Source organism: Petromyzon marinus, chromosome 43 (genome assembly GCF_048934315.1).
Source record: "Petromyzon marinus isolate PM22_M1 ecotype Great Lakes invasive population chromosome 43, UKy_Petmar_22M1.pri1.0, whole genome shotgun sequence".
NCBI lineage: Eukaryota > Metazoa > Chordata > Hyperoartia > Petromyzontiformes > Petromyzontidae > Petromyzon > Petromyzon marinus.
In genome coordinates this window covers 11,048,754-11,164,456 of record NC_133709.1, presented here as the reverse complement: position 1 = coordinate 11,164,456, position 115,703 = coordinate 11,048,754, and the positions used below count along the sequence as shown (strand labels likewise).

General features: G+C 50.4%; 3 protein-coding genes across 5 annotated transcripts; 2 read left to right on the top strand and 1 right to left on the bottom strand.

The window, feature by feature from the left end:
• Positions 1–1,743: 1,743 nt before the first annotated feature.
• On the top strand, positions 1,744–13,833 carry LOC116951389 (uncharacterized). The gene is made up of 5 exons (XM_032969927.2): positions 1,744–1,790; positions 4,058–4,255; positions 5,640–5,868; positions 9,331–9,459; positions 12,079–13,833. Exons 1-5 carry the CDS (start codon positions 1,744–1,746, stop codon positions 12,886–12,888), a joined length of 1,413 nt encoding a protein of 470 aa, XP_032825818.2. The 3' UTR covers positions 12,889–13,833.
• On the bottom strand, positions 13,708–32,506 carry LOC116951582 (uncharacterized). Of its 3 annotated transcripts, none has more exons than XM_076073840.1 (7): positions 32,340–32,506; positions 30,277–30,330; positions 28,552–28,606; positions 26,624–26,765; positions 25,069–25,148; positions 20,594–20,770; positions 13,708–16,397 (listed from the first exon to the last, which is right to left on the bottom strand). In XM_076073840.1, exons 1-7 carry the CDS (start codon positions 32,465–32,467, stop codon positions 16,134–16,136), a joined length of 900 nt encoding a protein of 299 aa, XP_075929955.1. In that variant the 5' UTR covers positions 32,468–32,506; the 3' UTR covers positions 13,708–16,133. The 3 variants fall into 3 exon arrangements, with proteins under 3 accessions (XP_075929955.1, XP_075929954.1, XP_075929956.1); XM_076073839.1 differs by having other exon boundaries at positions 26,624–26,768; positions 32,340–32,503; XM_076073841.1 differs by lacking the exon at positions 32,340–32,506 and having other exon boundaries at positions 26,624–26,768; positions 30,254–30,330.
• An 8,770-nt stretch (positions 32,507–41,276) lies between these two features.
• PTCD3 (pentatricopeptide repeat domain 3) lies at positions 41,277–95,861 on the top strand. Its single transcript, XM_032970063.2, has 24 exons — positions 41,277–41,388; positions 42,775–42,830; positions 45,596–45,638; positions 45,949–45,994; positions 46,502–46,570; positions 47,012–47,116; positions 47,707–47,830; positions 48,198–48,307; positions 48,745–48,938; positions 53,324–53,411; positions 54,636–54,696; positions 61,361–61,443; positions 63,455–63,599; positions 64,928–64,975; positions 67,674–67,769; positions 70,600–70,628; positions 81,314–81,417; positions 84,355–84,436; positions 86,546–86,636; positions 87,806–87,891; positions 89,834–89,994; positions 93,082–93,123; positions 93,621–93,779; positions 94,980–95,861. Exons 1-24 carry the CDS (start codon positions 41,312–41,314, stop codon positions 95,071–95,073), a joined length of 2,193 nt encoding a protein of 730 aa, XP_032825954.2. The 5' UTR covers positions 41,277–41,311; the 3' UTR covers positions 95,074–95,861.
• Positions 95,862–115,703: the final 19,842 nt, after the last annotated feature.

The following is a 115,703-nucleotide window of genomic DNA, read 5'->3' as shown; positions in this document are numbered from 1 at the left end:
AAAGTCACGTTGAAGGGAAACAACAAAACGTGACTTTACCGAAAAAACTAAGAATATGAACTAAGTTTAACTCGCGGTCGAGAATGGCGTCAATGGCTCCTGAGGCACGCGGCGCCTGCTTCTTTGCGAGGCGATTCCACAGTTTAGGGACCGCGGCGTTTTTGACCGAAATAAGAAAATATATAATTAATAAGCCGTCCATACAAAAATTGGAAATTGCTTGAAAGGAGGCAATTAATTGATTTAATTGATACAGCCATGCATTGTCTCCGGATCTCAGTAGGTGTACAAAATTTGGAATTGATTGGACAACAGAAAGTAGACTAACTTTTGATTACAAGATTTGACCACGACAAACACGAGTGAAGTGACATAAAACCGTTGAAAAAAACCCACAAAACTAAAACGAAAATAGTTTCTGTGCTCACCGCCAAGGCCTCAGGTAGCCGCAATGCAGCTCCTGTTCAGAAGCGACCCGCCTCTTTAAAGGCATGTACCCCTCATCCCACGTGCATCGTGAAGAACACGGCCCGATGCGATTCGCTTCACCTGACCCGTTGACGCTTTGGCGTCACGAGCCATCTGGACCACCCTGTATAGGACATACAAGAGGGCCATTGTGACGTGGGAGAGCCATTGTGACGTAGGCGAGCCCCTGTCGCGGACGCAGCCCTTGGATCGCACGAGGCTAAGGGACGCGCCACGTGGCTGTTACCAGTGCTCGAGTTTCGAATGTAAACTTGGGAGTGGTGGTGGTGTTGTGACGCTGACGATAGTCGAGAGGCGTCCCTCGGGTACGGCGAGTCGGGGCGACCGCCCCGGGCCCCACGCTTTTGGGGGGGTTGTCAAATTTCACACTTCTGGTTTAGTTTGAAGGCTTCGGGAGTGGGGGGCCAACACAGTGGGATGCCCCCCCCCTCCCCACCATGGACGGCCCCTGCCAATATTCGCACCGCTTAGAAATCGAGAGTCAAGAAAAGTAAATTTTGGAATTGAGAGCCAAAAGTTGAACTTTTGAATTGCCACCGCGCCGCCGAGCCGCGGCCCTGTGCGAGAGGAGCGAGTGGTGGACCGCGTTCACCGACCCCGGGAGCCATAAACAGCGGTGAAAGTCTACAACTAGGAGGTGGCTGAGAGAGGGGCTTCACGAGCGGCTTGGCGTGGCTGATCGAGAGGGGTGGGACCGTGGGGGCTGTGGGGGCTGTGGGGGGGGGGCACGTGGTAGGAGGGTGCGGGTGGAATGAATGGGGAACCTCCCCGGGCGAAGTCCCCTTTTACCTGGGGCACTTAAATCCAAGGACGTTTGGGTTCGACTCCACATTGAGCAGCGGGCAGCTGCTCGTCGATTTTGCCTCTGAAAGAAGACGTTGAGTGAGGAGGTGGAGGAGGTGGTGGTGGTGGTGGTGGTGGTGGAGCAGGAGGGGGCAGGGGGTCGTGGATGAGGAAGGGGTGAAGAGGAGAAGAGGTGCGAGAAGAGGTGAGGGACAGCCGGCTCCGATGGATGAAGAGCACAGAGTTGAGAGCCGACGGGCGGACAGCGACTTTGACTCTGAGAAGATTGTTGACGAGTTGGTGGTGAGGGATGGGGAGTGATGGGGTGGTGAGTGATGGGGTGGTAAGGGGTGAGGGTTGGGGTGGTGAGGGGTGAGGTGGTGAGGGATGGTGTCGTATTTCGAGGGGGAGTCACCCCCCGGCGCCCCCCAAAGGCGCAGTCTTTATTTTGCCTTCTTCTCGGAGTTCGGGATGGAGAGGGGCGGAGTCGGTCTCGCGCTGGAGACCGCGGCGATGGGGTGAGGAGGGTACTGAGATGCCATCACCATCACTTACATCATCACCATCACTCACATCATCACCATCACTCACATCATCACCATCACTCACATCATCACCATCACTCACATCACCATCACTCACATCACCATCACTCACATCATCACCATCACTCACATCACCATCACTCACATCACCATCACTCAAATCATCACCATCACTCACATCACCATCACTCACATCATCACCATCACTCACATCACCATCACTCACATCACCATCACTCAAATCATCACCATCACTCACATCATCACCATCACTCACATCATCACTATCACTCACATCACCATCACTCACATCATCACTATCACTCACATCATCATCACTCACATCATCATCACTCATCACAATCACTCACATCATCACTCACATCACCATCACTCACATCATCACCATCACTCACATCATCACCATCACTCACATCATCACCATCACTCACATCATCACCATCACTCACATCATCACCATCACTCATCATCACCATCACTCACATCATCACCATCACTCGCATCATCACCATCACTCGCATCACCATCACTCCTATCATCACTCACATCATCACCATCACTCACATCATCACCATCACTCACATCATCACCATCACTCACATCACCATCACTCACATAATCACCATCACTCACATCACCATCACTCACATCACCACTTCACTCACCACATCACTCACCACTTCACTCACTGCACTCACCACATCACTAACCATATCCCTCACTACATCACTCACCACATCACCACCTCACTCACCACATCACTCATCACATCACTCACCACATCACTCACCACATCACCACATCACTCACCACATCACCACTTCACTCACCAAAACATTCCATCACACATCACGTCCATCACTATTTACATCATAATAATACTCATATACAGTATTTAAAATGTTGCCATGAACACGAACATTTATATTTTTTTTATTTACACTCAAGGTGAGAATGTAGCCAGATGCCCCGGGGTATTTGCACGGCGGTAGCAAGATGTTGACTACCTCGCCCGGTATGCAGGAGGTCGTGGGTTCGATCGCGACCTCAACTACCGATAGACTCATTTTATTCCACGAGGTGAGGCCCATTGAGCTGCGTAGTTTATTTTTAAAGAACCGACACGGCCATTACGAATGATGGTTTTAACGAAGTGGCTTATCGTCATCACGTGGGACATTTATAGCGGCCAAATACTCTAAACGCACGCGATGTTCATTCAAAAACGTGGAGGGGAAAACGGGGAGGAAAAATCCACGCGACCACGGGGAGAGAGAGAGAGAGACAGGCAAACTCCAAATATACAGCAGCAGGCGCCAGGGTCGGGATCGAACGCACGACCTCCTGTATACCAGGCGAGGTAGTTAACATCTAGCCACCGTGATGATGATGAGAGAGACACGCAAACTCCAAATATACAGCAGCAGGCGTCAGTGTCGGGATCGAACCCACGACCTCCTGTACACCAGGCGAGGTAGTTAACATCTCATAGCCACCGCTGCGCCTCACACTGGACCTGGCGTGGCGTGCGTGGACCCTGGCTGAGTAGGGTGGAGCGGTGGTGTAGCGGTTAGCGCGCTGCACTACGAACCTGGCGGCCCGGGTTCGATTCCCGCTCACGGCCAACACCGGTGACGATTATCTGAACCGGTCCAGGGCCCTCCCCCTAGGTCGACTCGGCCTCAAATGAGTACCTGGTGCGGTGTGGAGTAAACATTGCCACTAGGGAGACCAAGGCGGTCGGGCGTGTTGCTGGCCCACCCACCCACCCACCTCGTGTGCTATTCCGGCCTTCATAGGTGCTCGTGAACAGCGCTTGCCCCTACAGTCTGCTTAGGCTACACGGGGGATCTTTGTCTTTGTAGGACAAACGCCGACATCCCCAGAGAGGGGTCGAGGCCGCCTCGTGTGGATGGGGGCCCCCCGACCGCCAGCCGTGGCGTCGGTAAGGGAATTGCAGGGGCTGCGCCTTTGTTTCCCCCCCCCCCCCCCACTGAGAAACGAGGGCAGGTGAATGATTGACGACGATGACGCACCACCACCACCAACCACCACAACCACCACCAACAACCACCACCACCAACCAGGCGGTGACGTGGCTCTGCCGCCGTACCGTCCGTCGATCTGTTCGAAAACAAAGGAATCGCACCGGTAATGGTCGTTTGCAGGGCTGCCCCTTTACCCCCCCCCCTCCCCCCCGTCGCCACTATCCCCCGCAGTTTGGTGGTGCTACTGGGCACAGCTGCCAATGTCCTCTCGCTGGCGGGCGAGCTCCGCTCCGGGGCCTCGCGTCGCGGGCCCGTGGCGCCTCTCGTTGCCAGTCTCGCCGCCGGCGGCCTGGCCCTGCTGGGCCCCGCGAGCGTCGGGGTCGCGGCGCGGTGGACGGAGGGGTGGCGACTCGGCGATGCCGCCTGCAGGTGAGCCACGAGAGTCGCCCACCGGCTCGGACTTCGAGGAGGGGTTACCTGGGTAAACCGCGGTGGATGGTGGCTAGGAGATGTTAACTACCTCGCCTGGTGTACAGGAGGTCGTGGGTCCGACCCTGACCCCTGCTGCTGTATATTTTGAGTTTGCGTCTCTCTCTCTCTCATCATCATCATCACGGTGGCTAGGAGATGTTAACTACCTCGCCTGGTGTACAGGAGGTCGTGGGTCCGATCCTGACCCCTGCTGTGTATTTGGAGTTTGCGTGTCTCTCTCTCTCTCATCATCATCCATCACGGTGGCTATGAGATGTTAACTACCTCGCCTGGTATACAGGAGTTCGTGGGTTCGATCCCGACCCCGACGCCTGCTGCTGCTGTATATTTGGAGTCTGCGGTGTCTCTCTCCCCGTGATCGCGTGGATTTTTCCCCGTTTTTTTCCCCTCCACATTTACAGTCAGCGTCACCACGCGTTCAGAGTATTTGACTGCTGCTGTAAATCGCGTGGCGTCATTTATGGACGGCCCCTGAGCCGCCACTTCGTTGAGCTATCATTCGTGATGGGCCTCACCTGGTAAAATAAAAAAAATAAAGTTTTAATAGTTCCGTGCGTACGCGTGCATCGAGGAGTACGCATGAGTCGACGAGCGGAGTGATGGCATTGAAGTCCACGAGCGAGTTACACGTGGTTGAGTACACGTGGTTGAGTCCACGTGGTTCAGTACACGTGGTTGAGTCCACGTGGTTGAGTACACGGGTGAGTACACGTGGTTGAGTCCACGTGGTTGAGTCCACGTGGTTGAGTCCACGGGTGAGTCCACGTGGTTGAGTCCACGTGGTTGAGTCCACGTGGTTGAGTCCACGTGGTTGAGTACACGTGGGTGAGTACACCTTTAGTCAGTCCATGAGCACACACGTTTCAGTACACGGCATTGAGCACACGAGGGAGCGCACGTGGTTGAGGCAACGTGTGTATGGGGAACGGTAGTGATTCCCGTTCACGGCCAACACCGGTGACCATTATTTGAACCGGTCCTGGGCCTTCCCTAGGTCGACTCAGCCTCAAAATGAGTACCTGGTGCGGTTGTGTAAACATCGCGACTGGGGAGACAAAGGCGGCCGGGCGTGGTTGCTGGCCACCCACCCCCCTCGTGTACCGTGCCGGCCTTCACAGGTGCTGCTCGCTAACAGCACTTGCCCCTACAGTCTGTTACAGGCTACACGGGGGATCTTTGTCTTCTGTACAAGCGCGCACAGACACACACGCGCGGTGCGAGTCGCACACCCATACCCCCCACCCCCCACCCGCTACCCCCTACCCATACCCCCCACCCGCTACCCATACCACCCACCCATACCCCCCACCCCCCACCCCAGGTCTGTGTTCGCCCTGCTGGTTGCTGGGGGCGCCGCCTCCCTCCTCAGCACCGCCGCCATCAGCGCCGCGCGCCTCCGCGCGCTCAGCCGGGGCCCCTCTCGGGGGGGGTCCCGGAGGGAGTTGGGCGCCGCGGGGCTCACGGCCGGGGTCATCTGGGCCCTGGCGGCACTCGCGGCCATCCCCGCCGCCCTGGGGTTCACAACGAGGGGGTTCACGTACGGGACCCAGGTTCGACGGGGGTTGAGGGCTGGGGTGCGATGTGATGGTGTGTGTGGGGCTACGGGAAGTGGCGGCGTGCACCCTGGTGTGGTGTGAGTGATGGTGTGGCGGTGTGCACCCTGGTGTGGTGTGAGTGATGGTGTGGCGGTGTGCACCCTGGTGTGGTGTGAGTGATGGTGTGGCGGTGTGCACCCTGGTGTGCTGCGAGTGATGGTGTGGCGGTGTGCACCCTGGTGTGGTGTGAGTGATGGTGTGGCGGTGTGCACCCTGGTGTGGTGTGAGTGATGGTGTGGCGGTGTGCACCCTGGTGTGGTGTGAGTGATGGTGTGGCGGTGTGCACCCTGGTGTGGTGTGAGTGATGGTGTGGCGGTGTGCACCCTGGTGTGGTGTGAGTGATGGTGTGGCGGTGTGCACCCTGGTGTGGTGCGAGTGATGGTGTGGCCGTGTGCACCCTGGTGTGGTGCGAGTGATGGTGTGGCGGTGTGCACCCTGGTGTGCTGCGAGTGATGGTGTGGCGGCGTGCACCCTGGTGTGGTGCGAGTGATGGTGTGGCGGTGTGCACCCTGGTGTGGTGTGAGTGATGGTGTGGCGGTGTGCACCCTGGTGTGGTGCGAGTGATGGTGTGGCGGTGTCCACCCTGGTGTGGTCATGTGGTGGTGCTACAGGAGGTGGTGGTGGTGGTGTCAGTGATGGTTTGGTGGGGTAAGGTGGGGACGACCCTGCTTGGGCTGAAGCGCCTCAAAAATTGGCAGAAGTAGCCACCCATCTGAATGGTTGGCCGAGGTGCCATCTGTGGAGGAAACGCGAGGGGTGAGCCGAAGTCTGAGACCAGGAAAAGTTCCGGGCAGAGACGATCTCCCAAGCGCAATGCTGAGGGAGGGTGGCATCTGTGCGCAGACTGCCCTACACGACATCATCACAACTGTGTCTGGACCACTGGACGGGTTCCGCAGGATTGGAAGGTTGCCCTGGTGGTCCCCCCTCTAGAAGGAGGGACAGCACAGATTGTAACAACTATAGAGGGCATCTCTCTTCTCGGTGTGCCGGGAAAGGTCCTGGCAAGGATTATTCAACATCACCTTGCCAGGCACGCTGAGGAGAGGCTTGCGGAGCCCCAATGTTTCAGACTAGGGGCGGTCCAGCACGGATGCCACATTCTCTGTCCGTCTGCTACAGCAGAAGTATACGGAATTCCAACAAAGACCTACATCTCTGCTTTATTCACCTGGTCAATGCCTATGACACCATAAACAGGCCAGGGCTGTGGGCAATTCCTTGTGCTTTTCGGAGTCCCTGACTCTTTGCTCACAATCTTGAAGGGCCTTCATGATGGTGGGCAGGCCTGGGTAAAGCTACGTGGCCAGGAGTCGGATACATTCCCTGTACACCTTGGGGTGCGACGGGGATGTCCTCTGGCTCCCACATTATTTAACATGTTTGACCATGTAGTTCGAGAAGCTTTCCATAGCTGTACCAGAGGGATTTCCATCGGGTACAGATACAATGGGAGGCTGATCGATGCCCGGGTGCGGTCGAGGGATGGTTTCCTATTGGTCAACCACATTATGTATGCTGATGATCTGGCAATTGCTACTTACTCGGAGGAGGAGTTGGAGACACTTCTGCTGAACCTGGAGCTTGCCACTGAGGTGGGTTCTTACCATCAGCCCCACCAAACTAAGCACCTGCCTGGGTATTTTGTACCACCAAACCCTCCATCCCCATCAGCTCCCCATTGGTGATGGAGCAGTTGTGGAGAGAGTGGAGAGTTTCCCATACCTGGGCAGTGCGCTTATGACCAGCTCCGGTTTGGCAGCAGAGGTCTCACTCTGAATCAGTCGAGCGGCAATATCTTTTCATCAGCTGCGTAACGCTGTGTGGAAGCTACCTTGTCTGTCGCTCTGCACGAAGCTTCGGGTCTTCTCGGCCACAGTCATGCCCTCCCTTCTCTATGCTTGTGAAACGTGGACCCCTCTAATGGAATATATGCGCCGGTTAGAAACATTCAGCCTGACCTGCCTACGATCCATCCTGGGTTTAACCAGGCTGGATTGTGTGAGGAGCTCACAAATACTTGAAATATTTGGACACATTGCCATCAGTGAGCTCCGGCAGGCAAGGTTGCATTGACTGGGTCATGTAGCCCGCATGCCCAGCCACCGTATGCCCAAGCAGCTTCTGTTTGGCCTCATAAAGGGGGCTAAATGGGCACAGCACGGGCTAGAGAAGAGATGGAGCTGATGCGGTTCGGGAGGATGTGGAGCTGAGTGGACTTGCCGATGACTGGTACCAGCGGTGTCAAGATCGGTCTCTGTGGAGGAGGCTCGTGAAGGATGCTACTGGGCAGTTGGAGGCAGTCGCCCTCCAACAACAACGGAGGGCGGAGGAGCGACGCTCACAACAACGAGCGGAGTGCCGGTTGGTTAAAATACAGCAAGTTGGCACAGTAGGAGGTACAGCTGGTGCATCTACCAGTTATTTCAGTCAGCCGACCCATGGCACCTGGGTCTGTCCCGTGACCTCCTGGCAGCGAACCTTCGACACTTCACGTGGCCGCAAAGTGCACCTAGCCTGGCACAGACGCCGTGGTGACGTCACCGTCACTTAGTGGCGAATGGCGGCTGTTAGTATTGGTGGTGTGCGCCCTGGTGTGGTGTGAGTGATGGGTTGGGTTGGTGTGTGGTGTGTGGTGTTTCAAGAGGGGATGGTGTGCGCCCTGGTGTGGTGTGAGTGATTGTGTGGTGGTGTGTGTGGTGTTTCAGGAGGCGGTGGTGTGCGCCCTGGTGTGGTGTGAGTGATGGTGTGGTGGTGTGTGTGGTGTTTCAGGAGGTGGTGGTGTGCGCCCTGGAGTGGTGTGAGTGTTGGGTTGGGTTGGTGTGTGGTGTGTGGTGTTTCAAGAGGGGATGGTGTGCGCCCTGGTGTGGTGTGAGTGATTGTGTGGTGGTGTGTGTGGTGTTTCAGGAGGCGGTGGTGTGTGCCCTGGTGTGGTGTGAGTGATGGTGTGGTGGTGTGTGTGGTGTTTCAGGAGGTGGTGGTGTGCGCCCTGGTGTGGTGTGAGTGATGGTGTGGTGGTGTGTGTGGTGTTTCAGGAGGTGGTGGTGTGCGCCCTGGTGTGGTGTGAGTGATGGTGTGGTGGTGTGTGTGGTGTTTCAGGAGGTGGTGGTGTGCGCCCTGGTGTGGTGTGAGTGATGGTGTGGTGGTGTGTGTGGTGTTCCAGGAGGTGGTGGTGTGCGCCCTGGTGTGGTGTGAGTGATGGTGTGGTGGTGTGTGTGGTGTTCCAGGAGGTGGTGGCGTGCACCCTGGTGTGGTGTGAGTGATGGTCTGGTGGTGTGTGTGGTGCTCCAGGAGGTGGTGGCGTGCGCCCTGGTGTGGTTGTGAGTGATGATGTGGTGGTGTGTGTGGTGTTTCAGGAGGTGGTGGTGTGCGCCCTGGTGTGGTGTGAGTGATGGTGTGGTGTGTGTGGTGCTCCAGGAGGTGGTGGTGTGCACCTTGGTGTGGCCGGGCCGTGGCGGCTCACTGAGCTGGGTCTCCTCCATGTTCGTGATGCTGTTGTTGCTGCCAGCGATGGTAATGACAGCGAGCCACGCCCGCATCATACAGGTGATGCCATCAACAACATCATCGCCATCAACATCTCCACCAACATCATCGCCATCTACAGCATCAACATCTACACCATCAACAACATCTACACCATCAACAACATCTACACCATCAACAACATATACACCATCAACAACATCAACAACATCTACACCAACATCATCATCATCTACATCATCAACAAAATCAACAACATTTATACCAAAATCATAGCCATCTACAGCATCAACATCTACACCATCAACAACATCTACACCAACATCATCATCAACATCTACACCAACATCAACAACATCTAAACCAACATCATTACCATCTACACCATCAACATCTACACCAACATCGTCATCTACAACATCATATTTTACATCTACACCAAGATTATCACCATCAACATCTACACCATTAACAACATCTACACCATCAACATCTACACCAACATCATTGCCATTTACACCATCAGCATCATCCTCACCATCAACATCATCTACACCATCATCAACATATACACCAACATCATCGTCATCTACAACAACGACATCTCCATCATCATCACCATCAACAACGCCATTTACACCAACATCATCGCCACCAACAAACATCTACACCACCACCAACATTATCAACGTCGACACCATCATCACCCACCAATATTACAATTATATCAACTATACACGAAAAAAAGACTGACAGAGATAGGATATTGGCACTCGAAATACATCGCCACAGAAGGATACCGCATCTAAGCTGGACCCAAAGAGTGACCGACGTAGAAGCGAGAAAGACGTCACACCACAGACGAGAAGAAAGCCGTCCTGATGTCGATGCAGGCTACGATGGGAAGGAAACTGCCACTGCTTGGACACGTGTGTAGGGGCGGACAACAACAACAACAGAAAAAAAAAACAATGTATTTGTTAATTCTAGATTTGAAGCTTTCGTGACTGCAAGGATTCATACTCTTTGGTTCTATTCGGTAAAGTGACTTTACCGAATAGAACCAAAGAGAATGTATTTGTTGCTGTTGTTGTTGTTGTTCGGAAGAGTGGAAGAAACAGAAACGGGAGGAAGACCGAACAGAGAATAGCCTGACAACGACAACATCATCAGAGATCGGTGCCAGAAAGATTGTGGTGCACTACTTGAGATACCAATTCGCGTTTTTTACCCTTTCTGGCAATCAAACGGGAGGTGTTTAGATGTTCAAACACCCATGCATCGCAATGACGATGATACCATCATGAACAATCACAATACATATTCTTGGTTCTTTCGGTAAAGTCACCACGTAGAAGGGAAACAATAAAATAATAAAAATATAAAACAATAAAAAATTCTCACACGTTTCGATTGCAACACAAGCAATCATCAGGTGTGAAAACCACAGCAAGAAAATTTGAAATTTCTTGCTGTGGGTTTCACACCTGATGATTTCAAATTTTCTTGCTGTGGTTTTGACACCTGATGATTTCAAATTTTCTTGCTGTGGTTTTCACACCTGATGATGATTGCTTGTGTTGCAATCGAAACGTCGTGAGAATTTTTTTGTTTGTTTTATATTTTTATTATTTTATTGTTTCCCTTCTACGTGGTGACTTTACCGAAAGATCCAAGAATATGAATTCCTTCAGTCACGAAAGCTTTAAATCAAAAATCACAATACAGTTGAGCACGTGGTAGGCTTTCGCAATATCATCCACGAGAGAGGTGTTTTTGGGTTAGATCGCATAAATATATATTTTTAAAACGCCACCACTCAGATTGTAAATGTTGTGGCTTGGCTCTCCAACGCACCGGTGCGCTGTATTAGTATACTACACTATACACTACACACTAGTGCTGTACGAGTGACGAATTGACATGTTCTGTTTACGTGACAACCCTTAATAGTTGGCTGTGTCGGGTGGTGGCGGGTTTTACGGACGCATTTATACATTTACGTGATCTAACCCGAAAAAAAAACTTCTATTATGAATCACAATGCAGTATCACCAACGACATCAACAAAACCATTGCTAACTCAGAGTAACTCTTCCTCCACTCCTGTAAATGCCTTTCAATTGCCTTGGCAAACGTTTAACACTGCAGGCATTCATTCTGCCTCACGGCAAGGAGGACCTGGGTTCGATTCCCGACTCGGGGTTGCGGTTGTGTGTTGAGTGTATACGTTCTCTCCCCCTGCTTTGGTACGAGTGTGTGAGACTGGGCCTTCATAGGTGCCCGTTAATAATAATAATTTATTTATAAGGAACCTTCCACTAACCGTGACTAACAGACTGTTAAAGGCTACACAGGCGATCTGTGTCTTCGTGCGAGTTTAGTCTGTAAGTTATCTCCCTCCACCTTGTTCAGCAATGGGTTTCCTCCGGGTTCTCTGAATCCCTCCCATAGCTAAACCCACACACACACAGTGGAACTAGCACTGGCCAAACTACATCATTGCTGTAAAATTACCTGCATATCACTCGGAATCAGAATCTTTATATTTTTTTCAAGGAGAAATCCAATGAGTCATGAAGCTCTTTTTCACAGACGTCCAGAAGGGATGACACAGCAGGACCCTCCTGAACACCGCCCTCTGACCCCCCTGAACACCGCCCTCTGACCCCCCTCCAGGTTTTAAGATCAAACCGCGCACGCCTCCATCGGCCCCCCGGGGCCCCCTCCACCGCCCACACCCCGGAGGGAGTTTCGGGGGCCCCCCGAGACACCGAGGACCCCGAACCAGGGCCGCTCCCCGGCTCTCCGCCGGGGTTCGCGGTGGCGGCCATAACGAGGGCCTTCGCTGGGAATCCTACGGCACGCGGCGATCGTCATCATCGCCGTCAGCGGTGGCGGCGGAGCGAGACGGGGGGCCCTCGGCGGACCCCTGTGCCTCCCCGCGAACGCCGCCTCCGCGTCACGCTCTGCGTGCTCCTGCTGGCCCTCTGCCTGTCGTGGGGGCCGCTCTTCGCCGTCATGTGGGTGGCGGAGGCCGACGTGGCCGCGGGGCCGCGCGGGGACGACAGCGGCGGCGGCGGCGGCGGCGGCCCCCGGGGAGACGAGAGGAGCGAGGGGCTTACGCTCACGTCCACGGCCTTCGTGTGGGCCCTCGCCGCCTGCCTGGTCGGGGCCGCCGCTAACCCCTGGCTCTATGGGAACCTCCGCTCGCGGCTGTGCGGGGCCGGAGCCCTGCGGCGCTCCTGCTGCTGTCGCTGCCGACGCTGGCGCGAGGCTGAGGACCCGGAGCGAGACTCCCACGGCTCCCGGATCCGAATGCCTCCAGCGACGGTGCCGGCGATGGCGACCCCGCCCGGAGGAGGAGGAGGAGGAGCCGGGGGCCCGCAGGATGCCCCCCGGCCTTGGGGACCGACGGCCGCCCCCCTCTCCCAAACTCGGCCGACCCGTGGGGAAGAGAGTGGCGTTACGCTGGAGCTGTCTGTGTGAAAGGAGGGCAGCTGTCCCCAGTGGCCCCCGCGTGCCACACCACATCCGGTGCGCGTCTTCTCTCGTCTTATTTCATGTCTATACAGAGCGCCTTAGGCTTGGAGAAGGCATACGACCATGTTCCCCGGAATGTCTTGTGGGAGGTGCTGTGGGAGTTTGATGTGCCGGTGCCACGTTTATTTGCTATCCGGTCCCTCTATTCCGAGAGCGAGAGCTGTGTCCATATTCTTGGTGTTGCATCAAATTGTTTCACCGTGGGTGTCTTGTCGCCACTCCTGTTAGTGATTTTCATGGACAGGATATCAAGGCGCAGCCGTGGTATTGAGAGTATCCAGTACAGGGGGCATGGAGGTCGCGTTGCCACTTTTTGCAGACGACGTTGTCCTCTTTGCCTCGTCAGTCTGCGATCTCCAGCGTGCACTTGAACGGTTTGATGCCGAGTGCGAAGCGGATGGGATGAGGATCAGCACCTCCAAATCTGAGGTCACGGTTCACTACCGGGAGATGGTTGAATGTGCTCTCCAGGTGAGGGGGGGGACAGCTGCCCTCAGTGGAGGAGTTTAAGTACCTCAGGGTCTCTTTCGCGAGTGATGGTAAGTGGGAGCGAGAGATCGGCTGGTGGAGCGGTGCGGCGGCTGGAGTGATGCGGGCGCTGTGCTGTTTCGTGGCAGTGAAGCAGAAGCTGAGTTCTCGAACAAAGCTCTCCGTTTACAGGTCGAGCTACATTCCCAACCTCACCTACAGTGAGGGAAAAAAAGTATTTGATCCCCTGCTGACTTTGTACGTTTGCACACTGAAAAAAAAGAAATGATCAGTCTATAATTTTAATGGTAGGTTTATTTGAACAGTGAGAGACAGAATAACAACAAAAAAATCCAGAGAAACGCATGTCAAAAATGTTATAAATTGATTTGCGTTTTAATGAGGGAAATAAGTATTTGACCCCATCTCAATCAAAAAGATTTCTGGCTCCCAGGTGTCTTTGATACAGGTAACGAGCTGAGATTAGGAGCACACTCTTAAAGGGAGTGCTCCTAATCTCAGCTTGTTACCTGTATAAAAGACACCTGTCCACAGAAGCAATCAATCAGATTCCAAACTCTCCACCATGGCCAAGACCAAAGAGCTCTCCAAGGATGTCAGTCACAAGATTGTAGACCTACAGAAGGCTGGAATGGGTTACAAGACCATTGGCAAGCAGCCTGGTGAGAAGGTGACAACAGTTGGTGCGATTATTCGAAAATGGAAGAAACACAAAAGAACTGTCAATCTCCCTCGGCCTGGAGTCTGTCGACAGGGAAAGGGATGTCTGGACTGCCCTACTCAACATGCTGCCGCCACTACCCTCACCAGGACAAGCAGATTGAGAAACGAATGAACAGCGCACCTTAGTTTCACACGTAGGCTTTCGCGACCAATATCTTTTAATATAGTTTTTCTTGGGTTAGATCACATAAATATAAATGCGCTGTTAAACCCGTCACCACCTGACAGCCAATTAGTAAGGTTTGTCACGTAAACAGAACATGCCAATTCGCTACGACTACAGCACACCGGTTTTGTGTTGGGAGAGCAAATCCACAACATTTACAATCTGGGTACGATGTTTCGCCGGTAATTAAAAACGAGCATGATCAGATTATATAAAATAATTTTACCAGGTAAGGCCCGCTGAGCTATGTAGCTCTTTTTGAGAAGTGACCTGGCCACAAATGATAGCTCAATGACGTGTCTTATCATGTCGAAATGTATAGGAGCAGCCAAATACTCTAAGCACATGTTGATTATAAATGTGGGGGGGGGGGGAAACGGAGGAGCTGGAGCAAACTCCACACGACCACGGGGAGAGAACAAGCAAATTCCTAATATACAGGCATCTTCGAGGTCGGGATCGAACCCACGACCTCCTGTATACCAGGTGAGGAAATTAACATCTCCTAGCCACTGTGGCACCCAGACAATGCGGCTCCCTCCACCAATCTGAATCGTGTTGATAGGTTGAACACTGCCCCACTGACTCTGTGGCTCACGCGTTTAAAAAGCAGTTGTACATATACAGGATCGTTTTACTGAAATTGCCAATCAACATTTAAAATTCGAATGATAATATTATTGTGCAAGACACTATAACAAAAAGACAAAGAATCCCTGGATAGCCTTTACTGGGCTGCTGGGGCAAGTGCTGTTCGTGAGCACCTATTACATGGGGTGGGTGGGTGGGTGGCCAGCAGCACCACGGCTGGCTGCCTTCGACTCCCCAGTGGCGTCGGTTACACACACTGCACAAAGTACTCATTTGAGGCTTAGTCGACCTCGAGGAGGGCCCAGGAGCCGGTTCAGATAATCGTCCGTGGTGTTCGTGGTGGTGGCGGCCGTGAGCGGAAATCGAACTCGGGCCTCTGCCGGGTTCGTAGCGTTAACAACTACACTACCGCTCCCCCACTACCAGACACTACAAATGCACATCACAAATGGGAATTCACCAGCTGGCCGTGAGATATTATTTGGTGTTTGGACATCTTAAGGCCTCTTATTATTCAGGGTAAAAGCCTTCACTCCTGTTGTTGGACAACACAACTATCGAGGAGTGTGCAGGCGGTGCAACTGCACTGGGGCCCACGGACCAGAGGGGCCTAGGGGGGGGGGGGGGTGGGTCACGAAGAGGGGGGGGAGGGGAGGGCATTTAATTCCTTACACTGGGGCCCATGCCAATGAATGCGACACCCTCAGGACTCACATAGTGACCCATAGACTCATAGACTACCCATGGACTCACGTAGAGACCCACAGACTCCCCATGGACTCACATAGAGACTCATAGACTCAAACAGAGATCCATGGACTTGTAGCCTCAGATGGAGGCTCATGGGCTCGCATGGATACTCAAAGCCTCACAGAGGCCCGAAGAGTTAGAGATCCATAGACTCGGGCAGAGATCCACATACTCAACATCGGGATCCATGGACTCACATAGAGGCCCAAAGTCAAATAATAAATCCACATCCATAACTTGAACCTGGGTCCTTGCCAATCGCTCCACTTGACCACTGGTTACCGTTACATTCCTCGTACAATCTCCTTGCCGGGTCGGTGCAGTCGGATCGCTCTCACTCGCCAGGCAGAACGCCGCTCGGTCGCAACCCCTGCCAGGGGTCGACTCGGCCCATCATCCCCGGGAGGCGGATAAAAGCGGCAACCGCGTTGTGGCAAGTACAGCAATCGGCTGCGCCGCTGGCCCATCACCGTCACAGCGGCAGCGTGGAGGGAGACGGAGGGGGGAGGGGGGAGAGGCCCGGCGGCAGCGGCGGCGGCGGCGGGAGGGGGCGGCGGCGCGGTGGCCCCCGGGGCGGGGGGAGCTCGGCGCGCAGCGCGTCCCTGCGAGCCCTGAGGGCCCTCTCCTGGGCCCCGAGGGCCCGCGCTTTCTGCCCGAGGGCCCGCAGCTCGGCACGCATCCGCGCGTTCTCCTGGCGCGCGCGCGCGGCCAGCTCCTCCGCGCAGCGACGCGCGGCCTAATGGGGGGGGGGGGGTGGGGGCATGGGGTCGTGAGAGGCGAGCGTGGTGGGACGGCGTGGTGGGGGGGGTTCAAAGAACGAGACTCAAACTTAAACATCGTGGCTCGATGGGTTGATCGCCGATGGGCAAAAGTAATGACGGAGTGGCGGCCGAGGAATGGAATGCGTTCGAGAGGACGTGCACGGGGGGGGGGAGGGGGGAGATGGAGCGATGGGATCGGCTGGTGCACTACGTGTTATTATTATTATTATAACGCCGCAGGATTCGTGAGGGGTGGCGCGGGTGGGACATGGGGAGGCCTTCACCCAGCAGTGGATTGACAATGATGAGGGTTACGAGAATGAAACTCGAATTAAAACTCAGAACCTCGGCAGTAACGGCTCTATTTTTTATTTGACCAGGGTAAGGCCCGACTGAGCTACAGTGAGGGAAAAAAGTATTTGATTCCCTGCTGATTTTGTACGTTTGCCCACTGACAAAGAAATGATCAGTCTAGAATTTTAATGGTAGGTTTATTTGAACAGTGAGAGACAGAATAACAACAAAAAAATACAGAAAAACGCATGTCAAAAATGTTATAAATTGATTTGCATTTTAATGAGGGAAATAAGTATTTGACCCCCTCTCAATCAGAAAGATTTCTGGCTCCCAGCAGTGGATTGACAATGATGAGGGTTACAAGCTGAGATTAGGAGCACTCCCTTTAAGAGTGTGCTCCTAATCTCAGCTCGTTACCTGTATAAAAGACACCTGTCCACAGAAGCAATCAATCAGATTCTAAACTCTCCACCATGGCCAAGACCAAAGAGCTCTCCAAGGATGTTAGGGACAAGATTGTAGACCTACACAAGGCTGGAATGGGCTACAAGACCATTGCCAAGCAGCTTGGTGAGAAGGTGACAACAGTTGGTGCGATTATTTGCAAATGGAAGATGCACAAAAGAACTGTCAATCTCCCTCGGCCTGGGGCTCCATGCAAGATCTCACCTCGTGGAGTTGCAATGATCATGAGAACAGTGAGGAATCAGCCCAGAACTACACGGGAGGATATTGTCAATGATATCAAGGCAGCTGGGACCATAGTCACCAAAAAACAATTGGTAACACACTACGCCGTGAAGGACTGAAATCCTGCAGCGCCCGCAAGGTCCCCCTGCTCAAGAAAGCACATATACATGCCCGTATGAAGTTTGCCAATGAACATCTGAATGATTCAGAGGACAACTGGGTGAAAGTGTTGTGGTCAGATGAGACCAAAATGGAGCTCTTTGGCATCAACTCAACTCGCCGTGTTTGGAGGAGGAGGAATGCTGCCTATGACCCCAAGAACACCATCCCCACCGTCAAACATGGAGGTGGAAACATTATGCTTTGGGGGTGTTTTTCTGCTAAGGGGACAGGACAACTTCACCGCATCAAAGGGACGATGGACGGAGCCATGTACCGTCAAATCTTGGGTGAGAACTTCCTTCCCTCAGCCAGGGCATTCAAAATGGGTTGTGGATGGGTATTCCAGCATGACAATGACCCAAAATACACGGCCGAGGCAACAAAGGAGTGGCTCAAGAAGAAGCACATTAAGGTCTTGGAGTGGCCTAGCCAGTCTCCAGACCTTAATCCCATAGAAAATCTGTGGAGGGAGCTGAAGGTTCGAGTTGCGAAACGTCAGCCTCGAAACCTTAATGACTTGGAGAAGATCTGCAAAGAGGAGTGGGAAAATCCCTCCTGAGATGTGTGCAAACCTGGTGGCCAACTACAAGAAACGTCTGACCTCTGTGATTGCCAACAAGGATTTTGCCACCAAGTACTGTCATGTTTTTCAGAGGGGTCAAATACTTATTTACCTCATTAAAATGCAAATCAATTTATAACATTTTTGACATGCGTTTTTCTGGATTTTGTTGTTGTTATTCTGTCTCTCACTGTTCAAATAAACCTACCATTAAAATTATAGACTGATCATTTCTTTGTCAGTGGGCAAACGTACAAAATCAGCAGGGGATCAAATACTTTTTTCCCTCACTGTACGTAGCTCTTTTTCAGAAGCGACCTGGCCATCGCCAATGAGACCTCAACAAAATGGCTTATCATCATCACGTGGACATTTATAGCGGCCACATACTCTCAGCGCACGTTTGTAAATGTGGAGAGAAAATCCACGCGGCCACTGGGAGACAGAGACACGCAGACTCCAAATACACAGCAGACGTCAGGGTCGGGATGGAACCCACGACCTCCTGTAGACCAGGCGAGGTAGTTAACATCTCCTAGCCACCGTGATGATGAGAGAGAGACAAGCAGACTCCAAACACACAGCAGCAGGCGTCAAGGTCGAGATGAACCCACGACCTCCTGTAGACCAGGCGAGGTAGTTAACATCTCATAGCCACCGTGATGATGATGAGAGAGACACGCAGACTCCAAATACACAGCAGCAGGCGTCAGGGTCGGGATGGAACCCACGACCTCCTGTATACCAGGCGAGGTAGTCAACATCTCCTAGCCACCGTGATGATGATGAGAGAGACACGTAGACTCCAAATATACAGCAGACGTCAGGGTCGGGATGGAACCCACGACCTCCTGTACACCAGGCGAGGTAGTTAACATCTCCTAGCCACCATGGACAGGGTCATGAGGCTGTGGTTCTCAACCTTTGTGGTGGAGGAGTATAGCTCACCGTGTGAGCAGGAGGAGGAGAGGAGCTAGAGCAGTGGTTCTTAACCTTTACAATGCTGTTACACACAGAGGGTTTGATCAATCTACAATGTTGTTACACACAGAGGGTTTGATCAATGTACAATGTTGTTACACACAGAGGGTTTGATCAATTTACAATGTTGTTACACACAGAGGGTTTGATCAATGTACAATGTTGTTACACACAGAGGGTTTGATCAATGTACAATGTTGTTACACACAGAGGGTTTGATCCATTTACAATGTTGTTACAGAGGGTTTGATCAATGTACAATGTTGTTACACACAGAGGGTTTGATCAATGTACAATGTTGTTACACACAGAGGGTTTGATCAATCTACAATGTTGTTACACACAGAGGGTTTGATCAATTTACATTGTTGTTACACACAGAGGGTTTGATCAATTTACATTGTTACACACAGAGGGTTTGATCAATTTACAGTGTTGTTACACACAGAGGGTTTGATCAATCTACAATGTTGTTACACACAGAGGGTTTGATCAATTTACATTGTTGTTACGCACAGAGGGTTTGATCAATGTACAATGTTGTTACACACAGAGGGTTTGATCAATCTACAATGGTGTTACACACAGAGGGTTTGATCAATGTACAATGGTGTTACACACAGAGGGTTTGATCAATCTACAATGTTGTTACACACAGAGGGTTTGATCAATTTGCAATCTTGTTACACACAGAGGGTTTGATCAATCTACAATGTTGTTACACACAGAGGGTTTGATCAAATCAAAGTAAGTTGTAACTCAACGCACCCGTCCTGAATTTGTGTTTTCGGTGATTTACCTTCTAGAACAATCTGGCTGTGTCACGTACCCCCACCCCAGAGAGGGCATCTCACAGCGTGCACCACAGGTGAAGAAGAGCCACTGAGCTCGAGGTAGAGCAGGAGGTAGAGGAGGAGGTGGTAGAGGAGGTGGTAGAGGAGGTAGGGGAGGAGGAGGTAGAGGAGGAGGTAGGGGAGGAGGAGGTAGGGGAGGAGGTGGTAGAGGAGGAGGTAGAGGAGGTGGTAGAGGAGGAGACAGGGGAGGAGGTAGGGGAGGAGGTAGAGGAGGAGGTAGGGGAGGAGGTGGTAGAGGAGGTAGGGGAGGAGGAGGTAGAGGAGCAGGTAGAGGATGAGGAGGTAGAGGAGGAGGTGGTAGAGGAGGAGGTAGAGGAGGTGGTAGAGGATGAGATGGTAGAGGAGGTAGAGGAGGAGGTAGAGGAGGTGGTAGAGGAGGAGGAGGTAGAGGAGGAAGAGGTAGAGGAGGTGGTAGAGGAGGAGGTAGTTGAGGAGGAGGTAGAGGAGGAGGTGGTAGAGGAGGAGGTAGAGGAGGAAGAGGTAGAGGAGGTGGTAGAGGAGGAGGTAGTTGAGGAGGTGGTAGAGGATGAGGAGGTAGAGGAGGAGGTAGAGGAGGTGGTAGAGGATGAGGAGGTAGAGGAGGTAGAGGAGGTGGTAGAGGAGGTAGGAGAGGGGGGTACCTCACCGCGTGGGCCTGCCGCTCGAGGCTGGAGGCCCGTGAGGCTGCGTGCTCTGCGTGCTCCTCAGCACGCCGCTCCCGCTGCTCCGCGTGGGCGGCCGCGCGCCGCTGACGCTCACGGAGCGCCAGCCGCAGCGCCTCCTCCTGCTGGCGCTCGGCCGCCTCCTCCTGCTGGCGCAGCGCCTGCACGCACCGCACACACCGTCACACACACCGTCACACACCACCACGCACACACCATGCACACCATCACACACCGTCACACACACCGTCACACACCACCACGGACACACCACGCACACCATCACACACCATGCACACCGCCACGCACACCGCCACGCACACCGTCACACACCACGCACACCACCACGCACACCACCACGCACACCACGCACACCGCCATGCACACCATCACACACCACGCACACACCACACACACACCACGCACACACCATCCCACACCACCACACACCACCACGCACACACCACAAACACACCACCACGCACACCACCACGCACACACCACGCACACCACGCACACCATCACACACCACGCACACACCACGCACACACCACGCACACACCGTCCCACACCACCACACACCACCACGCACACACCACAAACACACCACCACGCACACCACCACGCACACCACCACGCACACACCACGCACACCACGCACACCATCACACACCATCACACACCACGCACACACCACGCATACACCACGCACACCGCCACGTACCCCGTCACACCCCACGCACACCCCCACGCACACCGCCACGCACACCGTCACACACCACGCACACACCACGCACTCCACCACGCACACCACCACACACACACCACACACGCACAACGCACACCACCACGCACACCGCCACGCACACCACCACGCACACCGCCACGCACACACCACGCACACACCAGGCACACACCACGCACACCGCCACACACACCACACACACACCACGCACACACCACACACACACCACACACACACCACACACACACCACGCACACACCACGCATACCGTCACGCACACCGCCACAGACACCGCCACGCACACCGCCAGGGTTATGGTTCAGGAGCCAGGGTTATGGTTCAGGAGTCAGGGTTATGGTTCAGGAGTGAGGGTTATGGTTCAGGAGCGAGGGTTATGGTTCAGGAGCCAGGGTTATGGTTCAAGAGCCAGGGTTATGGTTGAGGAGCCAGGGTTATGGTTCAGGAGTCAGGGTTATGGTTCAGGAGCCAGGGTTATGGTTCAGGAGTCAGGGTTATGGTTCAGGAGTCAGGGTTATGGTTCAGGCATCAGGGTTATGGTTCAGGAGCCAGGGTTATGATTCAGGAGTCAGGGTTATGGTTCAGGAGTCAGGGTTATGGTTCAGGAGTGAGGGTTATGGTTCAGGAGTGAGGGTTATGGTTCAGGAGCCAGGGTTATGGTTCAGGAGCCAGGGTTATGGTTCAAGAGCCAGGGTTATGGTTGAGGAGCCAGGGTTATGGTTCAGGAGCCAGGGTTATGGTTCAGGAGTCAGGGTTATGGTTCAGGAGCCAGAGTTATGGTTCAGGAGCCAGGGTTATGGTTCAGGTGTCAGGGTTATGGTTCAGGTGTCAGGGTTATGGTTCAGGTGTCAGGGTTATGGTTCAGGAGTCAGGGTTATGGTTCAGGAGTCAGGGTTATGGTTCAGGAGTCAGGGTTATGGTTCAGGCATCAGGGTTATGGTTCAGGAGTCAGGGTTATGGTTCAGGAGTCAGGGTTATGGTTCAGGCATCATGGTTATGGTTCAGGAGCCAGGGTTACGGTTCAGGAGCCAGGGTTATGGTTCAGGAGCCAGGGTTATGGTTCAGGAGTCAGGGTTATGGTTCAGGCATCAGGGTTATGGTTCAGGAGCCAGGGTTATGGTTCAGGTCTCAGGGTTATGGTTCAGGAGCCAGGGTTATGGTTCAGGAGTCAGGGTTATGGTTCAGGAGTCAGGGTTATGGTTCAGGAGTCAGGGTTATGGTTCAGGAGTCAGGGTTATGGTTCAGGCATCAGGGTTATGGCTGAGGAGTCAGGGTTATGGTTCAGGAGCCAGGGTTATGGTTCAGGAGCCAGGGTTATGGTTCAGGAGCCAGGGTTATGGTTCAGGAGTCAGGGTTATGGTTCAGGCATCAGGGTTATGTTCAGGAGCCAGGGTTATGGTTCAGGAGACAGGGTTATGGTTCAGGAGCCAGGGTTATGGTTCAGGAGTCAGGATTATGGTTCAGGAGTCAGGGTTATGGTTCAGGAGTCAGGGTTATGGTTCAGGAGTCAGGGTTATGGTTCAGGAGCCAGGGTTATGGTTCAGGAGCCAGGGTTATGGTTCAGGAGCCAGGGTTATGGTTCAAGAGCCAGGGTTATGGTTGAGGAGCCAGGGTTATGGTTCAGGAGTCAGGGTTATGGTTCAGGAGCCAGGGTTATGGTTCAGGAGTCAGGGTTATGGTTCAGGCATCAGGGTTATGGTTCAGGAGCCAGGGTTATGATTCAGGAGTCAGGGTTATGGTTCAGGAGTCAGGGTTATGGTTCAGGAGTCAGGGTTATGGTTCAGGAGTCAAGGTTATGGTTCAGGAGTCAGGGTTATGGTTCAGGAGCCAGGGTTATGGTTCAGGAGCCAGGGTTATGGTTCAGGTGTCATGGTTATGGTTCAAGTGTCAGGGTTATGGTTCAGGAGTCAGGGTTATGGTTCAGGAGTCAGGGTTATGGTTCAGGAGTCAGGGTTATGGTTCAGGAGTCAGCGTTATGGTTCAGGCATCATGGTTATGGTTCAGGAGCCAGGGTTATGGTTCAGGCATCAGGGTTATGGTTCAGGAGCCAGGGTTATGGTTCAGGAGCCAGGGTTATGGTTCAGGAGCCAGGGTTATGGTTCAGGAGTCAGGGTTATGGTTCAAGCATCAGGGTTATGGTTCAGGAGCCAGGGTTATGGTTCAGGTCTCAGGGTTATGGTTCAGGAGCCAGGGTTATGGTTCAGGAGCCAGGGTTATGGTTCAGGAGTCAGGGTTATGGTTCAGGAGTCAGGGTTATGGTTCAGGAGTCAGGGTTATGGTTCAGGAGTCAGGGTTATGGTTCAGGCATCAGGGTTATGGTTCAGGAGTCAGGGTTATGGTTCAGGAGCCAGGGTTATGGTTCAGGCATCAGGGTTATGGTTCAGGAGCCAGGGTTATGGTTCAGGAGCCAGGGTTATGGTTCAGGAGCCAGGGTTATGGTTCAGGAGTCAGGGTTATGGTTCAAGCATCAGGGTTATGGTTCAGGAGCCAGGGTTATGGTTCAGGTCTCAGGGTTATGGTTCAGGAGCCAGGGTTATGGTTCAGGAGCCAGGGTTATGGTTCAGGAGTCAGGGTTATGGTTCAGGAGTCAGGGTTATGGTTCAGGAGTCAGGGTTATGGTTCAGGCATCAGGGTTATGGCTGAGGAGTCAGGGTTATGGTTCAGGAGCCAGGGTTATGGTTCAGGAGCCAGGGTTATGGTTCAGGAGCCAGGGTTATGGTTCAGGAGTCAGGGTTATGGTTCAGGCATCAGGGTTATGTTCAGGAGCCAGGGTTATGGTTCAGGAGCCAGGGTTATGGTTCAGGAGCCAGGGTTATGGTTCAGGAGCCAGGGTTATGGTTCAGGAGTCAGGATTATGGTTCAGGAGTCAGGGTTATGGTTCAGGAGTCAGGGTTATGGTTCAGGCATCAGGGTTATGGCTGAGGAGTCAGGGTTATGGTTCAGGAGCCAGGGTTATGGTTCAGGAGCCAGGGTTATGGTTCAGGTGTCAGGGTTATGGTTCAGGAGTCAGGGTTATGGTTCAGGAGTCAGGGTTATGGTTCAGGAGTCAGGGTTATGGTTCAGGTGTCAGGGTTATGGTTCAGGAGTCAGGGTTATGGTTCAGGAGTCAGGGTTATGGTTCAGGAGCCAGGGTTATGGTTCAGGAGTCAGGGTTATGGTTCAGGTGTCAGGGTTATGGTTCAGGAGTCAGGGTTATGGTTCAGGAGTCAGGGTTATGGTTCAGGAGCCAGGGTTATGGTTCAGGAGTCAGGGTTATGGTTCAGGAGTCAGGGTTATGGTTCAGGAGTCAGGGTTATGGTTCAGGAGCCAGGGTTATGGTTCAGGAGTCAGGGTTATGGTTGAGGAGTCAGGGTTATGGTTCAGGAGCCAGGGTTATGGTTCAGGAGTCAGGGTTATGGTTCAGGAGCCAGGGTTATGGTTCAGGAGCCAGGGTTATGGTTCAGGAGCCAGGGTTATGGTTCAGGTGTCAGGGTTATGGTTGAGGAGCCAGGGTTATGGTTCAGGAGTCAGGGTTATGGTTGAGGAGCCAGGGTTATAGGTCAGGAGTCAAGGTTATGGTTCAGGCATCAGGGTTATGGTTCAGGTGTCAGAGTTATGGTTGAGGAGCCAGGGTTATGGTTCAGGAGCCAGGGTTATGGTTCAGGAGCCAGGGTTATAGGTCAGTGTTCAGGAGTCGGGAGCAGCCTTGGGCCTTACCTGCACATCATTCAGTTTCTCCATCTCACGCGTAACCTGGGCCAGCTCCGCCTCCTTCTCCAGCAACACAGCGGTCAACTCTACAGGCAAGCGGCCACACAGGTGAGGTGACAGGTGAGGAGCCACACAGGTGAGGTGACAGGTGAGGGGCCACACAGGTGAGGTGACAGGTGAGGGGTCACACAGGTGAGGGGTCACAGGTGAGGTGACAGGTGAGGGGCCACACAGGTGAGGTGACAGGTGAGGGGCCACACAGGTGAGGGGTCACACAGGTGAGGGGTCACACAGGTGAGGTGACAGGTGAGGGGTCACACAGGTGAGGGGTCACACAGGTGAGGTGACAGGTGAGGGGTCACCCAGGTGAGGTGACAGGTGAGGGGCCACACAGGTGAGGTGACAGGTGAGGGGCCACACAGGTGAGGTGACAGGTGAGGGGTCACACAGGTGAGGGGTCACACAGGTGAGGTGACAGGTGAAGGGTCACACAGGTGAGGTGACAGGTGAGGGGCCACACAGGTGAGGTGACAGGTGAGGGGCCACACAGGTGAGGTGACAGGTGAGGGGCCACACAGGTGAGGTGACAGGTGAGGGGTCACACAGGTGAGGGGTCACACAGGTGAGGTGACAGGTGAAGGGTCACACAGGTGAGGTGACAGGTGAGGGGCCACACAGGTGAGGTGACAGGTGAGGGGCCACACAGGTGAGGTGACAGGTGAGGGGCCACACAGGTGAGGGGTCACACAGGTGAGGTGACAGGTGAGGGGTCACCCAGGTGAGGGGTCACACAGGTGAGGTGACAGGTGAGGGGTCACACAGGTGAGGTGACAGGTGAGGGGTCACACAGGTGAGGTGACAGGTGAGCATTCATACAGGTGAGGTGACAGGTGAGGGGCCACACAGGTGAGGTGATTTTTTTCTAAAGTCCGCAGCGTTGTAGAAGTGTTTGTGTACGTGGTTACGTGAGTGTGTGTGTGTGAGTGGGGAGCGGTGGTGTAGCGGTTAGCAACGCGCTGCGTAGCAAACTCGGCGGCCCGGGTTCGCTTCCCGCTCACGGCCAACACCGGTGACGATTATCTAAACCGGTCCCGGGCCTCCCTTCGGTCCACTCAGCCTCAAACGAGTACCTGCTGCTGTGTGTGTAGTAAACATCGCCACTGGGGAGACAAAGGCGGTCGGGCGTGGCGCTTGCCACCCCACCCCCTGCGTGTGCCGTGCCGGCCTTGGTAGGAGCCGTTCGGGACTCAAATTGAAGGAACCGGAGAGAGACGTGGAGCTCGCGGAGACCGGGCTGACAACGACATCAAAGAGACTGGTGCCAGAAGGATGTGGCGACTGCTAGAGCCTCTCGGCACTACAAGACAGAGGAAAGCGGAAACAGAAGATGAAATGTGCAGTGGGCACCTACTAGGACGAGGTGAGAAGAAGATGATCGTGACGACGACGATGACTCGCTCACAGCCCTAGCCCCCAGCAGGCTGTTAAAGGCCATACGGGGGGGGGTGAGGGAGTGGGGATCTCAGTGTTTGTGGGCGAGTGCGGTGTGGGGAGACCTCACCCTCTCTCCGTGCTCGCAGGGATGCCCGGGCCTCCTCCCCGCGCCGAGCCAGCTCCTCCAGGTGCGAGCGGTTCTGCTCGGTGAGGGTCACGATGAGGTCCCTCCTCTTCTCACCTCGTCTCCACATGAAAGACGCGTACTCCTGCTGCACCGCTCCGCGTCCACATCGCCATCGTCGTCATCCTAGTCGTCATCCTAGTCGTCGTCGTCGTCATCGTCGTTGTCGTCATCGTCGTCGTCATCATCGTCGTCATCGTCATCGCAGTCGTCGTCATCATCGTCGTCGACGTCATCGTCGTCGTCATCATCATCATCGTCGTCGTCATCGTCGTCGTCCTCATCATCATCGTCATCGTCGTCGTCGTCATCGTCGTCATCGTAGTCGTCGTCATCATCATCATCGTCGTCGACGTCGTAATCGTCGTCGTCATCATCATCGTCGTCGTCGTCCTCATCGTCATCATCATCATCGTCGTCATCATCGTCGTCGTCGTCATCGTCGTCATCGTAGTCGTCATCATCATCATCGTCGTCGTCGTCCTCATCGTCGTCATCATCGTCGTCATCATCGTCGTCGTCGTCGTAGTCACAGTCATGGTCGTCGTCATCGTCGTCATCGCCGTCATCGCCGTCACGTCCAATCGCACCGGATAGAAAGCTCTCCGGTAGTAGCGGTGCGACTGTGGCCATCCACAACGGACCGTGACAATGTACGACACGTTACCCCAATCCACAAACACGAAGGAGACATCACGCCGACGATGACACGACTACTGCTCCTGACGCTCTTGTCTGCCGGCTTGGCCACGTGAATGTGAAATTGTAGTCGTTGCTCTCACACCAGCCATGTTAAAACGAAAGAAATACGGCACCACCACCACCACCATCATCATCATCACACTAAACTGAACTTCTTATACTGGTAGGAACCTCCTGGTTACACCAGCAGCCCACAGGGGATTATTGTGTCCGTCCGTCCGTCATGCATCCAAACATGGGAGGGGTGGGGCTGGGTGGAGAGGGGAGGGTGGGGAGGGGCCGGGTGGGGAGGGTGGGGCTGGGTGGGGAGAGTGGGGAGGGGCTGGGTGGGGGGTGGGGAGGGTGGGGCTGGGTGGGGAGTGGGAGGGGTGGGGAGTGGGAGGGGTGGGGCTGGGTGGGGAGTGGTAGGGGTGGGGCTAGGTGGGGAGGGGTGGGGCTAGGTGGGGAGGGGCTGGTTACCCCGTGGTGCCCTTATAAAACTCAACGTTTAACCTACTCACGCCGGCTTGTGCCCGCCCTCACAGTCGGGCATATTGTGCTGAACACACCACGAGGTGGTGCCGCCGTTGACCCTGGCCACTGACCGAGCAACCCAACGTTCCTACCAGCTCCCTCCGCAGGAATGTTTATTTTAGCAGGTAAGGCCCCACTGAGCTATACAGCTATTTTTCAAGAAGTGACATGGCCACAAATGATAGCTCAATGAAGTGGCATATCAAGTGGAAATTCACAGCAAAAACGCGTGATGTTGATTCTAAATTTGGAGGGAAAACCCGGAGGACCCGGAGAAAAATTCACACGACCACGGAGAGAGAGAGACACGCAAACTCTAAACATACAACAGGCGTCAGGGTCGGGATCAAACCCACAACTTCCTGTACACCAGGCGAGGTAGTTAACATCTCCAAGCCACCGTGATGATGATGAGAAAGAGACACGCAAACTCCAAATATACAGCAGCAGGCGTCAGGGTCGGGATCGAAACCACGACCTCCTGTATACCAGGCGAGGTAGTTAACATCTCCTAGCCACCGTGATGATGATGATGAGAGAGAGACACGCAGACTCCAAATATACAGCAGCAGGCGTCAGGGTCGGGGATCGAACCCACAACTTCCTGTACACCAGGCGAGGTAGTTAACGTCTCATAGCCACAGTGGCGCTCTTACGCTGTCGAGTCTCGTCTGCTGGGCCTCTGCCTGCAACATCTCGTTCTGTTCCCGGCTGAAGTTGCGGCGGTGGGGGGGGGAGGAAGCGAGTCAAGGAAGAGACATTCCGGGTTCACATGAGGGGGGGCTGTGGTGGAGGGGGGGGGCACGTGGTGGAGGGGGGCACGTGGGTCGGGTGAGGTTCAGGGAGTGGCAGAGGCACCTCTAAACGGGAGATCCTGAAGGCCTAGCTGAGGACACAAGGACCTGTGTGGATAATGAGATATGTGCGGAGAGTCAGAGAGGACACAGGGAGTAGTGAGGAGCTCAGTGAGGAGACAGTGAGGAGACAGTGAGGAGACAGTGAGGAGCACAGTGAAAAAACAGTGAGGAGCTCAGTGAGAAGTGAGGAGCTCAGTGAGAAGTGAGGAGCTCAGTGAGGATACAGTGAGGATACAGTGAGAAGTGAGGAGCTCAGTGAGGATACAGTGAGGAGACAGTGAGGAGCTCAGTGAGGATACAGTGAGGATACAGTGAGGAGACAGTGAGGAGCTCAGTGAGGGGACAGTGAGGATACAGTGAGAAGTGAGGAGCTCAGTGAGGATACAGTGAGGAGACAGTGAGGAGCTCAGTGAGAATACAGTGAGGATACAGTGAGGAGACAGTGAGGAGCTCAGTGAGGAGACAGTGAGAAGTGAGGAGCTCAGTGAGGAGCTCAGTGAGGATACAGTGAGGATACAGTGAGAAGTGAGGAGCTCAGTGAGGAGCTCAGTGAGGATACAGTGAGGAGACAGTGAGGAGCTCAGTGAGGATACAGTGAGGATACAGTGAGAAGTGAGGAGCTCAGTGAGGAGCTCAGTGAGGATACAGTGAGGAGACAGTGAGGAGCTCAGTGAGGATACAGTGAGGATACAGTGAGGATACAGTGAGAAGTGAGGAGCTCAGTGAGGAGCTCAGTGAGGATACAGTGAGGAGACAGTGAGGAGCTCAGTGAGGATACAGTGAGGATACAGTGAGAAGTGAGGAGCTCAGTGAGGAGCTCAGTGAGGATACAGTGAGGAGACAGTGAGGAGCTCAGTGAGGATACAGTGAGGATACAGTGAGAAGTGAGGAGCTCAGTGAGGAGCTCAGTGAGGATACAGTGAGGAGACAGTGAGGAGCTCAGTGAGGATACAGTGAGGATACAGTGAGGATACAGTGAGAAGTGAGGAGCTCAGTGAGGAGCTCAGTGAGGATACAGTGAGGAGACAGTGAGGAGCTCAGTGAGGATACAGTGAGGATACAGTGAGAAGTGAGGAGCTCAGTGAGGAGCTCAGTGAGGATACAGTGAGGAGACAGTGAGGAGCTCAGTGAGGATACAGTGAGAAGTGAGGAGCTCAGTGAGGAGCTCAGTGAGGATACAGTGAGGAGCTCAGTGAGGATACAGTGAGGAAACAGTGAGGAGCTCAGTGAGAAGTGAGGAGCTCAGTGAGACAGTGAGGATACAGTGAGGATACAGTGAGGAGCTCAGTGAGGATACAGTGAGGATACAGTGAGAAGTGAGGAGCTCAGTGAGACAGTGAGGATACAGTGAGGATACAGTGAGGAGACAGTGAGGAGCTCAGTGAGGATACAGTGAGGATACAGTGAGAAGTGAGGAGCTCAGTGAGACGGTGAGGAGACAGTGAGGATACAGTGAGGAGCTCAGTGAGAAGTGAGGAGCTCAGTGAGACAGTGAGGATACAGTGAGGAGCTCAGTGAGGATACAGGGTTGAGGCTCGCTCACGGAGTCGCTGGAGTTCCGCTGTGCGCGATTCCAACCTGGGTGAGAGAGGGATGGTGACACCAGAGCCGGATGAAGTTAGTGCGGGGACTGTAGCCACGTGGTGTTATATAGGGGCCCTAAATAATAATAAAAATAGACAAATATTATAACTCGTAAATGTTTTTATTTGCTATACAGCTAATCTTAAACAGGCAGCCGTTCATGAAAGTTGAAGGCGGTATAGTACTGTAGTAATAGATCAAGTGCAGAATCACTACACTGGAATTGATAGCTTGAAAGCATATAGCGCGGGGCCCTTGAAAGTGCGGGGCCCGTAGCTACAACACATGTGTAGTAACTACTACACATATGTAGTAGCTGCTACACTACACATGTTGTAGCTACTTGTGCTGCTAGGACAATCCGGCACTGGGTGACATGCAGATTCACACTTGAAACGCACGTTACACACATTTAACACACACACACTTGACACACATGACACACACCTAACACAAACACCTTGACACACACACACCTGACACACGTGACACACATCCACACACCAGACACACACCAGACACACCACACACACCAGACACACCACACACCAGACGCACCACACACATCAGACACACCACACACACCAGACACACCACACACACCAGACACACCACACATACCAGACACCACTCACACCAGACACACATCACACACACCACACACCAGACACACCACACACACACACCACACACCAGACACACACACGACACACCACACACACCATACACACGACACACACCACACACACACATCACACACACCACACACCACACACCCCAGACACACCACACATCACACACACCACAAACACATCAGACACACCACACATCACACACCACACACACACCAGACACACCACACACACACCAGATACATCACACACACCAGATATACACACCACACGCACCACACATCACACACCACACATCACACACACACCATACACACCACACACATCACAGACACACCACACACACACATCACACACACACCACACAGACACACCACACACACACCACACACACACACCCCACACACACACCACACACCACACACAGACACTACACACACACACCACACACACACCAAACACACACACCACACACACATCACACACACCACACACCCCAGACACACCACACACACACCACACAAACAACACCCACACCACACACATCACAGACACACCACACACATACATCACACACACCACACACACACCACACAGACACACCACACACACACTAGACACACCACACACACACTAGACACACCACACACTAGACACACCACACACCACACACTAGACACACACACCACACACACCACACACACACACCACACACACACTAGACACACACACCACACACTAGACACATCACACACACCACACACTAGACACATCACACACATACCACACACACACAACACAGACACCACACATCACACACACCACACACACACCACACACACACACCACACACTAGGCACACTAGACACATCACACACACCACACAAACTAGACACACACCACACACACATCACACACACCACACACACCACACACACACACCACACACATCACACTAGACACACCACACACACACACACCACACACACTAGACACACACCACGCACTAGACACATCACACACACCACACACTAGACACATCACACACACACCACACAGACACACCACAGACACCACACACTAGACACATCACACACACCACACACACTAGACACACACCACATCACACACACCACACACACCACACACTAGACACACCACACACTAGACACACAGACACACCACACACACTAGACACACCACACACACACCACACACAAAACACACACACATCACACACACACTAGACACACCACACACACACACCACACACTAGACATACACCACATACACACACACCACACACATCACACACACCACACACTAGTGACTAGACACACACACACACCACACACACACCACGTGACTCACAGCACCCTCAGCTCGTCTTCCCGCGCACTGCGCCCGCGCGCCTCCCCCCCGGGGCCCCCCGCCTCCACAGAGCCCCCCTGCGTCTTTGGGGCCCCCCTCTTCGCCTTGCGAGCCGCCTTGGGAGCCATGGGGCCCGGCTCACCACCACCCCAACCTCACCACCACCCCAACCTCACCACCACCCCAACCTCACCACCACCCCAACCTCACCACCACCCCAACCTCACCACCACTACGCCACCTCACCACCACCACCTCACCACCACCACGCCACCACCACCACCTCACCACCACCCCCACCTCACCACCACCACGCCACCTCACCACCACCACCTCACCACCACCACCTCACCACCACCACCACCACTACGCCACACCACCACCACCACGCCACCTCACCACCACCTCACCACCACCTCACCACCACCACCTCACCACCACGCCACCTCACCACCACCTCACCACCACCACCTCACCACCACCTTACCACCACCTCACCACCATCACCTCACCACCACCTCACCACCACCACCTCACCACCACTACGCCACACCACCCCCACGCCACCTCACAACCACCTCACCACCACCTCACCACCACCACCACGCCACCTCACCACCACCTCACCACCACGCTACCTCACCACCACCTCACCACCACCACCTCACCACCACCTTACCACCACCTCACCACCATCACCTCACCACCACCTCACCACCACCACCTCACCACCACCTCACCACTACCACCTCACCACCACCACACCACCACCTCACCACCACCACCTCACCACAACGCCACCTCACCACCACCACCTCCACCTCACCACCACCTCACCACCACCACACCACCTCACCACCACCTCACCTCACCACCACCACGCCACCTCACCACCACCACCTCACCACCACACCACCTCACCACCACTACCACCTCACCACCACCTCACCACCACCACCACCTCACCACCACCTCCTCACCACCACCTCACCACCACCACCCCCACCAGACGAACTCCCTCTGCTGATCGCCGCGCAATGTCTACCGAGGTTGCCCCTAGCAACGCAAGGCCCTCGCGAGCGCACGAGTTTTAAAAGTAACTTCGTAAAAAAATTATAAAAAAATATATTTTGTTTGTTGTATTAGCTACCTAGGAAGCGACATCGGGGATTGTGGCTAAATGTTTGGAGAGGTTAATTTTAAGGCAACAACAACAACAATAAGAATTGTAATAATATTGTTAAACTTCGCGAGTCCGCGGAAGTGACGTTGGGTCAGGGAGTTGCGGGGTGGTTCAGACGAAGTGCACCTAGCCTGGCACAAGCTTCCCAATCAAAAGGAACGTAAGCCAGTATGAACCTGGCTCTTGCCTCCACAAATATAACCAAATGCTGTTAAACTTTATATTTTTTGTAATTGTATATTTAATCAGGGTAAAGCCACACTAAGGGACCGTCCATACGTGACGTAACGCGATTTTTGACCTCCCCTCCCTCGTCACACGACGTCACGAAAAGTCAGACCCCCCCCTCAAATATGACGTCACAAAGCTCTGCCCCCCCCCCCAAAATAAAACGCGCTTCAAATCGCTTTAAACTATTGTCATTGTAGTGCGTATTTAATGTGGCGCTGCCCTCTGATGTAGGAGGAAACATTTATTAACAAGTCTATTTAATGAAATAGAACGTGTTGTCTATATTTATTTTAAGTTGCGCATTTTGATGTGACGTCACATTTCTCACCCCCCCCCCTCTTCCTCGTCACACATCGTCACAAATGTCTGACCCCCCCAAGGTGTGTGACGTCATTTATGGACGACCCCTGAGCTATTTTTGGCTCAACGCCAGGGGCTTCTTGCCACGTTGTGGACATTTGTGTAGCGGTAGCCAGAATACTCTTAACGCGAGTTTAAAACAAAATTAAAATTTAACAACAAAAATCCACACCAGGTGACACCGATTCAAATATTCGCCGTCAACTGCCATTGGTCGTGAGCGGGAATCGAACTCGGGCGGCCAAAGGGGCCGTCCGTAAATGACGTCACGCACCTGGGGGGGGAGGGGTCAGACATTTGTGACGATGACGATGTGTGAGGGGGCTGACGGAGCCGGGGGGGCCGGGGGGGGCACGGAGTTGGGGGGGGGGGGGCGACGGCGCGAGCAGAGGGAGCCGACACTGACTCACTCACACATCATACACTGACTCACTCACACATCATACACTGACTCACTCACACATCATACACTGACTTACTCACACATCATACACTGACTCACTCACACATCATACACTGACTCACTCACACATCATACACTGACTCACTCACACATCATACACTGACTCACTCACACATCATGCACTGACTCACTCACATCATATACTGACTCACTCACATCATATACTGACTCACTCACACATCATACACTGACTCACTCACACATCATACACTGACTCACTCACACATCATACACTGACTCACTCACACATCATACACTGACTCACTCACATCATATACTGACTCACTCACACATCATACACTCACTCACTCACACATCATACACTGACTCACTCACACATCATACACTGACTCACTCACACATCATGCACTGACTCACTCACATCATATACTGACTCACTCACACATCATACACTGACTCACTCACACATCATGCACTGACTCACTCACACATCATACACTGACTCACTCACACATCATGCACTGACTCACTCACACATCATACACTGACTCACTCACACATCATACACTGACTCACTCATACATACACTGACTCACTCACACATCATACACTGACTCACTCACACATCATACACTGACTCACTCACACATCATGCACTGACTCACTCACACATCATACACTGACTCACACATACACTGACTCACTCACACATCATACACTGACTCACTCACACATCATACACTGACTCACTCACACATCATACACTGACTCACTCACACATCATACACTGACTCACACCATGCACTGACTCACTCACACATCATACACTGACTCACTCACACATCATACACTGACTCACTCACACCATACACTGACTCACTCACACACCATACACTGACTCACTCACACACCATACACTGACTCACTCACACATCATACACTGACTCACTCACACATCATACACTGACTCACTCACACATCATACACTGACTTACTCACACATCATACACTGACTCACACATCATGCACTGACTCACTCACACATCATACACTGACTCACTCACACATCATACACTGACTCACTCACACATCATACACTGACTTACTCACACATCATACACTGACTCACTCACACATCATACACTGACTCACTCACACATCATACACTGACTCACTCACACATCATACACTGACTCACTCACACATCATACACTGACTCACTCACACACCATACACTGACTCACTCACACATCATACACTGACTTACTCACACATCATACACTGACTCACTCACACATCATACACTGACTCACACATACACTGACTCACTCACACATCATACACTGACTCACTCACACATCATACACTGACTCACTCACGCATCATACACTGACTCACTCACACATCATACACTGACTCACTCACACATCATACACTGATTCACTCACACATCATAAACTGACTCATTCACACATCATACACTGACTCACTCACACATCATACACTGACTCACTCACACATCATACACTGACTCACTCACACATCATACACTGACTCACTCACACATCATACACTGACTCACTCACACATCATACACTGACTCACTCACACATCATACACTGACTCACTCACACATCATGCACTGACTCACTCACACATCATACACTGACTCACTCACACATCATACACTGACTCACTCACACATCATACACTGACTCACTCACACCATGCACTGACTCACTCACACATCATACACTGACTCACTCACACATCATACACTGACTCACTCACACATCATGCACTGACTTGCTCACACATCATATGCTGACTCACACACCATGCACTGACTCACTCACACACCATGCACTGACTCACTCACACATCATACACTGACTCACTCACACATCATACACTGACTCACTCACACATCATACACTGACTCACTCACACATCATGCACTGACTCACTCACACATCATGCACTGACTCACTCACACCATGCACTGGCTCACTCACGCATCATACACTGACTCACACCATACACTGACTCACTCACACATCATACACTGACTCACTCACACATCATACACTGACTCACTCACACATCATACACTGACTCACTCACACCATGCACTGACTCACTCACACATCATACACTGACTCACCCACACATCATACACTGTCTCACTCACACACCATACACTGACTCACTCACGCATCATACACTGACTCACTCACACCATACACTGACTCACTAAGGCTGCTGCTGACTCACTCACACATCATACACTCACTCACACATCATACCCTGACTCGCACATCATACGCTGACTCGCTCATCATACACTGACTCACGCTGCTGCTGACTCACTCACACATCATACACTGGGAGTGTCGTGCTGCCAGCTATGGCTGCAGGTTTTGTCGTACGTGTTATGTATATCGTTTATTGTTAAATTTTAAATCACAGTTCCTGTGATTACCGTTGTTACATTGTTCTTATAGCTTTATTTTGGTGATTCGAAAACATATGGTTAATCTAAATTGTCTCATAGTTGTTGTTGTTGGCTTGCACCACATTGATTTTTGCACACAGCGTTTTAATAAGTATTTTTTGCGTGTGGAATATTTGCTGGTTTATTCCAGGATGTTTCTGTTACGCGTTGTCGCTTTAAGATGTTATGTGTTTAAAATTTGTTTGTTGCGGTTGCACCCGACTTAAGAGTCGCATGGCTCACAGGGCTATACCTAATAAATGCAACTTGAAACTTGACGAGGGGGGGAGGGGGGGGGTTTGAGAAACGTGACGTCACATCAAAATGCGCAACTTTAAATAAATAAATATAGACAACACGTTCTACTTAATTAAATAGACTTTATAATAAATGTTTTCTCCTACAACATCAGAGTGCAGCGGCACATTAAATACGCGCTACAATGACAATAGTTTAAAGCGATTTGAAGCATGTTTTTATTTTTGGGGGGGGGGGGCAGAGCTTTGTGACGTCATATTTGAGGGGGGGGGGTCTGACTTTTTGTGACGTCGTGTGACGAAGGGAGGGGTCAAAAGTCGTCCAAAATCGCGTGACGTCATTTATGGACGGCCCCAAAGGGTTCGTGGCGTGCAGTGCGCTAACCACTGCGCCACCGCTCCCCAGGGGCTGGCTGACGCTAAACACGGCGTTGACAGGGACCCCCGGGTCTGCGTAACTCTAAACTAAAATATTTGTATTCTTAGCTCTTTCGGTAAAGTCACGTTGAAGGGAAACAATAAAATAATAAAATATATATTACAATAAAAATTCTCACGACGTTTCGACCATGATGATGATAAGGTGACGACCGTTTGATGATGACGACCGTTTGTGTTATGGTCGAAACGTCGTGAGAATTTTTTATTGTTTTATATATATTTTATTATTTTATTGTTTCCCTTCAACGTGACTTTACCGAAAGAGCTAAGAATATGAATTACTGCAGTCACGAAAGCTTTTAATCAAAATTTAAAATATTTGTGTAACTTTACAAGGGTTAACGCCCCACCACTGTGTTACGTAATCTCTTTTTCTTCAGAAGCCACCTTAGCATCACAAGTGATAGCTAAACGAAGTGGCTTATCATCATCTTCATCATTGTGTGTGTAACTGGAGAGCAGCAGACAAGGACTCTAAAACGCGCGTTCATCTTGCGAAGTTCCATCAACCTACAGTGTTCGGCATTCCAGACCAATATATATTTCATCCAGCAGTGCATAGCAGTCAACTCATACTGTTTACCCCGTATTCTTGTACAGGGAAATTGAGTTTCCAGGTACAAACGGCATATAGCCGTTTCATTACGGGGCAAATTAAAAATGAATTGTCTGTTTCTGTCCTTGTGATTGGGACTTTGTAGGATGAACGTTGAGATGTATAAGGGGGGCACGGGGTGACCAATAAGGTCTGAATTGTTCTGTAAGAATGTAGGGCAGTGATAAGCGGTTGACAGGTATGATGACCAGTGTGTTATTTAATAATGTAGGGCAGTGATAAGGGGTTGACAGGTATGATGAGCAGTGTGTTCTGTAATAATGTAGGGCAGTGATAAGGGGTTGACAGGTATGATGACCAGTGTGTTCTGTAACAATGTAGGGCAGTGATCAGGGGTTGACAGGTATGATGAGCAGTGTGTTCTGTAATAATGTAGGGAAGTGATAAGGGGTTGACAGGTATGATGAGCAGTGTGTTCTGTAATGATGTAGGGCAGTGATAAGGGGTTGACAGGTGTGATGAGCAGTGTGTTCTGTAATAATGTAGGACAGTGATAAGGAGTTGACAGGTATGATGACCAGTGTGTTCTGTAATAATGTAGGGCAGTGATCAGGGGTTGACAGGTATGATGAGCAGTGTGTTCTGTAATGATGTAGGGCAGTGACAAGGGGGTTGACAGGTATGATGAGCAGTGTGTTCTGTAATGATGTAGGGCAGTGATAAGGGGTTGACAGGTATGATGAGCAGTGTGTTCTGTAATAATGTAGGGCAGTGATCAGGGGTTGACAGGTATGATGACCAGTGTGTTCTGTAATAATGTAGGGTAGTGATAAGGGGTTGACAGGTATGATGAGCAGTGTGTTCTGTAATGATGTAGGGCAGTGATAAGGGGGTTGACAGGTATGATGAGCGGTGTGTTCTGTAATAATGTAGGGCAGTGGTAAGGGGTTGACAGGTATGATGAGCAGTGTGTTCTGTAATAATGTAGGGTAGTGATAAGGGGTTGACAGGTATGATGAGCAGTGTGTTCTGTAATAATGTAGGGCAGTGATAAGGGGGTTGACAGGTATGATGAGCGGTGTGTTCTGTAATAATGTGGGGCAGTGATAAGGAGTTGACAGGTATGATGAGCAGTGTGTTCTGATTGACAGGTATGATGAGCAGTGTGTTCTGTAATAATGTAGGGAAGTGATAAGGCGTTGACAGGTATGATGAGCAGTGTGTTCTGTAATAATGTATGGCAGTGATAAGGGGGTTGACAGGTATGATGAGCAGTGTGTTCTGTAATAATGTATGGCAGTGATCAAGGGTTGACAGGTATGATGAGCAGTGTGTTCTGTAATAATGTAGGGCAGTGATCAAGGAGTTGACAGGTATGATGAGCAGTGTGTTCTGTAATAATGTAGGGCAGTGATCAGGGGTTGACAGGTATGATGACCAGTGTGTTCTGTAATAATGTAGGGTAGTGATAAGGGGTTGACAGGTATGATGAGCAGTGTGTTCTGTAATAATGTAGGGCAGTGATAAGGGGGTTGACAGGTATGATGAGCAGTGTGTTCTGTAATAATGTAGGGCAGTGATAAGGGGGTTGACAGGTATGATGAGCAGTGTGTTCTGGTTGACAGGTATGATGAGCAGTGTGTTCTGTAATAATGTAGGGCAGTGATAAGGGGGTTGACAGGTATGATGAGCAGTGTGTTCTGTAATAATGTGGGGCAGTGATAAGGAGTTGACAGGTATGATGAGCAGTGTGTTCTGGTTGACAGGTATGATGAGCAGTGTGTTCTGTAATAATGTAGGGAAGTGATAAGGGGTTGACAGGTATGATGACCAGTGTGTTCTGTAGTAATGTAGGGCAGTGATAAGGGGTTGACAGGTATGATGACCAGTGTGTTCTGTAATAATGTAGGGTAGTGATAAGGCGTTGACAGGTATGATGAGCAGTGTGTTCTGTAACAATGTATGGCAGTGATCAAGGGTTGACAGGTATGATGAGCAGTGTGTTCTGTAATAATGTAGGGCAGTGATCAAGGGTTGACAGGTATGATGAGCAGTGTATTCTGTAATGATGTAGGGCAGTGACAAGGGGGTTGACAGGTATGATGAGCAGTGTGTTATTTAATAATGTAGGACAGTGATAAGGGGTTGACAGGTATGATGAGCAGTGTGTTCTGTAATAATGTAGGGCAGTGATCAGGGGTTGACAGGTATGATGATTAGTGTGTTCTGTAATAATGTAGGGCAGTGATAAGGGGGTTGACAGGTATGATGAGCAGTGTGTTCTGTAATAATGTATGGCAGTGATAAGGGGGTTGACAGGTATGATGAGCAGTGTGTACTGTAATAATGTAGGGCAGTGATAAGGGGGTTGACAGGTATGATGAGCAGTGTGTTCTGTAATAATGTAGGGTAGTGATCAGGGGTTGACAGGTATGATGAGCAGTGTGTTCTGCCGTGCCGGCCTTCATTGGTGCTACTAGCTAACAGCACTTGCCCCAACAGTCTCTTTAGGTTATACGGGGGATCTTTGCCTTTGTCATTGGCAGTGTAAATCATGGGGGGCGGGTGGTCCTTTTAAATCATAAAAAAATATACATATAAACATTTGTCCATTAACAGGGCACGGCGTTCGTTGTTTACATTTGAGCTAATTAAGCATGATTTACTCAAAACAATTGTGTTTTTTTATTGTCAACATGAAAAATTGTGATTTTAAAAGTTTATTTCACGGAATTGACGCCGCTTTATGGGGTCACACCGGAAGTCGAGAAGCGCCCCCCCCCCCCCCTGGTAAGATGGCGGCACGTAAGAAAACTGGACAGGAAGTGACGCGTCCACATGTGGATGGACAATTGCGCGAAACGTCACCTATTATATATTTGTTTCATTTGAAGGCCACGCACAGTGTTATTGTGTTTCGTTTCCTTCTCTCCCTCCGTGTTTTATCGACGATGCACCGCGGCAATGCATGACAACAGGAAGTTACGTCACGAATTCGTTCCCTCCCTCCTTCTCCCCTTAGAAAGATGGCGGCGCACGTGAGCAGGCTGGGGCCGCAGAGACACGCGCTGCTCAGGGTCGCGCAGAGGAGCAGGGAGAACGGGTAACCACGACAACAGCCAGTAACCATGACGACAGCCAGTAACCACGACGACAGCCAGTAACCACGACGACAGCCAGTAGCCAGCAGCAACCCAGCACCACCACGGGATCACAGGCACCCACCCACCACAGCTACTGCAACCACAACTACCGTACAACAATCTAAATGCAACGACCAACGACACTCAACAGCATTAACAACAATCACGATAATTATACAGCAACCACCCACCACCACCACAGCTTATGCATCCACAACTACCGTATTGTACAACATATAATACAACAACAATCAACATTAACAATCACGATAACCCGCACTACCACCACGAGGTACAGCCACAATCACGTGATCACAGCCACCACCAAACAGCACCACAGTTACTACAAGTACTGTACAGCAACCATAATACAACAACAATCAACATCATTATAATTATAACAGCAAAACATTCCACCACGGGATACAAACACAACTACAATATCGCAGCCACAAGAGCTGCAAACACCGCATCCACCACATCCACTACCACAACAACTAACACCAACCACTCCTACAACAACAACAACACCAGGATTACTTTACAGTTGTACAATAAGCTAACAATCACCTCAGCAACAGCCAGACTTGGGGGTCTGGGTTGAGCCTCCAACAGACAGGACGGATAATAAAGTTAGTGTTCTGGGCTGCGTTAGAGTCTAGGGTCCGGTTTAAGGTTAGGGTTAAAGTGTTATCGGAGTGCGGGTTTAGGGTTCGGTTCTTAGTTACGGTGAAGGACCCGATGCTGACGGTGCTTGTGTCTCCTGTTCCTGTGTCTCGTTGTCCCCGTGTCTACTGTTCCTGTGTCTCCTGTCCCCGTGTCTCCTGTCCCTGTGTCTCCTGTCCCCGTGTCTCCTGTCCCCGTGTCTCCTGTCCCCGTGTCTCCTGTCCCCGTGTCTCCTGTTCCTGTGTCTCGTTGTCCCCGTGTCTCCTGTCCCCGTGTCTCCTGTCCCCGTGTCTCCTGTCCCCGTGTCTCCTGTCCCCGTGTCTCCTGTCCCCGTGTCTCCTGTCCCCGTGTCTCCTGTCCCCGTGTCTCCTGTCCCCGTGTCTCCTGTTCCCGTGTCTCCTGTTCCTGTGTCTCGTCCCCGTGTCTCCTGTCCCCGTGTCTCCTGTCCCCGTGTCTCCTGTCCCCGTGTCTCCTGTCCCCGTGTCTCCTGTTCCCGTGTCTCCTCCCCGTGTCTCCTGTCCCCGTGTCTCCTGTCCCCGTGTCTCCTGTCCCCGTGTCTCCTGTCCCCGTGTCTCCTGTCCCCGTGTCTCCTGTTCCTGTGTCTCCTGTTCCTGTGTCTCGTCCCCGTGTCTCCTGTCCCCGTGTCTCCTGTCCCCGTGTCTCGTTGTCCCCGTGAGCAGGTTCTGCACGAGCGTCGCCCGTGCCCAGCAGCAGGTGGCTGCAGAGACGCGATCAGGTGACGTTGGCAGTGTCCCCAAGATGATGATGGTGGTGGTGATGTTGGCAGTGGTTGGTGATGTAGGCAGTGGTTGGTGATGTAGGCAGTGGTTGGTGATGTTGGCAGTGGTTGGTGGTGATGGCAGTGGTTGGTGATGGTGGCAGTGGTTGGTGATGGTGGCAGTGGTTGGTGATGGTGGCAGTGGTTGGTGATGGTGGCAATGGTTGGTGATGGTGGCAGTGGTTGGTGATGGTGGCAGTGGTTGGTGATGGTGGCAGTGGTTGGTGATATTGGCAGTGGTTGGTGATAGTGGCAGTGGTTGGTGATGGTGATGGCAGTGGTTGGTGATGGTGGCAGTGGTTGGTGATAGTGGCAGTGGTTGGTGATGGTGATGGCAGTGGTTGGTGATGGTGGCAGTGGTTGGTGATGTTGGCAGTGGTTGGTGATGTTGGCAGTGGTTGGTGATGTTGGCAGTGGTTGGTGATGTTGGCAGTGGTTGGTGATGTTGGCAGTGGTTGGTGATAGTGGCAGTGGTTGGTGATGTTGGCAGTGGTTGGTGATGTTGGCAGTGGTTGGTGATGTTGGCAGTGGTTGGTGATGATGGCAGTGGTTGGTGATGTTGGCAGTGGTTGGTGATGTTGGCAGTGGTTGGTGATAGTGGCAGTGGTTGGTGATGGTGATGGCAGTGGTTGGTGATGGTGGCAGTGGTTGGTGATAGTGGCAGTGGTTGGTGATGGTGATGGCAGTGGTTGGTGATGGTGGCAGTGGTTGGTGATGTTGGCAGTGGTTGGTGATGTTGGCAGTGGTTGGTGATGTTGGCAGTGGTTGGTGATGTTGGCAGTGGTTGGTGATGTTGGCAGTGGTTGGTGATGATGGCAGTGGTTGGTGATATTGGCAGTGGTTGGTGGTGGTGATGGCAGTGGTTGGTGATGGTGGCAGTGGTTGGTGATGGTGGCAGTGGTTGGTGATGGTGGCGGTGGTTAGTGATGGTGGCAATGGTTGGTGTTGTTGGCAGTGGTTGGTGATGGTGGCAGTGGTTGGTGATGGTGGCAGTGGTTGGTGATGGTGGCAGTGGTTGGTGATGATGGCAGTGGTTGGTGATGGTGGAAGTGGTTGGTGATGGTGGCAGTGGTTGGTGATCGTGGCAGTGGTTGGTGATGATGGCAGTGGTTGGTGATGGTGGCAGTGGTTGGTGATGGTGGCAGTGGTTGGTGATGTTGGCAGTGGTTGGTGATGGTGGCAGTGGTTGGTGATGTTGGCAGTGGTTGGTGATGGTGGCAGTGGTTGGTGATGTTGGCAGTGGTTGGTGATGGTGGCAGTGGTTGGTGGTGGTAGCAGTAGTTGGTGATGGTGGCAGTGGTTGGTGATGTTGGTAGTGGTTGGTGATGGTGGCAGTGGTTGGTGATGTTGGCAGTGGTTGGTGATGATGGCAGTGGTTGGTGATGGTGGCAGTGGTTGGTGATGTTGGCAGTGGTTGGTGATGGTGGCAGTGGTTGGTGATGGTGATGGCAGTGGTTGGTGATGGTGGCAGTGGTTGGTGATGGTGGCAGTGGTTGGTGATGTTGGCAGTGGTTGTTGATGTTGGCAGTGGTTGGTGATGGTGGCAGTGGTTGGTGATGTTGGCAGTGGTTGGTGATGATGGCAGTGGTTGGTGATGGTGGCAGTGGTTGGTGATGTTGGCAGTGGTTGGTGATGTTGGCAGTGGTTGGTGATGTTGACAGTGGTTGGTGATGGTGATGGCAGTGGTTGGTGATGTTGGCAGTGGTTGGTGATGTTGGCAGTGGTTGGTGATGGCAGTGGTTGGTGATGGTGGCAGTGGTTGGTGATGATGGCAGTGGTTGGTGATGGTGGCAGTGGTGGTGATGTTGGCAGTGGTTGGTGATGTTTGCAGTGGTTGGTGATGGTGGCAGTGGTTGGTGATGGTGGCAGTGGTTGGTGATGATGGCAGTGGTTGGTGATGGTGGCAGTGGTTGGTGATGGTGGCAGTGGTTGGTGATGATGACAGTGGTGGTGATGGTGGCAGTGGTTGGTGGTGGTGGCAGTGGTTGGTGATGGTGGCAGTGGTTGGTGATGGTGGCAGTGGTTGGTGATGTTAGCAGTGGTTGGTGATGTTGGCAGTGGTTGGTGATGGTGGCAGTGGTTGGTGATGTTGGCAGTGGTTGGTGATGGTGGCAGTGGTTGGTGATGGTGGCAGTGGTTGGTGATGTTAGCAGTGGTTGGTGATGGTGGCAGTGGTTGGTGATTTTGGCAGTGGTTGGTGATGTTGGCAGTGGTTGGTGATGTTGGCAGTGGTTGGTGATGGTGACAGTGGTTGGTGGTGGTAGCAGTGGTTGGTGATGGTGGCAGTGGTTGGTGATGTTGGCAGTGGTTGGTGATGGTGGCAGTGGTTGGTGATGTTGGCAGTGGTTGGTGATGGTGGCAGTAGTTGGTGATGTTGGCAGTGGTTGGTGATGGTGGCAGTGGTTGGTGATGGTGGCAGTGATTGGTGATGTTGGCAGTGGTTGGTGGTGATGGCAGTGGTTGGTGGTGGTGATGGCAGTGGTTGGTGATGATGGCAGTGGTTGGTGATGTTGGCAGTGGTTGGTGGTGGTGATGGCAGTGGTTGGTGGTGGTGATTGATGATGGCAGTAGATGTTGATGGTGATTATGGCAGTGGTTGGTGGTGATGGTCAAAAGTCTGTTAAGGCTATATGGGGGATCATTGCCCTGCGTGTGGTCACATAGAGGTGTGCGCGGTGGTAATGTGGGACATTTGTTGGTGGTGTGTGCGCCCGTCTGCTCAGAACCACTCCAAGGTGGAATTGTCATTCCCCGACGGAAAACATGGTTTGTGCCACCCGTCACGCACATATGTGTCACACACACACACACACATGCGCCACACACATGGACACACGCTTCACACACACGCGTCACACACGCGCGTCACGCACACGCGTCACGGACGCACGTTACACACATGCAGACGTCACACACTCGCGTCACGTGTACACCCCCGCTGGTACTCTCAGTCTATGTCACGTGACTCCCTGATGCGCCGTGTGCTGCGGCGTCAAGCGCGGTAAACGGGCATTGCGATGTGATGCCACGTATGTTTCACGTGCCGTGTTGTCGCGTCGTGTTCCCTGTGATACAGGGAGCGCACAGCTGTGCTGAGATGCCTTGCACGCACCGTTACCCCGGTAGGGTCTGCCACACCACCACCACCACCACCAACCCCACTATCGTCACACCTGCACACCCACTGACATTACACATCCCACCACCACCACCACCACCGAGCCCACGGTCACGCCCTTACGTACCTTATGTCGAACTTCTTTCGCACTGTACGCAGACAACCGTGCTAATCGGAGGCGCCCACTCGCTGAGATTACACACACCCTCACCACCACCATCACCCCTGCCCACGCACTGAAAATGTACCCACCACCACCACCACACCTGCCCACCGACTGACATTACACACCCCACCACCATCACCACACCTGCCCACCCACTAACATTACACACCCCACCACCACCACCACCACACTTGCCCACCCACTAACATTACACACCCCACCACCACCACACCTGCCCATCCATTGACATTACACACACACGTACACACACACGTGCACGCGTGCGTGTACGTGCGCGCTGTAGAGATGTCTCCCTGGTTTTGTCGGTGTGTCGTCTCCGCTCAGGACCCAACTGCGTGGCACTACACCCTCCAGGACGACCGCTACCTCACCCCAATCAACATGGCCGAACAGGTGAGGTACCGTGGGTGAGTGAGTGGGTGGGTGAGAGTGTGCGCGAGTGAATGCGAGTTTGTGTCTTACGGAGGTTCGTTCAAGAATGCCAGTATGGAAGTTGGAGGCAGTCGCCAACCAGCAAGGGCGGAGGGCGGAGGAGCGACGCTCGCAACAACGAGCGGAGCGCCGGGTGGCTAAAGCACAGCAAGTTGGCACAGTAGGGGGCACAGGTGGTGCATCAGCCAGTCATCTCAGTCAGTCGACCCGTGGCACCTGGGTCTGCCCCGTGACCTCCTGCCAGCGGGCGTTCGACACTTCACGTGGCCTCAACGTGCACATGTCCTGGCACAAGCGTCGTGGTGACGTCACCGCCACTTAGTGGCGAATGGCGGTTGTTGTAACGTGTGTGTGTGTAACGCGTGTGTGTGTGTAACGCGTGTGTGTGTTGTGTGTTGACAGAAACTCTTTAAGCTGGCTCAGGAGTCGGGGAAGAATGCAGCGAAATACATCGTCAACAACTACCCTCACCTCTTCACTAAGCAGCAGGCGGAACCCCACATTCCAGTAGGACACCTCCTCGCTCCTCCTCACAGCAACTCACACCTCGTCACCTCCTCACTTCACAGCTCCTCATATCTCCCCACGCCTCCTCACAGCTCCTCTCACCTCCTCTCACATCATCACAGCTCCTCACACCTCGTCGCAGCTCCAGCTCCTCACACATCGTCACAGCTCCACACATCTCTTCTCACCTCGTCAAACCTCACAGCTCCACACAGCTTCTAACACCTTATCACACCTCCTTTACACCTCCTCACAGCTCCCTCACAGCTCCTCTCACCCGCTCACACCACAGTTGTTACACCCGCACCTCATACTCACACCTCCACACTGCGCTACAAATCCTGAATCTGATTCCTGGCCACCGCCAACATCAGAACCGGTCCTTGGGCCTCCTTGTAGGTCGACCGGGCCTTAAACAGGCACCTGGTGCCGCGTGTAAAACACCGCCACCGGAGAGAGACAAAGGCGGCCGGGCGCGGCGTTGGCCACGTTCCGCCCCCTCACAGGTGCTACTCGCCGACAGCACTCGCCCCAACAGCCTGTGTGGGCTACGCGGGGGAGCTTTGTCCTTGTGTCTGTGTGTGCGGCAGGGGTTTATGCCACAGCAACTGCGTCCGCTGCGGGAGGGCGCCAGCGTGGAGGCGTTGCAGGAGCTCATCGTGCTGCAGCACGCTCAAGCTGCCACCCTCGTGTACGACTCGCTGGTGCAGGCCGGTGAGTCGCCCGCTCGGCCGCTCGCTCGCTCGGCCGCTCGCTCACGCGCTCGCTCACTTGCTCATTCACCCGTTCGCTCGCATGCTCACCTGATTTCGCTCGCCCGCCCACTCACTCGCTCGCCCACTCACTCGCTGGCTCACTCGCCCGCTCGCCCGCCCGCTCGCTCACCTGCCCACTCGCTCGCCCGTTCGCTTGTTCACTCGCCCGCTCGCCCGCCCGCCCGCTCGCTCACTCGCTACAAGCACCAGCTGTAGTCCCGCGCAAGAGACCCGTCACACGTGGCCGCTTGATGGTCCCAGCCGCTCAACTCTTTAGGTTGCCGCGGGCGCCCTGCGTGTGTGTGCCGTGTTGTTTGTCTGCTTAGGAACGGCCGTTCCCATGGAGACGGCCAACCGCCTGCTGGACCTGCTCTGTTTCTACGGCGACCGGGAGCCAGAGGGCAGCCCCACAACGCTGAAGGAAGAAGCTGCCGGGGTAAGGGGCGACACGGGGTCACAGTGTCACGGGGACACAATAGAGACACGGAGACAGGCTTGTTGGCAATGGGGATACGGAGACAGCAGGGAATGGAGACGGGGAGACACGGAGACACTGGGAAATTGAGGACACGGGAACACGGGAGACACTGGGAAATTGAGACACAAGGACGCAGAGATACTCGGAAATTGAGGACACGGAGACATGGAGACACTGGGAAAGTGAGACACAGGGACAGGGAGACACGGAGACACAGGAGACATGGGCCAGAGCACTGTGCAGTCCTTCATAAGAGCTCGCTAACACCACTTGCCCCAGCGTCCTGTGTGAGCTACACCGGGGGGGGGGGGTGTAATGTTTGTCTGTACTTGTCCGTGCGTCTGCTGTGGTGGCGGGGGGCGGGGGTGGGGGGGGGCGTGGGCGTGTCACCACAGGTCGGGGTGCTCGCCGATCACGAAATGGAGGGAGAGAGCCCCGTGGCGGAGACCGCGGCGGTGGAGGCGGAGGAAGAAGAGGCGGGGGCCGAGGGCGGAGAGAGCGAAGTGGCGGCCGCTGCAGGCCCCGCAGGCCCCACGCCGTTTGCGCAGAGGAGACGGGGCGGCCCGGCCATCCCGGAGCGCACCTGGAGGTGGGGGTGAGGTCCCCCCATTGGGGGGCTCCGTTGGGTTCTCGGTAACCGGGGCGGTGCGAGCATGGACGATGGGTCAGGCAAACACGGTGGCTAGGAGATGTTAACTACCTCGCCCGGTGTGCAGGAGGTCGTGGGTTCGATCCCGACCCCGACGCCTGCTGCTGTGTATTTGGAGTCTGCGGTGTCTCTCTCTCTCTCTCCGTGGTCGTGTGGATTTTTCGCCGGGTCCTACGGTTTTTCCCTCCACGTTCGCAGTATTTGGCTGCTATAAATTTCCGCGTGACGGTGACAAGCCACTTCGTTGAGCTCTCATTTGCGGCCAGGTCGCTTCTGACAAAGAGCTCCTGAGCTCCGTGGGCCTTACCTGCAGAGTGAGTGGCGTCTGTAAGTTCCCTCTCTGCCCCTGTTCTCCGTAAATATCCTCCGGGTTCTCCGGTTTCCTCCCACAGCTGAAAACAAACACCACACACACAACAACAACAACCGCCATTTGCCACTAAGTGGCGGTGACATCACCACGACGCTTGTGCCAGGCCATGTGCACCTTGAGGCCACGAGAAGTGTCGAACGCCCGCAGGCAGTAGGTCACGGGGCAGACCCAGGTGCCACGGGTCGATTGACTGAGATGACCGGCTGATGCACCACCTGTGCCCCCTACTGTGCCAAGTTGCTGTGCTTTAGCCGCCCGGCGCTCCGCTCGTTGTTGTGAGCGTCGCTCCTCCGCCCTCAGTTGTTGTTGGAAGGCGACTGCCTCCAACTGCCCAGTAGCATCCTTCACGAGCCTCCTCCACAGAGGCCGATCTTGACACCGCTGGTACCAGTCATCGGCAAGTCCACTCAGCTCCACGTCCTCCTGTACCACGTCACTCCATCTCTTCTCTAGCTCGTGCCGTGCCCGTTTAGCCCCCTCGATCCGGCCGAACAAAAGCTTTTTAGGCATGCGGTGGCTGGGCATGCGGGCTACATGACCCAGCCAACACATCCTTGCCTGTTGGAGGAGCTCACCGATGGGACTTTGCCCAGATCTTTCAAGGATTTGTGAGCTCCTCACAATCCAGCCTGGTTAAACCCAGGATAGATCCTTGGCAGGCCAGTCTAAATGTTTCTAACCGGCGAAGATGTTCCATTAGAAGGAATGACCGTGGCCGAGAAGACCTGAAGCTTCGTGCGGAGCGACAGACCAGGCAGCTTCCACACAGCGTTACGCAACCGATGAAAAGATATTGCCGCTCGACTGATTCGGAGTGAGACCTCCGCTGCCAAACTGGAGCCAGTCATGAGCACACTGCCCAGGTATTGGAAACTCTCCACTCTCTCCACAACTGCCCCATCACCGATTGGGAGTTGTGGGGGTGGAGTGTCCGATGGTACAAAATACCCAGGCAGGTGCTTAGTTTTAGTGGGGCTGATGGTAAGGCCCCACCCCTTAGTGCAGGGGTCGGGAACCTTTTTGACTAAGAGAGCCATGAAAGCAAAAAATTTGGAAATTTATTTCAGTGAGAGCCATATAATATATTTTAAAAGTGAATTCAACTAAATGTCAGTATAATAAGCCTCTGAATTTATTCTTTTAAATAATGTTGTTATAACACTCACCATTAATGCGACTTCTGGTGCTGCATGGATTTGCTGATGTCTTTGTAGTCGGGTTGGTACTTGGTGAGGTTAAGCTTCATGCAAGCGTTGAGGCTTTCATCCGTTAAACGTGATCGTAGGTTGGACTTGATGTTTTTAAGATGTGAGAATGACTGCTCACATGCATACGTAGATCCAAACATGGTCAATACAGCAATACTCACACGCTGCAGTGTGTGGTATGTGACAGGAAGCGCGTTCCAAGTTTTGAGAATCAGCTGGTCTTCGGGTTGGAGTTTTTTCATTTCTGTCCACATGTGCTTGCTCGCCAACTCCGCTTTCTGTCGTGTGATTCTTTCCAAATCTTCATTCAGTGACTTGAACTTATTCACCCACATGTCTGAGGCCTTCAGGTCAGCCACTTCTGCTTCAAAATCTCTGACGGAGACACCAGGGATGTAATTCAGGTCGGCTGTGTTCAGTGAACACTCGTTTGGATGGGTGATGAACTTAAAAAGACGAGTGTGCTCACGAAATTCTCCAAAGCGTGCTTTGAAGGACTGTAGGAGACTGGATGTGCAGCCAGCTAGCTGGTGGAGATCAAGGTTTTGAATGGGCTCACTTGCTGTGCATGCATCTTTAAATTGGCTCAGTTTTTCAAAATGTAGTAAACGACCTGTTTCAAGATCCGTGATGAAAAGCTCCAGCTTGTTTTCAAAAGCAAATACAGCTTGTTGAAGGGATAACACTGTATTTCCAATGCCTTGCATTTTCACGTTGAGCTGGTTCAGATGTTCAGTCAGATCTACGAGATAGTAAAACTTGAGGAGCCACTCGGTGTCGGCTAGCTCAGGATGCCCGACGCCTTTCATTTCAAGGAAAGTCCGGATTTCGTTCAGGCAAGCCGCAAAACGGCTAAGCACCTTCCCTCTTGACAACCAACGCACATTGCTGTGCAAAAGCAGACCAGGATAGTTATTTACAACTTCATCCAGCAGTGTTTTAAACTGGCGATCATTTAAGGCTCGGGCAACAATAAAGTTGATCACACGAATGACCAGCGACATCACTTCGCCAAACTGCCTGTCACACATCTGAGCACAAAGTGCCTCCTGGTGTATAATGCAATGGAAACTTAGGATGGGTCTATTTTCATGTTCACGGAGAAGCGCCACAAATCCTTTGTTTTTCCCCACCATACACGGAGCACCATCAGTACACACTGAGAGAAGTTTATCCATAGGTAGACTTTTTTCTTGAGCAAACTCCATGAAAGACTTGAATAAATCCTCACCTCTTGTGGACCCTTTTAATGGCAGAACAGCAAGACTTTCTTCGCGCAGTGTGTCACCAACAGCATATCTTGCAATCACGCTGAACTGCGACAAATGGCTCACGTCTGTTGACTCATCCAAAGCCAGAGAAAAGAACGGCGCTGCATTTATGTCCTTCACTTGCGTTTCCTCCACTTTGTTTGCCATCACGATGGTACGATCATGAACAGTTCTTGCCGACAGAGGCATGTCTTGTATCCGTTTGATTATCTTGTCTTTGTTCGGAAGATCATCAAAAAGTTCATTGGCTACATCCAGCATGAACGTTTTAGCATACTCGCCATCTGTGAATGGTTTTCCGTTCCTCACTATTGCTAAAGAACCAGCAAAGCTAGCCGAATTATAGTCACCTTGCCGGGTCCATACGCGGAGTTGCTGCTGGCTAGCTTGCACCCTGCTCAGAAGCTCTTGGCACGCTTTCTTTCTGCTGTCTCCCGCAGGGTATTTTGATGCAAAGGTAGCGTGGCGCGTGTCGAAGTGCCGCTTTACATTCGACCGTTTCAACGATGTAATTTTGTCATTGCAAATTAGACACACCGCAGAACCCGCTCTCTCCACAAAGGCGAATTCTTCGGTCCATTCGTCCTGAAATGTACGATACTCGTCGTCTTTTTTTCTTTTCGCCATCTTCTTCGTCGAAGGGTTAGCTTTGAGCTAATGACCGAGCAGACGCAGTCTCAGACTGATTCAAAATGGGGCGTTTACCTGTTTTACCCAGCAACGGCAAACGTAGGCCAGTATCATCCAATTAAAATAATGGACAATTGCTCCTGCAGCCCTGAACAGGACATGCGCAGTGAAAAATCGATGGATGGATTAAAACAAGTGAGAATATTTTGTTTTATCTGCGAGCCATATGCAATCATCAAAAGAGCCACATCTGGCTCGCGAGCCATAGGTTCCCGACCCCTGCCTTAGTGGCACACTCCAGTCTCAGCAGCAGCGTCTCCAACTCCTCCTCTGAATGGGCAGCAATTACCAAATCATCGGCATACATAACGTGGTTGACCAATAGGGAGCCATCCCTGAGGACACACATTCACGTGCACACACGCGCGTGCACATGGCGAGTATGCAGGCCGGGCGTAAAACCGGCCACGCCACCACCCCCCATTACCATGCACGTGGCGCTCCGAGCCCTTAATAGGCGCTCGCTAACTAGCGCTGGCGTCATGCGCGTGGCTGAGCGGGGGCTGCGCTGCGCGTGTGTCCACGGCAGGGAGTGGTGGCGCAGCGGTTAGCGCACTCCGCCACGAGACCGCCCACCCGAGGTTCGATTCCCGCTCGTGACCAATAGCAGAATCACGTAGCCTTGAATGAGTACCTGGCGTGGTGTGTACACATCAGCATTTGGGAGGCAAAGGTCGTGGTGCTGACCACCCACCCCCTCATGGACTGTGACGGCGCTACTCGCTAACGGCACTTGCCCCCGACCGTCTGTCAAGGCTACACGGGGGACCTTTGTCTTTGTAGAGCGGGGAACAACGCGGAGAGGATCTTTAACTCCATGCCGGAGCGGGATGCTCACTCCTACTGCGCCATGATCCAGGGCATGGTAAAGGTGAGTGCACTATCGCACTGATGCACACGCATGAACAACGCACAAAGACATGGAACCCCCGTACAGCCTTAACAGGCTGTAGGGGCAAGTGCTCTTAGCGAGTAGCACCTATGAAGGTCAGCACGGCACACGAGGGGGTGGGTATGCAGCACCACGCCCGGCCGCCTTTGTCTCCCGAGTGGCGATGTTTACACACCGCACCAGGTAATCATTTGAGGCTGAGTCGACCTAGGGGAGGCCCAGGGACCGGTTCAGATAATCGTCACTGGTGTTGGCCGTGAGCAGGAATCGAACTGTGGTCGCCGGGTTCGTAGCACAACGCGCTAACCGCGACACTACCGCACTAACGCAGACGCACTAAGGCCCACATTGATCCCCCCACAAAGATCCCCTGAGTCGACCTAGGGGAGGCCCAGGACCGGTTCAGATAATCGTCGCCGGGTTCGTAGCGCAGTGCACTAACCATTGCGCCACCGCTCCCCATTCTTGCGTGCACATGCGTGCACACGCACGTAATGACGGGCCAGGTACGGCGGAATTACCATCACAAATTAACGGAACCGCGTAATGTACATGAACACGTACAAGATGTACATAAACATTGGCGCTGAACCGTGCACCGTGTACTCTGGATGCAAGCTGTGTCTGCAATTTAGATGTGGATTGTAATTGTAATTAGAGGACGTGTTTCAATTACATGTCATTTAAATGAAATCAAAATTTCACGTGATTTAAATCGCATGCAATTTAACCTCTGTCCACCTCTGTAGTGTACGCACGCAATGTGCACAGATGTGCAAATAGAGACAAATATCCACTTTATAGCCTTAACAGGCTGTTGGGGCAAGTGCTGTTGGTGTGTAGCAGCACCTACGAAGGCCGGCACGGCACACGAGGGGATGGGGGTGTCCAACACCACGCCCGGCCGCCTTTGTCTCCCTAGTGGCGATGATAACACATCGCTCCAGGTACTCATTTGAGGCTGAGTCGACCTCGGGGAGTCCCAGGACCGGTTCAGACAATCGTCACTGGGTGTTGGGTGGCCGTGAGCGGGAATCGAACTCGGGTCGCCGGGTTTGTGGTGCAGCGCGCTGAGCACTGCGCCACCGCTCCCCACACTCGCGTACACACGGAGACACCGGCACACGTATGTGCACATGCAAGAACAAACAATCTGATAGGCCACGTTGTGGGCGGGGATGGGGGGACCTTTGTCGTCTGCAGCACCGGGCAGCGGAGGAAGCGTTCAACCTCTTGGTAGAGATGACCAACTCTGGACTTAAAGGTGCGCTCACACCTACTCACACCTACTCACACCTACTCACACCCGCACACACCTACTCACACCTACTCACACCTACTCAAACCCACACACATCTACAGTGAGGGAAAAAAGTATTTTATCCCCTGCCGATTTTGTACGTTTGCCTACTGACAAAGAAATGATCAGTCTATAATTTTAATGGTGGGTTTATTTGAACAGTGAGAGACAGAATAACAACAACAAAATCCAGAAAAACGCATGTCAAAAATGTTATAAATTCATTTGCATTTTAATGAGGAAAATAAGTATTTGACCCCCTCTCAATCAAAAAAATGTATGGCTCCCAGGTGTCTTTTATACAGGTAACGAGCTGAGATTAAGAGCACACTCTTAAGGGGAGTGCTCCTAATCTCAGCTCGTTACCTGTATAAAAGACACCTGTCCACAGAAGCAATCAATCAGATTCCAAATTCTCCACCATGGCCAAGACCAAAAAGCACTCCAAGGATGTCAGGGACAAGATTGTAGACCTATACAAGGCTGGAATTGGCTACAAGACCATTGCCAAGCAGCTTGGTGAGAAGGTGACAACAGTTGGTGCGATTATTCACAAATGGAAGAAACACAAAAGAACTGTCAATCTCCCTCGGCCTGGGGCTCCATGCAAGATCTCACCTCGTGGAGTTGCAATGATCATGAGAACGGTGAAGAATCAGCCTAGAACTACACGGGAGGATTTTGTCAATGATCTCAAGGCAGCTGGGACCATAGTCACCAAGAAAGCAATTGGTAACACTACGCCGTGAAGGACTGAAATCCAGCAGTGCCCGCAAGGTCCCCCTGCTCAAGAAAGCACATATACATGCCCGTCTGAAGTTTGCCAATGAACATTTGAACGATTCAGAGGACAACTGGGTGTAAGTGTTGTGGTCAGATGAGACCAAAATGGAGCTCTTTGGCATCAACTCAACTCGCCGTGTTTGGAGGAGGAGGAATGCTGCCTATGACCCCGAGAACACCATCCCCACCGTCAAACATGGAGGTGGAAACATTATGCTTTGGGGGTGTTTTTCTGCTAAGGGGACAGGACAACTTCACCGCATCAAAGGGACGATGGACGGGGCCATGTACCGTCAAATCTTGGGTGAGAACCTCCTTCCCTCAGCCAGGGCATTGAAAATGGGTCGTGGATGGGTATTCCAGCATGACAATGGCCCAAAACACACGGCCAAGGCAACAAAGGAGTGGCTCAAGAAGAAGCACATTAAGGTCCTGGAGTGGCCTAGCCAGTCTCCAGACCTTAATCCCATAGAAAATCTGTGGAGGGAGCTGAAGGTTCGAGTTGCCAAACGTCAGCCTCGAAACCTTAATGACTTGGAGAAGATCTGCAAAGTGGAGTGGGACAAATCCCTCCTGAGATGTGTGCAAACCTGGTGGCCAACTACAAGAAACGTCTGACCTCTGTGATTGCCAACAAGGGTTTTGCCACCAAGTACTAAGTCATGTTTTGCAGAGGGGTCAATACTTCTTCGTTGGTTCTTTCAGTAAAGTCACGTAGAATGAGAATAAAATAATAAAATAAGACAATAAAATTCTCACGACGTTTCGGCCACAACACAAGTAGCCTTCATCAGGTGAAAGAACAGAACTGTCGGGACGACAGTGCTTCATTGAGCGTTGCTAAGATTCGTAGCGTCTTTTAAGCTCGGCGAGAGGCGTGAAACGTCTTGACAAAGGAGTTTACGGTATCAAAGCAGGAGAATTTAGCATTGAAATAGCTGAGGGATTAGCTTGTGACAGAAATAGCTATGTTAAAGTCAAAGTTTACCTATCAACAGAGGCATTTAGTTTATGGACGCTAAAGGCCTTCAACTACCCAACTATCATACAGTAAACCGATGTGAAAAAAACCAAGTCTATATCACATCAGTATAATAAATGTACTTAATATATTCTTCAATAAGCTGAGCTATTAATCACAAAGCAACTGGGTATACACTACACTATATAATGAAAACCATATAGTAAACCAATAAAAAAAACTAAAATATATACTACCACAATGTTATCAATAAACTCTATATACTCTCCAATCAGCTGAGCAACACAACAACAAGTCGTTATATATCGCAATGCCATATGGCGAAAAATTGTGGGGTTTTTTTTCCCTTCCCCTCAATGCCAGCACCACGGACAGCGAACGAGCCCCGTTCAGACGGACGAGTCAGTCCATGCTCGGAACGGAGGAGGGAGGAGAGAAACAGCCACGATGCGCTGTTATACTCCATGTTATAAAGACGTTTCACGCCTCTCGCCGAGCTTAAAAGACGCTACGAATCTTAGCAACGCTCATTGAAGCACTGTCGTCCCGACAGTTCTGTTCTTTCACCTGATGAAGGCCACTTGTGTTGTGGCGGAAACGTCGTGAGAATCTGATTGTGTTTTATTTTATTATTTTATTCTCATTCTACGTGACTTTACCGAAAGAACCAAACAAGATGAATCCTTGCAGTCACGAAAGCTTTAAATCGGGTCAATACTTATTTCCCTCATTAAAATGCAAATCAATTTATATCATTTTTGACATGCGTTTTTCTGGATTTTGTTGTTGTTATTCTGTCTCTCACTGTTCAAATAAACCTACCATTAAAATTATAAACTGATCATTTCTTTGTGAGTGGGCAAACGTACAAAATCAGCAGGGGATCAAATACTTTTTTTCCCCTCACTGTACTTAGACCTACACACACCTACTCACACCTACTCACACCTACTCACACCTACGCACACTCGCTCACACCTACACGCAGCTGCTCACACCTACTGACACCTACTCACCTACTCACACCTACTAACACCTACTCACCTGCACACACTTGCACACACCTGCTCACACCTGCTCACACCTACTCACACCTGCTCACACCTACTCACACCTACTCACACCTGCTCACACCTACACACACCTACGCACACCCACTCACACCCACACACACCCGCTCACACCTACACACAGCTACTCACACCTACTCATACCCGCTCACACCTACTCACACCCACTCACACCTACTCACACCCACACACACCTACAAAGACAGATCCCCGTATAGCCTTAACAGACTGTAGGGGCAAGTGCTGTTAGCGAGCACCTATGAAGGCCGGAACGGTACACGAGGGGGTGGGTGGCCAGCACTACGCCCGACCGCCTTTGTCTCCCAAGTGGCAATGTTTACACACCGAACCAGGTACTCATTTGAGGCTGAGTCGACCTAGGGGAGGCCCAGGACCGGTTCAGATAATCGTCACTGGTGTTGGCCGTGAGCGGGAATAGAACCCGGGTCGCCAGGTTCACAGCACAGTGTAGCGCTAACCGCTACACTACCGCTCCCCACACTCACACCTACTCACACCCACTCACACCTGCTCACACCTACTCACACCTACTCACACCTACTCACACACTTACACACACACACTTACACACACCTGCTCACACCTACTCACACCCACTCACACCCACTCACACCTACTCACACCCACTCACACCCACACACACCTTCTCACACCTACTCACACCCACTCACACCCACTCACACCTACTCACACCCACTCACACCTACTCACACCTACTCACACCTACACACACCTACTCACACCCACTCACACCCACACCTACTCACACCTACTCACACCTACTTACATCTGCACACACATAATCACACCTACTCACACCTACACACACCTACTCACACCCGCTCACACCTACTCACACCTACACACACCTACTCACACCTACTCACACCCACTCACACCTACTCACACCTACACACACCTACTCACACCTACTCACACCCACACACACCTTCTCACACCTACACACACCTACTCACATCTACACACACCTAATCACACCTACTCACACCTACACACACCTACTCACACCTACACACACCTACTCACACCCACTCACACCTACTCACACCTGCACACACACACACACCTACTCACCGAACCAGGTACTCATTTGAGGCTGAGTCGACCTAGGGGAGGCCCAGGACCGGTTCAGATAATCGTCACTGGTGTTGGCCGTGAGCGGGAATAGAACCCGGGTCGCCAGGTTCACAGCACAGTGTAGCGCTAACCGCTACACTACCGCTCCCCACACTCACACCTACTCACACCCACTCACACCTGCTCACACCTACTCACACCTACTCACACCTACTCACACACTTACACACACACACTTACACACACCTGCTCACACCTACTCACACCCACTCACACCCACTCACACCTACTCACACCCACTCACACCCACACACACCTTCTCACACCTACTCACACCCACTCACACCCACTCACACCTACTCACACCCACTCACACCTACTCACACCTACTCACACCTACACACACCTACTCACACCCACTCACACCCACACCTACTCACACCTACTCACACCTACTTACATCTACACACACATAATCACACCTACTCACACCTACACACACCTACTCACACCCGCTCACACCTACTCACACCTACACACACCTACTCACACCTACTCACACCCACTCACACCTACTCACACCTACACACACCTACTCACACCTACTCACACCCACACACACCTTCTCACACCTACACACACCTACTCACATCTACACACACCTAATCACACCTACTCACACCTACACACACCTACTCACACCTACACACACCTACTCACACCCACTCACACCTACACACACCTACTCACACCCACTCACACCTACTCACACCTGCACACACACACACACCTACTCACACCTACAAACACCCACACACACCTACTCACACCTACTCACACCTACTCACACCTACACACAGCTGCTCAAACCCACACACACCTGCTCACACCTACTCACACCTACTCACACCCGCACACACACACACCTGCTCACACCTGCTCACACCTACTCACACCTGCTCACACCTACTCACACCTACTCACACCCGCACACACACACACCTGCTCACACCTGCTCACACCTACTCACACCTACACACAGCTACTCACACCTACTCACACCTACACACACCTACTCACACCTGCTCACACCTGCTCACACCTGCTCACACCCGCACACACGTGCACACATCTACTCACACCTACTACTCACACCTGTTCACACCAGCGCACAGCTGCTCACACCTGCTCACACCTAACTCACACCTACTCACACCTACTACTCACACCTACTCACTCCTGTGCGCTGTGCGTGCTGTGTGTGTGCTGTGTGTGTGTGCGTGCTGTGTATGTGCTGCGTGTGTGTGTGTGTGCGTGCTGTGTGTGTGTGCTGCGTGTATGTGCTGTGTGCGTGCTGTGTGTGTGTGCTGTGTGTGTGTGCTGCGTGTGCGCTGTTCCCGTCTGTTGCATGTGTGCTGCGTGTGCGCTGCGTGTGATCCCTGTGTGCTGTTTGTGCTGTGTGTGCTGTGTGTGTGCTGCGTGCGCTGCGTGTGTGCTGTGCTTGCGCTGCGTGTGATGCGTGTGTGTGTGCTGCGTGTGTGCTGTGCTGTGTGTGATGCGTGTGTGTGTGCTGCGTGTGTGCTGTGCTGTGTGTGATGCGTGTGTGTGTGCTGCGTGTGTGCTGTGCTGTGTGTGATGCGTGTGTGTGTGCTGCGTGTGTGCTGTGCTGTGTGTGATGCGTGTGTGTGTGCTGCGTGTGTGCTGTGCTGTGTGTGATGCGTGTGTGTGTGCTGCGTGTGTGCTGTGCTGTGTGTGATGCGTGTGTGTGTGCTGCGTGTGTGCTGTGCTGTGTGTGATGCGTGTGTGTGTGCTGCGTGTGTGCTGTGCTGTGTGTGATGCGTGTGTGTGTGATGCGTGTGTGCTGTGCTGTGTGTGATGCGTGTGTGTGTGCTGCGTGTGTGCTGTGCTGTGTGTGATGCGTGTGTGTGTGCTGCGTGTGTGCTGTGCTGTGTGTGATGCGTGTGTGTGTGCTGCGTGTGTGCTGTGCTGTGTGTGATGCGTGTGTGTGTGCTGCGTGTGTGCTGTGCTGTGTGTGATGCGTGTGTGTGTGCTGCGTGTGTGCTGTGCTGTGTGTGATGCGTGTGTGTGTGCTGCGTGTGTGCTGTGCTGTGTGTGATGCGTGTGTGTGTGCTGCGTGTGTGCTGTGCTGTGTGTGATGCGTGTGTGTGTGCTGCGTGTGTGCTGTGCTGTGTGTGATGCGTGTGTGTGTGCTGCGTGTGTGCTGTGCTGTGTGTGATGCGTGTGTGTGTGCTGCGTGTGTGCTGTGCTGTGTGTGATGCGTGTGTGTGTGATGCGTGTGTGCTGTGCTGTGTGTGATGCGTGTGTGTGTGCTGCGTGTGTGCTGTGCTGTGTGTGATGCGTGTGTGTGTGCTGCGTGTGTGCTGTGCTGTGTGTGATGCGTGTGTGTGTGCTGCGTGTGTGCTGTGCTGTGTGTGATGCGTGTGTGTGTGCTGCGTGTGTGCTGTGCTGTGTGTGATGCGTGTGTGTGTGCTGCGTGTGTGCTGCGTGTGTGCTGTGCTTGTGCGCTGCTTGTGTGCTGTGTGTGTGTGCTGTGTGTGTGTGCTGTGTGTGTGCTGTGTGTGTGTGATGCGTGTGTGTGTGCTGCGTGTGTGCTGTGCTTGTGCGCTGCTTGTGCGCTGCGTGTGTACTGCTCTGGTGTGCTCTGTGTGTGTAGCCAACTTGTACGCGTACAACGCTATCATCAGCGCCATCCCCGTGCTGCGCCAGAAGGACGCTGACCGCAAGGACCTGCTGCTGGTAAAGACAGAGGTCCCCCGTGTAGCCTTAACAGACTGTTGGGGCAAGTGCTGTGAGTGTGTAGCGCAGGGGTGGGCACATTTTTGGAGTCGCGGGCCGCGATGGGTTCTAAAATTTGACGGAGGGGGCCGGTGCCAGGAACAGACGGATGGAGTGTTTGTGTGAACTGAATATAAATGAGGTGTCAAAAATCATTACGTGAAAGGATTTGGCCTTTAACAGGTAGCGAAGCATTTATTTGCGAGGCAATTTAACAAATTGCACGAACACGAACGATACAAAACCACGTCGTGACTCCCGGTCAAAGTGCGCCATCTAATGGAGAAATGGGGGCATGACAGGAGAAAGGTAAAATTTAATTTAATAATAATATTATATGGATAAGTTCGGTGGGCCGGATTAAAAATCCCAACGGGCCTTATCCGGCCCGGGGGCCGTACTTTGCCCACGTCTGGTGTAGCGCCTACGAAGGCCGGCACGCCACACGAGGCGGTGGCGTGGCCAGAACCACGGCCGGCCTCCTTTGCCCTCCCAGTGCCGATGTTTTACACGCTGCAGCACCAGCTGCTGCTCATTTGAGGCTGAGTCGAACGAGGGGAGGCCCAGGGCCGGTGCAAATATCCACCGTTGAATATTTGCACCGAACTCTGTTTGCCGGGTTCGTAGCGCGGTGCAGAATCAGAAATCAGAAAGGGTTTTATTCGCCATGAAAGTTCACACCGACACGGAATTTACTTTGGCAGGATGGTGCATACGTTCAACATATAGGAATCTAAAATCTTAAATAAGTTTTAAACAAGTCTTACTGTAATAATAAGGGTTAAAAGTCTAACTAACACCAAGGGGCTGAAGTATATAAAATTGAATAAATATCGAATATAAAATAGCTTTAAGATATAACAAAAAAATAAAAAAACACAAATAGGTTAACATAGTTAATATCGGCAAGGTGTCATTATGTAGTGCTAACAGCTGCGCTGCCGCTGGTGCACGCATGCGCGGCAACATGCACGCGCATACCTGCAGAAGTTAAAAAGACAAAGATCGCCCGTATAGTCTACGTCGTTTAAAAGGCTCCACGCGTACTCCTGGGGAACTGGCTTCTTGCACGCGTGCAGCGATGCTGATGTCGGTGGCGGTGTTGTTAGCGGTGACGCTGTTGGTGGCGGTGATGCCGTGGGGGTCGTGGCGGTCGTGTGGTAGTGGTGATGCCGACGTTGTTGGTTGTTGTTGCTGCGGGTGGTGTCGGAGGTGTCAATCGGTTGACACGGTGAGGAGATGTTAACTCCCTCGCCTGGTGTGCGGGAAGTCGGGGGTTCGATCTCGACGCTGACACCTGCTGTACATTTAAGAGTTTGCGTGTCTCTCTCTCTCTCTCCCGTGGTCACGTGGAATTTTTCTCCCCGGGCCCTCCGGTTTTTCCCTCCACGATTAGAATCGGCGTCACGCGTTTCGATGATTTCGATGATTTGGCTGCTACAAATGTCCACGTGATGTTAAGCCATTTTGTGGCTTAACAGCTCTCATTTGTGGCCAGGTCGCTTCTGAAAAAGAAGATGATAGCTCAGTGGGCCATGTCTGGTACAATAAAAAAAGAGCTTTGTAGCTCATCAGATTTCTCCGGTATGAATAAAGATTCTGATTCTGTATTGACCTGCAACACGTGGGTCTGTCCCGTGACCTCCTGCCAACGGCGAGCCTTCCACACTTCACGTGATCGGCACAAGCGCTGTGGTGACCTCACCATCCGCTTGGTGGCTGTTGTTGATGTCGGTGGGTGGGGGTGGCGGTGGCGGTGGTGATGTTCACGATGTTGTTGGTGACGGTATTGGTGGTATTAATGTTGTGATGGTGGTTGTGGTGGTGGTGATTGTGGTGGTGGTTGTGATGGTGGTCTTTGTTGTGGTGGTGGTGATCATGGTGGTGGTGGTTGTGGTGGTGGTTTTTGTTGTGGTGGTGGTGATGGTGGATGTTATGGTGGTGATCGTGGTGGTGGTGGTGGTTGTGGTAGGACCTGCTGAAGGCCATGCTGGACCAGGGCGTGCGCCCCACCGTCCTCACGTTCAACGCGGCGCTCAAGGCCCTGCGCCGGATGGGACCGTACGCACGGACATACAGCCTGGCCATGCTGGCCGAGATGCGGGCCCTCGGCATTAGTACGTACGCACGTACACACACACACATGCGAACACACGTACGTACACCAACAGCCACGGTATTCCTACTGACGCACGCACGCGTACACGCACGCGTACACGCACGCACACTCGCACACAAAGACAAAGACGTGCACACTAAGATCCCCGTCTAGCCTTAATAGACTGTAGGGGCAAGTGCTGTTAGCGAGCACCTATGAAGGCTGGCACGACACACAAGGGGGTGGGGTGGCCAACACCACGCCCGGCCACGCACACACACGTACACACAAATGTACACACACACGTACACACACAACAACAACAACAACCGTCATTCGCCACTAAGTGGCGGTGACGTCACCACGACGCTTGTGCCAGGCCATGTGCACCTTGAGGCCACGTGAAGTGTCGAACGCCCGCGGGCAGGAGGTCACGGGGCAGACCCAGGTGCCACGGGTCGACTGACTGAGATGACTGGCTGGTGCACCACCTGTGCCTCCTACTGTGCCAACCCGCTGTGCTTTAGCCACCCGGCGGTCCGCTCATTGTTGTGAGCGTCGCTCCTCCGCCCTCCGTTGTTGTCAAGATCGGCCACTCAGCTCCACGTCCTCCTGTACCGTATCACTCCATCTCTTCTCTAGCCCGTGCTGCGCCCGTTTAGCCCTCTCTATCCGGCCGAACAAAATCTGTTTCGGCATGCGGTGGCTGGGCATGCGGGCTACATGACCCAGCCAACGCAGCCTTGCCTGCCGGAGGAGCTCACCGATGGGAACTTGCCCAGATCTTTCAAGGATTTGTGAGCTCCTCACACAATCCAGCCTGGTTAAACCCAGGATGGATCGTAGGCAGGCCAGCCTAAATGTTTCCAACCGGTGAAGATGCTCCATTAAGGGGGTCCACGTTTCGCAAGCGTAGAGAAGGGAGGGAATGACTGTGGCCGAGAAGACCTGAAGCTTAGTGCGGAGCGACAGACCAGGTAGCTTCCACACAGCGTTACGCAACCGATGAAAAGATATTGCCGCTCGACTGATTCGGAGTGAGACCTCTGCTGTTAAACTGGAGCCGGTCATGAGCACACTGCCCAGGTATGGGAAACTCTCCACTCTGTCCACAACTGCCCCATCACCGATTGGGAGTTGTGGGGGTGGAGTGTCCGATGGTACAAAATACCCAGGCAGGTGCACACACACGTACACACACGTACACACACGTACACACACGTACACACACGTACACACACGTACAGCCTCACCATGCTGGCCGAGATGCAGGCCCTCGGCTTGCAGTATGTACACACACACATGTTGCACGCGCACACATGTGCCTTTGTTTGTTTGTGCGCTCAGAGCCAAGCCTGGCGAGCTACCACCGCCTACTCAACATTCACTGCAGGAGTGAGTATTGCTTACACACACACACATATTTATAGACAAAGATCCCCGTATAGCCTAAACCAGCAGTCCCCGACCTTTTTGGCACCAGGGACCGGTTTCAAAGAAGCTCTCCAACGACATTTGTTTTTTACTCATTGTGGCTACTAGGGGTCAGCTTGTGGGCTTACTCATTGTGGCTACTAGGGGTCAGCTTGTGGGCTTACTCCTTGTGGCTACTAGGGGTTAGAACTTGTGGGCTTACTCCTTGTGGGTACTAGGGGTCAGCTTGTGGGCTTACTCATTGTGGCTACTAGGGGTTAGCTTGTGGGCTTACTCATTGTGGCTACTAGGGGTTAGAGCTTGTGGGCTTACTCATTGTGGCTACTAGGGGTTAGCTTGTGGGCTTACTCATTGTGGCTACTAGGGTTAGCTTGTGGGCTTACTCATTGTGACTACTAGGGGTTAGCTTGTGGGCTTACTGATTGTGACTACTAGGGGTTAGAGCTTGTCGGCTTACTCATTGTGGCTACTAGGGGTTAGCTTGTGGGCTTACTCATTGTGGCTACTAGGGGTCAGCTTGTGGGCTTACTCATTGTGGCTACTCGGGATTAGCTTGTGGGCTTACTAATTGTGGCTACTAGGGGTTAGCTTGTGGGCTTACTCATCTTGGCTACTAGGGGTCAGCTTGTGGGCTTACTCATTGTGGCTACTAGGGGTTAGCTTGTGGGCTTTATACCAACACTGTGACTGAGACTGAGTGCGTGGTGCGGGAAAGAGGCGCGCGAACGGAAGTGGTGAATAATAAAATCATGGAGGCGGGGGGCCACGCGCGGACTCACCGCTCTCACCTCGTGCTGCTGTGCGGCCCGGTTCCTAGCAGGCCAGGGACCGGTCCCGGTCCGCGGCCCGGGGGTTGGGGACCCCTGGCCTAAACAGACTGAGTAGCGCCTGTGAAGGCACCTATGAGATGGTCAGTAGCCAGCACCACGCCCTGCCGTCATTGTTTTGCCTAATGGCGATGTTTAGACACCGCACCAGGTATTCATTTTAGACTGAGTCGTCCTTTGGGAGGCCTTGGAACAGTTTAAATATTCGTCGGTGTTGGCTGTGAGCGGGGAATCGAACTCGGGTCGCCAGGTTCATAGTGCAGAAGGCTCACCGCTTCGCCGCCGCTCCCCGTACACACGTACACAAGTACAACATCAACAACCGTCATTCGCCACAAAGTGGCAGTGACATTACCACGGCGCTTGTGCCAGGCTATGTGCACTTTGAGGCCACTTGAAGTGTCGAAGGCTCACTGGCAGGAGGTCACGAGACAGACCCAGGTCCAATGGGTTGACTGATGTGTCAAGCTCGGTGCAGGAGGTCACAGTTCAGACCCAAGTGTTACGGGTTGACTGATGTGCCAAGCTAGGTACTGGAGGTCACAGGACAGGCCCAGGTGTTACGGGTTGACTGATGTGTCAAACTAGTTTCAGGAGGTCACAGGGCAGACCCAGGTGTTACGGGTTGACTGATGTGTCAAGCTAGGTACTGGAGGTCACAGGACAGGCCCAGGTGTTACGGGTTGACTGATGTGTCAAACTAGTTTCAGGAGGTCACAGGGCAGACCCAGGTGTTACGGGTTGACTGATGTGCCAAGCTAGGTATAGGAGGTCACAGGACAGACCCAGGTGTTACGGGTTGACTGATGTGCCAAGCTAGGTACAGGAGGTCACAGTTCAGACCCAAGTGTTACGGTTTGACTGATGTGTCAAACTAGTTTCAGGAGGTCACAGGACAGACCCAGGTGTTACAGGTTGACTGATGTGCCAAGCTAGGTACAGGAGGTCACAGGACAGAGCCAAGTGTTACGGGTTGACTGATGTGTCAAGCTAGTTACAGGAGGTCACAGTTCAGACCCAAGTGTTACAGGTTGACTGATGTGCCAAGCTAGGTACTGGAGGTCACAGGACAGGCCCAGGTGTTACGGGTTGACTGATGTGTCAAACTAGTTTCAGGAGGTCACAGGGCAGACCCAGGTGTTACGGGTTGACTGATGTGCCAAGCTAGGTACAGGAGGTCACAGGACAGACCCAGGTGTTACGGGTTGACTGATGTGCCAAGCTAGGTACAGGAGGTCACAGTTCAGACCCAAGTGTTACGGTTTGACTGATGTGTCAAACTAGTTTCAGGAGGTCACAGGACAGACCCAGGTGTTACAGGTTGACTGATGTGTCAAGCTTGGTGCAGGAGGTCACAGTTCAGACCCAGGTGTTACAGGTTGACTGATGTGTCAAGCTAGGTGCAGGAGGTCACAGGACAGGCCCAGGTGTTACGGGTTGACTGATGTGTCAAGCTAGGTACAGGAGGTCACAGGACAGACCCAGGTGTTACGGGTTGACTGATGTGCCAAGCTAGGTGCAGGAGGTCACAGGACAGACCCAGGTGTTACAGGTTGACTGATGTGTCAAGCTCGGTGCAGGAGGTCACAGGACAGGCCCAGGTGTTACGGGTTGACTGATGTGTCAAGCTAGGTGCAGGAGGTCACAGGACAGGCCCAGGTGTTACGGGTTGACCGGCAGATGCACCATCTGTGCTGCCCACTGTGCCACTTAGCTGCGTTTTAGCCGTTCGGATAAATCGTTGGTGGTATGAATGGTGTTGCGTGCGGTACTGCATGGTTGTGTGTGGCCAGGATGTGGTGAAGTTCTGTACTCTTCCCCCTACACCCCAGGTTCAGATTCAATGCAGAGCTCGGCCGCCGACTTGATATCCGAGGTCCTGGAGATTCTCAACGGGGAGAACCTGCAGTGCCAGGACCCTGAAGACGGTCAGCCACAGCACCCTGCAGCCACAACACCCTGCAGCCACAACACCCTGCAGCCACAACACCCTGCAGACACAACACCCTACAGACACAGCACCCTACAGACACAACACCCTGCAGCCACAACACCCTGCAGACACAACACCCCAATGCCACAACACCCTACAGACACAGCACCCTGCAGACACAATACCCTGCAGCCACAACACCCTAATGCCACAACACCCCAATGCCACAACACCCCAATGCCACAACACTCCAATGCCACAACACCCCACTGCCACAACACCCCACTGCCACAACACCCCACTGCCACAACACCCCAATGCCACAACACCCCACTGCCACAACACCCCACTGCCACAACACCCAACAACCACAACACCCACTGGCCCCAACACCCCAATGCCACAAAACCCCAATGCCACAACACTCTGCAGCCACAACACCCCAATGCCACAACACCCCACTGCCACAACACCCCGCAGTCACAACACCCCACTGCCACAACACCCAACAACCACAACACTCTCCGAGCACAAGACCCGACCATAACACTCGCTCCACACAACACCCGCCGCAATTCAACACCCTCTCACAAGCATCAGCCCTTAGAGTCTGCCAAACACAACAACCGGTCTTCACCAACAACACCTGCCCTTCGGAAAACCACCCCAACATCATGCTGACACCACCACGCACTCACCTGTGTGCGCGTGTGTGAGTGTGCGCGTGTGTGAGTGTGCGCGTGTGCGAGTGTGCGCGTGTGTGAGTGTGTGCGTGTGTGAGTGTGTGCGTGAGTGTGCGCGTGTGTGAGTGTGCGCGTGTGTGAGTGTGCGCGTGTGTGAGTGTGCGCGTGTGTGAGTGTGCGCGTGTGTGAGTGTGCGAGAGTGCGAGTGTGTGCGTGTGTGCGTGTGTGCGTGTGTGAGTGTGTGCGTGTGTGTGTAAGTGTGCGCGTGTGCGAGTGTGTGTGGGGAGCGGCCAGGGGCGGAGCCAGGATTTCAGGCCGGGGTGACATTCAACAAATGTTTATTTCAAGAATGATTTAGAGAGTCAGGCTGTTGAACCAGACGCCATAGGTTGGCGACACGCTTTGACAATGCAGTTTCACGGAGTCCGCCAGACCCGAGTGTCGTACACTTACACGCAGAATGTCACCCCTGTCACCCCCCCCCCTGGCTCCGCCCCTGGGAGCGGCGGTTAGCGCACCGCACTTCAAACCCCGTGACCCGAGTTCCATTCCCGCTCACGGCCGACCAACACCGGTGACGATTCTCTGAAACGGCCCCGGTCCTGGGCTTCCCCTAGGTCGAATCGGCCTGAAATGAGTGCCTCGTGCGGTGTGCAATGAACATCGGCATTGGGGAGACAGAGGCGGCCGGCCGTGGTGCAGGCCACACCACCCACTCGTGCGCCATGCCGGCCTTAATGTGATAACGGGTGCTCGCCAACAGCACTTGCCCCAACCGTCTGTTGAGGCTATATGGGGGGGGGGTCTTTGTCAACAGGAGGTGCCGTGGGGAAGGACAGCAAACTAAACACACAAAAAGCAGTTCAAAGGAAATTAGTTTTTCAATCTACAGTGAAACCTTGGATTGCGAGTAGCTTGGTCTGCGAGTGTTTTGCAAGCGAGGGTCTTGCAACACGAGCAGCACGTGTACACGCTTTGTAATGCCGAGCGTCACGTGATCACAACTGACATACGAGTGCTTTGATATACGAGTGCTTTGGCTTACAAACACGTTTCCGGAACGAATTATGCTCCTCGCAATGCAAGGTTTTACTGTAGGTGATTTAAGAGTGCATAGCCCCAGTGGCTTACTGATGTCGAGGCGTTGATCGGCACTCCCCATCCCGTCGGCTGGTAGCTCCCCCTTCTCGTCAACAGGGGGCGGTAGCGCCAACACGCCACTGTTGGTGACCTTGGCCCAACGGGTGCCAACGACAATCCCAGAGAAGCGGATCCTGGGACACATTCCCCCGGCACCCCGGGAGGGGGGACCGGGGGATGACGTCACCTTCCAGAAAGTTCTGGAAGGGAGGCGTGGCTAGGGCGGAGCAAGCCACCGACCAGGTATATGAGCCCGGACCTCTCAAGGGTCCGGGTTCAGTCGTCTCCAAGCCGAAGACCGTAGACCTGGGCTGAAGCTCGGACCCTGGACCTCAAGCTCCGCCGTCCTTCTAAGGGCCGGAGCTCAGCGAGGCCGGTGGTCAGGACCCGAAGGCCCTGGCACGGTCGGGTCAGCGTAGCCTCCCCTGGGGCCCCCAGCCGGAGGACGGGAAGTTAACGGGGTTCCCGGTTAAATTTCGATTTAAAGCTTTCGTGACTGCAAGGATTCATCTTCCTTGGTTCTTTCGGTAAGGTCACGTAGAATGAGAATAAAATAATAAATTGATAAAATAAAATAACACAATAAAATTTCTCACGACGTTTCGGCCACAACACAAGCGGCCTTCATCACGTGAAGGGACGAGACTGTCTGGAGGACAGAGGCTGTCTCGTCCCTTCACCTGATGAAGGCCGCTTGTGTTGTGGCCGAAACGTCGTGAGAAATTTTATTGTGTCATTTTATTTTATCAATTTATTATTTTATTCTCATTCTACGTGACCTTACCGAAAGAACCACAGAAGATGGTTTACCCGGTGCTAGGGCCCGTGCAGCCCGGAGGCCATACCTCCCCAGGTATCGGGTAAAGGGGCCGCTACCCCTCTGTGTTTGGGACCTTGTAAAGGAGAGCCCTAATCAATATCGTGTTGCCTCACAAGACGTTCTCCGTCGATCGTTGACCCACGACGCTAATCTGTGTCCTGTCTGTCTCTCTGTCTGCACAGGCTACTTCTTCTCGAGCACAATGAACATGGTGAGTCTCCCCCTGTCCAATATCACCGCAGCCTCGTGCGTCTTGTGTGTCCTTTGTCTTTGTGCGGGGTGCACCTAGCCTGGCACAGGCACCATGGTCACGTCACCGCCACTTAAGTGGCGAATGGCAGCGGGTGCCCCTTAGCTCGTGGTGCGTTGCTGGCCACTCTGGCCACACCGGCCAGATCGGCCACGCCGGCCACCCCGGCCACACCAGACACTTCGGCCATCTCGGCCACTCCAGACACACCAGACACACCAGACCCACCGGCCACACCAGCCACTCCAGACACTCCAGACACTCCAGACACTCCAGACACACCGGCCACTCCAGACACACCAGACACACCAGACACTCCAGACACACCAGACACACCAGACACACCAGCCACTCCAGACACACCAGACACGCCGGCCACTCCAGACACACCAGACACACCAGACACTCCAGACACTCCAGACACACCAGACACTCCAGACACTCCAGACACTCCAGACACACCAGACACACCAGACACACCGGCCACTCCAGACACACCAGACACTCCAGACACACCAGACACTCCAGACACACCAGACACTCCAGACACACCAGACACACCGGCCACTCCAGACACTCCAGACACACCAGACACTCCAGACACACCGGCCACTCCAGACACACCAGACACACCAGACACACCAGACACACCAGACACACCAGACACTCCAGACACATCGGCCACTCCAAACACTCCAGACACACCAGACACTCCAGACACACCAGACACACCAGACACTCCAGACACACCAGACACACCAGACACACCAGACACTCCAGACACACCAGACACACCAGACACACCAGACACACCAGACACACCAGACACTCCAGACACACCAGACACACCAGACACACCAGACACTCCAGACACACCAGACACACCAGACACACCAGACACACCAGACACACCAGACACTCCAGACACACCAGACACACCAGACACTCCAGACACTCCAGACACACCAGACACACCAGACACACCAGACACACCAGACACACCAGACACACCAGACACACCAGACACACCAGACACACCAGACACTCCAGACACACCAGACACACCAGACACACCAGACACACCAGACACACCAGACACACCAGACACACCGGCCACTCCAGACACACCAGACACACCAGACACTCCAGACACACCAGACACACCAGACACTCCAGACACACCAGACACTCCAGACACACCAGACACACCAGACACACCAGACACACCAGACACACCAGACACACCAGACAGACCGGCCACTCCAGACACACCCGACACACCCGACACACCGGCCACTCCAGACACACCAGACACTCCAGACACTCCAGACACACCGGCCACTCCAGACACACCAGACACACCAGACACACCAGACACACCAGACACATCGGCCACTCCAAACACTCCAGACACACCAGACACTCCAGACACACCAGACACACCAGACACTCCAGACACACCAGACACACCAGACACACCAGACACACCAGACACACCAGACACACCAGACACTCCAGACACACCAGACACACCAGACACACCAGACACTCCAGACACACCAGACACACCAGACACACCGGCCACTCCAAACACTCCAGACACACCAGACACACCAGACACTCCAGACACTCCAGACACACCAGACACTCCAGACACACCAGACACTCCAGACACTCCAGACACACCAGACACACCAGACACTCCAGACACACCAGACACTCCAGACACACCAGACACTCCAGACACACCAGACACTCCAGACACACCAGACACACCAGACACACCGGCCACTCCAGACACACCAGACACACCAGACACTCCAGACACTCCAGACACACCAGACACTCCAGACACTCCAGACACACCAGACACTCCAGACACTCCAGACACACCAGACACTCCAGACACTCCAGACACACCAGACACTCCAGACACACCAGACACACCAGACACTCCAGACACTCCAGACACACCAGACACTCCAGACACTCCAGACACACCAGACACACCAGACACTCCAGACACACCAGACACACCAGACACACCAGACACACCAGACACTCCAGACACACCAGACACACCAGACACACCAGACACACCAGACACTCCAGACACTCCAGACACACCGGCCACTCCAAACACTCCAGACACACCAGACACTCCAGACACACCAGACACACCAGACACTCCAGACACACCAGACACACCAGACACTCCAGACACACCAGACACACCAGACACACCAGACACTCCAGACACACCAGACACTCCAGACACACCAGACACTCCAGACACACCAGACACACCAGACACTCCAGACACACCAGACACTCCAGACACACCAGACACACCAGACACTCCAGACACTCCAGACACACCAGACACACCAGACACACCGGCCACACCAGACACTCCAGACACACCAGACACACCAGACACTCCAGACACACCAGACACACCCGACACACCCGACACACCGGCCACACCAGACACTCCAGACACTCCAGACACACCAGACACACCAGACACCAGACACTCCAGACACACCAGACACACCAGACACTCCAGACACACCAGACACACCAGACACTCCAGACACACCAGACACACCAGACACTCCAGACACACCAGACACACCAGACACTCCAGACACACCAGACACTCCAGACACACCAGACACTCCAGACACACCAGACACACCAGACACTCCAGACACACCAGACACACCAGACACTCCAGACACACCAGACACACCAGACACTCCAGACACACCAGACACACCCGACACACCCGACACACCGGCCACACCAGACACTCCAGACACTCCAGACACACCAGACACTCCAGACACACCAGACACACCAGACACACCAGACACTCCAGACACACCAGACACTCCAGACACTCCAGACACACCAGACACACCAGACACACCCGACACACCCGACACACCGGCCACACCAGACACTCCAGACACACCAGACACACCAGACACTCCAGACACACCAGACACACCCGACACACCAGACACTCCAGACACACCAGACACACCAGACACACCAGACACACCAGACAGACCGGCCACTCCAGACACACCCGACACACCCGACACACCGGCCACTCCAGACACACCAGACACTCCAGACACTCCAGACAGACCGGCCACTCCAGACACACCAGACACACCAGACACACCAGACACACCAGACACACCAGACACTCCAGACACACCAGACACACCAGACACACCAGACACTCCAGACACTCCAGACACACCAGACACACCAGACACACCAGCCACTCCAGACACACCAGACACTCCAGACACACCAGACACACCAGACACACCGGCCACTCCAGACACACCAGACACTCCAGACACACCAGACACTCCAGACACACCAGACACTCCAGACACACCAGACACACCAGACACACCGGCCACTCCAGACACACCAGACACACCAGACACACCAGACACACCAGACACTACAGACACTCCAGACACTCCAGACACACCAGACACTCCAGACACACCAGACACTCCAGACACACCAGACACACCAGACACTCCAGACACTCCAGACACTCCAGACACACCAGACACTCCAGACACACCAGACACACCAGACACTCCAGACACACCAGACACTCCAGACACTCCAGACACTCCAGACACACCAGACACTCCAGACACACCAGACACTCCAGACACTCCAGACACTCCAGACACACCAGACACTCCAGACACACCAGACACACCAGACACTCCAGACACACCAGACACTCCAGACACTCCAGACACTCCAGACACACCAGACACTCCAGACACACCAGACACACCAGACACACCAGACACACCAGACACACCAGACACTCCAGACACTCCAGACACACTCCAGACACACCAGACACACCAGACACTCCAGACACACCAGACACACCAGACACACCAGACACTCCAGACACACCAGACACACCAGACACACCAGACACTCCAGACACACCGGCCACACCAGACACACCAGACACTCCAGACACACCAGACACACCAGACACTCCAGACACTCCAGACACACCAGACACTCCAGACACACCAGACACTCCAGACACACCGGCCACTCCAGACACACCAGACACTCCAGACACACCAGACACACCAGACACACCAGACACACCAGACACTCCAGACACACCAGACACTCCAGACACACCAGACACACCAGACACACCAGACACTCCAGACACACCAGACACACCAGACACACCAGACACTCCAGACACACCAGACACACCAGACACTCCAGACACTCCAGACACACCAGACACACCAGACACACCAGACACACCAGACACACCAGACACTCCAGACACACCAGACACACCAGACACACCAGACACACTCCAGACACACCAGACACACTCCAGACACACCAGACACACCAGACACTCCAGACACTCCAGACACACCAGACACACCAGACACACCAGACACACCAGACACACCAGACACACCAGACACTCCAGACACACCGGCCACACCAGACACACCAGACACTCCAGACACACCAGACACTCCAGACACACCAGACACACCAGACACACCAGACACACCAGACACACCAGACACACCAGACACTCCAGACACACCAGACACACCGGCCACTCCGGCCACACCAGACACACCAGACACACCAGACACTCCAGACACTCCAGACACACCAGACACTCCAGACACACCAGACACTCCAGACACTCCAGACACACCGGCCACACCAGACACACCAGACACACCAGACACTCCAGACACACCAGACACACCAGACACACCGGCCACACCAGACACACCAGACACACCAGACACACCAGACACTCCAGACACACCAGACACTCCAGACACTCCAGACACACCAGACACACCAGACACACCAGACACTCCAGACACACCAGACACTCCAGACACTCCAGACACACCAGACACACCAGACACACCAGACACACCGGCCACACCAGACACACCAGACACACCAGACACACCAGACACACCAGACACTCCAGACACTCCAGACACACCAGACACACCAGACACACCAGACACACCAGACACACCAGACACTCTAGACACACCAGACACACCAGACACACCAGACACACCAGACACACCAGACACTCTAGACACACCAGACACACCAGACACTCCAGACACTCCAGACACACCAGACACACCAGACACACCAGACACTCCAGACACACCAGACACTCCAGACACACCAGACACACCAGACACTCCAGACACACCGGCCACACCAGACACACCAGACACACCAGACACACCAGACACTCCAGACACACCAGACACACCAGACACACCAGACACTCCAGACACACCAGACACACCAGACACTCCAGACACACCAGACACACCAGACACTCCAGACACACCAGACACACCAGACACTCCAGACACACCAGACACTCCAGACACACCAGACACACCAGACACTCCAGACACACCAGACACACCAGACACACCAGACACACCAGACACTCCAGACACTCCAGACACACCAGACACACCAGACACTCCAGACACACCAGACACACCAGACACACCAGACACACCAGACACTCCAGACACTCCAGACACACCAGACACTCCAGACACTCCAGACACACCAGACACACCAGACACTCCAGACACACCAGACACTCCAGACACTCCAGACACACCAGACACTCCAGACACTCCAGACACTCCAGACACACCAGACACTCCAGACACACCAGACACTCCAGACACACCAGACACACCAGACACACCAGACACTCCAGACACACCAGACACACCAGACACACCAGACACTCCAGACACACCAGACACTCCAGACACACCGGCCACTCCGGCCACACCAGACACACCGGCCACACCAGACACACCAGACACACCAGACACACCAGACACACCGGCCACTCCGGCCACACCAGACACACCGGCCACACCAGACACACCAGACACACCAGACACACCAGACACTCCAGACACACCAGACACACCAGACACACCAGACACTCCAGACACACCAGACACACCAGACACACCAGACACACCAGACACACCGGCCACTCCGGCCACACCAGACACACCGGCCACACCAGACACACCAGACACACCAGACACACCAGACACTCCAGACACACCAGACACACCAGACACACCAGACACTCCAGACACACCAGACACTCCAGACACACCGGCCACTCCAGACACACCAGACACTCCAGACACACCAGACACACCAGACACACCGGCCACTCCAGACACACCAGCCACTCCGGCCACACCAGACACTCCAGACACACCGGCCACAGCAGCCACTCCGGCCACACCAGTCACTTCGGCCATCTCGGCCACTCCAGACACCCCAGACACACCAGCCACTTCCGGCCACACCAGTCACTTCGGCCATCTCGGCCACTCCAGACACTCCAGACACACCAGACACACCGGCCACTCCAGACACACCGGCCACTCCAGACACACCAGACACATCGGCCACACCAGCCACTCCGGCCACACCAGTCACTTCGGCCATCTCGGCCACTCCAGACACACCAGACACACCAGACACACCGGCCACTCCAGACACACCAGACACACCAGACACTCCAGACACACCAGACACACCGGCCACACCAGACACACCAGACACACCAGACACACCAGACACTCCAGACACGCCGGCCACTCCAGACACACCAGACACGCCGGCCACTCCAGACACACCAGACACTCCAGACACTCCAGACACACCAGACACACCGGCCACTCCAGACACTCCAGACACACCAGACACACCAGACACTCCAGACACACCAGACACTCCAGACACACCAGACACACCAGACACACCAGACACTCCAGACACACCGGCCACTCCAGACACTCCAGACACACCAGACACACCAGACACTCCAGACACACCAGACACACCAGACACACCAGACACTCCAGACACTCCAGACACTCCGGCCACACCAGACACACCAGACACACCAGACACACCAGACACACCAGACACACCAGACACTCCAGACACACCAGACACACCAGACACACCAGACACACCAGACACACCAGACACTCCAGACACTCCAGACACTCCAGACACACCGGCCACTCCAGACACTCCAGACACACCAGACACACCAGACACTCCAGACACACCAGACACACCAGACACTCCGGCCACACCAGACACTCCAGACACACCAGACACACCAGACACACCAGACACACCAGACACTCCAGACACACCAGACACACCAGACACTCCAGACACACCAGACACACCAGACACACCAGACACTCCAGACACACCAGACACTCCAGACACACCAGACACTCCAGACACACCAGACACTCCAGACACACCAGACACACCAGACACACCAGACACTCCAGACACACCAGACACACCAGACACACCAGACACACCAGACACTCCAGACACACCAGACACTCCAGACACACCAGACACACCAGACACACCAGACACTCCAGACACTCCAGACACACCAGACACACCAGACACACCAGACACACCAGACACACCAGACACTCCAGACACACCAGACACTCCAGACACACCAGACACTCCAGACACACCAGACACTCTAGACACACCAGACACACCAGACACACCAGACACTCCAGACACACCAGACACACCAGACACACCAGACACACCAGACACTCCAGACACTCCAGACACACCAGACACTCCAGACACACCAGACACACCAGACACACCAGACACTCCAGACACACCAGACACTCCAGACACACCAGACACTCCAGACACACCAGACACTCCAGACACACCAGACACTCCAGACACACCAGACACTCCAGACACACCAGACACACCAGACACACCAGACACACCAGACACTCCAGACACACCAGACACTCCAGACACTCCAGACACACCAGACACACCAGACACACCAGACACACCAGACACACCAGACACACCAGACACTCCAGACACACCAGACACACCAGACACACCAGACACTCCAGACACACCAGACACTCCAGACACACCAGACACTCCAGACACACCAGACACTCCAGACACACCAGACACTCCAGACACACCAGACACTCCAGACACACCAGACACACCAGACACACCAGACACACCAGACACTCCAGACACTCCAGACACACCAGACACTCCAGACACACCAGACACACCAGACACACCAGACACACCAGACACTCCAGACACACCAGACACTCCAGACACACCAGACACTCCAGACACACCAGACACTCCAGACACACCAGACACTCCAGACACACCGGCCACTCCAGACACTCCAGACACACCAGACACTCCAGACACACCAGACACACCAGACACTCCAGACACACCAGACACTCCAGACACACCAGACACTCCAGACACACCAGACACACCAGACACACCAGACACACCAGACACTCCAGACACACCAGACACTCCAGACACACCAGACACTCCAGACACACCAGACACTCCAGACACACCAGACACTCCAGACACACCAGACACTCCAGACACACCAGACACTCCAGACACACCAGACACACCAGACACTCCAGACACTCCAGACACACCAGACACTCCAGACACACCAGACACTCCAGACACACCAGACACACCAGACACTCCAGACACACCAGACACTCCAGACACACCAGACACTCCAGACACACCAGACACACCAGACACACCGGCCACACCAGACACTCCAGACACACCAGACACACCAGACACACCAGACACTCCAGACACACCAGACACTCCAGACACACCAGACACTCCAGACACTCCAGACACACCAGACACTCCAGACACACCAGACACACCAGACACACCGGCCACACCAGACACACCAGACACTCCAGACACACCAGACACACCAGACACACCAGACACACCAGACACACCGGCCACTCCAGACACACCAGACACTCCAGACACACCAGACACTCCAGACACACCAGACACTCCAGACACACCAGACACTCCAGACACACCAGACACACCAGACACACCAGACACACCAGACACTCCAGACACACCAGACACACCAGACACTCCAGACACACCAGACACACCAGACACTCCAGACACTCCAGACACTCCAGACACACCAGACACTCCAGACACTCCAGACACACCAGACACTCCAGACACACCAGACACTCCAGACACACCAGACACACCAGACACACCAGACACTCCAGACACACCAGACACTCCAGACACACCAGACACTCCAGACACTCCAGACACTCCAGACACTCCAGACACACCAGACACTCCAGACACTCCAGACACACCAGACACTCCAGACACACCAGACACTCCAGACACACCAGACACACCAGACACACCAGACACTCCAGACACACCAGACACTCCAGACACACCAGACACTCCAGACACACCAGACACACCAGACACACCAGACACACCAGACACTCCAGACACACCGGCCACACCAGACACACCAGACACTCCAGACACACCAGACACACCAGACACACCAGACACTCCAGACACACCAGACACACCAGACACACCAGACACACCAGACACTCCAGACACACCAGACACTCCAGACACACCAGACACTCCAGACACACCAGACACTCCAGACACACCAGACACTCCAGACACACCAGACACTCCAGACACACCAGACACACCGGCCACACCAGACACACCAGACACACCAGACACACCAGACACTCCAGACACACCAGACACTCCAGACACACCAGACACACCAGACACTCCAGACACACCAGACACTCCAGACACACCAGACACACCAGACACTCCAGACACACCAGACACTCCAGACACACCAGACACTCCAGACACACCAGACACACCAGACACTCCAGACACACCAGACACACCAGACACACCAGACACTCCAGACACACCAGACACACCAGACACACCAGACACACCAGACACACCAGACACACCAGACACTCCAGACACACCAGACACACCAGACACACTTGCCACTCCGGCCACACCAGACACACCAGACACACCAGACACACCAGACACTCCAGACACTCCAGACACACCAGACACACCAGACACACCAGACACACCAGACACACCAGACACACCAGACACACCAGACACACCAGACACACCAGACACTCCAGACACACCAGACACACCAGACACTCCAGACACACCAGACACACCAGACACTCCAGACACACCAGACACACCAGACACACCGGCCACTCCAGACACTCCAGACACTCCAGACACACCAGACACACCAGACACACCAGACACTCCAGACACACCAGACACTCCAGACACTCCAGACACACCAGACACTCCAGACACTCCAGACACACCAGACACACCAGACACTCCAGACACACCAGACACACCAGACACTCCAGACACGCCGGCCACACCAGACACACCAGACACACCAGACACTCCAGACACTCCAGACACACCAGCCACTCCGGCCACGACACGCCAGCGGCACTTGCCCCCGGTCGGCGTGTGGGCTACACGGGGCGTCTTTGTGCTTGCTGTGTACGCAGTGCTTGATGCTGAAGGACGTGGACCTCGCGTACCGACTCAACCAGCTCCTGGAGACTGGCGACAACTGGCGGTTCCTCAGCCCCCAACAACACTCGGCTTACTAGTAAGGCAGAGTCTCCGTGTCTCCGTGTCTTTGTGTCCGCGTCTCCCCCATGTCTCCATGTCCCCGTGTCCGCATATGCCCGTTTCCCCGTGTCTCCGTGTCCACATATCCCTGCGTCCCCGTGTCTTTGTGTAGGTAAATTCCCATGTCTCTGTGTCCCCATATCCCTGTGTCCCTATGTCCTCCATGTGCCCTTATCTCTGTGTCTCCCTGTGTCTCCCTGTCCCTGTGTCTCTATGTCTCTACATTCCTGTGTCTCTATGTCTCTACATTCCTATGTCTCTATGTCTCTACATTCCTGTGTCTCTATGTCTCTACATTCCTGTGTCTCTATGTCTCTACATTCCTGTGTCTCTGTGTCCCCGTGTCTCTATGTCTCTACATTCCTGTGTCTCTATGTCTCTACATTCCTGTGTCTCTATGTCTCTACATTCCTGTGTCTCTATGTCTCTACATTCCTATGTCTCTATGTCTCTACATTCCTGTGTCTCTATGTCTCTACATTCCTGTGTCTCTATGTCTCTACATTCCTGTGTATCTATGTCTCTACATTCCTGTGTCTCTATGTCTCTACATTCCTATGTCTCTATGTCTCTACATTCCTGTGTCTCTATGTCTCTACATTCCTGTGTCTCTATGTCTCTACATTCCTGTGTCTCTATGTCTCTACATTCCTGTGTCTCTATGTCTCTACATTCCTATGTCTCTATGTCTCTACATTCCTGTGTCTCTATGTCTCTACATTCCTGTGTCTCTATGTCTCTACATTCCTGTGTCTCTATGTCTCTACATTCCTGTGTCTCTATGTCTCTACATTCCTGTGTCTCTATGTCTCTACATTCCTGTGTCTCTATGTCTCTACATTCCTGTGTCTCTATGTCTCTACATTCCTATGTCTCTATGTCTCTACATTCCTGTGTCTCTATGTCTCTACATTCCTGTGTCTCTATGTCTCTACATTCCTGTGTCTCTATGTCTCTACATTCCTGTGTCTCTATGTCTCTACATTCCTGTGTCTCTATGTCTCTACATTCCTGTGTCTCTATGTCTCTACATTCCTGTGTCTCTATGTCTCTACATTCCTGTGTCTCTATGTCTCTACATTCCTGTGTCTCTATGTCTCTACATTCCTGTGTCTCTATGTCTCTACATTCCTGTGTCTCTATGTCTCTACATTCCTGTGTCTCTATGTCTCTACATTCCTGTGTCTCTATGTCTCTACATTCCTGTGTCTCTATGTCTCTACATTCCTGTGTCTCTATGTCTCTACATTCCTGTGTCTCTATGTCTCTACATTCCTGTGTCTCTATGTCTCTACATTCCTGTGTCTCTATGTCTCTACATTCCTGTGTCTCTGTGTCCCCGTGTCTCTATGTCTCTACATTCCTGTGTCTCTATGTCTCTACATTCCTGTGTCTCTATGTCTCTACATTCCTGTGTCTCTATGTCTCTACATTCCTGTGTCTCTATGTCTCTACATTCCTGTGTCTCTATGTCTCTACATTCCTGTGTCTCTATGTCTCTACATTCCTGTGTCTCTATGTCTCTACATTCCTGTGTCTCTATGTCTCTACATTCCTGTGTCTCTATGTCTCTACATTCCTGTGTCTCTATGTCTCTACATTCCTGTGTCTCTATGTCTCTACATTCCTGTGTCTCTATGTCTCTACATTCCTGTGTCTCTGTGTCCCCGTGTCTCTATGTCTCTACATTCCTATGTCTCTATGTCTCTACATTCCTGTGTCTCTATGTCTCTACATTCCTGTGTCTCTATGTCTCTACATTCCTGTGTCTCTATGTCTCTACATTCCTGTGTCTCTATGTCTCTACATTCCTGTGTCTCTATGTCTCTACATTCCTGTGTCTCTATGTCTCTACATTCCTGTGTCTCTATGTCTCTACATTCCTGTGTCTCTATGTCTCTACATTCCTGTGTCTCTATGTCTCTACATTCCTGTGTCTCTATGTCTCTACATTCCTGTGTCTCTGTGTCCCCGTGTCTCTATGTCTCTACATTCCTGTGTCTCTATGTCTCTACATTCCTGTGTCTCTATGTCTCTACATTCCTGTGTCTCTATGTCTCTACATTCCTGTGTCTCTATGTCTCTACATTTCTGTGTCTCTATGTCTCTACATTCCTGTGTCTCTATGTCTCTACATTCCTGTGTCTCTATGTCTCTACATTCCTGTGTCTCTATGTCTCTACATTCCTGTGTCTCTATGTCTCTACATTCCTGTGTCTCTATGTCTCTACATTCCTGTGTCTCTATGTCTCTACATTCCTGTGTCTCTATGTCTCTACATTCCTGTGTCTCTATGTCTCTACATTCCTGTGTCTCTGTCTCTACATTCCTGTGTCTCTATGTCTCTACATTCCTGTGTCTCTATGTCTCTACATTCCTGTTCCTGTGTCTCTATGTCTCTACATTCCTGTGTCTCTATGTCTCTAAATTCCCATGTCTCCGTGTCCCTGTGTCTCCGTGTCTCCGCGTCTATAAATTCCCGTGTGCTCGTGACTCTATATCTCCATATCCCTGTGTCCCGATGGCCCTGTGTCTCCGTGTTCCCATATCCCCGTGTCCCCATGTCTCTGTGGCTCTGTGTCCCCCGTGTCTCTGTGTCCCCGTGTCTCTCAATCCCCGTGTCTCTCAATCCCCGTGTCTTTGTGTCCCCATGTCTCTCAATCCCCGTGTCTGTGTGTCCCCGTGTCTCTCAATCCCCGTGTCTCTCAATCCCCGTGTCTGTGTGTCCCCGTGTCTTTGTGTCCCCATGTCTCTCAATCCCCGTGTCTTTGTGTCCCCGTGTCTCTCAATCCCTGTGTCTCTCAATCCCCGTGTCTCTCAATCCCCGTGTCTGTGTGTCCCCGTGTCTTTCAATCCCCGTGTCTCTCAATCCCCGTGTCTCTCAATCCCCGTGTCTTTGTGTCCCCGTGTGCAGTTCCCGGTTCTTCACTCTGCTGTGTCAGCTGGAGAGCATGGAGACCATCATGGAGTTCTACAAGCGATACTTCATCCCCTCGGTGAACCACGCAACCGCACCGCAACCGCACTACAAACACCACAACCACACCACACACAACCACACCACATGCAACCACACCACACACAACCACACCACATACAGCCACACCACACACAACCACACCACACACAACGACACCACAACCACTACAAACACCAACCACACCACAACCACACCACAACCACACCACATACAACCACACCACACACAACCACACCACAACCACTACAAACACCAACCACACCACAACCACACCACAACCACACCACATACAACCACACCACAACCACTACAAACACCAACCACACCACACACAACCACACCACACACAACCACACCACATACAACCACACCACACACAACCACACCACAATCACTACAAACACCACAACCACACCACACACAACCACGCCACATACAACCACACCACATGCAACCACACCACAACCACTACAAACACCAACCACACCACAACCACACCACATACAACCACACCACAACCACTACAAACACCAACCACACCACAACGACACCACAACCACACCACAACCACACCACAACCACTACACACACCAACCACACCACAACCACACCACACTACACACAACCACACCACAACCACTACAAACACCAACCACACCACAACCGCACCACATACAACCACACCACACACAACCACTCCACAGCCTCTGCAAAGAGCAACCACACGCACAACCACAACACAATCATACCATAACGACACCACAACCACACCACAACCATACGACTACCACACCAACCACAACTGCTACAAACACTAACCACAACCACACCACACACCATAACCACAACAAACACCACAACCACCACAACAAGACCGAGTCTGCGTGTCTCTCTCATCATCATCACTGTGGCTAGGAGATGTTAACTACCCCGCCTGGTGTGCAGGAGGTCGTGGGTTCAATCCCGACCCTGACGCCTGCTGCTGCTGTATATTTGGAGTTTGCGTGTCTCTCTCTCCCCATGTCAGGTCGCTTCTGAAAGAGAGCTCCATCGCTCAAGTGGTTACCTTGCGTGGTAAAATAAAAATAAAAAAATAGTTGAGTTTCAATGGCTGTAAGATTTACCCCGCAAGTCACTCAGAAGCAGAATCTTTACGCGGGAGAAATCCGATGAGCGACGAACCCCAAATTCACAAATGTCCAGTAGGGACCAAGCATCAGCAGCAGCAGCAGCAACATCGCCTGCCCCCTCCTGCGCAACACCTCACAGGAGCCCCCAGAACGACGAGTCTCGGCGAGGCCTTGCTGGGTCAAGCGAGCGTCATTGTGACGTTAATGATAACAGCAGGGCCACCCACGGCACACGTGCCTGGCACTCACCGTCGCCGCTACGCACCTCAACTGGGGCCTTACCCTGGTAAAATAACAAAAGTAGGTGATGGTTTTAAACGCGTGGTTTCTCACGTGCAGCAACAACAACAACAACCGTCACAACGTTCGTCACCACGGGTAATCGAGGGTTTGGCTGTTGTTACAACCGCGCCTGGTCCACCTTGTCATGAACACGTGCGCGTGTTGATGTTGTCGTGCTGACATTCGTGTTGACATTGTGCAGATGCTGTTGCGTTGATGGTGTCGTGTTTGTGTTGTCACGTTGACGTTATGTTGATGCCGTCGTGGGGTTGATGCTTTGTTGATGTGATGATGTTACGACGTTGTTGATGTTGTGACGTTGTTCATGTTGTTGGTGTGATGATGTTTTCATATTGTTGTTGCTAATATTGTGATGCGATTATGTTGTTGCCGATGTTGTGATGATGGTGTGTTGATGCTGTGTTGATGGTGTGTTGATGTTGTTGATGTTGTTGATGTTGTTGTTGATGTTGTTGATGTTGTTGATGTTGTTGATGTTGTTGATGATGGTGTGTTGATGTTGTTGATGTTGTTGTTGTTGATGTTGTTGATGTTGTTGATGCTGTGATGATGGTGTGTTGATGTTGTTGATGTTGTTGATGTTGTTGATGTTGTTGTTGATGTTGTTGTTGATGTTGTTGATGTTGTTGTTGATGTTGTTGTTGATGTTGTTGATGTTGTTGTTGTTGTTGATGTTGTTGTGCCGCGCACAGAGCAGCTTCCCCAGCTCGCGCATCATGGTGGAGCTGATCCAGGCACTGGACATGAACTCCAGAGTCGACCTCATTCCCTCTGTGTGGCAGGGTGCGGCACACACACACACACAAAGACAAAGATCCCCCGTGTAGCCTTTAACAGGACTTGGAGCAAGTGCTGTTGGCAAGTAGCACCTATGAAGGCCGGGAACAGCGCACGAGGGGGCGGGTTGCCAGCGCCACGCCCGGCCACCTTTGTCTCCCCAGTGGCGATGTTGACACACCGCACCAGGTGCTCAATTTGAGGCTGAGTCGACCTAGGGGAAGCCCAGGACTGGTCCAGGCAATCGTCACTCGGGTGGTTGGGTTCGGAGCGCAGCGTAGCGCTAACCGCTGCACCACCGCTCCAATACCAAGACTAATGTTGACACACCGCACCAGTTACTCATTTGAGGCTGAGTCGACCTAGGGGAGGCCCAGGACTGGTCCAGGCAATCGTCACTCGGGTGGTTGGGTTCGGAGCGCAGCGTAGCGCTAACCGCTGCACCACCGCTCCAATACCAAGACTAATACCCGACATTCGCCGCTGGGTGACAGGCTACGTGCACTTTGAGGCCGCGTGAAATGTCGAAGGCTCGCCAACAGGAGGTCACGGGATAGACCCGGGTGCCATGGGTTGGCTTACGCAGATGACTGGTAGATGCACCCGGCTGTACCCCGGCGCTCCGCTCGTTGCTGTGATCATCGCTCCTCTGCCCTCGGTTGTTCCTCCAATTGCCCTGTAGCGTCCTTCATGAGCCTCCTCTACCGCTCCCCACACACACACACACGTGTGCTGTGCGGTGGTCTCTGTGAATTATGCGCACACACCACCAGCCACCTGCCAGCAGCGAGAGCCGTCCACACTTCACACGACTGCCTCAAAATGCACCCAGCCTGGCACAAGCATCGTGGTGATTTCCACCGCCGCTTAGTGGCGAATGGCAGCGGCTGTTGTATAATGCACGTGTGGTGGTGCACGTTTGCGTGTGTGTGCGTGCGTGTACGCGCGTGTGTGTGTGCGCGTGCATGCGTGCGTGTATGCGCGCGTGCGTGTGTGCGGGCGTGTGTGCGTGTGTACGTGCATGTGTACGTGCGTGTGTGCGAGTGCGTGCGTGCATGTGTGCGTGCGTGCGTTTGTGCTTGCATGCGAGTGCGTGCGTGTGTGTGCGTGCATGCATGCGTGTGTGTGCATGCGTGCGTGTGCGTGCGTGTGTGTGTGTGCGTGCGTGTGTACAGATGTCAAGATGTTTGGTCACTCTGAGCGGAAGGATGTGGTGGAGGAAGCTTTGGCTGTGATGGCACGAGAAAAACACAGCCCAACGGTAATCACCAACCACATGCACGCACAACAACCACACACACACAACTACAGTGTCAACCACACACACACAACTACAGTGTCAACCACACACAACCACAGTGTCAACCACACACACAACTACAGTGTCAACCACACACACGCAACTATAGTGTCAACCACACAACTACAGTGTCAACCACACACACACACACAACTACAGTGTCAACCACACACAACTACATTGTCAACCACACACACACAACCACAGTGTCAACCACACACACACAACTACAGTGTCAACCACACACACACAACTACAGTGTCAACCACACACAACTACAGTGTCAGCCACACACAACTCCAGTGTCAACCACACACACACAACTACAGTGTCAACCACACACACAACTACAGTGTCAACCACACACACACAACTACAGTGTCAACCACACACAACTCCAGTGTCAACCACACACACACAACTACAGTGTCTACCACACACACACAACCACAGTGTCAACCACACACACACACAACCACAGTGTCAACCACACACACACAACTAGTGTCAACCACACACACACAACTACAGTGTCAACCACACACAACTCCAGTGTCAACCACACACACACAACTACAGTGTCAACCACACACACACAACTACAGTGTCAACCACACACACACAACTACAGTGTCAACCACACACACACAACCACAGTGTCAACCACACACACACAGCCACAGTGTCAACCACACACAACCACAGTGTCAACCACACACACAACTACAGTGTCAACCACACACAACTACAGTGTCAACCACACACACACAACTACAGTGTCAACCACACACACACAACTACAGTGTCAACCACACACACACAACTACAGTGTCAACCACACACACACAACTACAGTGTCTACCACACACACACAACCACAGTGTCAACCACACACACACACAACCACAGTGTCAACCACACACACACAACTAGTGTCAACCACACACACACAACTACAGTGTCAACCACACACAACTCCAGTGTCAACCACACACACACAACTACAGTGTCAACCACACACACACAACTACAGTGTCAACCACACACACACAACTACAGTGTCAACCACACACACACAACCACAGTGTCAACCACACACACACAGCCACAGTGTCAACCACACACAACCACAGTGTCAACCACACACACACAACTACAGTGTCAACCACACACAACTACAGTGTCAACCACACACACACAACTACAGTGTCAACCACACACACACAACTACAGTGTCAACCACACACACACAACTACAGTGTCAACCACACACACACAACTACAGTGTCAACCACACACACACAACTACAGTGTCAACCACACACACACAACCACAGTGTCAACCACACACACACAACTACAGTGTCAACCACACACAACTACAGTGTCTACCACACACACACAACCACAGTGTCAACCACACACACAACTACAGTGTCAACCACACACACACAACTACAGTGTCAACCACACACACACAACTACAGTGTCAACCACACACACACAACCACAGTGTCAACCACACACACACAACTACAGTGTCAACCACACACACACAACTACAGTGTCAACCACACACAACTAGTGTCAACCACACACACACAACTACAGTGTCAACCACACACAACTACAGTGTCAACCACACACACACACAACTACATTGTCAACCACACACACACAACCACAGTGTCAACCACACACACACAACTACAGTGTCAACCACACACACACACAGATATAGCCTTGACAGACTGTCGGGGCAAAATATTTGAACCAACCTCGGGCCTCCCCTAGGTCGACTCAGCCTTGAACGAGAACCCGGCGCGGTATGTAAACACGGAGCTCTTGCCCTGACCGGTCTGCGTGGGCCACCTGGGGGACCTTTGTCTCTGCGTGCGTGCAGGTGCAGGCTGCTCTTTCCGCCGTGGTGCTAGAGGTGTCCCAGCGAATGTCACCCCAGCCGCAGGAGGAGGCGCGTAGGCCTCTGGGCCTCCGGTGGACGGCCCGGTCCCTGGAGCAGGCCACACAGCTGCTGGTCCGTGCGGGCCTCACGGAGAAAGCCTGGTAACGCACGTGCCAACACACAGTCACGTGCCAACACACAGTAACGCACGTGCCAACACACTCGCACGTGCCAACACACTCGCACGTGCCAACACACAGTAACGCACGCGCCAACACACAGTCACGCACGCGTTAACACACACTCACGCACGCGCCAACACACAGTCACGCACGCGTTAACACACTCACGCACGCGCCAACACACACGCACTCGCCAACACACTCGCACGCGCTAACACACAGTCATGCACGCGTTAACACACGCTCACGCACGCGCCAACACACACTCATGCACGCGTTAACACACACACACGTGCCAACACACACACATGCACGCCCTAACACACACTCACGCACGCGCTAACATACACTCACGCACGCGCTTACACACGCACGCACGCGCTAACACACACTCACGCACGCGCTCACACACACTCGCACGTGCCAACACACACTCACGCACGCGCTCACACACAGTCACGCACGCGCCAACACACAGTCACGCACGCGTTAACACACACTCACGCACGCGTTAACACACTCACGCACGCGTTAACACACGCTCACGCGCTAACACACAGTCACGCACACGTTAACACACGCTCACGCACGCGCCAACACACACTCATGCACGCGTTAACACACACACACGTGCCAACACACACTCAAGCACGCGCCAACACACACACATGCACGCGCTAACACACACTCACGCACGCGCCAACACACGCACGCACGCCCTAACACACACTCACGCACGCGCCAACACACGCACGCACGCGCTAACACACACTCACGCACGCGCCAACACACACTTACGCACGCGCTAACACACACTTACGCACGCCCTAACACACACTTACGCACGCGCTAACACACACTTACGCACGCCCTAACACACACTTACGCATGCGCTAACACACACTTACGCACGCCCTAACACACACTTACGCACGCGCTAACACACACTTACGCACGCGCTAACACACACTTACGCACGCCCTAACACACACTTACGCACGCCCTAACACACACTTACGCACGCGCTAACACACACTTACGCACGCCCTAACACACACTTACGCACGCGCTAACACACACTTACGCACGCGCTAACACACACTTACGCACGCCCTAACACACACTTACGCACGCCCTAACACACACTTACGCACGCGCTAACACACACTTACGCACGCCCTAACACACACTTACGCACGCGCTAACACACACTTACGCACGCCCTAACACACACTTACGCATGCGCTAACACACACTTACGCACGCCCTAACACACACTTACGCACGCGCTAACACACACTTACGCACGCGCTAACACACACTTACGCACGCCCTAACACACACTTACGCACGCCCTAACACACACTTACGCACGCGCTAACACACACTTACGCACGCCCTAACACACACTTACGCACGCGCTAACACACACTTACGCACGCGCTAACACACACTTACGCACGCCCTAACACACACTTACGCACGCCCTAACACACACTTACGCACGCGCTAACACACACTTACGCACGCCCTAACACACACTTACGCACGCGCTAACACACACTTACGCACGCCCTAACACACACTTACGCATGCGCTAACACACACTTACGCACGCCCTAACACACACTTACGCACGCGCTAACACACACTTACGCACGCGCTAACACACACTTACGCACGCCCTAACACACACTTACGCACGCCCTAACACACACTTACGCACGCGCTAACACACACTTACGCACGCCCTAACACACACTTACGCACGCGCTAACACACACTTACGCACGCGCTAACACACACTTACGCACGCCCTAACACACACTTACGCACGCCCTAACACACACTTACGCACGCGCTAACACACACTTACGCACGCCCTAACACACACTTACGCACGCGCTAACACACACTTACGCACGCCCTAACACACACTTACGCATGCGCTAACACACACTTACGCACGCCCTAACACACACTTACGCACGCGCTAACACACACTTACGCACGCGCTAACACACACTTACGCACGCCCTAACACACACTTACGCACGCCCTAACACACACTTACGCACGCGCTAACACACACTTACGCACGCCCTAACACACACTTACGCACGCGCTAACACACACTTACGCACGCGCTAACACATGCACGCATGCGCTCACACACACGCTCACGGAGAAAGCCTGCTATCTCACGCGCTAACACACGCTAACACGCTAACACACGAGAACACACGCTAACACGCTCACTCGCTAACACTCTCACTCATTAACACGCTCACTCACTCACACACTCACTCGCTAACACACTCACTAACACACTCACTCACTAACACACTCACTTACTCACTCGCTAACTCACTGGCTAACACACTCACTCACTAACACACTCACTTGCTAACACACTCACTAACACACTCACTCACGAACACACTCACTCACTAACGCACTAACATGCTCACTCACTAACACGCTCACTCACTAACACAATCACTAACACGCTCACTCACTAACACACTCACTAACACACTCACTCACTAACACACTCACTAACACACTCACTCGCTAACACACTCACTCGCTAACACACTCGCTCGCTAACACACTCACTCGCTAACACACTCACTCACTAACACACTGACTCACTAACACACTCACTAACACGCTCACTCGCTAACACACTCACTAACACACTCACTCACTAACACACTCACTAACACGCTCACTCACTGACACACTCACTAACACACTCACTAACACACTAACACACTCGCTAACACACTCACTGACACACTAACACACTCACTAACACACTCACTAACACACACACTCGCTAACACACTCACTGACACGCTCACTAACACACTCACTCACTAACGCACTCACTCGCTAACATTTACGCTGGCACCCTAACACGTGGTGGTGGCTCCCTTGAAGCTACAAGCCCGGGTTTTGATCCTCCCTCCACATCTAAATCTCACTTATCATCCTTCCCTCTCCCAACTCCCTCTCCTTCTCCCCTCTCTCCCCCGTCCCTCTCTCTGTCTCGGTCCTCAGGAAGCACCTGCAGCTCTTCCAACAGAGGAACCTGGCACCCACGTGAGTGATCACACACGCGAGGAGACACACACTCGCTCCTGCGTGTGCGCGGGGAGCGGTGGCGCAGCGGTTAGCCCTAAGCTGCGCTGCGAACCCGGCAACCCGAGTTCGACTCCCGCCCACGACCAACGTCGGTGGCGATTATCTGAACCGGTCCCGGGGCTCCCCTAGGTCGACTCGGCCTCAAATGAGTACCCTGGTTGCGGTGTGTAGTAAACATCGCTAGCACTGGGGAGACAAAGGCGGCCGGGCGTGGTGCTGGCCACCCGCCCCCTTTGCGTGCCTTTGTATATGTGCGAGCCCGCGTTGCACATCAGGCGCGCGATTAATGACGTTAGCGATGATGTTGTTGCCATGGAGAAGACCCGCTCTCGCCTGGCGAGCGGTAATTGATGGCGACGTCAACAGCGGTGGTGGTAATGGCGCCGTTGCCACGGAGACCCTCCCTCTCCTCGCACCCGGTGAGCGGCGATCGACGTCCGACGTTGCCTCCGCAGTGAGGCCGTGCTGCGGGAGGCGCTCGCTCACCTGGTGAGCGGGCGCTGGAACGCGGAGGCAGTGGCGCTGGTGGAGGCTGCGTCCGCCCTGGGGCTGGCCTGCGCAGGGTCGCTGGCACACACGGCCCTCGCCGGCCTGCAGCTCTCTCCCACGCAGAGGTGGGACCCCCCCCACCTCCTCCTCCTCCTCCTCCTCACCGCAACCGCAACCGCCACTCACCCTGCTCACCACCGCCACTCGCCCTGCTCACCACCACCACCACTCACCCTGCTCACCACCCGCCCATCGTCCCTCGCTCACCCATCACTCCACACACACACCACACACACACACACCACACACACACCACACACACACCACACACACACCACACACACACCACACACACACACCACACACACACCACACACACCACACACACACCACACACACCACACACACACATACCACACATACACCACACACACACCACACACACACACACACCACACACACACCACACACACCACACCACACACACACCACACACACACCACACACATACCACACATACACCACACACACACACCACATACACACACACACCACACACACCACACACACACACACCACACACACACACCACACACACCACACACACACACACCACACACACCACACACACACCACACACATGCCACACACACGCCACACACACACCACACACACACACCACACACACACACACACACCACACACACACACCACACACACCACACACACACACCACACACACCACACACACACACACCACACACACCACACACATGCCACACACACGCCACACACACACCACAGACACACACACCACAGACACACACACCACACACACACCACACACACACACCACACACACACCACACACCACCAGCAGTCATCTCAGTCGGTCAACCTATGGCACCAGAGTCTGTCGCGTGGCCTCCTGGCCAGCGGGCGTTCGACACTTCCCGTGTCCTCAAAGTGCACCTAGCCTGGCACAAGCACCGTGGTAACGTCACCGCCACTTAATGGCGAATGGCGGCTGTTGTTGTTACTGTTGTGTGGGGGGGAGCGGTGGTGCAGTGGTTAGCGCACTCTGCTACAAACCCGGCGACCCGAGTTCCACCCTCGGGCAGTATCAGTGACGTTCATATGAACCGGTCCCAGACCTTCAATAGGTCAACTCAGCCTTAAACGAGTACTTGGTTCTGGCCACCAACCCCCACGTGCACCGTGCCGGTCTTCATAGGTGCCGCTCGCTAACAGCACTTGACCCAACGCGCTGTGAAGGCTATACGGGGATGGACCTTTGTCTTTGTGTGTGTGTGTGTGTGTAACAGCGAGACACTGAACAAGGTGTTGGCTGACAGCGGCAGCAGCAGCGGCGGCAGCAGCAGCGACGACAGTGACGACAGTGACAGCGACAAGGAGTGACGTGGACCTCTGGCGTCACATCCATTCATACAGCAACAACAACAACACTCACAACAACAACAACACTCACAACAGCAACAACACTCACAACAACAACAACACTCACAACAACAACACACTCACAACAACAACACACAACAACACTCAACAACAACACTCACAACAACAACAACACTCACAACAACAACAACACTCACAACAACAACAACACTCACAACAACAACACTCACAACAACACTCACAACAACACACTCACAACAACAACACTCACAACAACAACACTCACAACAACAACACTCACAACAACAACACTCACAACAACAACAACACTCACAACAACAACACTCACAACAACAACACTCACAACAACAACAAACTCACGCACACCTGCATGCATACACACTCACAACAACAACAACACACACACTCACACACTCACGCACACACTCAACAAACAACAACAACCGCCATTCGCCACTAAGTGGCGGTGACGTCACCACGACGCTTGTGCCAGGCCATGTGCATCTTGAGGCCACGTGAAGTGTCGTGACGCCCGCGGGCAGGAGGTCACGGGGCAGACCCAGCAGGTGCCACGTGTCGACTGACAACACACTCATGCACGCACACGCACACGCACAAGCACGCACACCCACAGCAGCAAGCTTCCGGGAGTCCGCCGGGTTAGGTGTTGTGAGTCGATGGTGATGATCGTATTTTACAAGCAGGTTGGGCGCGTGAACTTCACACCCTGTCGGCTTTTCTTGGCTTCATTTAAAACGTGAACGGCAGCGGCAGCGGGTCGTGTCTTCACTTCGTCCACCCGGTGAAGCGTCGCTTCGGCGACTCTCACGAGTCGCGTGACTGGCACTGAGCCCAGCGCAGCTGAGAAGCCTGGGTTCGCGTTCAGGCTCAGGTGACCATTCATTCGGCCACATTCGTACATACAGTGCAAAGGTTTGAGAACTATTTTCTTATCCAGGGTCCAACGGGAATTCCACTTGCCTTCGGCGAACACGGTGCGACTGCGATTATCCGGACCGTGTACAACGTATAACGGTGCAATTCCCCCCTGATACACTGCTATGCTCCTGCGCCTGACGCGGTGATCTGCTGGCTTGACCACATGCATAGGAAAAATTGTAGCTGTTGGCTCTCTGCATCTCCATAAGCGGCTGTATGAAAGAAGAAGACTCCGTGAGATTCCGGTGGAGATACGGTGACCTGCCAGGATCTGAGCTGACAGTCTCCCGCCATGCATTGCTCTGCTGGACTCGCATCGAGACCCATCGACTCACACAGAGACCCACTGACTGTCACAAACCCATCGACTCGCAGAAACCCACACAGAGACTCATAGACTCACATTGAGACCCATAGTCTTACACGGTGACCCATAGACTCACACAGAGACCCGTAAACTCGCACAGAGACCCATAGATTCACACGGTGACCCGTAGACTCGCACAGAGACCCATAGACTTACATAGGCTCAGAGACCCACAGACTTGGACAGAAACCCACGCTCGCACAGACCCATAGACTCGCACAAAAAACCCACAGACTTGCCACCTACAGCCGCACAGATCTCTCCTAACAACGTGGAGAGACCCATAGACTCACACAGAGACCCGTAGACTCACAGATACCCATAGACTCACACAGAGACCCGTAGACTCACAAAGACTCATAGACTCACAGAGACCCATAGACTCGCACAGATACCCATAGACTCACACAGAGACCCGTAGACTCACACAATGACCCATAGACTCACACATAGACTCACACAGAGACCCGTAGACTCACACAAAGGCTCAGACTCACACAGAGACCCATAGACTCACACAGAGACCTGTAGACTCACACAGACTCACTCACACAGAGACCATAGACTCACAGAGATCCGTAGACTCACACAGACCCGTAGACTCACACAGACACCCATAGACTCACACAGAGACCCATAGACTCACACAGAGACCCATAGACTCACACAGAGACCCATAGACTCACACAGAGACTCAGACTCACACAGAGACCCATATACTCACACAGACCCATAGACTCGCACAAAGACCCGTAGACTCGCACAGAGACCCATAGACTCGCACAGAGACCTATGGACTCGCACAAAGACCCATAGACTCACACAGAGACCCATACACACAGAGACCCGTAGACTCACACAGAGACCCGTAGACTCACACAGATACCCGTAGACTCACACAGATACCCACAGACTCACACAGAGACCCATAGACACAAGAGACTCGTAGACTCACACAGTAGTCTACGGGTCTCGCACAGAGACCCATAGACTTACATAGGCTCAGAGACCCACAGACTTGGACAGAAACCCACGCTCGCACAGACCCATAGACTCGCACAAAAAACCCACAGACTTGCCACCTACAGCCGCACAGATCTCTCCTAACAACGTGGAGAGACCCATAGACTCACACAGAGACCCGTAGACTCACAGATACCCATAGACTCACACATACCCATAGACTCACACAGAGACCCGTAGACTCACAAAGACTCATAGACTCACACAGAGACCCATAGACTCGCACAGATACCCATAGACTCACACAGAGACCCGTAGACTCACACAATGACCCATAGACTCACACATAGACTCACACAGAGACCCGTAGACTCACACAAAGGCTCAGACTCACACAGAGACCCATAGACTCACACAGAGACCTGTAGACTCACACAGACTCACTCACACAGAGACCATAGACTCACAGAGATCCGTAGACTCACACAGACCCGTAGACTCACACAGACACCCATAGACTCACACAGACCCATATACTCACACAGAGACCCATAGACTCACACAGAGACTCAGACTCACACAGAGACCCATATACTCACACAGACCCATAGACTCGCACAAAGACCCGTAGACTCGCACAGAGACCCATAGACTCGCACAGAGACCTATGGACTCGCACAAAGACCCATAGACTCACACAGAGACCCATACACACAGAGACCCGTAGACTCACACAGAGACCCGTAGACTCACACAGATACCCGTAGACTCACACAGATACCCACAGACTCACACAGAGACCCATAGACACAAGAGACCCGTAGACTCACACAGAGACCCATAGACTCACACAGAGATCCGTAGACTCACACAGACCCGTAGACTCGCACAGACCCATAGACTCACACAAAGACTCAGACTCACACAGAGACCCATATACTCACACAGAGACCCATAGACTCACACAGAGACTCAGACTCACACAGAGTCGCGTAGACTCACACAAAGGCCCATAGACTCACACAGAGACCCGTAGACTCGCACAGATACCCATAGACTCACACAGACCCATAGACACAGAGACCCGTAGACTCACACAGAGACCCATAGATTCACACAGATCCATAGACTCACACAGACCCATATACTCATACAGAGACCCATAGACTCACACAGAGACTCAGACTCACACAGAGACCCGTAGACTCACACAGATACCCATAGACTCGCACAGAGACCCATAGACACAGAGACCCATAGACTCGCACAGAGACCCATAGACACAGAGACCCACAGACTCGCACAGAGACCCATAGACTCACACAGAGACCCGCTCCAATGCCGGGCCTCTGGCAATCGGCCCCACGCCCATCCGGCACGCGCGCGTCCCACCCAGCGCAAGCGCCGTTTGTTGTGCGGAAAATCATTGTTCACGGTGGTGCGGCAAGTCGAGGGGAGGGAGACGGGGAATAAGGAGGCAGCGGAATGAGACGAGAGATAGGAGGGAGACGAGGGGGAGTGTGATGGAGACGGGCAAAGGGAGGGGAGTGTGACGAGGCAGATAAGGAGGAGGGGAGTGTGACTCGGGAGACGAGGAGGAGGAGGGGAGTGTGATGAGAGAGTTGGAGGGAGAGTGCGGTGGTAGACAAGGAGGCCAGCCAGTAGCAGTCAACTGGCTGGCCACAACAACAACAGGATTCTGGCCACAACAACAACAGGATCCTGCCGTAACGGTGGCGAACTGGTGTGACACCGTCCTCCCCCTCACCGCGTCACAACACCACCACACAACGTGGTGTGGTGGGACTCCGCTCACATCACCACCGTACACAACGTGGTGTGGTGAGACTCTGCGTCACAACACCACTGTACACAACGAGGTGTGGTGGGACTCCGCTCACAACTCCACTGTACACAACGGGGTGTGGTGGGACTCCGCTCACAACACCACCGCACACAACGTGGTGTGGTGAGACTCCGCACACAACGTGGTGTGGTGGAACTCCGCTCACAACACCACCGCACACAACGTGGTGTGGTGGGACTCCGCTCACAACACCACCGCACACAACGTGGTGTGGTGGGACTCCGCTCAACAACACCACCGAGTGACGTCGCCACGGCGCTCGTGCCAGGCTAGGTGCACTTTGCCGCCCGTGGGAGGTGTAGAAGGCTGGCTGGGATCGTCACGGGACCGCCAGATGTCCATGCTCCGGTGGGCAAGCAAAATGTTCGTCCCGAGATGCGTCTGTTGTGAAGGCCCCATCCACCGCGTGCCTCAGCCGGATAGACTGGGGGGGGGCTAGAGAAGAGATGATGCTGATGCGGTACAGAAGGATGTGGAGTCCATTGATGACTGGTAGGTAGCAGCAATGTCAAGATCGGCCCCCTGTGAAGGAGGCTGCTGGTGAGTTGGAGGCAGTCGCCCTCCAGCAACAACGGGGGATGGTGGGGGGCAGAGGAGCGACGCTCACAGCAGCGAGAGTTGGTGCATCTGCCAGCCATCTCAGCCGGTCAACAATCCATTGCACCTGGGTCTGTTCCGTGTAGGCCTGCCAGCGGGGCCTTCGGCAACTTGACGTGGCCTCAGCGTGCAACACCTAGCCTGGCACGAGCCGCCGTGGTGATGTTGAATGCGGCTTCCAGACTTGTCACTTGCACACCCATCGACACCGGGAACACGCCAGAGTCCGACGATCAAACACGCGTGGGGTTTTTTTTTAAATAGAATAAAAAATATATTTCAAAGCTGGACGATTCCTCCGTCCCAGTGTTCTTTCATTGCGAGGCGCACGTGGCGCTCCGGTGTGACCTTTAGTGTGGCCCACGCCAATACACAATAAGTGAAAACACCCCCCCCCTCTCTCCCCTTTCCCGTCATCGTCATATTGGTCGCCGTGCCGCTGTCAATGGTTTAAAATCCAGTGGCGTGGGGCCGGCAGGCAGGCAACAGGCGGTGCCTTGCCCACCCACCCACCCACCCCGTGGTGGCCGAAGCTACGAGTTGGGGGGGGGGGGGGCACCCCTCTTGACAACCACAGCGTGAGATCTCTCTTCGACGGTTCTAAAACGCGGTGGTTTGATGTCGGGTTCCCCCCCGATGAAAATGCTCCCATTCACGTCCCAACGTTTTTATCTTGAATTTAATTCGAGCGGCAACGTTTGGCTTGGCGAGCGCGCTTTGACAAATCGCAATATTTGGGGCCCCACCGGACCGACTTCAGAGCCCCCCCCCCGAGCTGATGATGAGTGAAGAACGCTGCTCCAGATGCATCATCTCGTCTGCTAATGTTGGCAAGCGGGGGCGGGGGTGGGGGGTCAGATATTTGTGACGATGTGTGACGAGGGCGGCGGCGGCGGGGGGGGTGTTGAGAAATGTGACGTCACATCAAGATGCGCAACCTTTAAATAAATATAGACAAACACGTTCTACTTAAGTTTTGATTTAAAGCTTTATCGTGACTGCAGGGGATTTCATATTCTTGGTTCTTTCGGTAAAGTCACCACCGCGTAGAAGGGAAACAATAAAATGATAAAAAAAATATATAAAACAATAAAATTCTCACGACGTTTCGACCGCAACACGAGCAATCATCATCATCATCAGGTGTGAAAACCACAGCAAGAAAATTTTAAAAAAAGTGGCGTTGTTTATTTTTAATTTTATTTTTAACGTTAGCACCACGGAGAGCGATTTGACAGTTTGTTCAGATGGACGAGTCCATCATCTACGTTGCAGTGTTATCCGTTCTTTTCCCCATTACAAACGATAGTCCCTCTGTGTATTGTTCAGTTGCACCGCAGCCAACGCAGCACGGTTTTCAATCGCTGTCTGCGGTAGTAGCAGCGGGTGCGTTACAGACAAATGGTGCCCCACGAAGCGAATCCGCATGCGGAGACGGCTGCCTGCCTGCCAAGTAGCCCACAGTCGTACACACAGTGGTGTGTCTGTGTGTGCCTGTGTGTGGGGAGCGGTGGTGTAGCGGTTAGCGCTACGCTGCGCTATGAACCTGGCGTCCCGGGTTCGATTCCCGCTCACGGCCAACACCAGTGACGATTATCTGAACCGGTCCCGGGCCTCCCCTAGGTCGACTCAGCCTCAAATGAGTACCTGGTGCGGTGTGCAGTAAACATTGCCACTAAGGAGACAAAGGCGGTCGGGCGTGGTGCTGGCCACCCACCCCCTCGTGCACCGTTCCGGCCTTCATAGGTGCTCGCTAACAGCACTTGCCCCTACAGTCTGTTAAGGCTATATGGGGGATCTTTTGTGTGTATATCTACGTGTATCAAGGCCGTGATTATAATATATATTGGGGGGGGGGGGCACATTAAATCACCCCCCCCCCAATATTCAAATATGCTCAAAATGCCCCCCCGCCATGTATTGCTATGAAATAGATTAATGTTTATATGATTGTGGTTATGGTTGTACTTTATGAATCCCTAATCTCTGCCATTACATGCAATGAAACAAGAAAAGGTAAAAAATTAATAAAAAAAACAGAGCAATGTAATACAATAACACTATTAGTCATTATTATAAAAAATAAATAAAAAGTCTATCCTATGTGTTAGTGATTTTATTCCTATATTTTAGGCAGGAAATTATTTTTCAAATTTTTATGTGTTTTTTTGGGGGGGAGGGGGGGGGACCCTCAGACCCACTGGAAGATTTGGTCCACCCCCAATGTTGACTCCATGGCTACGGCCTTGATGTGTATGCATCGCTGTATGTGTCTGTGTATCCGTGTGTGTGTGTGGCTGCATCTGTGCGTGTGAGGCAGTAAGTTGACACGCGAGTCTGTGGGTCTCTACGCGAGTTTCAGGGTTCTTTACGTGAGGGGCCGTCCATAAATGACGTCACGCGGTTTTGGACCGCCCCCCCCTCGTCACACGACGTCACAAAAAGTCAGACCCCCCCCCCTCAAATATGACGTCACAAAGCTCTGCCCCTCCCCCCCCCCAAAACCATATTTCCATTTTGAAAATAAAACACACTTCAAATCGCTTTAAACTATTGTCTTTGTAGTTTGTATTTAATGTGGCGCTGCACTCTGATGTTGTAGGAGTGTTGTTATAACACAATTAGTGTTGTTATAACAATTCTATATTTATTTTAAGTTGCGCATTTTGATGTGACGTCACATTTCTCAAACCCCCCCCCCCCTCTCCCCCCCCTCGTCACACATCGTCACAAATGTCTGACCCCCCCTGAGCAGTTGTAGTCTCAGTGCTCTGGAAGCACTTTTCCATTCCAAACCTCTGAAGTGGCCTCATCCTCCACAAACAATGTGTCGTGACTCAGAGCTGATGATCCTGAAATTCGCGGAACCCTGAGCACAATACACAGGCCACGTGAGTCACTGTCCTCCCACTGTGACTAAACTTGGTTCTCAAACAAAGGCCGTAGCCATGGAGTAAATATTGGGGGGGGGACCAAATCTTCCAGGGGGTCTGGGGGTCCCGTCCCCCCCCCACCCCCCAGAAAAAATATATAAATTTGAAAACTCATTTCCTGCCTAAAATATTAAAAAATTCGCTAACACAAAGGATGGGCTTTTTTTTTTTTACAATAATGTCTAATAGTGTTATTGTATTACATTGCTTTGTTTTTGTTTATTTTGTTTACCTTTCCATGTTTCATTGTATGTAATGGCAGAGATTAGGGATTAATTAAATACAACCATAACCACAATCATATAGACATGAATATTATAATCACGGCCTTGTCTCAAACCCTGAATTATACACACGGTGGGTTATTGTATTTATACTAACATCACACAGGGTTATTGTATTTATACTAACATCACACAGTGTTATTGTATTTATACTAACATCACACAGTGTTATTGTATTTATACTAACATCACACAGTGTTATTGTATTTATACTAACATCACACAGGGTTATTGTATTTATACTAACATCACACAGTGTTATTGTATTTATACTAACATCACACAGTGTTATTGTATTTATACGAACATCACACAGGGTTATTGTATTTATACTAACATCACACAGTGTTATTGTATTTATACTAACATCACACAGTGTTATTGTATTTATACTAACATCACACAGGGTTATTGTATTTATACTAACATCACACAGGGTTATTGTATTTATACTAACATCACACAGTGTTATTGTATTTATACTAACATCACACAGTGTTATTGTATTTATACTAACATCACACAGGGTTATTGTATTTATACTAACATCACACAGGGTTATTGTATTTATACTAACATCACACAGTGTTATTGTATTTATACTAACATCACACAGTGTTATTGTATTTATACTAACATCACATAGGGTTATTGTGTTTATACTAACATCACACAGGGTTACTGTATTTATACTAACATCACACAGGGTTATTGTATTTATACTAACATCACACAGTGTTATTGTATTTATACTAACATCACACAGGGTTATTGTATTTATACTAACATCACACAGTGTTCTTGTATTTATACTAACATCACACAGGGTTATTGTGTTTATACTAACATCACACAGTGTTATTGTATTTATACGAACATCACACAGGGTTATTGTATTTATACTAACATCACACAGTGTTATTGTATTTATACTAACATCACACAGGGTTATTGTATTTATACTAACATCACACAGGGTTATTGTATTTATACTAACATCACACAGTGTTATTGTATTTATACTAACATCACACAGTGTTATTGTATTTATACTAACATCACACAGTGTTCTTGTATTTATACTAACATCACACAGGGTTATTGTATTTATACTAACATCACACAGTGTTATTGTATTTATACTAACATCACACAGTGTTATTGTATTTATACTAACATCACACAGTGTTATTGTATTTATACTAACATCACACAGTGTTATTGTATTTATACTAACATCACACAGTGTTATTGTATTTATACTAACATCACACAGTGTTATTGTATTTATACTAACATCACACAGTGTTATTGTATTTATACTAACATCACACAGTGTTCTTGTATTTATACTAACATCACACAGGGTTATTGTGTTTATACTAACATTACACAGTGTTATTGTATTTATACTAACATCACACAGTGTTATTGTATTTATACTAACATCACACAGGGTTATTGTATTTATACTAACATCACACAGGGTTATTGTATTTATACTAACATCACACAGGGTTATTGTGTTTATACTAACATCACACAGTGTTATTGTATTTATACTAACATCACACAGTGTTATTGTATTTATACTAACATCACACAGGGTTATTGTATTATATACTAACATCACACAGTGTTATTGTATTTATACTAACATCACACAGGGTTATTGTATTTATACTAACATCACACAGGGTTATTGTATTATATACTAACATCACACAGTGTTATTGTATTTATACTAACATCACACAGGGTTATTGTATTTATACTAACATCACACAGGGTTATTGTATTTATACTAACATCACACAGTGTTATTGTATTTATACTAACATCACACAGTGTTATTGTATTTATACTAACATCACACAGTGTTATTGTATTTATACTAACATCACACAGTGTTATTGTATTTATACTAACATCACTCAGTGTTATTGTATTTATACTAACATCACACAGGGTTATTGTATTCATACTAACATCACACAGGGTTATTGTATTTATACTAACATCACACAGTGTTATTGTATTTATACTAACATCACACAGTGTTATTGTATTTATACTAACATCACACAGGGTTATTGTATTTATACTAACATAGTGCAGGGTTATTGTATTTATACTAACATCACACAGTGTTACTGTATTTATACTAACATCACACAGTGTTATTGTATTTATACTAACATCACACAGGGTTATTGTGTTTATACTAACATCACACAGGGTTATTGTATTTATACTAACATCACACAGTGTTATTGTATTTATACTAACATCACGCAGTGTTATTGTATTTATACTAACATCACACAATGTTATTGTATTTATACTAACATAGTGCAGGGTTCTTGTATTTATACTAACATCACACAGTGTTATTGTATTTATACTAACATCACACAGTGTTATTGTATTTATACTAACATCACACAGTGTTATTGTATTTATACTAACATCACACAGGGTTATTGTATTTATACTAACATCACACAGGGTTATTGTATTTATACTAACATCACACAGTGTTATTGTATTTATACTAACATCACACAGTGTTTTTGTATTTATACTAACATCACACAGGGTTATTGTATTTATACTAACATCACACAGGGTTATTGTATTTATACTAACATCACACAGTGTTATTGTATTTATACTAACATCACACAGTGTTATTGTATTTATACTAACATCACATAGGGTTATTGTGTTTATACTAACATCACACAGGGTTACTGTATTTATACTAACATCACACAGGGTTATTGTATTTATACTAACATCACACAGTGTTATTGTATTTATACTAACATCACACAGGGTTATTGTATTTATACTAACATCACACAGTGTTCTTGTATTTATACTAACATCACACAGGGTTATTGTGTTTATACTAACATCACACAGTGTTATTGTATTTATACGAACATCACACAGGGTTATTGTATTTATACTAACATCACACAGTGTTATTGTATTTATACTAACATCACACAGGGTTATTGTATTTATACTAACATCACACAGGGTTATTGTATTTATACTAACATCACACAGTGTTATTGTATTTATACTAACATCACACAGGGTTATTGTATTTATACTAACATCACACAGTGTTATTGTATTTATACTAACATCACACAGTGTTATTGTATTTATACTAACATCACACAGTGTTATTGTATTTATACTAACATCACACAGTGTTATTGTATTTATACTAACATCACACAGTGTTATTGTATTTATACTAACATCACACAGTGTTATTGTATTTATACTAACATCACACAGTGTTCTTGTATTTATACTAACATCACACAGTGTTATTGTATTTATACTAACATCACACAGTGTTCTTGTATTTATACTAACATCACACAGGGTTATTGTGTTTATACTAACATTACACAGTGTTATTGTATTTATACTAACATCACACAGTGTTATTGTATTTATACTAACATCACACAGGGTTATTGTATTTATACTAACATCACACAGGGTTATTGTATTTATACTAACATCACACAGGGTTATTGTGTTTATACTAACATCACACAGTGTTATTGTATTTATACTAACATCACACAGTGTTATTGTATTTATACTAACATCACACAGGGTTATTGTATTATATACTAACATCACACAGTGTTATTGTATTTATACTAACATCACACAGGGTTATTGTATTTATACTAACATCACACAGGGTTATTGTATTATATACTAACATCACAGAGTGTTATTGTATTTATACTAACATCACACAGGGTTATTGTATTTATACTAACATCACACAGGGTTATTGTATTTATACTAACATCACACAGTGTTATTGTATTTATACTAACATCACACAGTGTTATTGTATTTATACTAACATCACACAGTGTTATTGTATTTATACTAACATCACACAGTGTTATTGTATTTATACTAACATCACTCAGTGTTATTGTATTTATACTAACATCACACAGGGTTATTGTATTCATACTAACATCACACAGGGTTATTGTATTTATACTAACATCACACAGTGTTATTGTATTTATACTAACATCACACAGTGTTATTGTATTTATACTAACATCACACAGGGTTATTGTATTTATACTAACATAGTGCAGGGTTATTGTATTTATACTAACATCACACAGTGTTACTGTATTTATACTAACATCACACAGTGTTATTGTATTTATACTAACATCACACAGGGTTATTGTGTTTATACTAACATCACACAGGGTTATTGTATTTATACTAACATCACACAGTGTTATTGTATTTATACTAACATCACGCAGTGTTATTGTATTTATACTAACATCACACAATGTTATTGTATTTATACTAACATAGTGCAGGGTTCTTGTATTTATACTAACATCACACAGTGTTATTGTATTTATACTAACATCACACAGTGTTATTGTATTCTTTACTAACATCACAGTGTTATTGTATTCTTTACTAACATCACAGTGTTATTGTATTTATACTAACATCACACAGTGTTATTGTATTTATACTAACATCACACAGTGTTATTGTATTTATACTAACATCACACAGTGTTATTGTATTTATACTAACATCACACAGTGTTATTGTATTTATACTAACAACACATAGTGTTATTGTATTTATACTAACATCACAGTGTTATTGTATTTATACTAACATCACACAGTGTTATTGTATTTATACTAACATCACACGGTGTTATTGTATTTATACTAACAACACATAGTGGTATTGTATTTATACTAACATCACACAGTGTTATTGTATTTATACTAACATCACACAGTGTTATTGTATTTATACTAACATCACACAGTGTCATTGTATTTATACTAACATCACACAGTGTTATTGTATTTATACTAACATCACAGTGTTATTATATTTATACTAACATCACACAGGGTTATTGTATTTATACTAACATCACTCAGGGTTATTGTATTTATACTAACATCACACAGTGTTATTGTATTTATACTAACATCACACAAGGTTATTGTATTTATACTAACATCACAAAGTGTTATTGTATTTATACTAACATCACACAAGGTTATTGTATTTATACTAACATCACACAAGGTTATTGTATTTATACTAACATCACACAGTGTTATTGTATTTATACTAACATCACACAGTGTTATTGTATTTATACTAACATCACACAAGGTTATTGTATTTATACTAACATCACAAAGTGTTATTGTATTTATACTAACATCACACAAGGTTATTGTATTTATACTAACATCACACAAGGTTATTGTATTTATACTAACATCACACAGTGTTATTGTATTTATACTAACATCACACAGGGTTATTGTATTTATACTAACATCACACAGTGTTAATGTATTTATACTAACATCACTCAGTGTTATTGTATTTATACTAACATCACACAGTGTTATTGTATTTATACTAACATAGCGCAGTGTTATTGTATTTATACTAACATCACACAGTGTTATTGTATTTATACTAACATCACAGAGTGTTATTGTATTTATACTAACATCACACAGTGTTATTGTATTTATACTAACATCACACAGTGTTATTGTATTTATACTAACATCACACAGTGTTATTGTATTTAGACTAACATCACACAGGGTTATTGTATTTATACTAACATCACACAGTGGTATTGTATTTATACTAACATCACACAGTGGTATTGTATTTATACTAACATCACACAGTGTTATTGTATTTATACTAACATCACACAGTGTTATTGTATTTATACTAACAACACATAGTGGTATTGTATTTATACTAACATCACACAGTGTTATTGTATTTATACTAACATCACACAGTGTTATTGTATTTATACTAACATCACACAGTGTCATTGTATTTATACTAACATCACACAGTGTTATTGTATTTATACTAACATCACAGTGTTATTATATTTATACTAACATCACACAGGGTTATTGTATTTATACTAACATCACTCAGGGTTGTTGTATTTATACTAACATCACACAGTGTTATTGTATTTATACTAACATCACACAAGGTTATTGTATTTATACTAACATCACAAAGTGTTATTGTATTTATACTAACATCACACAAGGTTATTGTATTTATACTAACATCACACAAGGTTATTGTATTTATACTAACATCACACAGTGTTATTGTATTTATACTAACATCACACAGTGTTATTGTATTTATACTAACATCACACAAGGTTATTGTATGTATACTAACATCACAAAGTGTTATTGTATTTATACTAACATCACACAAGGTTATTGTATTTATACTAACATCACACAAGGTTATTGTATTTATACTAACATCACACAGTGTTATTGTATTTATACTAACATCACACAGGGTTATTGTATTTATACTAACATCACACAGTGTTAATGTATTTATACTAACATCACTCAGTGTTATTGTATTTATACTAACATCACACAGTGTTATTGTATTTATACTAACATAGCGCAGTGTTATTGTATTTATACTAACATCACACAGTGGTATTGTATTTATACTAACATCACAGAGTGTTATTGTATTTATACTAACATCACACAGGGTTATTGTATTTATACTAACATCACACAGTGTTATTGTATTTATACTAACATCACACAGGGTTATTGTATTTATACTAACATCACACAGTGGTATTGTATTTATACTAACATCACACAGTGTTTATTGTATTTATACTAACATCACACAGTGTTATTGTATTTATACTAACATCACACAGGGTTATTGTATTTATACTAACATCACACAGTGTTATGTATTTATACTAACATCACACAGGGTTATTGTGTTTATACTAACATCACACAGTGTTATTGTATTTATACTAACATCACACAGGGTTACTTGTATTTATACTAACATCACACAGGGTTATTGTATTTATACTAACATCACACAGGGTTATTGTATTTATACTAACATCACACAGTGTTATTGTATTTATACTAACATCACACAGGTTTCTTGTATTTATACTAACATCACACAGGGTTATTGTATTTATACTAACATCACACAGTGTTATTGTATTTATACTAACATCACACAGGGTTATTGTATTTATACTTACATCACACAGTGTTATTGTATTTATACTAACATCACACAGGGTTATTGTATTTATACTAACATCACACAGTGTATTGTATTTATACTACCTCACACAGTGTTATTGTATTTATACTATCATCACACAGTGTTTATTGTATTTAACTAACATCACACAGTTGTTCTTGTATTTATACTAACATCACACAGGGGATTATTGTATTTTACTAACATCACCAGGGTTATTGTATTTATACTAACATCACACAGTGTTATTGTATTTATACTAACATCACACAGTGTTATTGTATTTATACTAACATCACACAGTGTTATTGTATTTATACTAACATCACACAGTGTTATTGTATTTATACTAACATCACACAGTGTTATTGTATTTATACTAACATCACACAGTGTTATTGTATTTATACTAACATCACACAGTGTTATTGTATTTATACTAACATCACACAGTGTTCTTGTATTTATACTAACATCACACAGGGTTATTGTGTTTATACTAACATTACACAGTGTTATTGTATTTATACTAACATCACACAGTGTTATTGTATTTATACTAACATCACACAGGGTTATTGTATTTATACTAACATCACACAGGGTTATTGTATTTATACTAACATCACACAGGGTTATTGTGTTTATACTAACATCACACAGTGTTATTGTATTTATACTAACATCACACAGTGTTATTGTATTTATACTAACATCACACAGGGTTATTGTATTATATACTAACATCACACAGTGTTATTGTATTTATACTAACATCACACAGGGTTATTGTATTTATACTAACATCACACAGGGTTATTGTATTATATACTAACATCACACAGTGTTATTGTATTTATACTAACATCACACAGGGTTATTGTATTTATACTAACATCACACAGGGTTATTGTATTTATACTAACATCACACAGTGTTATTGTATTTATACTAACATCACACAGTGTTATTGTATTTATACTAACATCACACAGTGTTATTGTATTTATACTAACATCACACAGTGTTATTGTATTTATACTAACATCACTCAGTGTTATTGTATTTATACTAACATCACACAGGGTTATTGTATTCATACTAACATCACACAGGGTTATTGTATTTATACTAACATCACACAGTGTTATTGTATTTATACTAACATCACACAGTGTTATTGTATTTATACTAACATCACACAGGGTTATTGTATTTATACTAACATAGTGCAGGGTTATTGTATTTATACTAACATCACACAGTGTTACTGTATTTATACTAACATCACACAGTGTTATTGTATTTATACTAACATCACACAGGGTTATTGTGTTTATACTAACATCACACAGGGTTATTGTATTTATACTAACATCACACAGTGTTATTGTATTTATACTAACATCACGCAGTGTTATTGTATTTATACTAACATCACACAATGTTATTGTATTTATACTAACATAGTGCAGGGTTCTTGTATTTATACTAACATCACACAGTGTTATTGTATTTATACTAACATCACACAGTGTTATTGTATTTATACTAACATCACACAGTGTTATTGTATTTATACTAACATCACACAGGGTTATTGTATTTATACTAACATCACACAGGGTTATTGTATTTATACTAACATCACACAGTGTTATTGTATTTATACTAACATCACACAGTGTTTTTGTATTTATACTAACATCACACAGGGTTATTGTATTTATACTAACATCACACAGGGTTATTGTATTTATACTAACATCACACAGTGTTATTGTATTTATACTAACATCACACAGTGTTATTGTATTTATACTAACATCACATAGGGTTATTGTGTTTATACTAACATCACACAGGGTTACTGTATTTATACTAACATCACACAGGGTTATTGTATTTATACTAACATCACACAGTGTTATTGTATTTATACTAACATCACACAGGGTTATTGTATTTATACTAACATCACACAGTGTTCTTGTATTTATACTAACATCACACAGGGTTATTGTGTTTATACTAACATCACACAGTGTTATTGTATTTATACGAACATCACACAGGGTTATTGTATTTATACTAACATCACACAGTGTTATTGTATTTATACTAACATCACACAGGGTTATTGTATTTATACTAACATCACACAGGGTTATTGTATTTATACTAACATCACACAGTGTTATTGTATTTATACTAACATCACACAGTGTTATTGTATTTATACTAACATCACACAGTGTTCTTGTATTTATACTAACATCACACAGGGTTATTGTATTTATACTAACATCACACAGTGTTATTGTATTTATACTAACATCACACAGTGTTATTGTATTTATACTAACATCACACAGTGTTATTGTATTTATACTAACATCACACAGTGTTATTGTATTTATACTAACATCACACAGTGTTATTGTATTTATACTAACATCACACAGTGTTATTGTATTTATACTAACATCACACAGTGTTCTTGTATTTATACTAACATCACACAGGGTTATTGTGTTTATACTAACATTACACAGTGTTATTGTATTTATACTAACATCACACAGTGTTATTGTATTTATACTAACATCACACAGGGTTATTGTATTTATACTAACATCACACAGGGTTATTGTATTTATACTAACATCACACAGGGTTATTGTGTTTATACTAACATCACACAGTGTTATTGTATTTATACTAACATCACACAGTGTTATTGTATTTATACTAACATCACACAGGGTTATTGTATTATATACTAACATCACACAGTGTTATTGTATTTATACTAACATCACACAGGGTTATTGTATTTATACTAACATCACACAGGGTTATTGTATTATATACTAACATCACAGAGTGTTATTGTATTTATACTAACATCACACAGGGTTATTGTATTTATACTAACATCACACAGGGTTATTGTATTTATACTAACATCACACAGTGTTATTGTATTTATACTAACATCACACAGTGTTATTGTATTTATACTAACATCACACAGTGTTATTGTATTTATACTAACATCACACAGTGTTATTGTATTTATACTAACATCACTCAGTGTTATTGTATTTATACTAACATCACACAGGGTTATTGTATTCATACTAACATCACACAGGGTTATTGTATTTATACTAACATCACACAGTGTTATTGTATTTATACTAACATCACACAGTGTTATTGTATTTATACTAACATCACACAGGGTTATTGTATTTATACTAACATAGTGCAGGGTTATTGTATTTATACTAACATCACACAGTGTTACTGTATTTATACTAACATCACACAGTGTTATTGTATTTATACTAACATCACACAGGGTTATTGTGTTTATACTAACATCACACAGGGTTATTGTATTTATACTAACATCACACAGTGTTATTGTATTTATACTAACATCACGCAGTGTTATTGTATTTATACTAACATCACACAATGTTATTGTATTTATACTAACATAGTGCAGGGTTCTTGTATTTATACTAACATCACACAGTGTTATTGTATTTATACTAACATCACACAGTGTTATTGTATTCTTTACTAACATCACAGTGTTATTGTATTCTTTACTAACATCACAGTGTTATTGTATTTATACTAACATCACACAGTGTTATTGTATTTATACTAACATCACACAGTGTTATTGTATTTATACTAACATCACACAGTGTTATTGTATTTATACTAACATCACACAGTGTTATTGTATTTATACTAACAACACATAGTGTTATTGTATTTATACTAACATCACAGTGTTATTGTATTTATACTAACATCACACAGTGTTATTGTATTTATACTAACATCACACGGTGTTATTGTATTTATACTAACAACACATAGTGGTATTGTATTTATACTAACATCACACAGTGTTATTGTATTTATACTAACATCACACAGTGTTATTGTATTTATACTAACATCACACAGTGTCATTGTATTTATACTAACATCACACAGTGTTATTGTATTTATACTAACATCACAGTGTTATTATATTTATACTAACATCACACAGGGTTATTGTATTTATACTAACATCACTCAGGGTTATTGTATTTATACTAACATCACACAGTGTTATTGTATTTATACTAACATCACACAAGGTTATTGTATTTATACTAACATCACAAAGTGTTATTGTATTTATACTAACATCACACAAGGTTATTGTATTTATACTAACATCACACAAGGTTATTGTATTTATACTAACATCACACAGTGTTATTGTATTTATACTAACATCACACAGTGTTATTGTATTTATACTAACATCACACAAGGTTATTGTATTTATACTAACATCACAAAGTGTTATTGTATTTATACTAACATCACACAAGGTTATTGTATTTATACTAACATCACACAAGGTTATTGTATTTATACTAACATCACACAGTGTTATTGTATTTATACTAACATCACACAGGGTTATTGTATTTATACTAACATCACACAGTGTTAATGTATTTATACTAACATCACTCAGTGTTATTGTATTTATACTAACATCACACAGTGTTATTGTATTTATACTAACATAGCGCAGTGTTATTGTATTTATACTAACATCACACAGTGTTATTGTATTTATACTAACATCACAGAGTGTTATTGTATTTATACTAACATCACACAGTGTTATTGTATTTATACTAACATCACACAGTGTTATTGTATTTATACTAACATCACACAGTGTTATTGTATTTAGACTAACATCACACAGGGTTATTGTATTTATACTAACATCACACAGTGGTATTGTATTTATACTAACATCACACAGTGGTATTGTATTTATACTAACATCACACAGTGTTATTGTATTTATACTAACATCACACAGTGTTATTGTATTTATACTAACAACACATAGTGGTATTGTATTTATACTAACATCACACAGTGTTATTGTATTTATACTAACATCACACAGTGTTATTGTATTTATACTAACATCACACAGTGTCATTGTATTTATACTAACATCACACAGTGTTATTGTATTTATACTAACATCACAGTGTTATTATATTTATACTAACATCACACAGGGTTATTGTATTTATACTAACATCACTCAGGGTTGTTGTATTTATACTAACATCACACAGTGTTATTGTATTTATACTAACATCACACAAGGTTATTGTATTTATACTAACATCACAAAGTGTTATTGTATTTATACTAACATCACACAAGGTTATTGTATTTATACTAACATCACACAAGGTTATTGTATTTATACTAACATCACACAGTGTTATTGTATTTATACTAACATCACACAGTGTTATTGTATTTATACTAACATCACACAAGGTTATTGTATGTATACTAACATCACAAAGTGTTATTGTATTTATACTAACATCACACAAGGTTATTGTATTTATACTAAC

Bases quoted from the DNA above. Each gene is read 5' to 3' on its own strand.
- LOC116951389 (XM_032969927.2), top strand. From the start codon at position 1,744: ATGGAGAGGGGCGGAGTCGGTCTCGCGCTGGAGACCGCGGCGATGGG. The intron at 1,791-4,057 runs GTGAGGAGGGTA...TATCCCCCGCAG, and splicing joins CTGGAGACCGCGGCGATGGG to TTTGGTGGTGCTACTGGGCA. The intron at 4,256-5,639 runs GTGAGCCACGAG...CCCCCACCCCAG, and splicing joins CTCGGCGATGCCGCCTGCAG to GTCTGTGTTCGCCCTGCTGG.
- PTCD3 (XM_032970063.2), top strand. From the start codon at position 41,312: ATGGCGGCGCACGTGAGCAGGCTGGGGCCGCAGAGACACGCGCTGCTC. The intron at 47,117-47,706 runs GTAGGACACCTC...TGTGTGCGGCAG, and splicing joins AGGCGGAACCCCACATTCCA to GGGTTTATGCCACAGCAACT. The intron at 48,308-48,744 runs GTAAGGGGCGAC...GTGTCACCACAG, and splicing joins TGAAGGAAGAAGCTGCCGGG to GTCGGGGTGCTCGCCGATCA.
- LOC116951582 (XM_076073839.1), bottom strand. From the start codon at position 32,467: ATGGCTCCCAAGGCGGCTCGCAAGGCGAAGAGGGGGGCCCCAAAGACG. The intron at 30,331-32,339 runs GTGAGTCACGTG...TCTCTCACCCAG, and splicing joins GAAGACGAGCTGAGGGTGCT to GTTGGAATCGCGCACAGCGG. The intron at 25,149-26,623 runs GTGAGGTCTCCC...GCTTGCCTGTAG, and splicing joins CCTGCGAGCACGGAGAGAGG to AGTTGACCGCTGTGTTGCTG.